The sequence below is a fragment of the Moschus berezovskii genome, chromosome 27 (assembly GCF_049115385.1).
Source record: "Moschus berezovskii isolate FMDL1 chromosome 27, NW_MosBer_1.0, whole genome shotgun sequence".
NCBI classification, from domain to species: domain Eukaryota; kingdom Metazoa; phylum Chordata; class Mammalia; order Artiodactyla; family Moschidae; genus Moschus; species Moschus berezovskii.
In genome coordinates, this window is record NC_142486.1 from 42,477,810 (window position 1) to 42,621,988 (window position 144,179).

A 144,179-nucleotide genomic window follows, 5' to 3' on the forward strand; every position below is an offset into this window, starting at 1 on the left:
ATCTCATTCTCTGTCGTCCCCTTCTCCTCCTGCCCCTAATCCCTCCCAGCATCAGAGTCTTTTCCAGTGAGTCAACTCTTCGCATGAGGTGGCCAAAGTATTGGAGTTTTAGCTTTAGCATCAGTCCTTCCAATGAACACCCAGGACTGATCTCTTTTAGAATGGACTGGTTGGATCTCCTTGCAGTCCAAGGGACCCTCAAGAGTCTTCTCCAACACCACAGTTCAAAAGCATCAATTCTTCGGTGCTCAGCTTTCTTCATAAGGCTTACGTGAGCTCAAGAAACCTGGATGAATAGGAGTTTCTCTAAGGCTCTGCGTGCCCTAGAAACCAGAGACGGGCATGAAGAAATGCTGCCACCTTTTGGCCGTTTCCCATAACAACAACTTTAAACCCAGGTGGGCAGATGGACTTGACGTTCACAAGGCCTGTGGGGCTGTAAATGATGCCTGCCATCAAGTCGTCCCCAGGTAAACCATCGGAAAAGAATTCAAAATAGGGCACACTTTCAAGAAGCCAACTTCAAGTGGTAAATCATACCCTGTAAAAGATCAAAAAGCACAGGGAAAGCTACTCCACTCACCATTAAATGAATGCAAATCAAAAGTACATGGACTAATCACCTCACACCAGTCAGAATGGCCATCATGAGAAACTATACAAACACCAAGTGCTGCCCAGGACGTGGAGAAAAGGGAAGCCTCCTGCACCAATGCCTGGGATGTACACTGGTAACAGCCACGATGTGGGATGGTGTGGAAGTTACTTAATGAAAACGAGAATGAGAATAGAAGACTCCCTAACACCACACACGAAAATAAACTCTGCAAAGTACAAAGATCTTACTGGAAACTTGGATACCATGAAATTGTTGAGAAAAATAGAGAAAAGGCACACTTTTCCATAAATTACATCTAGTTCTTTTTCAATCCACCTCTTAGAATAATGAAAAATAAACGTGAAATAAGAAAACAGGAACTAACTATCCCTTAAAAAGTTTGCACAGGAAAGGAAACCCTAAAGGAAAGATAATCCTAAGAATAGGGGAAATATTTGTAAACATAGATAACCCCAAGAATTCATCTCCAAAACAAACAGCGCCTGCAGCTCAATATAAATTCACCAACAGTCCCAGAAACATGGGCCGGAGATTAGGAGGGTGTTTCTGAGGAAGACTTAGTGTCTGCCATTACGCGCAAGAAAAACGCTCACCATCACTAATTATCAGAGAAATGCAAATCAAAAGTCTAAAGAGGTATCACCTCACACCAGCTCAATACCAATTCAAAACTGCAAAAAGAAATGCTGGCTTACCGTTAACAACTGAATGTTCACTGACCTTTAACTTTAAACATTCTGATTTTAATGTCAAGCTCCACTTACATATTGGGTTAGCCAAAGGGTTCCTTTGGTCTTTAGGGAAAGATAAGACACATTTTTCATTTTTACCAAGAACTTCATTGAACAACACATTCATTTTGTTCTACTACCTTCTGCCAATTTTCAGGCAACTTACAACTGATAATTCCATCATCCTAAAACTTTTTATCTTTTTTGAGCAAAGAACTGTTCCAGGTGCCTTTCACACTCTGCCAGGGTATTTATATTTTCTCCATCAAGAGAATTTTGTAAAGGCCGAAATACATGGACATCTGAAGGTGGAATGTCTGGTGAACACAGGGGATGAAGCAGAACTTCCCAGCCAAGCTGTAACAGTCTTTGCCTGGTCATCAAAGAAACATATGGTCTTGCGGTATCCTGATGGACGATTATTAGTCTTCTGTGGACTAATTCCAGACACCTTTTGTCCAGTGCTGCCTTCAGTTGGTCTAACTGAAGAGCGTTGGGAGCATTATTGGAATTAATTGTTTGGTTTTCTGGAAGGAGCTCATAATAGAGGACTCCCTTCCACTCCCACCATATACACGACATCACCTCCTCTGGATGCAGACCAGCCTGGGTGTGGCTGGCGGCTTTTGCCCCACAATCTCTTCTGCTCCACATTATTGTACTGTCTTCACGTTTCACCACCTGTCACAGTCTGCTTTAAAAACAGAACGTTCTCCTTTTGTTTAAGTAGAGAATCACATGTGAAAATAAGATCAACGTTTTCTTAACTTATTTGGAACCCAAACATTAAAGTGATTAACATAACTGAGCTGGTGTGAATGACGTTTAGCCGCTGACATGGATGTTTCGAGTACGCCCACTGTCTCCCTTGAAGTGTAACATGGATCGTCCTCAAAAAAATCTCGACTTGATCACTACTGGTCTACCCAACTAGACTCAACTGGTCTACCCAACTGTGGGGCATCTTCCAGCAAGAAATCTCCAGCACAAAACTTTACAAACCACTTCTGACACATTCAGAAGTCACAGCACCTTTTCCATACACTGCACAAATCTTTTTTGCATTTCTGTTGCACTTTTACTTTTCTTAAAATAATCAAGCATAATATGCCAAAAATGTTGCATTTTTACTTCCATTTTCATTACTGAAATGGCTGCACCAAAAAATCTACCAATTTGGGGAAGCTATTTTTAAAGGCATGCTGGTGTGACAGCTGTCACATTACAATCTAATAAAATTGCTTCTTTAAAATGAAGTTAAACACAACTGAGCGCTACTAGAGTCACCGTATGGAAAAAAACAAACTTTCTGGTCAACCCAACATTTCCTCTGATGTAGGATTTCAATGTTTAACAAAAAGACAGTATCTTACATATTATTGCAACTTGTTGTGTCGTGTCCGACTCTACAACTTCATGGATGGCAGCAAGCCAGGACTCCCTGCTGCCAATCAAATTTTGACTTGCTTCAAAAATATTTCATACTGAGTATACGTCCATTAAAAACCAGAATAGTAAATTTTTAAATAAATTCTGGTTTGGGTAAATTTAAAAATAATGCCATACCCCCCTCACAGGACAGAGCCCAGTGGCTTGGGAGACCCCTGCTGTCCTCCAGGACACAGCGCCCAGCACGCCCCACTCACAGTTCAGCAGCGTCCAGTTCACCCCCTCAGACAGTCCTAGTGAATCTCTGAAATTCAGTGTTGTGATTATTGGACGTCATAATTTAGAAATTCCAACTGAAGTAGAGCCCACCAGTCCTGTGCCTTGATCGGAAAATGGAGAACAAAAAGCAAAGGTCTACCTAAGTCAACTGAGTCCCTGTTTCAAGAGTGCTGTGTCTGAGTGCTTGCGTGCCCCCAGGGCCACACACAGGGATTCTAATGGCAGTGGGCAGGGCTGCCCTCGGCAGGCGACAGGTCACGAGGGCGGGGTCGCCAGGAGTGGGGCTCGTGCCCTTATGAAGGGGTCTGTCTCAGACCCCAGCCCCTCTTCTCCACATGAGACACAAGGAGAAGTCTGCCACCGAAAGAGAGCCCTCACCCTGCCAGGCTGGTGCCCCAACCCAGACTGTCAGCCTCCAGAGCAACGAGACATAAATTTCTCCTGTTCACGGGATGGGCCGCCATCTGCGGTGGTCTGTGACAGCAGCCCAGAGGGACTATGGCAATATCAGCAGTAATGCACGGGACCACCTGGAATCTGAAACAGTTCCAGTAGCACCGCAAAAATTAAAACCCTGAAGTATAAAGCTTACAAAATATACATATGCACGCGTGCAGAAAACCGTGAAACTCAGGTGAGCACAAACAAATCATACAATACAGAGCTCTTCCTTGTTCACGAGCAATGCACTCAGCGTGGTTAAGAGGATCATTCTTTCTGTAGATTCAACAGAATCTCAAATTCCTCCCAAACATATTTGACAAATTGGTTCAAAACCTAAAGGAGATGACAGAAGACTAAACAGCAAAGTTACCGAAACCCCTCATTCAAACCCCAAAACTTATGGTAAAGCGATAGAAATGAAGTGTGATGTCGGAAAGCAGAGGGAGACATAAAACACAACAGAAAGCACAAAAATAGACCCATGTGAATCCAGTCAAGTGACCAGTCAAACGGACAGCGTAACAGAGAAAGGAAGTGTGTAACAGAGGAAGAAAGTGTGTCCACAAATGGCCAGGAAGCAACTGGAAACCACATGAGGAAATGAACGTAGATCCAAATACTCTAACGCACACAAAAATTCACTCAGAATGGTCTGTAAACATTAATCTTTCACATGCAAAATCATAACCATCGCAGAATAAAATCTGTATAATCTTGGGTTCGGTATCAGTTTTTCAATAAAACACCAAACAATAGTCCATGAAAGAAAAAAATGTGATGCTGTCTATTAAAATGTAAAATGTCTACCTCATGAAAGACCCTGTTAAGACAATAAAAAGACGAATCACAGGGGCTTCCCTGGTGGTCTGATGGTGGGGAATCCACCTCCCAGCACAGGGCACACAGATCTCATCCCTGCGCCAGGAAGATCCCACATGCTGCACGGCAGTTCTTCAGGGTTCCAATTTCTGCACATCCTTGCCAGCAGTAGTTTCCTCTTTCCTCTCCTTTTATAGTAGCCATTCTAATAGATGCGAAGTGGTATCTTGCTGTGGGTTATTTCTGTTTTTGTTTGTGTGGGTTGAGCCGTGAGGCTTGCGGGATCTTAGTTCCCCAACCAGGGATTGAAACTGGGCCTTCGGCAGTGAAAGCACAAAGTCCGAGCCATAAGCTCACCAGGGGATTCCCTCTCACTGGTTTTTCCACTTCCCTGATGGCTAGTGATGCCGAACATCTTTTCACGTGTTTACTGGCACCGGGTTTAGCAATGACTTCTTGGGTATGACAACAAAAGCACAGGCAGTAAGATAAAACATAAATAAACTGCACTTCACAAATTCTTAAAGCTTTTGTGCGTCAAAGGATACTCTCAAGAAAGTAAAAAACAACCTACAGAATAGAAAAAAATATTTGCTAATCACAAGTCTGATAAGCATCCAGAATATACAGAGAGCTCTTACAGCTCAGCTACAAAGGGATAAACAAGCCAAATTTAAAATGGGCGAAGGACTCAAGCAGACTTTTCTCCCAATAAGACACACAAATAGCATGAAAAGCTGCTCAGCATCATTAGCTGTCAAGGACACACAAAGAAAAACCACAATGTGGTACCACTTCACAGCCATTAGAATGGCTGTTATCAAAACAACGTAATTCACAAAAGGAAAAAAAAGAAAAACAGAGGACACTAACAAGAGTTGGAAAAAGTCTGCAGAACAGGGAGCCACAGCACACTGCCAGTGAGAAAGTAATGTTGCAGCCACTGGGGAGAACAGTGGCAATTCTTCAAAAAGAGGAACATAGAGTTAACACACAATCTAGCAAGTCTAAACCTCGAATACCCACAAAGAATTGAAAACAGGTATTCAAACAAAAACTTATACAGTAACTTTCATAGCAGCACAGTTCCCAACAGTGAAAAGGCGGAAATAACCCAAACATCTGTCTAAGGACAAGCGTGCATACTCATCAAGTCCACTACAATGTGGGCAAACAGAACCACGGCAGTAAGAGGGAAAAAAAGAACACTAAAGGCCGTGTATTACACAGCGCCATCTGTATGAAACATCCACAGGAGGTAGATCATAAGACAGAAAGTGGACTCGTGGGGGCCAGAGGTAGCAGGGAGGGTAGAGCAGGGAGTGGGCGCTTAGGGGGTTTCCCTTCGGAGTGAAAACTAGACAGAGGTGACAGACGCACTGAGTGTCCCTGGAGCGTCCTCTTTAAAGCAGTGAATTCCATCCCATGGAAACTGTACCGCAGCGACAGCGGAGAGCGCGCGCCCCGAGCCCCCGCAGCCCCCGCCTCGGCCGAGCTGTCAGGGCCGTCCATGGCCCGGCTGCTGCGGGGCCCGGCCAGCCGCCCTTTGGATATTTGTGCCCCAGCCACACTGTCACTCAGCTCCTCCTTCCGGCAGCTCCCTCATCAAGTCCCAGGCCACCTTCCCTGCCTCCTTCACAGGTGAATGGGGATCCGCGACCCCTCATCGGGGCTCATGGGGTCTCAGTGTGCAGTTGCCAAGGGTCGTCTCCCCAGAATAGGTGGACATTAGTGTTTCCTGAGCCTCACTGTGCATAGGCACCTGGCTCAGGTCGTCCTGAGGGGCAGGCAGGGCCCACCTACAACCACCAGCCTCTAAAAGCGGCGTCTCACTCAGGCAAGAGCGGGACCAAGTGTGTGAGTCAAATGAACACTGTGCCCAGCCGTCCAGTCCTGTGGGGCTCAGGTCCACGTGAGCTTCAGGAGCCACACCCATGCTGCTATAAATATACTGGCCTGGGGCTCCCCAGGGCCGGCTCCAGGAAGTGGATTCACGCTGGTATTTTTATCCTTGGTCAGAGCAGAGGGTGCCTGTGCCTCACTTCTGTCCACACACCTCCACTCTCTGGAAACGAAAGATACACTCGGGGTCCTGCCTGGTCCCGCCTGTGGCTCTCCACAAACCTCAGGGCTCCACAGCACACAGTGGGGCGTGCCCACCACAGCAGCACGGAAACCATCAGGCTGTTTCCTGACCCTGGCCAGACACAGCGGGCTCCATGGGCTAAGGGGCAGTGGCCTAGCCATCCGATCGATAGCTCTGGCCTAAGGACAAGGCAGGTACTGGGTACGTTCTGGGGAGGTGGCTGTCCCTGAGACTCCACCATGAACCCTGGTTGAGTCACACCTGGGGCTGCAGACACCGGGCATGCCTGCCAGCCATCCCCAGGGCCATGCCACGGTGCCGCACGGCGCAGGCGTCGGGCGGGGCGGGCCCGGCTCTGGCGTGCCCAGCACTCCCCAGGGCCCTGGCTCCCCTGAGGCTGCTCACCTTGGTGTCCTGCTGGCCCCAGGGCACAGCCCCTGACAGCGGCCCCTGCCCTGTGCTCAGCCAGCCTCTGTCCCCTGCGGGACCCAGGTTGTTGTCCAAGGCAGCCAGCACCAGACATGCCTCCCCGGCCCACTGCCTTTGCTGACCCCCAGTTCAAGGAGCTTGCCACCCCGGGGCTGGGGGCCAGGCTTGGGCACCATGGGGCAGCTGCTGGTCCTGCTGCTTTCAGAGCTGGCGGGGTGGGCACTGAGCACGACAGCCCTTTGCAGTTGGTCCGGGTGGAGAGCTCCACGGGCCCTGGAATCCCGGGCAGGGCCCTGTGCCCTTCACACTGCTCAGCCCCAGGCTAAGCATCAAGTCCAGAGGCACTGGGCGGGGAGGGCAGGGCCCCCGTGAGAGGAGGCGCGTGGACTCGCTGGTGCTGAGCACACCCCGGCCCTGGCTGGCCCAGGCTGGCTGCGCCCTATGGACAGGACACTCGCTGAGCAGGGCCCGCAGCCGACCGGCTGTATGCGGACGTCCCGGGACATCCCAAGCTGGGGAGGGGCGTGCAGGCCGCGGGCCATCAGCGGGGAACGAGCCCCCTTCTTCCTCCCTGGAGCAGATCTTGGTCCGACGACTGGATGACGGCACAGAGCTCCGCGGCCGCATCGTGGAGACTGAGGCATACCTGGGGCCAGAGGATGAAGCTGCCCATTCAAGGGGCGGCCGGCAGACCCCCCGCAACCGTGGCATGTTCATGAAGCCCGGGACCCTCTACGTGTATCTCATCTACGGCATGTACTTCTGCATGAACGTCTCCAGCCAAGGTGAGGAGGACCAGGGCGCAGGTGTCTGAGCCAGGGGCACCTTGGGAGCGAGGCTGCGGCGTCACCCTGGCTGCACTGCCAGTGGCTCAGAGGCACCGGGGGCCCATGGAACAGAGGCCGACCTAAACCCAGAGCGGGAGGGTGCAGGAGGCCCTGAGTGGCTCGGAGGGGCCAACTATGGGGAAACAAGGGTGTGATCGATTTGGGGTGCGCTGGGCTCAGGCAGGAGCCCACCGGTGGGCAGTCACAGGGTCTCAGCAGGGATGACCCTGCCACCGTGGGGAACATGAGGCAATGTCTGGATGTTCTCGGCCGTCAGAGCCCTGGGGTGCTCCTGGCTTGCCGTGCGTAGAGGTCAGGGAGGGTGTGCACCGTTCATGACGCGCAGGACGACCGAGTCCACAGAGAATCGTGGCCCCAGGGTCAGCAGTGCCAGATGGAGAGAGGCTGGTCTAGAGCTCCCCCTCGTTGGGGGACCCACCAGGTCCTTTGTGGGTAGGCACCTGTTTTCTGGTGGGTCTGTGCTGGGAAGGAAGCGCCCAGCAGTGGGTCTGGCCAGCCAGTCCCAGTGTCTGTCTGCTGAGCCTCCGTCCCAAGATGAAGACTTGGGGACATCAGGGCTGTCGGTCACACTGGAGAACTCCAGTGAAGTGTGAGTGGTGACTGCCAAGAGTGGACAGCTGCAGATACTGAGCGCAGGCCGCAGGCTGGAGGACGCAGGGAGCCCTGCCTGGCCCTGCACCCTGCCCCGCAGAAGGCAGCTGTGTGAAGCTGAGTGACAGGGACCGCCCCAGGGGCCTGTTACCTCCCGGAGAACCTTCCAGTCGCCAAGCTGTTCTTTGGCATTAGAACCAACCCCTCATGTGAGGGGAGACTGCACTTCGACAAGGGGCTGTGGCTGGTGAGGAAGGGAAGGCGTTTTCGGGGGTACAGTTGGACCGGGCAGATGAGAGACGTTGTGTGTTCCTTTCTGGTCCTGTGACCAGGATGCCCAGGAATGTCCCGGTCAGGGGAACAGAAAACTGTGGGGTGCAGACAGCCAGGGCCAAGCATCACCCGGGAGGGAGGGAGGGGCAGCTGGGCCGGTCTGTGCCTGCGGGGCCTGCTGCGGGCGGGGGGTGGGGGCGGGGGCGAGGATGGGGAGGCCCCGTGGGAAGAGCTGGGGCTGCACTCACACACATCCTCGGAGAGGAGGGATGAGCTGCTCCCCTGACCTGTTTGCAGGCGGCACCCAGCGCGCTTGGTGGAACCAGAGGGAGCCGTGCGGCTGGGGAGGGAGGGCCCAGGAATCACAGAGGGATGAGCCCAGGCTTGGGCGCCCTCAGACCATCCTGAAGTGCTTTGAAAAGTGGCTTGTTAAGGCTTGCGGGCTGTGCAGAAGGCCAGCTCCTGGGTGCTGATGGGAAGCCCTGTGTGGCTAAGGCCCGGGAGGGACTGGCCTGGCCACGTGTCAGGCTGAGCCCCTCAGATCCCAGCGGGCGGGACAGATCCCAGGCCTAGAGCAACCCCTGTGCTCAGCTGGGGATCAAGGGCTCTGGACAGGCATGTTTTCTCTGGGGAATCCCAGGCCCTGGGTGTCGGATCCCTCAGTGGCCTGGACTCGGTGGGGGGGGACCCGAGGTGGGGGCTATGTTGGCACCTCTCCCCACGGGGTCACGGGGTGGGGCTCACCTGCATCCTTTGTACACTGGGGGCTGCTTCCAGGGGCAGATGCTCATGGGGAGCAGTCTCTGGGGCTTCCATTGCCTACCGACCTACAGTTCGTGCCAGTCACGCAAACCAGAGGAATCCAGGGAGCTCCGTGCCTCCCCAGCTGGTGGGCAGGCAGCCAGAGGTGCCCGCAGGAGGCACGGGTGAGCAGGACGGGTGCAGGCAAAGGGTCTTGGCAGAGAGTGAGCACAGGTGTCTCCGGCTGCTCTGGTCAGGCCTTGGGTAGGAGGACCACAGCCTGGAAGCTCCATCTCCCACAGGGGATGGGGCGTGTGTCCTGCTCCGAGCGCTGGAGCCCCTGGGGGGCCTGGAGGCCATGCGGCAGCTTCGCCACACCTTCCGCAAAGGCGCTGCGGGACGAGCCCTCAAAGACCGTGAGCTCTGCAATGGCCTGTCCAAGCTGTGCCAGGCCCTGGCCATCGACAGGAGCTTCGACCAGCGCGACCTGGCTGGGGATGAGTCTGTGTGGCTGGAGCAGGGCCCCCCAGAGCCCAGTGAGCCGGCCGTGGTGGCCGCAGCCCGTGTGGGCATAGGCCAGGCTGGTGAGTGGGCCCAGAAGCCCCTGCGCTTCTACATGCAGGGCAGCCCCTGGGTCAGCGTGGTGGACAGGGTGGCGGAGCGGGACACACAGGCTGGAGCCAGGGCCTGTTCCCACAAGGACTTTTAATTGTTTACAAACAAAATAAATGCTGTGTTTCTAGAAGAGTGTCCCCTGCACCTTGGCCAGAGCCCCCTGGCAGCCAGCTCTGCTCCGGGAGGACCCAGGGCCACCGTGCCCACTTTCTCAGGCCTGAGGCCACCCCGGGTTTGGGAGCACCATGGCAGACACACCCCCAGGGGAAGCAGAGAGAGCAGCTCCCCACAGGATGTCCTGAGCCAGGTCCTGGTGCCTCCGGTGGCCACGGAGGGGACTGCTTGGCCACAGCCTCTGGGAGGCCACACAGGAGGGTGGGGCTGGGGAGGTGCCCGCTGGCAGGCAGTGCGGGGCCAGACAGGGCAGCGAGTGAAACGGCAGAATCGCAGAATCGCGTGAGAGGCATGCAGCCCTCAAGAGGCCCGCCTGCTGGTCGCGCCCCTACCTCGAGCCTCACCTTCGCAGCCCAGGGCCCCTGAGGCTGTCCTGAAGACGAAGATGAGGAAAGCAAGGCCCTGCAGGGGGAGGGAGCCGGGGGTGAGAGGCAGCGCCCCCGCCCAGGTCACGTGAGCAGGGCCTGGAAGACAGCGATGACGGGGTCCCCGTGGGCGGTCACCACCAGGACGCTGCGGAACTTGTCCACGAGCGCCAGCAGCTGGGAGCGCCGGGTGTTCTCGTTGTACATGATCTCCTCCAGGTGGCGGCGGCCGCGGAAGTAGTGCAGGAGCCTGCCAGGGGCGGGGACGGGCGTGAGGACAGCCCGCGGGGCCGCTCCCACGCCCCTCGGTGGAGGAGGGGGCGGACTTCCGGCCTTCGTGCCACTGCAGCTGAGGGAGTCTTGCCTGGACGTGGCCCCTGACCACCTGATGCTCCCAGAACACCATGTGCCCAGTGCCCCCGGGTCTGTCACCCACGAAGTGCGGACCTCAGGCCCCACCCCGACCCCAGGCCAAGGGTCCGAGGACGATCGCTGCCCAGCCCTACGAGGACGACGTGCCAAGCAGCACCGGAAGGAGCTCCAGGGATGCCCCACTCGGAGGCGCCAGTCCTGAGGTCTGCACCGAGGCCCGCTGCCCGTCTCTGCACACGGGGCCCCACCCCACCTGGCAAACGTGCGGAGGTCCTCGGGGTTCTGGGCCGCAGGCACGCTGAGGATGGCAGCCCGCTCGTGCTCGGACAGGCTGGCCAGCAGGCTCTCGGTCATCCTCCTATTCAGCGGTGAGTCCCCGCTGGGGAGCAGCTCAGCGCTGGAGTTGTCCATGCTGGGGCTGGTCAGGGTCATGTCGTCGCTGCTGGCTGAGAACCGGCACCAGTCAGGGTGGCAGCCCCGGCCCCGTGGTCACCCGTGCCCACCTGGGAGCTTGCTGCCACACCCTTGGGGAGCTGCCCCAAACCCCAAGGTCATCCAGCCCCTCCCACTAATGGGGCCCTGGGCAGGCTGGGGGCAGCACTGAGCCTGAGGCGGCGCCAGCCCGCATCCCCAGGCCGGGGCCCTGGGCTCAGGGCTGCTGCCGTAGGGGGACACTGTGGCCGAATGGCTCTGCAGAGCAGGGACCGTGTCAGTCACCATCTCCACACAGGCCCTGGGGCTGCAGGTGTCAGCAGTCCTCCAGGGATGCAGTGTGGTCTGCTCCAACCCCAGGCTGGGCCAGGCTGCTCCAACTCAGCAAGGCAGAGCCCCGTCCTCAGGGAAGCAGGGGAGGACCTCCTGTCCCCCGAAGCAGGGCTGCCCAGCGGGGCGAGTGACGTCCATGCGGGGACACGGCTGCCCAGAGGGCGGTGTGAGCAGGGGTTCGAGTGCGGCCCTGTGACGGTGCCATGGTCACTCGCAGGTGCCCGAGTCAGGCCTCCCAGCCGCCCGCCTCTCCCAAGGGCGCCCAGGCGCTCACCCCCCACCAGACAGACGCCCGGGGCAGGAAGTCCTACTTGGGGAGCCAAAGCTGAGAGCACTGGGCGTGCTGAGGCTGCGGCCGCCCACCCTGGTTGCCAGGGGTGCATCGTCCTCGCGGGGGCGGGGCTCGTCCTCGCTGGGCGAGGCCATCAGGCAGACGCTGCAACATCCACACCACCATCTGGATGAGCTGCGTCTGCAGGCGGGGGGCACCAGAGGTCACAGGGGGCACCCGGCAGGGCCTCGGTCGCCCTCACTCTGCTACGTGCCCGGCTGCCCACACACCTTTCTGCCCAGAGCTGACAGGACCTGTGACGTGGCAGCCCTGCTGTGCTGCCTCTCCCAGCCCGTGAGCTCTGTGGGGACCCCACCAGTGGCCGGCACCCTGAGAGTAGAAAGTCCTCCCCTGGGTCGACCGGAAAGCCTGCCGGGGACAGGGACCCCCGTGCGGGGGCGTCCACAGCCTCAGACCCACAGGCCACCTTCCTGTCCCTGGGGTTCCCTGCTGGGAGGGGTGGGCAGGCACGGACACACGGGTGTACAGTGAGCATGTGTGACCCAGTCACAGCAATGAAAACAGAAAAGGACTGTAAAATACTTCAAGAGACCTCGTCAGCACCTGCACACATTCAGGGCCTGAAGCAGGAGATAGGGAGGCAGGCGGCCTCACCCGGGACCCAGCAGAATCAGAACCAGCTCCCCTCAGGCCAAGAAAAGCCACCGGCCATCTGGACCACTGGGAAGTCTGCACTGGGGAGGGGGAGGGTGCACACACACAGTGTGTCTTCCATTCAGCTGGCACAACCTGGCACTGTTTCTGGAAACAAAAGGTGCCGCGAACGACAGCATTTAGAACACTCTCGCTTGGCATCTAAGTGAAGGGACCAACAGACCAACCTCCAGCCTGGGGTTGGAGCAGACCACACCCCATCCCTGGGAGGACTAAATGGTGACTGACATGGTCCCTTCTCTGCGTTCACAACTTGAGGAGGAAAGTGCTGCTTCTAAGGACTGGCTTTGTCCACCAGCCCCGGCACTTGTTACAGCAAACGCTTCACTTTGAAGACAAAGCCTTGAAAACACCAGCCCATCTCCGACGTCTGTCCCACCTGGCGCTCCCCTGGGGCCCAGGGCTCAGCCTGGAGTGGGGGAGGGGCAAGGCCTGGCTCTGGGACCCAGGTCACACTCAGTCAGTCCTGTAACACAACTCACTGGCTTGTTCCCCATGCCTCGCCCCTCCCTGGTGGCCACCACGCCCCGCCCACACCCGCCAGCCCCTCTCCACCCTTACCCAGACCCAGGCCCACCCTGTCCAGGACCCAAACGTGAAAATTCTCAGGGTCTGTGAGCTCAGACTTACACCCACAGACCCCGTGGCTACTGGGACCCTGGTAGGCAGGAGAGGGAGTGGGAAGGCAGGGTCCAGGCTCAGCAAAACAAAACCCTCTGTGTTCCCAATTCTAGGACCCCCAGGTCCAGAAGGGGCACCGGGTGGCTCTGTCGTCCCAGGAGTGGTCACGATCTCCTGCCAACTGACCTCTTAGCTCTGCCCTAACCCTGAGAACTGCCTGCCACGAGCAGACGGGGCTCCGTGTGCAGACGGACTGGCATTACCCAGATGTCGGCAGGCAGCCTAGCTAGGCAGCCGGCCTCTGGCAGGGCAGGTACCACCTACACAGCGAGCACCGCCCCCAACCCAGGCTTCGGGCACAGCACCACTGTGGGCCTGGGATCAACTGGGGACCGAAGCCCGGTGGCTGGTCCCTGGGCTCCCCCAGCTCCCAAGACTCACCTCCTGCACAGGAGGGGCCAGGGGGTTCCTGAATTCTGACAAGGAGACAGGCAAGGAGAACTTGGCAAGGACAGACGGCAGGTCGTGAGATGGAAACGCGTGAGAACTGCTCGGAGAGCGGGGAATATCTGGGGATGGGGGTGAGGATCCCTGAGTTCGAGAGGTCTCCCCTCGGTCAGGCATCTGCGTCCTCGCCTCGAGCCCGCACTGGGCAGGAGGAGATGCAGTGCGGGGAGGGGGCTGGAAGGGTGCAGCGAGGACAGCGCCCAGATGCCTTCCCACACCACAGCCCCTGTGAGCCTCGGTGTCAGGACCGAGGCTCCTGACCTCCCAGCAGGAGCCCTGTGCAGGGCCCACTGGCCGGCAGGCGTGGGCAGGTGCAGACCTTTCCCAGAGGCTGCGTGGGCCTGGGTGGCGCTGGAGGGGCGGGACCAGGCCAGAACTGGGAAGCGGCCTGGCTGAGCTGGCAGCACCAGCTGGGGGCCCCGGCAGCCAGGGGGACTCACAGACACACGCTGGCGTTGGGAGCCAGCATGTAGACGTTGTGCTCACACAGCGGGTAGATGACGATGGCCTTGCCCCAGTACACCAGGTGGGCCGCCAGCTGGAACACCTGCAGGCAGGGGCGGGGACAGTGAGGGGAGGCCGGCCCACCCGTCGCCGGTCCCTGAGCTGCCCCGGTTGGCACCAACACGGACGCCTGGGGCAACCAGGACGAGGCCGACTCTGCTGCGCGAGGGTCGTGGCTGCCCATCCTGGCAGGGGCCAGCCCCTGGCCCACCGGCAGCGAGCATCAGGACAGCGGACGAGGGGCTGCCGCACCCACCCCACCCCTCCCTCGGCCCTGGAGAGCCTCCCTCTGTCCCGCTGCCCTGGGCTCTCACGACGTCAGGATGGCCCACAGACAGACCACAGTGCCGGGCGGGAGGGCCAGGGTGAGACCACGGTACTGGGCAGTGCTCACCCCGACCACCACAGCCAAGTGCCTGTGGGCACCGCACCAAAACACCCCAACCTTGTCTCAGCAAACGGCCTCCAGTGGCCCCAGCTCAAACACAAAGGACGTTTCAGTCCCACTGCTGACCCTCCCTCTCACCCCAAGTCCCAGGGACAATGGCTCTAAAGGACACAGGCTCACTTCCCTCCGTCTCTGCCACCAACCTCACCCAGTGGGTCCACATCCACTCTCCCTGCAGCCAGAGCGCCTGCTCGAGGCTAGAAGTCTGAAATTGGGAGCACTGGGCTGGAGTCAGGCTGTCGGCAGGTACACTGATCTTTGCCTCCAGGATATAAGCTGCTATTCGTGGCGTGAGGTGAGGTGAGACCACGTCTCCCACCTTGGCCTCCACGGTCACCTCCACTGAACCTCCCACCTCCTCTTCTCGAGTCAAAGCCTCTCCACCTGCCTCCCTTTCACGAGGGCCTACCCAGATCATCCAGGATTATCGCCCCATCTCAAGAGTGTTAATTCCATCTGCAAAGTCCCACATAAGGAAGGTCCCACTCACATTAGGATGCGGAGGTCTACGAGGGCACTGTTCATTCATTACAAGTAATGTAAGTATAATCCTAATTTTGTTATTCAAAGATTATGTGATAACGTGTATATAAAAGAGTTGGAGGAATCTGCTGTGGTTACTGCTGAGATATGGGATTGTGGGCACTTACTCTGTGTCTATAATTTGTGTAATATTTGAACTTTTATAAGAATTATATTACTTTCAGCATGACAAAAACCTTCAAATCACCTGATGACACTCACACCTGAGGCTGACATTCCCTGACATCCATGCAGGGGCTCCAGCCGAGCTCGCGAGCCTCCCCTGTGGGGCCTCCGCTGGGCTGCTTGCTGAAGGAAGCAGCAGTGCCAGCGGCCGGCAAGGTCCACCCCAGGGCCGGGCCCTGCGCGACCACACTAGCAGCAAACCCCGATCTACACCGGGTTCAGTGTAGAAGGACGAGGAAGCAGACGGCAAGGGGCCCCATGGCAAGGCCACGGCCAGGGAGAGACAGAGGCGACACCATCAGAGCTCTGTGCGGGGCAGCCGCGGCAAGAGGGAGGCGTGTCCACACAGGCCCCTGTCGGGCAGCCACGGGGGCAGAGATGGCCCCTCAGAGCCACACACGCACGGGCATCTGCCCTCAGCAGCACCGGGCAGGACGCCACACGCGGTGCACACACCGCGGCCAGCGCCTCCGAAGTTTGTGTCTCCTGGGTGCTAGGAAGGCAGTCCAGGACCCCACCGGAGACACCAGGCACAGGCCAATGAGCACACACACACGGGGTGGACAAAAGTCATGGGGTAAGATGGGGGAGGATTCTAGACAACAGAACCCCAAAAGGCTGCTTTGAGGGGAAAATGGCCTGAGATTCGGGCCTGGTGAACAAGCTCCCCTACAGTGCTAACGTGCCCATCTCCATGGAAAATTCTTAAAGAGATGGGAATACCAGACTACCTTATCTGTCTCCTGAGAAAACTGTATGTAGGTCAAGAAGCAACAGTTAGAGTCAGATATGGAACAAGGGACTGGTTCAAAATTGGGAAAGGAATAGGTCAAGGCTGTATATTGTCACCCTGCTTATTTATTTATGTCTAGAGTACATCATGCAAAATGCCAGGCTGGATGAAGGACAAGATGGAATCAAGATTGTGGGAGAAAAATCAATAACCTGAGATATGCAGATAATACCACCCTAATAAAGCCAAGAGGAACTAAAGAGCCCCTTGATAAGGATAAAAGAGGAAAGTGGAAAAAGCTGGCTTAAAACTCAACATTAAAAAAAACTAAGATCATGGCATCCAGTCCTATCACTTCATAGCAAACAGATGGGGAAAATGTGGGAAAAGTACAGATTTTCCCAGGCTAGAAAATCACTCTGGACGATGACTGCAGCCAGAAATTAAAAGACGCTTGCTCCTTGGAAGGAAAGCTATGACACACCTAGACAGCGTATTAGAAAGCAGAGGCATCACTTTGCCAACAAAGGTCCATATAGTCAAAGTTATGGTTTTTCCAGTGGTCATATGCAGATGTGAGAGTTGGGCCATAAAGGCTGAGCACCAAAGAACTGATGCTTTTGAACTGTGGTGCTGGAGAAGACTCTCCAGAGTCCCTTAAACTGCAAGGAGATCCAACCAGTCAATCCTAAAGGAGATCAACCCTGAATGTTCATTGGAAGGACTGATGCTGAAGCTCCAATACTTTGGCCAACTAATGCGAAGAGCCAACTCATTGGAAAAGACGCTGATGCTTGGAAAAACTGAAGGCAAAAGGAGAAGGGGATGACAGAGGATGAGACGGTTGGATGGCATCATTGACTTGATGGCCACAAATCTGAGCAAACTCTGGGCGACAGTGGAGGACAGAGGCGTGGTGCCGTCCGCGGGGTCGCAAACAGTTGGTCCCGACTTAGAGCAAAGGCTGCGGGCCCCCTGGGGGCGCCTCAAGGGGCCCTGAGAAAGCTCTGTCCCAGCTTCTGCAGGAGCTGTGGGCCCTGGCCCGGGCTCTGCTGCCCCCTGGCGGCCATGTGCTGCCCCATTCCAGACCCAGGGTCCCCCCTCAGGCTGTCGCTTGAGGCCCCCCTGCCCCAGCCTCCAACTTCTTCGTGTGCTTTTCCTCACCCTCAGCCCTGCCCACTGTTCCACCACATCTACAGCCAAACAGGAGGGGCCGCCATCTGATCAGAAAGGGCAGCCCCCGAGCACGTGACTCAGTAGGGAGATGGCACCTCGTACAGAACACAGGACCACGTGCCATGGGGTGTGGTCCTGCTCTGCACAGCTCCCACAGGGACTGAGTCTGGTCACCTGGCACCATGAAGGCCTCACTCCTCTCTGCCACAGACCAGCACCCCCACCATGACACAGACACGCGGGAGGAACTCAGGTCCCCAGCCCAGAGGCCGGTCTGACTCCAGATCCATCACTGTGGCAGGCCATGCAGCGGCCCTCGACTGGACTACGGCCCTTGGGAGGCAGCTTGAGGTGCCTCCTGTGACACGTCCAGCCCCACCCTCCGACTGCCCATCCTGCCCACCTAGGGTATCTCCCCAGGCCCCCAGAGGTACCTGCAGCAAGGCCAGGTCTGCGTCCTGGGCCAGCTGCTGCAGGTTCTTCACAGCGGACGTGGTCTTGATCACACGCACCAGGGCCGGAGAGCAGTCAAGCGGGAGCTCACCCAGCAGGGACTTCTCATCGCTGAGCAGCAGCAGGGCGTGGTACGGGCTGTGGGGCAGAGACATGGTCAGCGGGACGAGCAGCCTTGGGCTCTCGGTCTGGGCACCTGAAAAGGAGAGGCTGTGGGAGGAACTGGAAGACGGGGTTGCACCCTGAGGCCTTAAAACCTGCGAGGACCACTGCTGCAGCAGAAAGAAGTGCGGGAGCTCCAACGACCCGGCTCCATCCCACCTCTGGGACTGCTCACAAACACTGGCTGACTGAAAAATGAGTCAACCCTTCCCAAGGAACAGTCCCAAACAGGGCTTCCCTGTGGCTCAGATAGTAAAGAATCCATCTGCAATGCGGGAGACCTGGGTTCGATCCCTGGGTTGGGAAGATCCCCTGTAGAAGGGAAAGGCTACCCATTTCAGTATTCTGGCCTGGAGGATTCCACGGACTGTATCCATGGGGTTGCAAAGAGTAGGACAGGACTGAGTGACTTTCACAGCAACAGAACATGCTAAGTGAAGTAAGTCAGAGAAAAATAAACACAGTATTATATCCTTATATGTAGAATCTAGAAAAACACAACAAACAAACGAATAGAACAATAAATAAGCAGGGTGACAATATATAGCCTTGACGTACTCCTTTTCCTGTTTGGAACCAGTCTGTGGTTCCATGTCCAGTTGTAACTCTTGCTTCCTGACCTGCACACAGCTTTCTTAAGAGGCAGGTCAGGTGGTCTGGTATTCCCATCTCTTTCAGAATTTTCCACAGTTTATTGTGATCCACACAGTCAAAGGCTTTGGCATAGTCAATGAAGCAGAAATAGATGTTTTTCTGGAACTCTCTTGCTTTTTCCATGATCCAGCAGATGTTGGCAATTTGATCTCTGGTTCCTCTGACTTTTCTAAAACCAGCTTGAACGTTTGGAAGTTCACGGTTCACGTATTGCTGAAGCCTGGCTTGGAGAATTTTGAGCATAACTTTACTAGCAAGTGAAATGAGTGCAATTGTGTGGTTCTGACAGAATGTGGTCCACTGGAGAAGGGAATGGCAAACCACTTCAGTATACTTGCCTTGAGAGCCCCATGAACATGAGAAGGCAAAATGATAGGATACTGAGTGAGGAACTCCCCAGGTCGGTAGGTGCCCAGTATGCTACTGGAGATCAGTGGAGGAGTAACTCCAGGAAGAATGAAGGGGTGGAGCCAAAGCAAAACCAATACCCAGTTGTGGATGTGACTGGTGATAGAAGCAAGGTCCGATGCTGCAAAGAGCAATATTGCATAGGAACCCGAAATGTTAGGTCCATGAATCAAGGCAAATTGGAAGTGGTCAAACAGGAGATGGCAAGAGTGAACGTAGACATTCTAGGAATCAGTGAACTAAAATGGACTGGAACGGGTGAATTTAACTCAGATGACCATTATATCTACTACTGTGGGCAGGAATCCCTTGGAAGAAAAGGAGTAGCCATCATGGTCAACAAAAGAGTCCGAAATGCAGTACTTGGATGCAATCTCAAAAACGACAGAATGATCTCTCTTCGTTTCCAAGGCAAACCATTCAATATTACAGTAATCCAAGCCTACACCCCAACGAGTAATGCTGAAGAAGCCGAAGTTGAACGGTTCTATGAAGACCTACAAGACCTTTTAGAACGAACACCCAAAAAAGATGTCCTTTTCATTATAAGGGACTGGAATGCAAAAGTAGGAAGTCAAGAAACACCTGGAGTAACAGGCAAATTTTGCCTTGGAGCACGGAATGAAGCAGGGCAAAGGCTAATAGAGTTTTGTCAAGAGAACGCACTGGTCATAGCAAACACCCTCTTCCAACAACACAAGAGAAGACTCTACACATGGACATCACCAGATGGTCAACACCGAAATCAGACTGATTATATTCTTTGCAGCCAAAGATGGAGAAGCTGTATACAGTTAGCAAAAACAAGACCAGGAGCTGACTGTGGCTCAGATCATGAACTCCTTATTGCCAAATTCAGACTGAAATTGAAGAAAGTAGGGGAAACCACTAGACCATTCAGTTCAGTTCAGTTCAGTCGCTCAGTCGTGTCCGACTCTCCGCGACCCCATTCAGGTATGACCTAAATCAAATACCTTATGATTATACAGTGGAAGTGAGAAATAGATTTAAGGGACTAGATCTGATAGACAGAGTGCCTGATGAACTATGGACGGAGGTTCGTGACATTGTGCAGGAGACAGGGACCAAGACCATCCCCATGGAAAAGAAATGCAAAAAAGCAAAATGGCTGTCTGAGGAGGCCTTACAAATAGCTGTGAAAAGAAGAGAAGCGAAAAGCAAAGGAGAAAAGGAAAGATATAAGCATCTGAATGCAGAGTTCCAAAGAATAGCAAGGAGAGATGAGAAAGGCTTCCTCAGCGATCAATGCAAAGAAATAGAGGAAAACAACAGAATAGGAAAGACAAGAGATCTCTTCAGGAAAATTAGAGATACAAAGGGAATATTTCATGCAAAGATGGGCTCGATAAAGGACAGAAATGGTATGGACCTAACAGAAGCAGAAGATATTAAGAAGAGGTGGCAAGAATACACAGAAGAACTGTGCAAAGAAGATCTTCACAACCCAGATAATCACGATGGTGTGATCACTGACCTAGAGCCAGACATCTTGGAACGTGAAGTCAAGTGGGCCTTAGAAAGCATCACTACGAACAAAGCTAGTGGAGGTGATGGAATTCCAGTTGAGCTATTTCAGATCCTGAAAGATGATGCTGTGAAAGTGCTGCACTCAATGTGCCAGCAAATTTGGAAAACTCAGCAGTGGCCACAGGACTGGAAAACGTCAGTCTTCATTCCAATCCCAAAGAAAGGCAATGCCAAAGAATGCCCAAACTACCGCACAACTGCACTTCTGGTTTGGTAGATAGGTTAATTTTATTACCACAGATGAGTCATAGACTTTTAATGGTATAATTTCTTTGCATACAATTTTGCCAGCGAATTTAAAAGGTAGCAAATAAAAGATCAAATTATTTTGAGGTTATGAGCAATAATGTTGTCTTTAGCTTAGCCTTTGAGAATATGTAATTGTTTAAAAATCCATTTTCAAGATGATAAATGGCCCTTATGACTGCTTCCATGGGTTTTTTTATTTTTTCCTGAATTAATCATCCTTAGTTATTAAAAGCAGACCCTCACGTCTGGGGACACGAACCACGAGTGGGTTGGCAACGAGTGGCTGCCCAACCTGGGGCTCCCGCGGTACCGTAGCCACTTCACGGAGTTCCTTGTGCACGCGCGGACGCTGGGCCATTGGACCAGGAAAGCCCTTCGCGGGCAACTGAGCACGGCTGAGGGTCTTCACGGGTCAGTCAGTGCGAGTAGCTCTTACTGGTTGGCGGAGAGATGTCTGCCTGTGGCCAGCTCTAACTTTATTCTCTTTCTCTTGGAAACAGAAACAGTTTCCAGTGTGGAATTATGTGCCTGTGAAGGTTGAATTATGACCGAAAAGAACTGGAAAGGAAAAGAGAAGAAAGCCAGAATGAACTGAAAGGCTAGTACAGCCCTATTTCTTGCTTCCCAGTGTATAAGCAGCCTCAGTGATGTCCTATTAGAAAGAGAAATTCAGGACACGCTTTCCGTGGAGAAAAACACCTTGCATCATCACAGAGGAGGAAGGGATAGAAAGGAGTGTGTTTGAGATCGACCTCTGTGGCCGGAGAACTTGTGCTCTGTCCTTGGGCTCACATCAGTCTGCAGGTGATGTGTCCTGAGCTGAGAGCATTTCCCCACGGCTCCAGGGATTTCCTTGTTACTGTGCCATGTGTCCTGTTCTACTCACAAATGCTGCTGCACGCTGCAGATAACTCCAGCGTCGAGAAGAGCAAGACCTGCTGTGCACGCATTTAAGTGTGAAGAACACTGCTCTGGCAAATCACTCTTCTGTACCCACATCTTATAAAAAAAAAAAAAAAAAGAGCAAAAATAAAGCTTGCACTCAAAAAAAAGTGCATGTTACAAAAAATTATATACCTCTTTGGATAAGTGAAGACAATTTTTATGGTTTAATATGCAGGTATTTCTTAAATCTAGGACGTTTCCTGCAATTAAGTTATCTGCCCAAGCTCCCACAGGAATTTGAATTTGTGAATCCCAACTCCGGGAGTTGGTGATGGACAGGGAGGCCTGGCGTGCTGTGATTCATGGGGTCGCAGAGAGTTGGACACGACCGAGCGACTGAACTGAACTGAATCTATAACATGACGTCATCAGTTCAGTTGAGTTGCTCAGTCGTGTCTGACTCTTTGCAACCCCATGGACTGCAGCACGCCAGGCTTCCCTGTCCTTCACCAACTCCCGGAGCTTGGTGAGATGTCATGGTTCATCTCTGTTCAGGGATAGACAGACTCTTGCTCAAGTATTACACAGGATTTCAGAATCCATTATTTATAAAGTACACGGACAAGCTGGAAATTTAAGGATAGGTTCAAAAACTCTTAGTTCACACATACAGTGAAATTCACACATAGACTGCCCATTCCTTTCAATACCTATATGCTGACATGGAAAGAGAAAAAAATTTGATGAAGTCAGAAACTTGTGGAAATGAATGTTTAGCCTAATACTATTTTAGTAAGTACACGAATATGTGGGTGTGGGTGTCTATTTGTTAGAGGCTTAGAAGAGCAGTTTCCCCACCCAACCTTGAAATTAAGAGACTCTGTGATGTTTCCATATTCATGACAGCCAAATATAAGATTGGGAAATGACCAATGATTCACAGAGGAAGAAGGCAAGAAGAGTCTAGCATAATTAGAGCTAAGAGTGCTGGGGAATATTTAAAAATAATAATTTTGATGAGACTGAGTGGAACTGTATGTTCAAGAGCCTCAACAAGCAGGCAGAAGAGAAGCCTTAAAGTAGATACATTGCTGACATCTTTTGGGTCTCTGCCAATCCCTGGAAGACTGCTCTGAAACTTACAGGGGCAGGATCCCAGCTAGAGTATCTTCCACATCCATACCCCCTACACACATACACACACACACACACACACACAGCTAAATTGCCTGAGTGTAGGCCACCTGACCAAAAGATGGGCCATCGGATTATCCCAGAAACTTAGAACTAGACCTAAGAGATGCTATCTGTCCCAAGTGGAAAATAGTTTGAGTATGGTCAGAAAGACCATGGCTGACCCAGGATAAACACAGGCCAAGAAAGCCAGAGAAAGAACAGGGAGACATGTGGGAACAAAGAACTCAGCGACCAGAGAGAGAGACACTGCAAGAGCACAGTTTCCCACTTCTTCCATCCAGTCACTCCTGAAGCCTGGCTGAACCTCCTGCCCTTTGACCACACAGGAGAGCCTCCAATGCTGATTGTAACTACAGCAACAGTGGCTCAATTCAGAGATCCTTCCCATCGGCTCAGCACTGAATACTCTACATATATGAATTCATTTACTGTTCCTGAAAACCCTGAGGCAGCTGTTTCCCCTTCTTCCCCCTCCCTTGTTTGTAGGTGAGGAAACTGAGGTACAGAGTTTCTGTGGAGCATCCAGCTAGGAAGTGGCAGAACCAGAATCCAATCCAAACAGTGTAGCTCCCCTTGCATTTAACTATGAACTATTCTACCTCTTGGCCTCAGGCTGCATGAGTGAATTTCCATCACTTGTGACCCAAAAAGCCCTGCCTGAGACACACAGAGGCCACATGGACTTGGGGAAAAGGTGCTGTCACAGGAACCCTGCCAGTCCTCCCTGCTAAGCTGACCAGCAAAGGATGACTTCCTGCAGTCAGAGTGGCTGCTGGACAGGGCCTTCAGACACTAGCAGAGCTGTGGGGAAGCCATCCGGGCACTGAGATAGCATTGCCTGAACCAATCTGTGTTTTGTGCCAGCTTCTGTTCTAGGAGCTGGAAAATTAACAAAGAACAAGACAGGCTAGAGCCCGGATCTTCTAAAGCTTATTTTCTAGAAGAGAGAGATGTATAAATGATTCTATTAGGGGAACCAAAGAATAAACAGCCCACCCTGACCAGGAAAGACAGTAACCCCTTTCATGAGTTATCTTACAACAGGAGGTCCTGGCAAGGAAGGCAGAACTAACGAGCTCCCCCTGACTGGAAGAATTCTGGAAAAGTCAAAAGGAGAGTGGAAACATGAGTCCACATGTCCTACAAATCTCCCAGAATCCTCTCACTGGAACATCTTGCTGCCACCAGGAAGGACCCTGAGTCAGAATGATTGGCCAGGGACAACCCAGAAACTAACTCCATCACCCTAAAAGGCAAGACTGCCAGCCACGCGGCACAACAGTTCTCCTGGGTTCCCTTACTCTGCAGGTCTCCACCTGGGCACCCCTTCCCAATAAAGTCTCTTGCTTTGTAAGAACGTGTGTCTCCTCAGACAATTCACTCCCGAGTGTGAGACAAGAGCCCCCTTCTGGGCGCTGGAAGGGGTCCCCCTTCCTGCACAATTCTACACAGCCATAGATGCCACGGAAGGAAAAACGGGGGTGGTGTGATCAGAGTGTTGAAAGGGACACTGAGGGAGCGCAGGCGGAGAAGGCTTCTCAGAGAAGTGATGACTGAGCTGAGATGGAGGTGAGGAGAAGCCTCCCGAGTCCGAAGAGGAGTCAGAGAGGCTCCGAGGTGGGACAAGCATGGCGAACTCAAGGCCAGAAGAGGGCACGGTGGCTGGTGCACAATTCATTCTACCCCTTGGGCGGCTGAGTGTGTGGAGAGAGAGGCGACCCCGCTCCACAGGCTGAGCTCACGTGACTCTGAGGCTAGTGAAGGAGCAAATGCAGTGGCTGCAAAGACGGCCAGGTCCGCGTTCCTCCCTGTGTCCACAACCTCTGCAGTGTGGCTTGATGGCTCGTCTCCTCCATGCCCCACTTCTCAAGTCCAGAATGGCGCATGATTGGTTTCTGTGCAGCAGCAGCAGCAGAAGGGACAGTGTGCCAACTCCGAAGCGTTTCTCAAGAGTCCTTGCATGCTTGTGCTCTTAGGACCCTGGAACCTTGCCCAACCGTCCATGAACCAGCCTGAATAGCCTGGCGGATGGGGAGACACACAGCATCCAGTCTCTCTTCTGCTCTAATAAACACACATCCCAATGCTAGACACATGAGTGGAGCCATTCTAGGCCTTCCAGGCTCCAGGTAACCTGCCAGCTGACCACAGACACACAAGTGAGCCCAACCAAAGTCTGCAGAACTGCCCACTTCCATGCAGTTTGGGGGAAGTGTGTAATAAAGAAATAGCTAGTTCATACACCAAGTTGTATGGCAGGAGGAGAAGCAGATGACAGAGGATGAGATGGTTGGATGGCATCAACGACTCAATGGACATGAGTTTGAGTAGGCTCCAGGAGTTGGTGATGGACAGGGAAGCCTGGAGTGCTGCAGTTCAGGGGGTCGCAAAGAGTCTGACACAAGTGAGTGACTGAACTGAACTGAACACCAAGGTGATGCCCGGACAGAGAAAAGCACAGGGGACTATGGGAACGGCCGGAAACCATCCACGACAGCCTACTCTGTGGCCGTGCTTGGTAGCCTGGCCAGGGTCCAGATCAGCGAATACTGCTACAGGGAGACCCTGCCAGGGCCCCAGGCTGATGCCCTGGAGCAGCAGCTGCTCTGACATCAGGAAACAGCAACACCCAGTGGCTTCATTCACTGAAACTCCCCAGTGAGCAGTGAGAACCAGACACACCTGGCTTTAAATCCCAACCCTGCCTCTTGCTAGGGGCTTCCTAGGTGGCTCAGTGGTAAAGAATTCGCCTGCCAATGCAGGAGACACAGGAGATGTGGGTTCAATCCCCGGGTCAGGAAGATCCTCTGGAAAAGGAAATAACAACCCACTTCTTGCCTGGAAAATCCCATGGATAAAAGAGCCTGGCTTGCTACAATCCAAAGAATCACAAAGAGTCGGACATGACTGAGCAAGTGATCATGCATGCCTCTTGCTAGGCTGTGGCTAAACCTCTCCCACCTCTGTTTCCTCACCTGATAATGGGGTAAATACACAAAGCACATTAGAGAGAACCTGTCACATGAACCTAGCACGTCTGTGCTGTAGAAGTTTACAAGCATGAACATATAAACAAAAGGGAGGGAAACTCCCCACGTGAGGAGGCACACATCACTCACTCACCATATGTGAGAGAATTTTAGGTGGAACGCAGACACGGCATTCAATCACAGCAAAACTGCAATAACTGGGAATTGTTCCCTTTTAAATTATTTGCAATCCTCATGATTCTGTCAAAAGAGAAAGTCTCTGTTTGGTGCTTGTATGTTTTGAACACCACTTTAATATCTGCTAAATTCCCTTTTGGAACAAAGTTGAAGGGATGTTTCAAATTGAGATCTTTGTCAGCCAGCAGTACCTTGCGAGAATTTCATAATATTGCTAATTATGTTCATTTTTAATAGTTACTAATTCTTTATGGGTGATATTGTTTTTCCATTTATATGGTGATAAAGTTTCTTTGAAATGAATGTGTTAAATGAAAAAGCAGACCATTAAAAAGACATCTTTTAAAGGACACAGTGCACACAGCAAATACTGTTAAAGCAGAATACTAGGGAAAACTGAAATAAGGAAAAGAACTTTGATGGAATTGATAGAATTTGGTATTCAAGCTGGCTCAAATTCCAGCTTAGCCAAGTTACTAGCTACACAACTGTATTAGTCAGCTTTTGCTAGGCAAGACTGCAATGACAAGCAACCTCAAATTCCAGTGGGGGTTTACAACACACAAAGTGTAGTTCTTGGTCATGCTACATGCCACTGCACTTGTCTGTGGCTCTGTGGCTTTGTTTCATGTGTCTTTTTTCTATTTTTAATTGGAGGATAAATGCTTTACAATTTTATGTTGGTTTCTGCTGTATAACAACATGAATCAGCTGTAAGTGCATATACACACACACACACACACACACACACACACCCTCCTTCTTGAAACTCCCTCCCACTTTCCCCCCAACTCCATGTGTCTTTTATATGCCAGGATATAAGCTGAAGAAGCAGTCCTCGCTTGGTCCCAAGGCACAGGGGAAAAGAGCAAGGGCCAAATCGTGCAATGACTCTGGAAGCTTCTACTTAGATATACAGTATATCATGGCTGCTCAATTACACTGGCTAATGGGTATCACATGGCCACACCTCACATCAACAGAACAGGAAAGTTCATTCCTCCTGTAGGTAGATACTACGCTATCACAAAGCAATGGGTGAGAATATATAATCCTCTCACAGAGAGAAAGCAAATAATTGATTCAATAATATAATTCATCATAATGACCCTGTGCAAGTCACCACACTTTTACTTCTCCATTTTTGAGATGAGAATACCTACTTCAGAGTCAAGCTCAAAAATATGAATTCCCTTCCGCTTCTGAGATTCATTCAGAGCAGCTCAAAATTAGAATAAAGAGCTTGGTAGACAAGCTGCATTCAAACTTTAGTCCAAGATCTGTAACCAGTTAAAAATAAAACCCAGTGAATGTTCATGTGAGATGAATGTACTCCCCTCCTAAGCTGGCCACAGTCCCCTCCATGTCAACTCATGTCAACACCTTATGAAAATCTTCCTGGAAAAACACTTACCCATTTCAGAACTAAAGAAAAAATGTAGAGGAAATGGTTATATTAATTGACATCGTAATATTAGTATCATGATTAAAAGCATACATTTTGGGACTTCCCTGGCGGTCCAGAGGTAAAGAATCCGCCTCACAACAGAGGAGACAGGATTCGATCCCTAGTCCAGGAAGATTCCGCATGCCTCGGAGCAACCAAGGGACAACTACTGAGCCCATGCGCCAAAACTACTGAAGCCCGCATGCCCTAGAGCCCATGCTCTGCAACAAGAGAAGTCACTGCAAGGGGAAGCCTGTAAATGGCAACTAGAGAATAGCCCCCATTCACCACAGCTAGAGAAAGCTCACTCACAGCAACGAAGACCCAGTGCAGCCAAAAAATAAAATAATAAATTAAAAAAAAAAAACAGCGCACATTTTAGAATTGGAATCATGGCTGTAACTTATTTGTATATGACCTTGAGGAAGTTAAGTAACTGAGCCTCAAATTATTCATAAAATGGGACAGTGGAACAACAGACTGGTTCGAAATTGGGAAAGGAGTAAGTACGTCAAGTCTGTATATTGTCACCCTGCTTATTTAACTTTTATGCAGAGTACATTGTGTGAAATGCCGGGCTGGATGAAGCGCAAGTTGAAATCAAGATTGCTGGGAGAAATATCAATAACCCAGATACGCAGATGCCACCATGCTAATGGCTGAAAGAAAAGAGGAATTAAAGAGCCTTTTGATGAGGGTGAAAGAAGAGAGTGAAAAAGTTGGCTTAAAACTCAACACTGAAAAGACTAAGATCATGGCATCCGGTCCCATCACTTCATGGCAAATAGAAGGGGAAACAATGGAAACAGTGGCAAACTTTATTTTCTTGAGCTCTAAAATCACCACAGACAGTGACCACAGCTATGAAATTAAAAGACACTGGCTCCTTGGAAGAAAAGCTATGACAAATCTAGACAGTGTATTAAAAATCAGACATCACTTTGCCAACAAAGGTCCGTATAGTCAAAGCTATAGTTTTTCCAATAGTCATGCATGGATGTGAGAGCTGGACCATAAAGAAAGCTGAGTGCCAAAGAATTGATGTTTCTGAACTGTGGTGCTGGAGAAGACTCTTGGGAGTCCCTTGGGGTGCAAGGAGATCAAACCAGTCAATCCTAAAGGATATCAGTCCTGAATAGTCATTGGAAGGACTGATGCTGTAGCTGAAGCTCCAATACTTAGGCCACCTGATGCAAAGAACCAACTCACTGGAAAAGACCCTGATGCTGGGAAAGACTGAAGGCAGGAAGCAAAGGGGACGACAGGGGATGAAATGGTTGACTGGCATCACCGACTCAATGAACATGAGTTTGAGCAGACTCCGGGAGATGGTGAAGGACAGGGAGGCCTGGCGTGCTGCCGTCCACGGGGTCGCAAAGAGCTGGACACAAGCAAGCAAATGAACAACAACAAACATAACTGTTTCCGCCACAGGTTACTATGAAACTTGAAGGAGATAAGTCACATGTATGGCTAATTACTGTGCCTGGTGCAAATGCAGACTCTAACGGAACCCCTTAAAAGGCCGGCACACATCCCAAAGTATCAGCAAGTACTCCAAGTCAACGTCTCACATCCAGTATAGGGAGGTCCTCGCTTACACCAGTTGAAGAAGTTCAAGTTCAATTTTTGTTTCCCTTCTTCGTGACATGGGATAGTGCCCTGCTCCCTGGAAACCCTGCAGACATGCCCTGACCTTGTCTCTAACTATAAAGGACTTTCAATTCTTTTTGTGAACCTGTAGAAGTAAAAGATACAAAAATCATTTCTGAAAGTGATAAATGGATATGGACCATGAATGGCAACACTGGTATCCCCAGCCTTCTGTTCACATGGCATTTTAGCAAGAGGCTGCTGTCAGCATACAAGGAGACCCTCAGAAGACAGACCCCCAACGACAGAATCTTCTTTTACTCTTCTTTAGGGCTGGAACGTCTGTCTTATGTGTCATGGACGATTTTAGCAATACAGTGTATTCCATCTCCCAGCTGGAGAACATGTCACCAATTACTTGGAAAAGAGATGAATAATTAAACAGACTTTTCTCTCAAGACAACTAAGTGGAAGTGTCTGGGTAATAGTGAAAGGTCAGAGATGATAATTTCCCTGTGGTTCACAGCAGTTTGGTCTATTTCTCTTTTTTGGCCACACCCCACAGTTTGTGGGGCCTTAGTTCCCCAACCAGGGTCATGACAGTGAAAGTTCTGAGTCCGAACCACTGGACAACCAGGGAATTCCCAGTCTAGTTTATTTCTCGGTCTGCTCAAGCTTTCAAAGTTTCCTCGTGTCTGCACCAGCTCAGACTCTGAGTTAATCATGTATACTCTCTCACCTTTAAAGTGGGAATTATGGATTGTTTGGAAACACTAGTAGGCTTTAAGAGCCAAATCAAGATAAGGGAGTCTCTCATTTCAGATATTAGAGTGACACAGGACTCAGGATTTGATGAAAACAGACCGGCACACACACAGACACAAATAACTAGTGTAAAACAAAGAATGTGGCTCCCCAACCAGTTTCACAGCCATTGCAGATGCTGACCAGCAGAGCACCCAGAGGGGAGTTCAGATGAGAGACAGGACAGGACACTCAGCCTTGGGAAAACAGGCCCCTTTGATAGTCAAATCAAAGGAAGAATTTATCTCAGGAAGAATTTTAATGAATCCAGAATCTCGCATCTGCCCCTAAGTAGTAAAGTATTAAAATCATTAACTTGGTATATCTGTTCCTTGTGACTACAGTAATCTTTTATTGAGATGTATGCATGACACATACACTCCCTGGTCAAATATCATACATATACTGGCTTCTCCCCCATCTCTGCAGAGCTGGCACCTCAGAGCTGCCTAGAGACTGTCTCCCAGGCTAGAGTCCTCAGTAAGGTCCCTGAGTAAAACTTAAATTCACAACTCTTTTTGTTTTTTGATGTTGCTGACCGGTTTTTGTTTTTGTTTGTTGACTGTGCTGGGTCTCCGCTGCTACACACGGGCTTCTCTCTAGTTGCAGCGAGTGTGGGCTGGCTACTCTCTACTTGTAGAGCCCAGGCTTCTCATTGCAGGGGCTTCTTGCTGTGGAGCACTGGTTCTAGGGTACTCAGGCTTCAGTAGTTGGGGCATAGGGGCTCAGTAGTTGCAGCCCCTGGGCTCTAGAGTGTGGACTCAGTAGTTGGGGTGCACAGGCTTAGCTGCTCCACAGGATGTGGGATCCTCCCAGATCAGGGATTGAATCTATGTTTCCTGCATTGGTAGGCAGACTCCCTGCCACCAAGCCACCAGGGAAGCCCTCACAGCTCTTAAGATCTGCATTTTCTTTCAATCAACATGAGTGAATGACTGGTGTTTAGTAGACTGAAGTAAAAAAATTCCTACCAAGTAACAAGAAAATGTGAAAGGGGAGCATTTACAGAAGACGAAATGTAACTGTCGAAGAAATACATAAAAAGAAACCTCATTAGTAATCAAGAAAATGCCTATTAAAATTAAATGCCATTTTTTCTCCCTTCGGATTGGCAAAAATGTTAAAGTTTTGAGGCAGGAGATAGATGGGCCCCCGGCTGAGCAGCTCGAGTTTGTCCCCTGTGGACAGACACTCTGAGATGAAATAGAATAGGAGAGGCTGAGGCCTGCCCAGATAAAACACAGAGACCACATATTTCTCATTCTCGAGGTCAAGGAGACCTTCCAAGACTGTACATGTGCAGAAAGACTCCATGGAGGTCAAAAAGGGAGTGATGCTAAGTGATTCTAGCCTATTTGCTAGAAACCATCTTGGCTAAGAGATGTATGTGCATACAGAGCAGGATCCTGAACTAAACCAAATACAGACTCATAACCAGACAAAGCAAGATGACTGATCAAAGGGAACCCAGAAGACATGCTCCATAGAAGTCATTTACTCTACCACGAGTGTTCGATTCCCTCTCTCTGAGCTCACCTGTGTGTGCCTATTCACCCATATGCCTTTTCCTCCTAATGAACACTTTGTTTCACTACTTTCTGTGTGGGAATTCGTTTCTACAACGCGACGAGCCAGGGCCTTGCCGCTGGCCACTAATCTAGTGGCTAGGATTCAGTGCTCTTACTGCCACTGCCTGACTTCAATGTCTGGCCAGGAACCAAAATCCTGCTTCAAGCCACAGAAGGCCAAGGCCACCCAAGATCAGCCTGACCACGTTACAATTTAAGGAAGACGCAGTGAAAGAGAAACACACGCTGCCTGGGGGTGTAACACCAGTCACTTTGGAGGACATCTGCTAAAATCTGAATCATGTACACCCCATGCCATTTGAGTTCTCAGGAACTAGAGAAACACGAGCATGTGTGTGGACATGAACAGGATGCTGATCGTAGTACTGTGTGTAACAGACACAGCTGGGGAAACACTGAAGCTGCCCGCCCTAGCCAGGCACCATAGAAACCACCTGCAGGAGTTATCTTAACCACAGGAGGTCCTGGTAAGGAAAGCAGAACTAATAAGCTACCACTACCTAGAAGAATTTGGGAAAAGTCAAAAGGAGAGAGCAGATGCCAGTCTACATGTCCTGCCAACCTTCCAGATTCCTCCTCAATGGAATCCACCTTGGCCAAGCGATGTGCACGCCACCAGGAAGGACCCTGAGTCAGAACGATTGGCCAGAGACAATCCGGAAACTAATCTCATTGCCATAAAACCTGAGACTGCAAGCCACGTGGTACAGTGGTCCTCCAGGGTTCCCTTACCCTCCTGCTCTCCACCCGGGTGCCCCTTCCCAATAAAGTCTCCTGCTTTGTAAGCACGTATCTCCTTGGACAATTCATTTCCAAGTGTTAGACATGAGGCCACTCTCAGCTGCTGGAAAGGGTCCCCCTTCCTGCCACACCACCACTCCTAAAAGAATCTGAAGGTTGCTAAACACAGAGTAGCCATAAAAAATGGGAATAGAATACTAGGGAGTACGTAGTTAAAAGCATAACATCAGAGAGTGCTCAAGACTCTGCAACACGAAAAATCAAGTTCCAAGATGATGAGTGATAGATGACACCATTTAGCAAGACACACACACACACACACACACACACTACCATACAATCTGTATGGATACAAATACGGACAGAGAAAAGATTCTAAAAAGAGACACCAATTGTGCAGCCTCTGGGAAAGGGAGAGAGGACCTAGAGTGGGATGTCAAAAACACCAAAACGGTCTTTAATACCATGTCTCACGACAGCTAATTCATCTTAATGAGGTGCTGTTGTCATTGTTTACTCGCTCAGTCATGTCCAACTCTTTTGCAACCCCCTGGACTGTAGCCCGGAGAAGGCAACAGCACCCCACTCCAGTACTCTTGCCTGGAAAATCCCATGGACGGAGGAGCCTGGTGGGCTGCAGTCCATGGGGTCGCTAAGGGTCGGACATGACTGAGCGACTTCACTTTCACTTTTCACTTTCATGCCTTGGAGAAGGAAATGGCAACCCACTCCAGTGTTCTTGCCTGGAGAATCCCAGGGACGGGGGAGCCTGGTGGGCTGCCCTCTATGAGGTCACACAGAGTCAGACACGACTGAAGCGACTTAGCAGCAGCAGCAGCAGAACTGTAGCACACCAGGCTCCTCTGTCCATGGGATTTCCCAGGCAAGAACACTGGAGTGGGTTGCCATTTCCTTTTCCAAGGGATCTTCCCAACCCAGGCATGGAACATGCGTCTCCTGCATTGGCAGGCAGATACTTAAGCATTTTTTATGAATTTAATTTTTTTCCCTTTAACACAGTAGGGCGATCTCACTGCATCACCCATGGTGGGTCACAAAGTCTGGTCGATTGCATAATCGACAGAAGAGATATGCTTACGGGGATAAATATGGGCATAATTATTACCACACGACTGACACTTCTGTCTCCCCTGATGCTTTCTCTTTACTCTGAGAAACAGGAAGCCAAGGCACACCTGGTTTTGTGCTCTTCTAATTGCCGAAGGCCTACAGGCTTAATCCCTTCCCAGGGGTGATAATTAACATTTTTAATACAGGCACTTTACAATCAATAGAGTTAACAACTGCTGCTCTTATCTACTTATACTCAGGTGTGAAAAAGGAAAGCGGATGGGATGGATGCTTTAGGAATGGAGAGAAAGGGATAGAATTCAAAAGGAATCCACACGGCCTGGGGGCAATCTGGAGAGGCAAAGCTTCTGAACCCTGGAAGAGGGGGATGCAGAGTCAAGACCAAGTTTATGTATGGCAAAAACCACTACAATATTGTAATTAGCCTCCAATTAAAATAAATAAATCAATTTTTTCAAAAAGACCAACTTTAAAAGGCAGATTCTTTAGCATGACATCTAGAGCTTTCCATATTCCGGGCTTATGTCTACTATTCCAGAACCTTCACTCAGCTCGATCTAGCACGAAGGGGTGCCAAGTGTGAAGGGTAAGACCTACGACAATGGAAGGAAGTAACCAACCATCCCAGAGACACAGACACAGGAACCAGCTCCAGCAGCACAGACAGGGGTTTCCCTCGTGGTCCACTGGTTAAGACTCCACTGCAGGGAGCATAAGTTCCCTGGTCAGGGACTAAGATTTCACATACTGCATGGCTAAAAAAAAAAAGCAGCAGCAGCACATTCATCCACAGTTTCTTGCATTATAAGATTTCATGGGATAAGAACTATCCTATCTCCACTAAAGGGCCCTAAAGGGTGGGGAAATGGAAAAGAAGGGTCTCTCTTTTGTTTCCCATTTGATCACAGCACCCCAAAACAGGTTTCTGCTTTAAGAAATCTATTTTTCTCTAAGTTTTTCTCTTTCCCAGCGCATATCATAATATAATGTAATGATCTCTTTTTTCCTTATTTGCTTGTTTACAAACAAGGAAAATGTAAGTTACATGAGGAGCAAGGACTTTTTCAGTCTTGTTCACCACAGTTTTTAGGGGGGGTTTGGTTCAGTTTGGTTGGACACACTGAGCGGCATGTGGGATCTTAAGTTCCCCAACCAGGGATGTAACCTGCGCCCCCACACGGTGGACGCAGAGTCTTAACCATCAGACCACCAGGGAAGTCCCTTGTCTTGTTCACCACTGCATCCCCAATCCGGCATACAGTAGGTGCTCGATAAAGCTTCTTTTTAAATCTTGAAGGTGGAGATACTTCCAGAAACATAGCAAGAAACTTGAAGTATAGTACCTGAGGGTGACGTAGATCACTGAGCAGAGAGAATGGCTAAGAAAGAGAACTGGAAATGACCATTTTGGAGAGGACTTTTTTCATTCCGACAGTAACAGTAAAGGGCATAAAATCACAAGATTTCACATGGATTCTCCTCTGTGGCCCTGTGGGTTGTTTAAAAGTTAGAAACATCATGCTAGTGGCTCCACAAAGGAGACCCTTAAAACAAATTTTCAAAGCTTGACCTCAGCTGAGCTAAGATTTTAATCCATATCCATTAGTGACAAGACTGGTACAAAAATAAGAACAGTCACTTCCTCTTTTACGTTTGAAAAAAAAAACTTACTGAACTCTTAACTTCCTCTCTTCTAACCACAACTTACTACTGGCTTACTTTGGTAAAATAATTGCCAACAAAATAATAAGGAGGCATCTTATTGGCGCTGCTAAGTTTCTATCCAAGACTCTGCCTACAACATTGTCTGCTGATTCCAAGTTTTTCAAGGAGCCCATCCAGAGATCCTGATTGAAAGGGGAGAAAACTGTCCCAAGGCTGCCAAGAAACTGCTCAGCTCAGCTTTGTGGCTATGGCGGCTCCACTCACAGGGCGGACACCTGCCATGCCAAAATGAAACTGAGCCCAAACTGGCGGGCTATTCCGAGGCACAAATCTGCAGCCAGATCCCTGGGACGGAGCTTGGACACAGGGTGCAGCAGCCCGGGTCTGGGCCTGACACTTACTCACCAGTTCTGTGATGTTGAGGAAGTGGCTTAACCTCTCTGGGCATCCGTTTTCTCATATGTTAGAAAGAAAAAAGGCTTTTGTTTCTTGTACAGTCAAACAAACTCCAATTGAACCCAAATTTCCTACAAATAACAAGTTTAACTCTGGACCAAAAAAAAAAAATTTTTTTTTTTTTTTACCTGAAAGTACTGAAGAATGAACATAAGAAGGCAAATTCTGGAGGGAGGGAGCTGAAATGTGAAAGAACAGAATAGCCATTTTACAGCTTTTACCCAGAGGACAGGCTTCAGTCAGCACCAAATGGCAGCTAAGACTCCAACATAAAACCCTAAGTCTTCCTGACGTGCAGAGCCAGAGGACATATTTCAGGTCAACCACAGCTACTGGAAAGTGCGGAGGGAATCCAGGAACAGAGCAAGCTCAGAGAGAAGCCTCAACTCCTGAGTACAGGCAGACCTCAGAGATACTGCGGGCTTGATTCTAGACTACCGCACACATTGCAATAAAGCGAATCACCCATTTTTTCTGGTTTCCCAGTGCAGATTAAAGTTACATTTACACTATACTGCAGTGTATCAAGTGCACACTAGCACTGTGTCTGTAAAAACAACGTACATACCTTAATTTAAAAATTCTTCATTGCTAAAAAATACCAACACAATCACAGTAGTAACATCAAAGATTACTGATCACAGATCACCATAACAAATATAATGAAAATGAAGACATTTGAAATACAATGTGAATTACCAAAACACGACCTGGGACACAAAGTGAGCAAATGCTACTGAAAAAATGGTGTCAAGAGACTTGCTGAAAACCTTCAATTTGTAAAACAAAACAAAACTACAGTACCTTCAAAGCACAGTGGAATGAGGTATGCCTGTATAAGGCTTTCCCCCATGGCTTAGCAGGAAAGAATCTGCCTGCAGCGCAGGAGCTGCAGAAGATGCAGGTTTGATCTCTGGGTCAGGAATATCCCCTGGAGGAGGGCATGGCAACTCACTTCCGTATTCTCGCCTGGAGAATCCCACGGACAGAGGATCCTGGCAGACTATAGTCCATAGGATCACAAAGAGTCGGACACAACTAAAGCAACTTAACATGCACACACACCCTGTAAGAACTCTCTCTAAGTGTCTGACTGACTCTCGAACCAGGCACACATAGGGTAGCCTCAAAGAAGCCTCAAGATAAACTAAAAAACAGAACTGACATTTAGCTGGTGTCCAAGAGACAGTTTACTGTACAAGTCAACAGCTCACAAAGGTGAAAACGTCAGCATTCCTCAGAGAAATACAACAGAATCCAGAGTCCACACAATGTAACACTCACAATGTCCAGGATACATTCTGAAATGATGCGACACGTGAAAAACCAGGAAAATATGACCCACTCTAAAGAGAAAATACAATCAACCAAGGAAAAGAAGGGAGGAATAGTTCCTATTAGGTTAGGGCAATAATCTGAAACTGTCTGAGATACAAGGCATTCAGCTGCAGGTAACAGAAAACCCATCTTGAAATGGCTTAAGCAATAAGAGAATTCATGGTCCAACAAGACCAAATTTCTACAAATAGGGCTATATAAGGATTATATCAGGGCTATATCAAGGTTAATTAATTCAGTGGCTCAATGACATCATGAAAGACACAATTCCTCTCTATTTTTTTACACTATCACTCACAGCATGTAAGCCCTGTCCTTCACGGTCAAAGATAGCTGCCATGTTCCAAAGCATGACAGGAGGTCCTTGAAGACAAAGATTTTATCCTGGGTACCCTTCCTTCTGGATTTGTATGCTGTCCTGTGAGGACATGACTCTTGGTACTTATCACAGTCTTCTTGGGACCAAGAGGGCAGATATTGATGACACTTGGAGGATGGCGGATCAAATAACTGGGCGAATCCCGTCTTTCACGACCCTGTGAAGCCTCTGAGTAACCCTCAAATCACCTACCTCCAAATAACTTCTTAAATGTTCGACTATGAACATTCAAACCATACTATCTGAAACAACCAACAGAATTGGAAAACTAGTAACATTAGCTCTAAATAGAAGACAAGCACAAAAAACACAATGAAAATTATAATTACTAATCCCAGCAGCCACATATCTCTGAGCCTGAGGTTGCCTCATTCTTTTTATTTAAAAGAGAAATTAGCATGCATTCGAAAAGTGTCTTAGACATGATAGCACCACAGTGAGAAATTCTCCTTAACAACCAGTAGAATTAAAAAGAGAATTGAAGGGGGGAAAATATATGTGTGTGTGTTTCTATTTAATGTCACACACAACTAAAATCTTTGAGTACCGCCAATAATATGCTTTAGGCATTTTGGAAAAAAAACTGCCTTGTACTAAAACCTCCCAAATATTTACTGTCATCTCTGACTTCTCATTATTCCCAATTACCTTTTGGACATCTATACCTGGAGATACTACAGGCATCTCAAACTCAATACGGCCCATGTAGAATTCACTATCTTTACCCCTAAGCTTTCTCCTCTTCTTGAATTTCCTGCTGCTCTTTATGATATCCCTCTTCATCAAGTACCCAAATGAGAAATCCCTCAATAGCTGACAATGATTCATACTCCTTTTATTGGTCTACGTGCCAAAGTGATGTTCTGCCTCACACAGACATTATCATATGTGATTGTCACAAATCTTTATAGGAGGTACTGTCCCTTATCATGTACCCTTGTTTCATAGTGACCAAGTCAAGGATAAGAAATTTGCCTGGGCTCACAGGATCTGAATCCACATCTGTCTAATCCTCTTTTCCTACTTCACAAAGCAAGTAGAGACCATCAAGCAAGAATCCCTCAACTGGCCTTGTGCATGCGTGTGCGTGCTAAGTCACTTCAGTCGTGTTCAACTCCGACTCTTTGTGACCCTATGGACTGTAGCCTGCCAGGCTCTTCTGTCCATGGGGGTTCTCCAGGCAAGAATACTGGAGTGTGTTGCCATGCCCTCCTTCAGGGAATCTTCTGAACCCAGGGATTGAACCCACATCTGTCTCCTGCATTGACAGGTGGGTTCTTTACCAGTAGCATCACCTGGGAAGCCCCAACTGGCTTTAAAATTATTTTATTTCCCACCCATTTTCCCTTCTGCTTTAATTCCACCTGTGTTCTCCCCTCTCATTAATAGGGACAGAATAAAGGGACAAAGTAGGTGATTAAGTAGTCAAACCCAGGTCTCCTGCATTGCAGATAGATTCCCTACCATCTGAGCCACTGCTGCTACTGCTGCTGAGTCACTTCAGTCGTGTCCGACTCTGTGCGACCCCACAGACGGAAGCCCACCAGGCTCCCCCGTCCCTGGGATTCTCCAGGCAAGAACACTGGAGTGGGTTGCCATTTCCTTCTCCAATGTGTGAAAGTGAAGTCGCTCAGTCGTGTCCGACCCTTAGCGACCCCACGGACTGCAGCCCACCAGGCTCCTCCATCCATGGGATTTTCTAGGCAAGAGTACTGGAGTGGCTTGCCATTGCCTTCTCCGATCTGAGCCACTAGGGAAGCCCAAATCCCAGTATGGGATTGTAGGTAGAAAAATATGGAAGATCCCTGTAACTTAATGATTACTCAAGAAAGCAGGCTTGCTTAGCAACAAAACGGTGCAACAGAAGCATGGGACATGTCCCCAGACAATAAAATAATGGTGGCATGTGGTCCACAACCTGCCCAGTGAGCTCAGTAAGTTAGTGATCCCCAGGACACCCTCTCTGCACGCATAAAAAACAACAGTTTGTGGACTTAGCTTGACCATGTGGGGACACAAAAACTGCCCTACTCAACTGGGAGGGGGAGCTGATGATGGAAGCATGACATCCACTCAAGACAAACAAGGGACTTCCCTGATGGCTCAGTGGTAAAGAATCCGCCTGCTGATGCAGGAGACGCAGGTTCGACCCCTGGTCCTGGAAGATCCCCATTGCAACAGGGCAACCAAGCCTGTGCCCCACAACTATTGATCCATGAGCTGCAACTACTGAAACCCGGGCTCCTAGAGCCAGGACTCTGCGAGAGAAGCCACAGAAATGAGAAGCCCACGCCCCACAGCTAGAGAGTAGACCCTGCTCGCTGCAACTAGAGAAAACCTAAGCAGAAACAGAGACCCAGCACAGCTACAAAAAATAAAATAAATAAAAACCTCACACTGGGTAAAGGGCCACAGAGAATCAGGAGTCAAGAGAGGGTGTCAGAAAATATAGGGCACTGTCCCAGGATATTTTTAAAAAAAAAGAAGAAAGAAAGGAAGACAAACAAGTTCTTCTCCCCCTCCCCACTTTTCCTTTGATTATGAAACTGTAGCCTAAGTTCTTGGGGTGCCACATTTCTCAACCTCCTGCTTATAAACCTCACAAGTGTCCCATTCTAATATGTCATTTCTTATCTATCACTCTGTCCCTCGCTGAATTCTTTTCTACACCAAGACATAAAGGACCGTGGTACCGGAGCTCTTTGGAGCCCCCCCGAAATGACACCAAACGGTTTCACCATCTCCCAGAAAGATGCCCTCCTTAGTCCTCCGTTACTTCACCATGCTCTCATCAGCACTTAGCGCTGTCAACCTTACCACGTTGAGAAGAGTCCTGCTCACTTTGAACCCTGGACAGTTTTCTCTCTCCTTTCAACATTTTTCTGCCTTCTCTTTGCCCCTCCAAATTTTCTCTTCTTCAAGCTTAATGTTCCTGATCCTTCAACTACTATTTCTTGGCCAAGCGTCCCTTCTCTCTCCTGCTTCTCCTCCCCCTGCACCGACACTCTGCTTCACTCACTGCTTCCACTTCCTCAAAACTCAACTTAGAACCTGAGCTCCCACATGCAGTGGCTTAGAGCGTGGCAGCAGCTCCTTTATCTCCAGCCTGATGGCTTGATGGCTGCAGCATCCTTTGTTTGCCGATATGGAAGGTAACATTTTTCATTCGCATACACCACACCACGATACTGTCACAATGCCCTAGCCAAAGGCTGATCAAGGGTCCTGGCAGAATCCCTGAACTACAAGCTTCAGAACAGATGGCCTGGGTTTATCATCCTCTTCAAATTCTTAGTTTCAAGACCTGGGGCAGGGACTTCCCTGGTGGTCCAGTGGTTAAGAATTCACCTTGCAGTGCAGGGGATGAAGGTTCAATCCCTGGTCGGGCAACTAAGATCCTACATACCGCGGGGCAGCTAAGCCCATGCACCACAGCTAGAGAAAACCCACAGGCCGCAACTAAGACCAGACACAGCCAAATAAATACTTTAAAAAAAAGACCTGGGGCAAGTTAATATCCCTGAATCTCCATTTCTTTCTTTTTTTTTTGGAGAATGTTGCATGGCTTGCAGGATATCAGTTCCCTGACCAGGGATCAAACCTGTGCCCCCTGCAGTGGAAGCACGGACTCCCAGGGAATTCAGTTTCTTCATGGAGGGAAAATGAGACCCACCTGCTGCAGACTTTAAACGCAATCATATGTGAAGCATTCAGCTCAGGGCCTCGATAAATGAGCACACAGCTCTTCAGGGAAGCATTATCATCCCACAGACATGTCTGCTGTATGTGAACCCTTCCTTCCAAATGACACCAGGACTTCATGCTTCTCAGCCTGTCCTCCCCTCCCAGCCCAGCAACTCACACACAAAGAAATCAGCTGACTCTGGTCACGTGACCATCAAGAGCCCTCAGACCTAAAGCCACCTTCTGAATTCCTTATTCAGGGCCATAGCTAAAAATCTACCGATGTGCTAACTCCTTCACTGGTCAAAAACAACTCACTGAAAACATTTTCTCCCACAAAGGAGTTTTCTTGTCCATCAGATTTTGCCAGTTTCACCCACTGCTATGGCAGACAAGCTTTCCTAGCTCTGAAGGATAAACTAGATCATCTTCAAGCACCCCGGAGCCTGCCTGACCATGGTTCCCATTCCCTCTGCCAGAGCCCTCCACTCACCCAAAAGCCTCTCCCACCCAAGCCCTTCACCTTGGTGACTGGGAACTCAGAATCTGACTCAGACAGAAAGTGAAAGTCGTTCAGTCGTGTCTGACTCTCTGCAACCCCATGGACTACACATATACAGTCCATGGAATTCTCTAAGCCAGAATACTGGAGTGGGTAGCCTTTCCCTTCTCCAGGGGATCTTCCCAAACCAGGGATCAAATCCAGGTCTCCCACATTGCAGGCAGATCCTTTACCAGCTAAGCCACAAGAGAAGTCCAAGAATACTGGAGTGGGTAGCCTATCCCTTCTCCAGCGGATCTTCCTGACCCAGGAATCGAACCAGGGTCTCCTGCATTGCAGGTGGATTCTTTACCAACTGAGCTCTTGAATTCAATCTGGGCTCTGCGGTTTCCAGGAAAACTCTTTACCATTCCTAAGCCTATTTCCTCACCGATGAATGGAGGTGATAATAAGGATGATGATTCAAAGGGATGAAGCCTGAAATCTCCAGCTCACTGCAAGCCCTCAGATATTAGCTGTCATTGTTATCACTGTCACCATCATCATCTCTCCATTCCTTTCATGCAGTCCTCAACTCAAATCTATGTTTGAACCTGTAACTGTAGAAACAACTCTTTAACTTTGTGCCCAGTTTTCTCAGCATAAAACGGGAATAATAAAGTAGTAGCCTCACTGGGCTGTTGTGAAGATTAAAAGGATTCAGTTCCATTCAGTTCAGTCGCTCAGTCGTGTCCGACTCTTTGTGACCCCATGGACCACAGCACGCCAGGCCTCCCCATCCATCACCAACTCCCGGAGTTCACTCAAACTCATGTCCACTGAGTCAGTGATGCCATCCAACCATTTCATCCTCTGTTGTCCCCTTCTCCCCCTGCCCTCAATCCCTCCCAGCATCAGGGTCTTTTCCAATGAGTCAGCTCTTCACATCAGGTGGCCAAAGTAAAAGGGTTAATATACATAAAACACTTAGAACCATGCCAGGAACATAGCAAGTACTCAATAAACGTCAACGTGAGTCAGCAGCATTGAAAGCCTTATTTGAAGATGTCCAGGAAATGGAAGCTTCCCTGGCCAGTCTTCCCCTGCTGATAGAGACTCCCCTGGGAACATACACACACACTCAAGCAGAAACAGGTCTAACCCAGATTCATTTTTTCTTCTTTTTGTAAATGAATTTATTATTTTTAATTGGAGGATAATTGCTTTACAATATTGTGCTAGTTTCTGCCATACATCAACATGAATCAGCCACAGATATACATATATCCCTTCCCTCTTGAACCTCCCTCCCACCTCCCACTTCCCACCCCTCTGGGTTGTCACTGAGCACCAGCCTTGAGGTCCCTCCATCATGCAGCAAGTTCCCATTGGCTATCCATCTTACACACGGTAATGTACAGAAGGTATATGTTTCAATTCGTCCCTCTCTTTCCTTCCCCCACTGTGTCCACAAGTCTGTTCTCTGCCTGCATCTCCACTGCTGCCCTGCAGACAGGTTCATCAGTACCATTTTTCCTTAATTAGGTCCCATTTGTTAATTTTTGTTTTTTCTTGAACCTGATTTTTTTTTTTTCTTGGTCTCATTTGGAGTGCCTTGGCCCCCAAGTGGCCCTTAGGCCCCAAATCAGAGAAAGCCAAAAGGGAAACACAATGAGGCCAGCTGTCATTTGAGCCCCTACCTAGCAAGGACACCAGAGAACAGAAACACACCCTGGGTCCCAGCCCTCGGAAGGCCCAGCTGAAGGCTGCCCTCGGCAGGGAGTCACCCCGGCGACACAGCCCACCTCTCTGCCTGCATGCTCTTCCCACATCTTCCGGCAGCTCTGTGAGGCCCCTGAACACCTCCTCCTTTCTCCCCCTGTGCTGATTCTGTTCATAAAACACTTCTTCCTCAACCCACATTATCCCCCAGGAAAACCAGTTCACCATCTGCGGAAGAGGGACAGCTCTCTGCCAGCGCTTGACGCAGCACTGGGACACTTCGCCCAAGAGACAGGTCAGGCCAGGCAGTTCCATCAAAACCAATAATTTCACTTATGAAAAAAGAAAAACTCCTATCCCACACTTAGAATTCTACGTGGAAAAGTAACTTTCATCAGTGATCTGTTTAAAGCTCAAAGATGATCATTAGAATAATCTTGGGATAGAATGATGGGATGAGAACACAATACCTAATTATAAAGGATTGAAAACAATGCACATATATCATCTCTAAAAATAAGTAAAGCCTCAACAGTCCATGAACCTCAAGAGGCAATCTCACGAGCCTCCAGACCTCTTGTCTGTATTTCTCACAATGACTTTCAAACCATGTTGACCGTCACCCACAGTGAGAAATGCATTTTATATCTGGCCCAGTTCACACATGCCTATAAATGTTCATATGAAATAAAAGTTTTATGAAACCATACTTGTGAGTGTTATGCATTCTGATATTTTCAAGTTTATTTTTTTCATGGTGTTCACGACCCACTAAACTGATTTCATGACACTGTAATGAGTGATGATCCACAGTCTAACAAACATATTTAAAGGAATTCAAGAAAACTCCTCCCAGCGTGGACCTGAAAGAAGGTATAAGGGTGAAGGTCAAGGCACCAAGGTTACAGAGTCCAGGCTTAGAATAAAGCTGGAGTCACCTGTGACTCAGGAGAGCATGGTGGAAGGAAAGTAAGGGGAGGCATGTAAACCCAGGTCTCCGCCCGGTAGCTAGATGACCATGGGCAAGTCATTGCCACGTCCTGCTTGGATTAAGCCTACTTAGATTAAGGCTCTCTATAAATGGTATTTCAGTGCTGGAAGATACAGCCTATGAACCTACATGACAACTAAATCGGTTTTGGGAAGGGACCAAGGATGAAAGCCCACAAGGTTACTAACAGTCAAGGAGACAGGATTTGGAATGTCTCTAAGAGACACCTGGAAGCAGGCTGTGAACCCCACAGAGGATTCCCTAGACCCTCCTCACACCTGCAGGATCAGGACACTAGTTCCCTCAGAAGGCCAATGGTTCACAGTCCTCCCTAGGACTCCTCCCTTGAAGAAGAAAGCTGCCTTAGGCTTCCCTGGAAGCTCAGTGGTCAAGAACCCACCTGCCAATGCAGGAGACACGGGTTCAATCCCAGGTCCAGAAAGAACCCACATGCCATGCAGCAACTAAGCCCAAGCTCCACAAAATTACTGAGCCAGTGCACCTGAAACCTGTGCTCTGCAAAAAGAGAAGCCCACGAATGCAATGATAGAGTAACCCCCACCCACCTGGTGCAGGTCCCACTGTCCCAATTCTGAAGGACCATCCCAGCTCCAGCCACCAGACTGGCTTTGGCCTCTGTTACAACAACTGCACTGCAGTTCAACTTCTCCCTGCCCTGCTTCCCTCCCTCCTTTACAGAGGTTGTTCCCAAGAGCTCCTCCTCCTATAAGCCACCTGTCTGCAAATCTCCATCTCTGAAGACAAAGCTGCAATGACATTGGCCAGGGTCACAGGAGGACATTTAAGTAAAAATGCTACCTTTAGGACATTTTTCAAAGATGTTTTTGAGAACTGTTTTTCATAACTAACATTTAAGGAGCAAAATCACATGTTTTTTGCATTCCAGGTCTCATTCAATCCTGGGAGGCAGGCTCTGTGTTGTTACCTCCATTTCACAGATGAGGAAACCAGAGATTCGAGGGGTTAAGAAAGGCACCCAAGCCCTCACATGTGATCAGTGGAGGGGCTGAGGTCTGAACGCAAGCCCTAGACCTCATCCCACTCCACTGAAGCTCTGTAATCACATGGGCCACGTGGAATGACACGGATGCACTCACGTCTGTCTCCTTCTCAACTCTCTCCCTCCTCGATGGCAGGGGCCTCGTGTTGTGGATCTTAAGTACTCAGTGTAGTGCCAAGTCCACAGCAGGACCCGGGCAGTAGTAATGTGACAGTATTTGGTGGTGTACTCCGCAGTGACGGTGGTGGCAGTCAGTGCTTTGTGTGCACAAAGCCCTGGGCTATGCCCTTTACATAAAGCATTTGGCCCTTTCATTTCTCAGTGACGAGTCCTTTTATGATGTCTAAGCGGTGAGTGGGCTTCCCTGGTGGCTCAACAGTAAAGAGCCCGCCTGCCAATGCAGGAGACGCAGGTTTGATCCCTGGGTCGGGAATATCCCTGGGAGAAGGAAATGGCAACCCACTCCAGTATTCTTGCCTGGGAAATCCCATGGATAGAGGAGCCTGGCAGGCTACAGTCCATGGGGTCCCAAAGAGTCAGACACAGGCTACAGTCCATGGGGTCCCAGAGCCAGACAGGACACAGTGACTAAACAACAACAGCAAAGCTCACTTGGTACCCGACACAGATTCAAGTTCGGTCTGGCAGATGCACACTGTACTGGAGCTAAAGAGTCATGAGGGCCACGGTGAAACTGGCCTGGTAGGGTTCCCCAAAATTCCACACGGTCTTTGTGGCTTTTCCCATCAAGAGGAAGAGGCTCTTCCCCTTTTCTTTCTTCCTTTATTTCTCGGGTGGGCTTGTGATCTGCTTTCACTAAGAGAATATGGGAGAAGTGCCACTGGGCAAGTTCTGAGCCTAAACTTCAAGAGGCCCTGTGACCGCTTCTCATGTGCTGGGAATGCACCCACCACCAGGTGGCCAAGCTCAGGCCAGCCCGCTGAAGATGAGACCACCTGTAGAAAGCCGCAGATGTCTCAGGTGTGCCTGCTGAGGCCCCAGACACAAACAGCCAATCCTTGCCTAGACCAGAAGGACCGCTCAGCTGAGCCCAGCCCAAATTACTGACCCACAGAAACATGAGCTTACTAAAACGGTGGTGATGTGAAGCCACTAAGGACTGTGGTGGTTTGTTAAACCCAGATAACTGTGTCCAGTCAAATATCCAAAAGCAGGACCACCAAAGGATTCTTCCATAGAGGAGATGACGAATGAGCAAAAGACTTTTCCAAAGAAGTAAATGAATGAGCTCATCTCTGACTCAAACCAAAGTATCTGCGATGTCCACTGGCAACCAGAAGCAGCAAGAATTCTGACTGGCTGGAAAACTGGAAATTCTGACAAGAGCCAGATTGTTCTACCAGCTAAAAGCAAAAAAAGAGTGTCTCTTTATTTCATCCTTAGCAACACAAACAGACTGTGTTCTCCCCCAAACATCCCCTCCTGTGTTTGATGAGATAAAGAGGTCTAGCATTTCACTTCTCAGGTTTAAAGAAGTCAAGTTAGAGGTAAAATCGAATACACCAGCTCCAAGGAAGTCAAAGGAAACCACGGCTCTGGAGGCTTCAGGAGGGTTCGCTGTTTTTCAGCAGGCACCCAATTGTTTTTACTCCAGAGCTGGTCGACACATCCCAGTACCCCTGAGGTTGACGCACCCCTATGCCCAAGCTCCGGCCAAGAGAATGTGAGCAGAAGCAATTCGCATCCCTTCCAGGCTGAAGTGGCTGTGAAATGAGTGTGCTTTCTCATATCCCTTTCCCCATCCTCCTGCCCAGTGGCGAGTGACTGGTAGGGAGGCTGCCTGACCAGGATCACCTGCAGTAGATCTGTGCCATGAGTGAGAAATAAATCCCTTCCTGTCAAGCCACAGAGGTGTCAGGGCTTATCTGTTATAGCAGCTTTCACAGACTCTGACTAATACCTCAGCAAAGAGAGAATGTTTTAAATGCAAGCCCAAAAAGTAGTTTATGAGCTCAAGTTCTGCTGGTAATAACACAGCCGCATTACTGGGTGGGAAAACTGTCAGGATGCCCTGGCTTTCTTGTTCTACAGTTTGCAACCGATGGGCAACATTGAAATGAAAAGCAGATGTCCCCCCAAGAAGGCAAACGGCACCATCCCTCTATGGTTGACTCCAGAAGGTGCTTGTCTCCCCTGCAGATTTCACTTCTGTGTGCAGAACTGAAAAAGTCCCCAGTAACATTTCTCAGATTCTCTATGACTTAAAGCTCTGTGCTTTTGTTGGCTGCACCACATGACTTGTGGGATCTTTTTTCCCCAACCAGGGCTTGAACCCATGTCCTTAGCAATGAAAGGGCAGAGTCCTAACCAGTGGACCACCAGGAAATTCCCGAAGCTCAATGTTTTTTTAAATAAGTGTCATATCATAAGAGAAGATGGGTACAAGCCTGCAGCTCAATGGATGGTCACAATCTGAGCCCACCGTGCAACCGGCCCTCAGGTCAACATCGCCCACACTCTAGTGTCCCCTCTTAGTCCCCACCAGTCTTCCTGGAGGTAACCACCATCCCAACTGCTGTTGCCTAAGATTACCACAGATGATTACTTTCATCTGTCCCTGAACTCCAAGTGCATGGAATTCCACGGAACATACTCTTGTGCGTCTGGTTCATCCATGTCGTATACAGCTGGCGTTTACTCACTATCATTCCTGTACAGTATTCCACTGTGGACTGCCGATGGCCATTTTAGTAGCTTCCAGTCTATTTATTGTGAAAGGAAATTATTGTCACTCTAGCCTACCAGGGTCCTAAAGTCAGGGACTTCAGCAGAGAAACTCTTTGTCTTTACCGAGAAACGTGGCCAAAGCTGAGGTTAAGATTGAAGCATTCACATACTTCTGAAAATCACTCTTCAACAGGCTTTAACGAGGACAATTTTTTTGTTGTAGTTCAAACAAAAATGATCAGAGCTTGTAAACCAGGAAGTGATGCACTCTTTAGGAAAACTGTAGATCAAGCTACAGCAAAACTAGCACTAAAACCCAAATCAAATGACTCCCTCAGTGGACTTACGTTCCCCATACCATTCGTTTATTTAAAAGGTATCCATGAGTACACACCACGTGCCAGGTATGGGTCCCACCTCTCTGGAAACTTACATTCTGGTGGGGAAGACAAACACTAAACAGTCAAATAAACACACAGTTAGAACATGGAGGGGCTTCTGTGGTGGCGCAGTGGTTAAGAGTCTATCTTCTAATGCAGGGGACACAGGTTCGATCCCTGGTCAGGGAACTATTAATAAGATTCCACATGCCGTGGGGCAACCAAGCTCACACACGGCAACTACTGACCCCTAAATATCACAACTAGAAAGAAGCCTGGGTGCCGCAAGGGAGATCACACAAGATGCAACTAGAACCTGATGCAGCTAAATAAATACATAAATGTTTTTTTCTTAAAAAAGAAAATGTGAAAGTGACAAGGGATTATGAGATTGTACCAGGGGAGAACCTGATTTGGAAGATCAAGGAAGGCGTCTCTGAAGTGACAGCTGAACTAAATTCTGAACAATGAGTAGGAGGGTAGTGGGGTCAGAGGAGAGGAGAGAGCCATTCAGGCTCAAGATAGAGCAGGTGCAAAAGCCCTGGGATGGGCAGAGCTGTGTCATGCTAAGCAAGACCAGCTAGAGTCTTTAGCTAGAAAGTGAAATGCAAGTTGCAGTGTGGTTCGAAGACAGGCTTGTGAGGGCTCAGAGAAGGCAGATGTTAAGGATGCTGACTTAATCCTGGAAACAACAAAGCCACCAAAAAGACGGACCTCTAACCAAAATGGAAAATGGTCCTTCACCATATGCCAATGCTGCATATGTTTCCCCAGAGAGAATTATTAACACTTCCAACCATACCTTTTTCCAGGCACACAGAAAAAATCCAGATAACTATCAAAATTCTCCTTTGCCACATTGCCTAAACTCTAAAGAATGGTCCCTACCTTTAGGGAGGGAAGGTCTTCAAAATAGGGCTATTCCATAAGAATCACCACCCCCACCATCACATCAAGACAAGAGACAGTCCTGCAGACCTCACCCTCTACCTTCACCCACATTATTTAGAAGTCTTGTTCAAAGGGCACATAGATATTCCACCCACAGCCTAAAGGGACCCCCAAATTTTAAAGGGAAACTGGTCCAAAATCTATTTAAAGTTGAAATGCTATCAACACGTTTTCAAAATGAGGCCGCAGGTGGGGCAATCACATATTTCAATTCAGCTTTCTGAGGTTTCCCACCAATGAAAGCATGAAAAGCCAGGAAACTAGCATGGAAAGCACTGAGCTCACCCACGTTCAAATCACCTCTCTGGCCGCAGCTGAGCTCTCCACCCTCAAATCCACTGTCGGTTTCCCCAAGTGCTCTTGACCATGACATGTAAGCACCTACATTCTTGCATCATGTCCTTGACTCGGGAGCATTCATCTTGTCTCCCAACAAGATGATAAATTCAGTTAAGGACAAGACAGAGTCCAGCTGTGGAAATAATGGAAGCAACTGTGTTTATCAAGTACTTACTGTGTATCAGCAAGGAGCTCAGGAAACAACGGCCACGAGCCATATAAACTAGGTTCTAATGACAGCCTTTGAACTCTGAAAAAACCAAAAGCTCAAAGAGCTTCAGCAACATGTTCAAGGTCCCATATGTGTGTATTCATTTGCTCCATCGTGTCCAACTCTTTGCGACCCCATGGACTGTAGGCCACCAGCTCCCCGTCTGTGGAACTGTCCAGGTAAAAGCAGGTTGCCATTTCCTACTCCAGGAGATCTTTCCAACCCCAGGGATCGAAGCTGCATCTCTTATGTCTCTTGCATTGCCAGGCGGATTCTTTACCACTGCGCCACCTGGGAAGCCCGCTATAAGAAGCCAAGATTTAGGAACTTCCCTCGTGCTCCAGTGATTAAGTCTCTGTGCTTTCAATGCAGGGGGCATGGGTTCCATCCCTGGTTGGAGAACTAGGATCGCATGTTCCACTCGGCAGAAAATATAGAAGCCAAGATTTATACTGACGCCATTCTGTCTCCAAAGCACAAATTCTTTACCTCCAGTGAAACATGTGCTCAATAAACACGAGCTGGGTGCGTGAGAGCAGGAGAGAAGGGGAAAAGGAGCAGGAGGATTCCTTCTAGAGACAACATCATTTCTGTGGCCTTCTACGATTAAAGATGCAGTGAAGAGTGATATCCCTATTGTTAGAACCATAAAAATAACCCAGTAACCACCTCCCAAAATAGAATCATCAACAATATGACTGACACAAAAATCCAAATGTCTCTTTAGGATGTAAAAAATAGCAGCAGCCCCTCCACGCTCTGGGAACACCCCCCCACACACACACAACACCCATCAACACCACCACTGCTTTTAAATGATCATTTCAGTTTCTCTTATCTGACCTCCAACCCCACCAGCCTGGAATTTCAGGAACTGAGTCACAGCAATTACGGTTTCAGAATACATCTCATTCTCTTTTTCGAACATTTGGTCATCTCACTCACCCCCACACATCCCGCTCTACAGCAATGACAACAGTCACTTCCTAGTCACTATGCTCCTTCACAAGGTCCAGACACACACCCCCCCAGCCCCCCACATGACGTTGCCCTCCCACCAGCTCCTCCCGAGCACACACACCCGCCCACTTCCTGTTCCTGCCGGAGCCCTGTTCACTCTTCCAGGGCTCCAGGTTGCTCTCCTTTGCCTGAAACACCCACCCCACCCCCCACCCCCTGTCAATCTGGGAACTCCCACTCCTGTTGGAAGATTGTTCCCAAATGTCAGCTCCAGTGTGGAATCTTCTCCCCTCCTCCCAGGAGTACGGATGTCATTCAAAGCCTTTTCACATCCTTGATGTAATACTTCTCATTTATGTACCGGAAGTAACTGGTCCTGCTGTTCTCCTCTCCCCTCCAAAGACCAGAGAGATTTCCAAGGGCAAGGGCAGTGTCTTATTTCTTTCCAAAGCCCATACTGCAACCTGATGTTATACAATGTATTTCTTCTAGGTTTTATTGCGGTTCTTCTAATAAATGTCCCTGAGGGCAGGTGCTCTGGCTCCTTTATTGCTCTAGTTTTAGTTCCTAGAACAGTACCCGATTCATAGTAGGCACTCAGTAAATATTTACTGAATGAATGGGTAGATGGACAGATGGATGGGGAAATGGCTGGATGGATAGATGGATGGATGATGGAAAGGAAAAACAGCTGGGTGGATAGAGGAATGGATTGATGGGTAAATGGGTAGATGGATAGACAGATGTGAAAGTGAAAGTCAGTCTTTTCCGACTCTCTGTGACCCTATGGACTATACAGTCCATGGCATTCTCCAGGCCAGAATTCTGGAGTGGGTAGCCTTTCCCTTCTCCAGGGGATTTTCCCAATCCAGGGATCAAATCCAGGTCTCCCACATTGCAGGTGGATACTTTACCAGCTGAGCCTCAAGGGAAGCCCAAGAATGCTGGAGTGGGTAGCCTATCCCTTCTCCAGCAGATCTTCCCGATCCAGGAATTGAACCAGGGTCTCCTGCATTGCAGGTGGATTCTTTACCAACTGAGCTATCGGGATAGGTGTATAAAGGCGGGATCACATTTCACCAGCCCAGGGTCACAAGGCCATGGGAAGACAAAGCCAGGATAGGAAATCGTGTGTTTGATTTCTGAGCCTTCACTAGCAAGTCCAATTTTTACTGCCTATCTGGAGGCCCAAAGTTTGGTTAACTGGGCAGTGGCAAGGTGAAAGAAGAGTCTAGAATTTCCCCCAGGAACATTGTTACTGTTGAGCAAAGTTAATTTCTGTTTACTAAGTGAATGCCAAGACTCAATAAGGAGGATCAGAACCCTCCTAGTCTGGATCTGAGTTCCCCTTCTGACCCAGTAGGGCAAATTTTTGCACGTGGGCTGCGGGGGAAACAGACATCCAAAAGACATAAGCAAGCAAAGGACAATTACTAGGACTGACATATATACACTACCATGTGTAAAACAGATAGCTAGGGAGAACCTGCAGAATAGCACGGGGAACTCCCCGGGTGCTCTGTGATGACCTAGAAGGGTGGGAGGGGGAAGAGGGTGGGAGGGAGGTCTAAGAGGGAGAGGATATACACACGCACACACACATGCACACACACATACACACACACAAATATATACACACACACATATACACACGCACATACATACACACATATACACACATACACACTCACACACACATATATATACACACACACATACACACACACATATACACACACACATATACACACGCACATATATATACACACACATATATACACACATACACACACACACATATATACACACACACACATATATACACACACACACACCCACACCCACATATATATACACACACACACATACACACACCCACATATATATATAGCTGATTCAGTTTGTTGTGCAGCAGAAACCAACACAACACTGTAAAGTGACTGTGTGTGTACGCTAAACCGCTTCAGTTGTCTGACTTGCCAATCATACCGACTGTAGCCTGCCAGGCCCCTCTATCCATGGGATTCTCCATGGAAGAATATTGGAGTAAGTTGCCATTTCCTCCTCCAGGGGATCTCCCCTGGGAGGGACTGAACTCAGGGACTGAATCCGCATCTCTTATGTCTACTGCATCGGCAGGTGGGTTCTTTACCACTAGTGCCACCTGGGAAGCCCCGTAAAACCACTCTACTCTTATTTAAGAAATAAAAAAAGAAAGTAAAAAGAAAAGGTAGCAACGACAGTACCATGAATAAAAGCTATCATCCTGAATAAAGGCCGTCATCTCTTCCAGACACTGCCAGTCTGAACCGCTGTGCCTTTCAATTCTGTGCAACACGGCTTCTCTCCAACACCAAACGTTTCTGGGAAGACACCGAAACCCCCCTTCCCGACTCACGAGGAGGAAGAGCCAGGAAGAAATGAGGCCCAGAGGTAGAACAGCATGAGGCTCAACAGCAGTTAAAAGAGGATTTCAGGTAGAAACTAATACACCTGTATGTTTCTATAATTCCCTGTAGTCCTTTTATTTAAAAACACACACACACACTTACAAAGGACTCAGATTTGTATGGGAGAAACTGAGACTTTCTTCTTGAAGCAATCAGAAAGATGGAAAGAGAACTGAAAAAGATCTTCCTCTACATGGGAGTCAATGCTGCTTATTGTGAAACTACTTAAAAATTATCTTCCCAACGAGAGAAAACACACCGCCCAAGCCAATGGAACGAACCAGCAATAGGAAATCAGTCATGGACCCAGGGTGAGGAAGGTATTCAGCAGAAAATGCAAGTACTCTTGTGCCCCTGAAAACTGGCTTTTCGCTCACAAATGCCTTTCACTGATAGATTTTGCTTGCTCTCTCTCTCTTTAATTGAAATATAGTTTATTTACAATGTTCAATGAGTTTCTGGTGTGCGCAGAGCGACTCAGTCATACACTTCAATATCTTGTAATGAACTAATGGAAAAGAATCTCTGTGTGTACACACACACACACACGTATAATTGCTCTATTTATTCTCAGTCTGTTGCCTCAGACTTGCCCCTCCATCTCTGAAATGGTGATTTTTCTCCTTTAGAACAACCTCAAATGGCAATCCCTGAACAAAAAGGAAGCCAGCTCATCACCTGAGTTATTAGCTAAGAGGAGACACATTCTCTGTCTGTCAAACTGAGAGAGAAGCCATCTTACCGTAATTGTCTAATCCTACTCAATAGTCATCATACATGCAACCAAGGCACAAACAGATTCGGGGCTTCTCCGCAGAATGTCACAGAGATAAGACCTCCTGTGTATCTTTATCTACAATATGAGCAGCTTCACAATACAGATTTTTTAGCTCCGGTTCCTTGACAACTCAGACTTTCTCAGATTATCTCAAAGAATGAGAAGTTGTTTGCTTTTTAATTCCCTGACTCCACCCCAGCTGTTACACAGGTGAGCATCCCCTACATGCCCCCACAGCACCCTGAACATTTCTTCCAAAGTCCTTAACAAGAGAGAAAATTTTTATTGGCGTATAATTGCTTTACAATGCTGTGTCAGTTTCTGCTGTACAATGAAGTGTGGATACTGTGGAATCAGCTACATGTATACATGTATCCCCTCCCTCTGGACCTCCCTCCCCCCCACCCCCATCTCACCCCCTAGGTCTTCACAGAGCACCGTGTTGAGCTTCCTGTGCTTTCCAGCAGGTTCCCACTAGCTATTCCATGCAAAGTAGTGTATATATGTCCATCAATCTCCCAGTTCATCCCACCCTGCCCTTTCCCCTCCTCTGTGTCCACATGTCTGTTCTTTAATCTGTATCTCTATTCCTGCCCTGGAAATAGGTTCATCTTTACCATGTTTCTAGACTCCACAGATATGCATTAATATATGATATGCTTCTCTAACAAGAGTGAAATTAAATATTGCTGCAATGATTTGTATCGCTAGAATTTCTCCTCTCTCCCATTACACTGGAAGCCCCATGACAATAAAGAGTCTTTCAATCTCATTCACCATTGTGCTTCTGCCATCTAACACAATTCCTGACACGGGGAGTTTAATGAGGAAGGAAGGAAGGATGGATGGATAAATAGACAAACTTCCCACCAGATTTCCAAGCGTTCGTCACACCTCCAAATGCCACATGTAAACACTCTGGATTTTGTATATGCTATAAAAAGGTCAACAATCTATCACACAATATTTTTTTACTTTTGTACTACTTTATTTTTTAACCATGTGTGTTTTAAACAACCACCCCCCATAAAGATAAATGTCTAAAAAGAAAGATGAGAAGGACACAAGGTTGCTATTTCCTGGGGTCTCTCTGGATCCACTCCTATGGGGACCAATGAGGCCTCATCTGTTTCTGGTGTGTGTCTTTAGAACATAAGCAAGTGCTGGACCAAGTGGTAAGCAGGGCCTCCTTCCCACCTCATCACCAAATCCCCTTCTCACCTGCCTCTTTTCTAATTTTACCCATTTTCTTATCTTTTGTCAGTTTTTATGTCCTCTTTTCTTTTAAATTTAATCTTAAATTTGGTATTTCATATTAAGAAGAGATAAGAGTTGACAAAGTTAAGTTAAATGCGTTCACATTTGCTCGGATATGTCTGACTCTTTGTGACCCCAGGGACTGCAGCACGCCAGGCTTCCCTGTCCATCCCCATCTCCCAGAGTCTGCTCACATTAGGATTAATTTGAAACCTACTGCTAGGGTCTAAGGCAGCTCTATTCAACAGAACTTTCTGCAAAGCATTATAAATTTCAGTGGAGACACGGGATGAGTGAAGTCAAAGAATCCTTGCGATTAGATCAAATGCCAAGAATGATAAGGGACCAAGCTTTTGAAAACATCAGCCAGAGATAATGAAATTCTCAGCTGGTTCCCCTCTCCAACCCAGAAATTAATTGGACTGCAAAGACAAAAGACCAGAGGATTAAAATTGTAGTTAATAATTTAATGACTTGTAGCTGAAAAGCATCCAAAGGAGATGCATGCTATCAAAATTGTGACATGCTGGTCCACATGTGTGTGTACGCACATGTGTGTACCTGTGCGCATGTGTAGAGACAGACAGAGGCAGAAACAAAAAGGCATGGAAAAGGAGACAGAGGCAGAGGAACCAGACCCCAACAGCAAGAACATGTACAAATTATTTTCAAACCTTCGGTTTATCTTTTGACCAGTTAAGTTCTCTGCATCTTTTTCTTTACTGACCCAAATACACCATAAGCAAGCTACATCTGCTTCCGGGCAGTACTTGGAGTATCACTAGTACTCAGAAATAACATATTTTTTAATGAGTTTCTAATAACTGGTATATCACATCAACTAGATTTTCAAAGGTCATATTTTCCATATTTACTTAGAAAGGCATTCTGTTGCCCAGTGACCAAGCTTCAAGTTCTCCCTGAGTGCTCTCCAGCTCAAAATGAATTGGCTGCTACCTTTTCAACAAATCAACCTTTCTTCTTGTTCAGATCCAGCGTTAATCTACCCTTAAATTTTTTTACTTCATTTGGGACTTTGAGCCCCAAATCCTATTTCAGGTGGAAAAAAATAAAAAGTCAAACTAACAAACAGAAACTCAAAAAGCCTGTGCCTTTTATCCACTTGGGACCCCTAGAACACACTCAAAAGAAGCCAAGAGATAAGTGGAGTCTCACTCACAGGCCTCTGGGATCTACTTCTGGGAAGGGAGAGAAGTGGAATAATAGAGGCTCCGGTAACCTGTAGCCTGACATGTGCCTGTACACACAAAAAAAGGCCCTCTTGGTACCTCCCTGGTGGCCCAGTGGTTAAAACTCCACGTTTCCAATACAGGGGGAGCATGTTCAATCCCTGGTCGGGAACCTAAGGATCCCATGTGCTGCACAGCATGGCCAAAAACAGAGGGGCCCTATTAACGATTTTACTGAGAAAGTTCAATGTGAAACTGAAGATACCATAAGTTCCCAGGGAAAAAATATGCCAAAAATAAAATGAACGTTTGATTCATCTTTGTTGTTTTTAAAAAGTACATATTCTAATTTCTATGTGCTAACTACAGACTAAAATAAACTTGAATCCTATAAAGTCAGTGTTGATGAAACCAGCAATGACCGGATTCATGCAATACTTTGGGGATTTTTAAGAATAATGTCTATTATAAGGTTTTAAAAAAGCCAAGGGAACTATATTCAATATCCTGTGATAAACTATAATGGAAAAGAATATTTTAAAAAGAATGTCTATATGTGTGTAACTGAGTCACTTTGCTGTACAGCAGAGATTTGCACAACACTGTAAATCATCTGTACTTCAATAAAAAATAAAAATTAAAAAAGAAGGCTTAAAAACATGTTTTCTAATCTATGCAGGAAAGAGAACAACTGGTTTATTCATTACAATCATCAATGCTAGGTTTTCATAGTCAGAAAATTAGTGCACTGGGGTTTTTCGAGCGAATCCATGGCAAGTTTAGATTTTTCTCACAAGAAGGGTGAGAAAATATAATCTAAGCAAGCTGGCTGTCTGGGGCCAGACTCACTGGTGTTACCTGAAGTCTACAAAGAAACATACCTAAGAAGAAAACCCACCTAAATACATGAAAGTCACATAGTCATTTAATGAGTTTGCGAATTAACTGTCCCCTTTTGACACAGTTCCCTACAGCTAAAGAAGTAATAATTACCATCTATCTTAGAATTATCGACAGTGGATATTTCTCTTGTAACACTTCATTACTTTTCACCATAACCCTATAAGGTAGGTACTATCAGCCCATTTCACAGCTGAGCACACTAAGGCCACGAAATATGGAAGACTTGCCCGATTTCACACAGTTGTAGGTGGCAGAGCATAGAATCAAACCCAGTTCTTTCTGACTCCAATCACACGCTAGGAATTCTAAATCTCTGTATTTTATTGTCTCCCTATTTCTAATGATGTCACTTTAAAAAAATTTTTTTTTTTTTCTTCTCTGCCAAACTGCAAAATCTTCTTGGGGTAAGAGTCTAATTCCACCCAAAGCCTTAATTACAACTAAGGCACAAATGCAGGTCTGCAGCTCCTCTAAAGAATGTTACAGAGACAAGTCTGCCTTGCTTATCTGAAGGGTCCTATTTCTTATTCAGAATGTAGGCAGTTTCATAATAGAGATTCTCACCTCCAGTCCCCTGTCACCAGAGATATTCTTAAACTACCTCACCAAGAATGGTTTTATAGAAAATACAGAGAGTGGAAACAAAATGGGAGAAATTATGTGGCAGTCAATCTAGATTTTTGTACAAAAGAAAGAAAATCTATTCTTCAGCTCCCTGAGCACACACAAATTTGCAATTTTCCATGGTTTATGGACTCTCCATCCTAGCATCCCCAATTTCCATGGCAGCACCATGGAGCCTGGGGCTCAGTGGTTTCCTTGCCTTATGATCATCCTGCACACCTCCTACCCAAGAATGGCAGAGGCTGGATCCCCAGTCCCTTCTATTTTTGAGATGGAGACCCCCCCACCCTAGCTTTTAGCTGGGAATAGGGCTACATGAAATTAACATGACATTTCCCACACACTCCTTTGCGGCAGGGTGTGGGTATTTGATTTAAGTTCTAGCTAATAGCATTCTGGAGAAGGAAATGGTAACCCACTCCAGTATTCTTGCCTGGAGAATCCCATGGACGGAGAAGCCTGGTAGGCTACAGTCCCCGGGGTCGCAAAGAGTCGGACACGACTGAGCGATGGAACGGAATGGAACAGCATTCAGGCAGAAGCATAAGAGGCAATTTCCAGGACAGGGAACATGTGTCCTTCGCCTTCCTTTACCATTCCTCCTACCGTTGGCCGAAATAAGGATGTGATGACTGGATAGTCCAGCATCCTTCTTGAACCATGAGATAATTTTTACTTCTGGGATTGCAGAGTGGAAAACTGAAAAGAACACAGGACCCTGGCCTTTGGACTTCTGATTTTGGTGACAGAATAAAACCTTAGGCATTTTCTATGCAATGCTGATCCCATTTTAATTAGATTCACCCTGAGGAAATACGCAGTGCCGAAAATGCTTGAATAAGGAATAGCTCTAAGGTTCCAAAATTAGTCCCAGGTAATTTTGAGCGTATCTGAGAACAATCTTAAGTAAGAAGCGTTAGCTGCTCAGCCGTGTCCAACTCTTTGCGACCCCATGGACTGTAGCCCACCAGGCTCCTCTGTCCTTGAAAATCTCCAGGCAAGAATACTGGAGTGGGTTGCCATTCCCTTCTTCAGGGGATCTTCCTGACCCAGGGGTCGAACCCAGGTTTCCTGCCTTGCAGGCAGATCCTTGACTGAGCCACCAAGGAAGCCCCAGGATAAGAGGATAATCTTTCCCTTTCCTGAATATCCCTAAGCATGAAGTCCTAAACAACTCAATTTCAAGGGCTGTCAAACTGCCCCTTCCCCTCTCTTGCTCCTTCCCACCCAGCCCAGTTGGAATATATGAGCAAAGCAGAAACATGAGGTGACCACGTGTTCACAGCTGGATTTTGACTCTCACATGGCAGCTGGTTTCATAGCAAAGTAACCCTGCAGCCCAATCTCCTCTTACACAAAGCTGCCCCACCACTAGGTTAGTTTGGAGACAATCCTAGGAGATGATATCTTCTGAGTGCTTAGTCTGTGCTGAGCTCTGGTCCAAGCATCTTACATACTGTTAACAACTTGGAGCCACTTAGCGGTTTTTAAAGGTAAGTATCAAGGAGATCCAACCAGTGCATTCTAAAGGAGATCAGTCCTGGGTGTTCACTGGAAGGACTGATGCTAAAGCTGAAGCTCCAATACATTGGCCACCTCATGCGAAGAGCTGACTCACTGGAAAAGACTGATGTTGGGAGGGATTGGGGGCAGGAGGAGAAGGGAATGACAGAGGATGAGATGACTGGATGGCATCGCCGACTCGATGGACATGAGGTTGAGTGAACTCCAGGAGTTGGTGATGGACAGGGAGGCCTGGTGTGCTGCAATTCATGGGGTCACAAAGAGTCGGACACAACTAAGCGACTGAACTGAACTGATTGCTGTTACTGGACCCATTTTATAGATGATGAGCCTGAGGTACAAAGAGGCTAAGTAACACAGCTGCAAAGTCTCAGGCCAAGATTCCAAGCCACAGTGATAGCCTGACAGGCTGTGCACATGCCCACTACCCTACATTGCCTGGAGAGGAGATAAAGAAAAGCGATTTAAAAAATTAAGCATGGTGACCTCTTAAGCTGCCGTATTTCATTAGAAACTTTAATTCTGCCTTACTAGCTGCACCAGAAAATGCTGACACTGTCCCTTCTTTGAATAAAAGGATCTCCCGCTTCAGATGTACCTGCATGTTGCAAGCAATGTTCCCACCGTTAATAACTGCAGAGCAGGTGGGAGAGAAAAGCAGCATAAAAATGTTCAAAAATCACCCCAGACCTCAACAAGACACAAAGACAGAAACTGATTCATGAAAGTGAGAGGGAACCTCAAAGATCTGCGTGTTCCTGGGCTAAGACACCACTGGCATTCTGCTCGAGGGGTTAACTTTCTAGAAAACAATCCAACAGTTTGCACCAGGACCAAAATGTTGCCATTTAAAGCAATGTGGGAAATCCTCTCATGCAGTGTGTAAAACCGGGCCTCCAAATCCTGGTAAAGGAGGACGGGGATGGGGGTCTATGACACTCCTCAGCTGAGCGGGCTCTGCTCAGATCTCAGGTTAGAGGACACACAAGTCTCAGAAGAAAGCAGTACCACGCTGCAAGCATTCTGTACAACTGACAATGCCACCCACACTCACCAGGGATCACTTTACTTTCTCTGGAGGGTGGAGGTGCTACAACTAAACCATCAGTCAGTGCTAAGTCACATTTCAGACTCTTTAATATTCAAATGCTTTCTTCCCCTGAGCTCTGTCCAGCTTATCAGGGCAATCAACTTGTCCCTAAGACATTCCCTAGAAATGTGACATTTCTCACCAAACTCAGCCACAGCTGGTCTAAAAACGCGCACTTTCCAGACCAGAGGTTGAAACTCTAATGCCTTACAGGGGCCAAAACAGGGTGAAGCAGGCCCGGTCACGATCAATTGAGACAAAGTGGTAAATGTGCACCCTGCCCATGAAAACAGCTGCTCTCAGCTCCAAATGGTAGTTCTAAAAAGAAAGTGGGACCGACAGTCAACAAACTTAAAGTTGCAAAGTCAGATACGTTTGTGAAATCTTCCGTTCGAAAATGTTGACATCGAATTAAAAAAATGTTTGACACCCTAAGGGCTAAACAAGCAGGTGATTTGGCATCTGGAGAGAGAATCTGCAACCAGCGACAGCTGAGTCACCCCTAGGCTGGGCATCCCTGGCTAGGGTCAAGGATCTCAGGCCTGATGCAAGGACCCAGGTAACCAGTCACTTGGAGTCTTCCTGTACCTAGCCAGAAGAGAGAAAGGGCAATTTAAACCAGGATCTGAGAAGCACTCCATCTGGAACCACTTCTTCAGAGAGGGCAGAGGCCCAGCGGACAATCACGGTCGCCTTTCTAGGGGATACACCATCTGCAGAGGCAGAAGCCACCTGTAGAGACTTCTATGGGGAAGGGAAGTGGACAGGCATGAGAGCAGGAATTAGTGGGGAAGGGCTTCCCAGGTGGCGCTAGTGGTCAAGAACCTGCTTGGAAAGGTAAGGGACGCAGGTTCGATCCTTGGGTCAGGAATAGCCCCTGGAGGCAACCCATTCCAGTGTTCTTGCCTGGAGAATCCCATGGACAGAGGAGCCTGGTGGGGTACAGTCCATGGGGTCACAAGGAGTTGGAAATAACTGAAGCGACTTAGCACTCTTGCGCGCACCTATCTGGCCAACTGACCAGGCAGGACAGGTTCACTTTTGGGATAGCTGTAGGAAGGGAGAAAGGGTGGATACACTTCCTTGGCCAGCTGGGCCTCTCGGCCCCACCAGTCCTTCCTGGATGGAGCATCTCTGCCCCACATACAGCACCCCTTGTATTAATAAGACCTTTCTGTGGTGATGAATTCCTAGTTTGGGAGGTCACTCTGACAGCCGTGGTGCCTTCACTCTCTGCCTAATTTAGTCACTTCTAGGAAGTCTTTTTCTACCTTCTCTTTGCATAAATGGGCCAAAACCCCACAGCCTACCTTGGCACTGGAATCCTTGCTTCCCGAAGCCCCTGCAAAGGCAGAAGGAGGCATGTCAGACAGCCCGAGGGGCCCAACCGCCGGTTAGTTCCCCCGCAGAGTCACCCACTTCCCCCTATCCCTCTGGCCCAGGGGCAACCTCCCAGCCACAGGCAGGTGCCCAAGACTCTTCCGCCTTTGAGGGGGAGGGGGAAGGTAGGAGTTCAGCGGTAACCTCCATCTCCCCTCAAAAGGCATGAGAGGAGGTTGCGACCACCAGGTGGCGGGGTGGGGGGAGCGTTTCCGTCGTGGTGGGGGCGGAGGGCAGGCAGGAGATCTACCCACAGAGATGCCCGCGTACCCTCGGAGAAAGAGAAAAGAAAAAGACGCATCCGGAGGGAGACTGGCAGAGCCCCCGCGGCGGTGGTGTTCCCGGGAGGACAGGGAGGGAGAGAGGACTCCCCATGCCTAGAGGGACCGGAGACCGGAGGGTTCCCGCAGTGATGTGCACCGGGAAGCCGAGGAGTGGAAAGGAGAACCCAGGCCCGCAGGGAGGGCAGAAAAGAGATAATACAGGGCGCTGCCCTCGGAGACACGGAGGAGGAGGCAAGGATACCCTGTGCCCGCAGGGAGATAGAGAGAGGACACTCAGGGCGCTGCCCCCGGAAAGGACGGAAGGGGGGTGAGGGTGCCTCGACCCCGGAAGGAGGTGGAGGAACAGGGAACCCCGTGCTAAAGGGCACTAGAGACGCTGCCCTCCCGGGGAGGGACAGCCGTCCGCGCCGCGGCCCCAGGGCGCTCCGAGGCGGCTGGGAGAGAGACAGGGCAGGAGGCACCCCGCGGTCGGCCGTCTGGGACCGGGGGGAGCGGGAAGCCGCAGGACCGTCCACCGGGGAGTCCAGGGCAGAAGAGTCCGCAGCGGGGAGCTCCGGGGATGCGGGGCTTCTCCTCCCTCGGAGGCGCAGGGCGGAGGGGGGGCGCGGACAGGGTCCCCGCGCGCGCGGCGCTGCCCTCGGGGCCCCGGGAAGGTGCCCTGCGCCGGCGCGCTCTCACCAGATGAAGTCGGTGCAGTGGCTGCAGAAGGTGGGCTGCTTGAAGAAGCGGGCGGTGAATTTGTGGTTCTTCACCTCGTGCACGTTCTTCTGCCGGAGGGCGCCTTTGCGGGCGAAGCGCACGGTGCTCTCCTCGCCCTCGCTCGGCGGCGGCCCCGCGGCCGGGTCAGCCATCTTGCGCGCGGGGAGCCGGGAGCCCGAGAAGTGCCGGCCCGGGGCCGCGGGACCGCGGGCTGCGGGCCCGGGAGGCGCGGGAGGAGGCGGCCGCTGAGGCGCCCAGGGCCGCGGGCGCTTCCTCTGCGCCGGCTCTGGCGGCCGCGGCGCGCGGAGCTGGAGCTGTCACTCGCCCAGCTGCCGCTGTTCGTCCAGCTGCGCTTGGCACCGCTGGCCCCAGCTGCGGGGGAGGGGGCGGAGCCCCGGGGAGGCCCCGCCTCCCTCATTTGCATCACATCCAGGCCCCGCCCAGCGCCGCCAGCTGCTTTACATATTAGCACCCCACGGCTGCCGGCCTCCCAGCCAAGCGTTCTCAGCCGCAGCGCTGCGGCGGCACCGGGGACCGCAGTCGAGAACCACCAGACCTGAGCCTCGCTTCCCGCCCTCGCCGCGCACCCCCGACCCTGTCCTCGGCCTGGGTTGCAAGAAGGCGATAAGCACCTTGGGTGCGCCCGGGGGAACCGAGAGCGGAAAAAGACTGATGGAGCTGGGGTGGGGTGGGGGGAGGAAACGGGGGAGCGGTGGGGAGTGGAAAGGCTGGGTGCGACGGTTTCCAACCGGGCTTCTGCAGAGACTGGTACCCATCCACAGCCGATCTGTGCCACCGGTCACTCCTCACGCGGCTCCTGGAGGGACGGGCTCCCGCTGTCACTCATTCGGAAAGGCCTGTGGCTCCACACACTCACACACACAGACGCACACACGTACTGCAGAGGGAAGGGAGGAGCAATTATTATTTTATATATACACGTCTAACTCGACCACGAAGACAGTTCTTGGCTTTGCTCGCCTGATCGTTTAGAAGAAAACTCCCTACCTTCTGTCCATCCCCTCCACAAAGAGACTCAGTTTCTGTCAACTGTAAAATGGGGCCATTAAAGGGAGTGGGGAGGTGGAGGGAAGAATAAATTGGGAGATTGGGCTTGACTTATATACACTACTGTATATAAAATAGATTAATAAGGACACACAGTGTAGCACAGGGAACTCTACTCAGTACTCTGTAATGGCCTACTGTTGTTGTTTATTCGCTCAGTTGTGTCCTACTCTTTACAACTCCATGGACTGTAGCCCGCCAGGCTCCTCTGTCCATGGGATTTCCCAGACAAGAATGCTGGAGTGGTTTGCCATTTCCTTCTCTAGTGGATCTTCTCAACCCTGGGATCGAACCCAGACCTTCTGCATTGCAGGTGGATTCTTTACCACTAAGCCACCAAGGAAGCCTGTAATGTCCTATAGGGGAAAGAATCTAAAAAAAGAAAAAAAAAGAGTGGATGTATGTATATATGGATACCTGATTCACTTTACTGTACACTAATACAATACTGTAAATCAACTATACACCAATAAAAAATGTTTATAGGTGGGGAAGAGGGTTGGGAGAAATTTAAGAGGCCGGTGTTTCCCCAACTTTCACTCCTGACCCATCTTCACAAATGCTGGTCATATTTGTGAACCATCTAGGGAAAAATATTTATCTAGTTTCTGAGTTTGAATAGCAAGAGGTATACATACTATGAAAATCTCTCCAGATGCTGCCACTTGCCCAAAACACCTGTGCCTGAGGCCTTCTTTTGTTTATGGGAGATTACCAAATGTTACAGAGATGTTAAAGACACACTAACATTCAACTGGGACTCTCCCCTGGATGGGATCTGAAAGATAGAAATGCAACCGAAGAGTAATAATTATCTACACGAGTAATGCAGTATGATTTAGTGCCCCATCCCAGAAGCAAAGGGCCTGGGAAATCCCATGGACAGAGGAGACTGGTGGGCTACAGATCATGGGATCGCAAAGAGTCTGACACAACTTAGTGACTAAACAACAGTATCCATACACTGCACTTGAACATTTACCCACCGCGCTCCACACTCTGGGAACACAGTGCTGCATTAGACTGTGAACTCCTGCACTAGAACTAGGCTCTGAGAACAAGCTCTGCTCACCATTATGTCACCTTGCACCAAGCTCTCTGCCTGACACCTCCTCAGAGCTCAGTAAACATTGGTTGAATGAGTTCTTGTGTGAACAAGTGAATGAATGAAAACTTAAAGGACGTTATCTCTTTAGCCCCACCCATGTCCAGTAAGTGTTCAATAATAATGAACATCAGGTGCTAGGTGAGTGTCACAGATACTTGCACTGTTTTACTCAGTCCTCTAGGTAACCCTGTGTCAGTTTAGGAACTTTCATGATGGATAAAGTCAGCAAGGCTCAGAGTGATTAAAAGAGACACTCAAAGTCACGTTTGTCGTTGAATGGTGGTTAAACCTGCTGAAGCACAAAGCGTTCTGGTGACAAAGGGCTGAAGGAGGGCCGGATGGAATTGAACCAGTTACGCTGAACTTCTGCCTAATGAAGCTCAGGTCCTCCTAGGATGACTTTGCCTGGAAGCTGCTGAGTCTAAATCGTTATTAGGGGGCATGTGGAGAGCGATGACTGTCGTAATGGAATGTCCTTTCCCTACGTAGTAATTCAAAGGTAACAGGGAAAAAATAGCCTTCACTTTTAAGTTTGACATGTTTGGGAAACTGGACGTGCCTGTCTATTATTAGTCCTTTAAGAGGCCCCAGCATCTTCCAGGGAGGCTTGCAAAAACATCCCAGGAGACATTGCTCCTGAAGTAGGTTTTCTTTGAACTGATGAGCTGGAAGCTTACAGCCCACATCCTGCCTTTTGAATGAAGAGTTCTGGATGGTTTTGGTCTATAACAACAAACAGGACCTCATGGGGCCTGGGCCTAAAGAGGCAAAAGCTGGTAGATCCTGAAGAACCACTCAATTCCTGAAGTGGCTGCACTATCTAAAGATGGGGAACACAGTTCCCAGTGGGCCCGGATCCTATAGAGCAGGGGTCTCAATCAGGTGGCGTTGGATACATTCTTTTAGCCATTCCAGTGAACATGTACTTTTTGGTTCACATTGGTAGAACTTCACCTACATACCCAGATTCTGACTTCTCTAGGAAAAAAAGTTATGATTACATGGAGCCTGCATGCTTCTACCTCCTCATTCATTTGTTCACTCATTCAGGATTGAATTTATGGAATATCTGTTATGTGTTGTTCTGCACATTGTTAAACAAAAGACAAAAGTCCCTGCCATCATAGAGCCAAAGGTGAAGATGGACAAAAACCTAAGGAACTAACAAATCTATACTAAGTGGCATGGGATTCATCCTCTAAAGAAAAACAAAGCATGGTGAAGGAATGAATAGTGACAGCAACCAGGGAGATCCTTTATGAAAACAGAACATCTGAGTACAGACCTGAATAAAATGAGAGGAGGAGCCATGGGGCTATGAGGGTAGAGGATGTTCCAGGCAGAGAGAACAGCAAATGTAATGGGCCTAGAGAAGGAGTGTGCTCAACAAGTTGGAGAAGCAGCAAGTTCTCTGTGGCTGGAGTAAACAGATACAAATAAGGTCCATAAAATAGCAGGGCCTTGTAGATGTGTGGTAGGGAGTTTGGACTTCACTCCAGTGAATGGGAAGTCACTGGAAGATTGAGAGCACAGAAGTGGCTTGATATATTTGGAGGGTTTTTTTTTTTTTTTCAAGATTACCCAGGAAACTATGCATAAAAAAACTGAAGGTGGGAAGAGTAGAAACAGGGAGAGCGGCTGAGGTCATCTGAGTAGATGAGGCAAAGGATGATGATAGCATGAAGTGGTATTCCTTGGAGCAAAAGGACAGTGGCCTTCCATATAATGGGCATGGGCCCTCTAGGTCATGTGGTCCACTCTGCTTGTAAAAGAATGAATGCTGGCCACTTGAAAGATTTCAGAGGCAATAAGAAAGCAGATTGCTCTGTCTGGGAATGAAATCTAGGAGCTTTCAAGTCCACACCTCAAACTTGCTGTGTATATTAGTTTCCTGTGGCTGTCATAACAAATTATTGCAAAACTAAGTGCCAAAAAACCCAAAAACTTATTCTTTCAGAATTCTGAAGTCCAGAAGACTGAAATCAAGATGTCTGCAGGCCCTACTCCCTCTGGAGATTTTAGAAAAGAATCTTTCCTTGCCTCTTCCAAGTTCTGGTGGCTGTCAGCTTTCTTTATTTTCCTTGGCTTATGGGCACATCACCCCCATTGCTGCCTCCGTTTTGACATCAATTTCTCTCTATGTATCAGTCTTCTCTTCTGTCTGTCTAATCTCCTCTGTGTATCTCTTACAAGGACACTGGCCATTGGATTTAGGGCATGCCCAGATAATCTGTCATAGTGTCTTCATCTCAAGATCATTAACTTAATTCCATTTGCAAAGACTGTTTTACCAAAGGAATTAAGGCATGGACATACATGGGACTCCCCTGGTGGTTTAGTGGTTAAAACTCCATGCTTCCAATGCAGGAAGTCTGGGTTCAATCCCTGGTCAGGAAACTAGATCCTGCATACCATAATTATGACCCAGAATAGCCAAAAAAAGACATAGACATACCATGAGGGGGCCACCATTCAATCCACGACAGTGCACACCCCTGGGTAAGTCACTTCCTCCCTCTGGGTCTTGCTTTCCTCAACTGTAAATAGCGGCAGGGATATAGTTTGCCTTCCAATTCTTTCATTACAAGGCTACACTTTCACAGCACAGTAGTCAATTGCCACATATGGAATGTAGCTAGTCTCATTTGAGATGTAATTGCAAGTGTAAAATACACCTCAAAATATTATATACTTAGTGTGAACAAGAATGTAAAATATCTCATAAATATTTTTTATCTTCATTGCACATTGAAAACACATTTTGAATATATTGGATTAAATAAAATTTCTCTCTAAAATTAATTTTACCTGCTTCTTCTCACTTGTTTAATGTGGCTTCCAAAAATATATATAAAATTATGTATGTGTCTCACATTATATTTTTTTGAACAGCTCTATTCTAAAGAATGGATTTTTTAAAAAGAATTTGGCCACACTGTGCAGCACAAGGGATGTTAATTCTGCAACCAGGACTTGAGCCCTCACCCGCTGCACTGGAAGTGCAGAATCTTAACCACTGGACCACCAGGGAAGTCCCATCTAAAGAGTAGATCTTAAAAATAAATTTAAAATGTTAAGTAGAAAATATAAATAAAAGCTCATCTCTACCCTATGTGACATCAGTAGTGATGCCTTGACTAGAGGCTAAAGGATCTGCTTTCAAGATGCTCACTCACATGGCTGATAGATTGGTGCTGAATTTTAGTTGAGAGCTCACCCAGGGCTTTGAGTCAAGGAACTTGTTTTTTCTTTATGTAAACCTCTCATCGACAGCTTGAGCTTCCTCAGAACACAGTGGTTGAATTCCAAGAGTGAGTGTCCTGAGAGATAGAAAGTAGATGATAGCTCCTTAAAACCTGATCTGGAAATTGCCATGGTGTCATTTTTGATATATGCTGTTCATCAAATAGCCACAAAGCCTAGATTCAAGTGGAGACTCTAAGTCTCAATGAAAAAGGTATCAAAGAAATTGGGTACCACCTAGGAAGAGCTCAATAAATATTTACTGAATTAATAATATGTCACAATTCCCATCTGGCATAGAAGTAAACAGAAATTTTAAAAATTTAAGTCAAGATCCTTCTAGGACTGCTGCTATTAATGATTGTGTGTGTTTAGTCTCTTAGTCATGTCCAACTCTTTGCAACCGACCCCATGGACTATAGCCTGCCAGGCTCCTCTGTCCATGGAATTCTCCAGGCAAAAATACTGGAGTGGGTTGCCATTCCCTTCTCCAGGGGATCCTCCTGACCCAAGGATCGAACCCAGGTCTCCTGCATCACAGGCAGCTTCTTTACCATCTGAGCCACCAGGGAATTATTATTAATGATTAAAAGTTAATATTACAAAACAGGAAAGTATGGCCCACTCGAAAAACATGAACCAACAGAAACCATCCCAGTGAAAGACTACATGTAGAACCTACTAGATAAAGACTTTAAAACAACCATCTTAAACATAATCAAAGAACTAAAGGAAGACATAAGGAAAGTCAAGAAAATATTGGATGAACAAAATGTAACTATCAAGAAAAAGAGAAAAAAACTTCAAACGAAACCAGAAAAAAAAAAAAGAAATCAATATTTACTTACTAAGACAAATAAGCAATAATTGAATACATGAGAAAAAAATTTTTTTCTAGACTAAAAAATTTCATTAAAATTACAAAAGTTCTAGGAGAAAAAAGAAAAGGAACCAGGAAGAGATTGAAAAATACAGAAACTGAAATGAAAAAGTTCACTGCTAAGTTGCTACTGCTAAGTCACTTCAGTCGTGTCCAACTCTGTGACCCCATAGACGGAAGCCCACCAGGCTCCCCCGTCCCTGGGATTCTCCAGGCAAGAACACTGGAGTGGGTTGCCATTTCCTTCTCCAGAAAAGTTCACTAGAGGGATTCAAATGCAGATTTGAGTAGACAGACAAAAGAATCAGTGAACTTGAAGATAGAACAATAGAAATTATTAAAGAACAGAAAGAAAAAAAACTGAAGAAAAGTGAACAGAACCTAAAGGATACAATCAAGAAATCAAGATATATTCTGTGGGAGTTTCAGAAGGAAAAGAAGAGACAGAAAAGGCAGAAAGATTATTTGAAGAAATAGTGGTCCAAAACATCACAATTTGATGAAAGACATGAACATAAACATCCAAGAAGCTCAGATAACACTAAATAGAATAAACTCATAGAGATTCCCACTGCAATAGGTTATAATCAAGCTGTCAGAAAACAAAGATAAAGAGAACCTTGAAAGGAACAAAAGAGAAGTGACTCATCACATACAAATGATCTTCAATAAGATTATGATCAGATTTCTCATCAGAAAGTTTTGGAAGCCAGAAAACAGTGGACTATGTTCAAAATGCAAAAAGGAAAAAAAACCTGTCAACCAAGAATCCTAACTGGCAAAACTGTCCTTCAAACTTTGAGGGGAAAAGCAACACATTCCTAGAAAAACAACAATTAAGGGACTTTTTCCTAACCATTAGATGTGCCCTGCAAGAAATGCTGAAGGGAGTCATATAGATTGAAATGAAAGGATACTAGATAGTAGTTCAAAGACATATGAAGAAATAGAGTAAAGGTAAACAAATGACTAGTTTAAGAGCTAGTGTTATTGTAGAAACGGTTTTTAACTCCACTTTTTGTTTTCTACATGATCTAGAAGGGTAATACACAATTTTTTATAAAAGAACGATTAGCCTAAAGCTAGTATTATTGTAACTCTGTCTTGTAACTCCACGTTTTATTTTCTATATAATTTAAGAGACTAATACATCATGAAAAATATTATTAGTTTATGTTTTTGGACACGCAATGTAAAAAAATGTCATTTTGTGGTATCAATAACTAAGAGATGGGACAAGAACTGTGTAAAAGCAATCTTGTATATTGTTGAAGTTACTGCTGCTGCTGCTGCTGCTAAGTCGCTTCAGTCATGTCCAGCTCTGTGCAACCCCATAGACGGCAGCCCACCAGGCTCCGCCATCTCTGGGATTCTCCAGGCAAGAACGTTGGAGTGGGTTGCCATTTCCTTCTCCAATGCAGGAAAGTGAAAAGTGAAAGTGAAGTTGCTCAGTCGTGTCCAACTCTTCGCAACCCCATGGACTGCAGCCTACCAGGTTCCTCCGCCCATGGGATTTTTGAGGCAAGAGTACTGGAGTGGGTTGCCATTGCCTTCTCCGATTGTTGAAGTTAAGCTAGTACAAATTAAAATTAGAGTGTTTTAACTTTAGGGTGTTAAATGTAATCCCCATAGTAACCACAAAGAAAATAGTTATAGAATACACACAAAAGGAAATAAGAATAAAATCAAAACGGTCCACTACAAAAAGCTAAACACACACACAAACAGCACTATTGAAAATGAGGAATAAAAAGCTGTAAGGCATATAGAAAAAAACAGCAAAATAACAGAAGTAAGTCCCTCTTTATCAGTAATTCATTTGATGGTAAAATAATCAAAAGACAGATACTGGCAGAATGGATCAAAAATGGTATGCTCTAATTATAAGATATCTACAAAAGAATCAATCAAGATCCAAAGATACAAACAGATTGAAGGTTAAAAGGTGGTGAAAGCAGGATCTTAAAGAGATATTTTTACACAGATGTCATAGCAGCATTACTCACAGTAGCCAAAGTGCATAAGCAACCCAAGTGTCCAGGGACAGATAAACGGTTAAGAAAATGTGGTATAGGGCTTCCCTGGTGGTCCAGTGGTTAAGGATCTGCCTTGCAATCCAAGGGGCACCGATTCGATCCCTAGTCTTGGAAGATCCCACATGCCACAGGGCAACTAAGCTGGAGAGTTGCAGCTACTGACTCCATGCACTGCAACTGCTGAAGCCCGCTCACCCAGAGTAGAGCCCGTGTTCTGAAACAAGAGAAGCAAAGAAAAGCCCACACACCACAGGAAGAGTAGCCCCTCCCACCTCATCCCCCGACCCCTGCTCACTATGACTAGAGAAAGCCCTCCAGCAGCAACACAGACCCAGCACAGCCAAAAAGTAAAATAAATAAATAAATCTTTTTAAAAAAAGAAAGAAAATGTGGTATGTTTTTATAATATAATGGAATAGTATTCATCCTTAAAAAGAAAGGAAATTCTAACATATGCTACAACATAGATAAACTTGGAGAACATTATGCTGAGTGAAACAAGCCAGTTACGAAAAGACAAGTGTGTGATTCAACTTGCATGAGGAATCTAAAGTAGTCAAAATCCCAGGGACAGAGAGTAGAGCTGGGAAGAACCAGGGCTTACTGTTTAATGAGATATTGAGATTCACTTTTGCAAAATGAGAATTTTGGAGCTGGAAAGTGGGGATAGTTGAACAATGATACAAATATACTTTATACCACTTCACTCTACACAAAATGGCTAAGCTGTTAAAATTTGTGTTACATGTGATTTACCACATTAAAAAACTGAAGGGGGAGATAAAGGGATTAATGGATACAGAATTTCAGTTTGAAAAGATGAAGAAGTTCTGGAGCTGGATGGTGCTGAAGGCTGGACAACAATAAGAAAGTTCTTGATGCCACTAAACTGTCCACTTCAAATAGGGATTAAAATTGTAAATTTCATGTTTTGTATTCTTTACCACAATAAAAATAAGTGAATGGGAAAAAGCCCTAATATTGATTAGACACTAACATTGAACTAGATCCTGTGCTAAATGCTTTACATGCATTGGTGTCTCCATTATATGATTCCTGTGCTGTATACAGATGAGAATATTAAGGTACAGAGAGGTTAAGTAACTCTTCCAAGGCTCAGATCCATGTTATTAACCAGCAGCATTAAGACTCAAGTCCAGGTCTTCTTATTCCGGAGTCCATGCTTTTTTTTTTTCCAGCTGTGTAATGTCTAAGTTGGGGCATGTGTGATATTTTAGTTGTGACATGCAAACTTTTAATTACAGTATGTGGGATCTAGTTCCCTGATCAGGGATCAAACCTGGATCCCCTGTATTGGGAGCACAGCATTTTAGCCACTGGACCCCCAGAGAAGTTCCCAGAGCCTGTGATGTAACCACGATAGCTACTCTTAGCACAGTCCCTAGAGTCACCACAAAGAAAACAGTTACAGAATATACACAAAATAAAATAAGAATAAAATTAAAATAGCTCCATACAAAAAGTCAGCTAAACAAAAAGTCAGTAATCCAGGAAATTACAGGAAATGAGGAATTTTTTAAAAATAAGGTATAAATAAAAAAAATAGCAAACTATATTCATATCTGGTAAGGAGAGGACACTTCTGTATAGGAAGAATCTATCAGAAAAGATAACCAACTCCTTAAAAAAAAAAGAATGAAACTTTTTGTTGCAGTAAAACATATATACTATAAGGTACATTAATTTTAAGCCTATAGCAGTATATGCTTTTACATATGTCAAGATCTAAGTTCCATCATCAAAATACAGAAAAGTTCTAGCTCCTCAGAAAACATTCCTCTTCCCTTTCTCAGGAAATATCCCTTCAGGAAGAGCTGCTATCTGACTTCTCTCATCATAGATTAGGTTTATTTATTTTTATGAATTGGTATAATATATAAAAATTCACCATCTTAACTGTTTCTTTTTCCCCAGCTTTATTGAGATACAATTGACATATACATTGTATTATTTTAGGGTGCACAACATAATTATTTGATATATGGATATACAGTAAAATGATCTCCACAGTAAGTTTAGTTAACATCATTTGCTTCACATAGTTTGTTTTTCCATTGTGATAAGAACTTTTAAGATCTACTCTCTTAGCAACTTTCAAAAACACAGTACAGTGTTGTTAACTACAGTCTCCTTGGTGTACATCACAGCCCCAGAACTTATTTAGTATTGAACTGAAAGTTTGTGCCTTTTGACCACCTTTACCCGTTCTGCCCACCCTCACCCCTGCCTCTGGCAACCACCAATTTGATCTGTGTTTCTATGAGTTTAGTTTTTCTTAAGATTCTACAGAAAGGTGAGACCATACAGTATTCGTCTTTCTCTGCCTGACATTACATTTACCCTGATACCCTTGAGATTCATCAAGTTGCCACAAATGGCAGAACTTCCTTCTGTTTGTGGCTGAATAATATTCCTTTGTATGCATGTATATATGATATACACATATGCATGTGTATGGATGTGTATGTATATATACATATACGCATGTGTGTATGTATACATATATGTGTGCATATATACGTGTGTGTGTGTGTATACCACATTTTCTTTATCCATTAACCCACTGAAGACACTTCAATTGTTTTTGTGTCTTATCTATCAAAAATAATGCTGCAATAAACGTGGGGGTATAGACATATCTTTGGGGTAATGATGTCATTTCCTTCAGATATATGTCCAGTAGTGGGATTGCTGGATCACAGAGTAATTTTAATTCTTTGAGGAACCTCCATACTGTTTTGCATAGTAGCTGCACCAATTTACATTCCCACCAACAATGCACATGTGTTTCCTTTTCTCCACATCTTCACCAAAGCTTGCTATCTCTCTTCTTTTTGATGACAACCATTCTAGCAGGTGTAAGGTGATAGCTCGTTGTGGTTTTGATAAACTGTCTCTAAGTGTACAGTTCAGTAGTGTTAACTACACTCACAACCCGTCTCCAGAATTCTTTTCATCTTGAAAACTGAAACTCTATTCCCATTAAACCACACTCCATCCCTCCACCCCCCAGCCACTGGCAAACACCTTCCTACTTTCTATCTCTGTGAATTTGACTATTCTGGGAAATTCGCGTAAGTTGAATTATATAGTGTATATCTTTTTGTGACTGGTGGTCTTAGTTCAGATTGCTAACAACTTATCCTAAACTGAGTAGCTTAAAAACGAACATTTATTTCTCGTGATTCTGGAGACTAGAAATTTAAGATAAGGATGTCAGCATAATCAGGTTGTTGTGGGAGCTGCCTTGCTGGTTGTGTTCACGTACCCTTTCCATGGTGCATGCAGAGAGATGAGGGGAGGAAGGGACGGAGAGACGGAGGGAAGGGGAGATCCCGTGTCTCTTCTTTTTAGAAGGGTATTAGTCCCGTCATGGGGCCCACACTCGCACAACTTCACCTAAACCTGATTAGCTTCCAAAGGTGCCATCTCCACCTACCATCTCATTGGGAATTAGGGCTTCAAAAGACGAATTTGCTCCAGAGGGGACACAAGCATTCAGTTTGTCGTGTTAGTTGATTTCACTTAGCATAGTGTTTTCAAGGTTCATCCATGCTGTGCCACGTGTCAGAATTTTCTTCCTTTTTAAGACTGAGATCAAAGATTCGTCTCATCTGTTCTTCAATTGTGTATAAATGGGAACCATACCATTTCCAGTTTTTTCACTGTATATAATATCTGTGAGACTCACCTGTGCTTTATATATATATGTATGTCAGTGTTCATTCTCTTTTTTTTTGTTCTGCATGGTGCTCAGCTGCTAAGTCGTGTCCGACTTTTTGCAACCCCATGGATTGTAGCCCGCCAGGCTCCTCTGTCCATGGGATTTCCCGGGCAAGAATACTGGAGTGGGTTGCCATTTCCTCCTTCAGGGGATCTTTCCAACCCAGGGTGAGAACCCGCATCTCCTACATCTCCTGCATTGGCAGGAGGATTCTTTACCACTGAGCCACCTAGGAAGCCCCCATTGTTCTGCATGAATATACCACAATGTGCTTATCTAGTCAATGTCAATGGCCATTTGGATTATTTCCAGTTGAGGACTACTTCAGAAAACTCCACTGTGAACACTCTTGTATGTGTCTTGGATAAACAACCAAAGTGGAATTTCTACAACCAGTTATTATAAGTCCTTTGGCCTGACTCCAACCAGCTGGCGCTGGTTGCAGCTATGATGTCATAGGGTCTGTACATACCCCACTCTCTTGGTTGAGGAGTCCTGCAGGAAAGAGGCTGTCTCCAGTTTCCCCTTCACTTCTTTCAGAACCTCCAGTGTCTAGGTGGGTTCTCAGAACATAGCAACAAACAGGAGCTTGAACAGGAAGTAATTGTGGGCAAACGCTCTGTAATAGTGAACGCAGCACAATTAAACTCAGTATTAGGTCAGAGAAAGTTCTTGTCTGGTTTGCTAAATTCTAGAAGAGGAAACTGAGAAAATGAAGCCATGAGGCCACAAACATCCAGATTACAGGCACTGTTCCCGGTACAGTCCTCCAGTTCTCCCAGAAGTGATAGCACAGTAATGGCAGCTCAGCTCCCGGGACAGACTTGCTCTTGGAGGGTTCCAGCCCTGCCACTCTCCTCATTCAAGGGCTGCAGGAAGAAAGTCAGAGGCCAGCTCATTCTTTGCTAAAAGAAGCCTGTGCATGCATATTGCTGCGGCTGCTGCTGCGTCGCTTCAGTCGTGTCCGACTCTGTGTGACCCCATAGACGGCAGCCAACCAGGCTCCCCTGTCCCTGGGATTCTCCAGGCAAGAACACTGGAGTGGGTTGCCATTTCCTTCTCCAATGCATAAAAGTGAAAAGTGAAAGTGAAGTCGCTCAGTCACGTCCGACTCTTAGCAACCCCATGGACTGCAGCCCACCAGGCTCCTCCATCCATGGGATTTTCCAGGCATACTAAGTCACTTCAATTGTGTTCAACTCTTTGCAACCCCGTGGACTGTAGCCCAGCAGGCTCCTCTGTCCATGGGATTTCCCAGGCTAGAATACTAGAGTGGGTTTTCATGCCCTTCTCCAGGGTATCTTCCCAACGCAGGGATTGAAACCTGTACTGGGAGGTGGGTTCTTTACCACTAGTGCAAGTGCTAAAAGCCCACTAGGACCTAACGGAAGCTTTCCCTTTGATGTTCCCAGAATAATTGATACCTGGTTAAATTAGGAATGACTCTCATTTTGAGATTCAGTGGGATTTGATGTCATGTGAAAGCAACATGAAACGTCATGGCAGGGTCTAAGTCTGAATAGGAAGTGCTTTCTCTTTCCTCCCATGATGCCATCTGACAAGAAGGAACTGGGAACACTTTCTGCACAGAGAACTTGAAGTGGACAGGATAGACGCTTCTGCCCTAAGCCTTCCTCACTCAGCATTTCTCAGCAGAACCAGGACTAGGGTGAGGAGCATGACACACTCAACTTGAGTCCCAGATTTAAGGGGCACCAATAAATCAGTAAGCAAATCAATAATAGTTCAATGTAATACAGTTAAAAACTGAAACTAATGCAAAAAAAACAAACATGATAAAGAAAAGATCAACCTTTGGTAGGTTATCTTTTCCAAGGTAGGATATCTTTTCCAAGATCAGGGTGAGCTAAGTGAGGCTGAATCAAGTAGGTTCAGAGTCAGTTCAGTTCAGTTCAGTCGCTCAGTCGTGTCCGACTCTTTGCGACCCCATGAATCACAGCACTCCAGGCTTCCCTGTCCATCACCAACTCCCGGAGGTTCAGGGTGGACCCACATAGAAGTTGTTAGGATTAAATGAGCTAATGATGTCAAGAGCTTGAAAGGGGCTGTAAATAAGGGGATTCCCCTGGTGGTCCAGTGGTTAAGAATCTGCCTGCCAGTGCCAGGGATACTGGTTCCACCCCTGCTCCAGGAAGATTCCACATGCTACCGGGCAACTAAGCCTGTGCTCCGTAACTGCTGAAGCCTGTACATCCTAGAGCCTGTGCTCCTCGAGAGAAGCCACCACAGTGAGAAGCCCAAGCATCACAATTAGGAGCAGCCCCTGCTCACCACCTCTAGAGAAAGCCTGTGCACAGCAGCTGAGACCCAGTGCAGCCAAAACAAATAAATAAACAAATAATGTTAAAGTCATAAATATGTTTAATTGTTATCATCATTATTATTTCATAATCATAATTAATTTTCTATATCATAATAATTATATATACTTTTTAATTTGCAAGCAAAGTATAGAGAAGTTCATTAATCCGTGGCACGGAAGTATTAAAACATATGTTCTCTGGCAGCCTTGCCACCACTGAAGTTTACCTTTGTGCTTTTTGTACCTCAGATTCTAGAATTTTTTATTAATTTTGTGGAGTATGGCTGCATTTCATAGTTATCATTACATCATTACTTAGTTATTATCATTGTTCCTAGGAGAGGGTGACTTGTTTCATCACTTGGTGTAATGGTGGTGTATGAGATGACAGCATCTTTTGCTACCCATCCCTGTCTCTAAGAAATCTTTCTTAGTTCCTTGAGTTTAAATTAGTGTGTGTCCCCTCGCTGTGTACCCTCTCATCTTGAATCAACCTGATAAATTGAACTTACCCTGGACTGGGTCATCTGTTTAACTCGTCCATCTCCCCAGGTAGCCTAGGACCTCTGGGAGGATAGAGGCAAGTCTTATCTTATCAATTTATCCTCCTCAGAGCTGAGCACAGTGCCTGCCACATTATAGCCCCTGAAACGGTTTTTATGACCTTAGATGACTGGGAGTTGGTGTCCAGAGACCTTTCTTCAATCTTTCTTCAGTAAGATTGCACCAAACTGGTCGGGAGTGGAGAGTTGGGGGCGGGTGGCAATGTTTTACATACCTGCCAACTCTGCTATTTAGCCTGAAGTCATATTATAATAAAACTATCACTAGTCTTTGTTTTAATGCTAGCATTTATCGGGAAATTCATATGTGCTAAGCGTTGCTCTAAACTATTTTTTATAGATTAACTCCCTTAATCCTCCTGATAATCACAGCGAGAGAATTTTTTAATCCCCCTTTCACTGAAACAGAGGCACAAAGAATTTGAAATGCCCAGGATCACTCAGTCACCACGTGGGAGAGCTGTGCCCCAACGCCTCAGTCTGACCCCAGAGGCCACACTACCAGGCACTCACTGAGACTCTGCTTCCTGGGCTCACACAACCTGCTACCCACACTTGTAAGAGGATGCCAGCTCAATACCCAACACCCCGCAAGCAATCTTTACTTAGCCTCTCCTATAAAGAGAGAGTGCCAACAGTAAGAACATACTAGGAAGAGAAAATAGATTTTGTCATTTCTCTAAGAGGCCACCTGATCCCTGCAGGTTGGAAAGAAATCTTTAATATAACATCTTTCTTTGTCTGGTAATTCTTTTATATGCTTGGCTGGTCAGCTTAATCTTTGACTGGCTAAGCAGAAATACCCATATCCATAAAAATCAGGCTTCTGGATGCAGTGCAGCCTGGAGAGGTAAGATTTCAGCAAGCAATCACAGTGCCAAACGTAGGAAGCACCCAAGAAGCTATTCGGTGAAAGGGATATTTCCTGCACATCTTCTCTGGGGATTTTCATCAGTGCATTCCAGATTTAAGTGTTTTTATGAACAAGTAATAAGGTATCAACCTAGCATATTTTCTTCCTACCACCCTGAGTTCTTCAGACTAGAATAGAGCGATAGAATATTTTAATTGGAGAATTATTTTTTGCTTATGCTCATTTTTAGTAATGTGTTCACATTTGCAAAAGCCAAAATAATACATCCACTTCAGCCATTTTTTCCAGCCCCTAGAAGTAACCAGGTTTATTCTTTTCTTACTTTCTGTTCATCTTTCCATATTTCTTTATTAAATTTACCCATCTAAATATGTTTAAATGAGAATACATATTCTTATATATTCTTCTTCCTCCTCTTTCTGGCACCAAAGGTGTAACATGGATAATATTCTGCACTTTTTTTTTACAGTCTATCTGAAAGCTTTTCCATATTATAGCATGGAGGATTTCATTAATTTTTACAGCTGCATTGTATTCCATGTGAGCTTGTGCTGGGATAGTTTAACCAGTCCTTCATGGGTTATATTTGGGTTATTTCCAGACCTTTACTTCTGCGAATGAAACTGTAAAAAAATGACCTTGTACATGTTGTCCCCACCTCAGTGGGTCACCAGGTCAAACGGCAAATGCATTTTCAAGGTTGATGGTTGCTGCCAGCTCACCCTCTGTGGGGGCTACACTGTTTTGTACTTGCATCAGTCGTGAAGACAGTGCCTGTTTGCCCACAGCCTTACCAATAAAGTCGTTAGGCTATTCTCTTTTTGCCAATCTGATAAGTGATAAATGGTATCTGAGTGTAATTTCCTTTTGCATTTATCTTATTATGAGGAAGGTTGGGCATCTTTTCATAAGAACAGTGAGTTAAAAACACTTTTATTATGAGTGACAGAAGCTCATTAGGGCTAGCTCAAGCAAATGTAGGGGAAATTAGTTATAAGAATTATGGAAGTGTTTCGTGAAGCCAAGAACAGAAAGCTAGCCAAGACCCAGGAAAGACTGGATCTAGAAAATGGAAAAACATTAACTCAATTCCCTCTGTGTCTCTCTACACCCCGCCCCGCTGTTGTGAAATACAACCTCCTCATAAGCCACTAACATATCTGATACATTTCCCACCCCCATAGACACTAATACAATTCCAAATACATAGAGTCGCTTATGGATTCATCTTTCTGCCTCAGTACACCCCTAGTCTGATCAGCCATAATTGAAGGTAGAGAGAATGAGAAGATTCATAAAATGCAATTTCGGGAGCCCACCTGTGGTAAATGCTTATTGGATGCCCACGGAAAACCCACTGCCCCTCATGTTTCATCAGCTCTGGGGCACCATGCCAAAAAGACAGAAGGTTTCTATTTTTTGGCAGAGCCCCATTTTGGGGACAGTCTGCTCCTCTCTGCATGGCCCCTGTGTGTTTCCAGGACAGTCATGGTAATTCTGTTTCCTTTGTAAGGGATGGGTTTAGCAATAGGTGGATGAGGTTCTAGCCAATGATACAAAAGGAAACATTTCTCACTAAAAACAGATATGGTGTCAAATGGGCACTCACCTGTTACTGCGTGTTGTTATGTCTGCATGTGATTGATCAATTAGCTTGTGCTACATAACTAACCACCCCCCAAATTGGGTGACTCAATATAGAATCATTTATTATTTCTCATGATTCTGTGGGTTGGCCAGGTGGTTCCTGTGGTCTGGGCTTCCTCAGCTGGCGCTGGATGGTCTAGAATGGCCTCACTCACGTGTCTGACAATTGACAAGCTGGTTGGTCTTCAGGAAGTCAGCTGGAGGGGTCGGGGGTGGCTCATTTCTTTTCTGCCAGCAAGCTAATCACTAAATAGTGCCTCAGGTCCCAAAGCGCAACCAAAAAACAACTCAACGTGCAAGCACTTTTCAAGGGTCTTCTTTTGTGTCTCCTTACTGTTGTCCCATCAACCAAAGCAAGTCACATGACCAAGCCCTAATTAGATGGAGACATGGACTATACATACATATGCATGTATGTGTCTTGATCGGTGTAGCTACAGATGGGAGAGCATTTTTATAGGCTATCACAGTGATGCCTGGAACTCTAGTCATCTTGGGACTGTGAAAGGTGCTAGCCGGAGGATGGTAAACGAGAAGATGGGAAGGATTCTCTCTGATGATGCTGAACCAATGACTTTATTAATCCTGCAGAGATGCTAGCTTGAAAGTTCTGGTTATGAAAGATAATTAATTTTCCTTTCTGTTTAAGACAGTTGAATCAGTAATATATTATCATTGTATATCAGTTGAGGTGTTGGGTATGATAGTTCCCAGACAACAAAAGATGGTTTTGCCCATAGCCAGACTGTTCAAGTTGCCTGGATATAAAAAAAATTTCTGTGAAGAAGTGCTGGCTGATTGTATGCCTAATGTGAGCCAGTTGTGAGGGGTGGTTACCCAAAAATCAAACTTAAGCATCCTTAAGATAATATTGAGTCCAGAAAATTTCAAGCAAAGCCCAGATCTGGGGTTCAAAATTACAAATACAGACGTGAGAGACGCCCGGCCGGCGGCACAGATGCGAGAGACGCCCGGCTCCGGCGCAACCGACCACGTGCAGAATCGTGGCTGAGAGGAGCTACCCCGTGACCAAGGTTAGGGCAGTGGCCAAGAGGAGCTGTACCACATCCAAAAGGCGATGGCTGCTTGGGCACCAGAGGGCCGAGAGGAGCTGCTCCACATTCAAAGCAGGAGGGGCGGCCTTGAGGAGATACCCCTCGTCCAAGGTAAGGTACAGCGGCTGCACCTTGCTGGAGCAGCTGGGAAGAGATACTCCACGACCAAGTGGAATATAAGAATCCAGTGTTTGGGGGAGGAAGGAACAAGATGGCGGAGGGATAAGACGGCGAGACCACTCTCTCCCCCACAAATTCATCAAAAGAACATTTGAACGCGGAGTAAAGTCCACAAAACAACTTCTGAATACTGGCAGAGGACATCAGGCAACCAGAAAAGCAGCCCATTGTCTTCAAAAGGAGAGACAAGAAATCCAGCTCCACCCACCAGAACACCGACATATGCTTCCCTAACCAGGGAACCCGGACAAGTCACCCGTCCAACCCCACACACAGTGAAGAAACTACATAATAAAGAGAACTCCACAAACTGCAAGAAGAGGGAAAGGCCACCCCAAGCAAAGCAATATAAGCAAGATGAAGAGGCAGAGAAACACCCAGCAAGTAAAGGAACAAGATAATTGCCCACCAACACAAACAAAAGAAGAAGATATAGGGAATTTACCTGATAAAAAATTTCAAATTTTGATGGTGAAAATGATTCAAAATCTTGAAAGCAAAATGGAGTTATAGATAAATAACCTGGAGAAAAGGATTGAGAAGATGGAAGAAAGATTTAATAAGGACTTAGAAGAAATAAAAAAGAGTCAATATACAATTAATAATGCAATAGATGAGATCAGAAACACTCTGGAGGGAACAAACAGTAGAATAACAGAGGCAGAAGACAGGATAAGCGAACTAGAAGATAGAATTGTAGAAATAAATGAAACAGAGAGGAAAAAAGAAAAACGAATTAAAAGAAATGAGGACAATATTAGAGTCCTCTGGGACAATGTTAAACACTCCAACATTCGAATCATAGGAGTCCCAGAAGAAGAAGACAAAAAGAAAGACCATGAGAGAATACTTGAGGAGATAATAGTTGAAAACTTCCCTAAAATAGGGAAAGAAATAATCACCCAAGTCCAAGAAACCCAGAGAGTCCCCAACAGGATAAACCCAAGGCGAAATACTCCAAGACACATATTAATCAAATTAACAAAGATCAAACACAAAGAACAAATATTAAAAGCAGCAAGGGAAAAGCAGCAAATAACACACAAGGGGATTCCCATAAGGATAACAGCTGATCTTTCAACAGAAACTCTTCAGGCCAGAAGGGAGTGGCAAGACATACTTAAAGTGATGAAAGAAAATACCCTACAGCCCAGATTACTATACCCAGCAAGGATCTCATTCAAATATGAAGGAGAAATCAAAAGCTTTACAGACAAGCAAAAGCTGAGGGAATTCAGCATCACCAAACCAGCTCTCCAACAAATGCTAAAGGATCTTCTCTAGACAGGATACACAGAAAGAGTGTATAAACTTGAACCCAAAGCAATAAAGAAAATGGCTACGGGATCGTACTTATCAATAATTACCTTAAACGTAAATGGGTTGAAATTTTAAAAAAGGCTAGGAAACAATTCTCATAGCCATCAATAGTTCAGTGTTGAGTTCATGAATAGTTTTTAAAGTTTGGGACAAACTGTAGTATTTGCTATTTGAAGTACTATTTGTAATTGGCATATTACGATGTAACATTGGTCTTCATTTCCATCTTAAAACGCCTAAAAATGCCTAACAGGTGTTTAGATTTGTGAATTTTAGTTGAAATGTATTTTATGATGTTACTAAACCTGCAGAAATATTGAAATATTTCAGAGAACTTATTCACTGTACATTTAATTTATTTTATTTATAAAAGTTATGAACTGTAGAAAGTTTTACTTGTTGGGTCAAATGCTTGTTGCTTCAAATGCTTGTTGCATTTGAAGTGCTAGTTACAAGAAAATCAAATGCCTTCAATGTATAAATGCTATTAAGTTTTTAAAGGACTCTGGAGTATAAGTAAGTTTGTTTAAAGAAATTTAGTCTGTTCAACTTGAAAAAAATAAATAAATAAAATTGGAAAAAAAAAAAAGAAAAGGAAATACAAATGGCTTATACACATAGGGGAAAACATTCACTCTCTTACACAATTAAGGGAATGCAAATTAAAACAATAATGAGACACCATTTTCCCCTGTTGGACTGGCAAAAAGAAGGTAGGTGCCAGCTGGTAAGCGCCTCTGGGAAATGCAAGAAGGCAAAACGGTTGTCTGAGAGGCCTTACAAATAGCTGAGGAGAGAAGCAAAAGGCAAAGGAGAAAAGGAAAGTGAATGCAGAGTTCCAGAGAAGAGCAAGGAGAGATAAGAAAGCCTTCTTAAGTGAGCAATGCAAAGAAACAGAGGAAAACATAGAATGGGAAAGACCAGGGATCTCTTCAAGAAAATTAGAGATTCCAAGGGAATATTTCATACAAAGATGGGCTCGATAAAGGACAGAAATGGCAAGGACCTAACAGAAACAGAAGATACTAAGAAGTGGTAAGAATACACAGCAGAACTATATAAAAAATATCTTAATGACCCAGATAACCACAGTGATGTGATCATTCACCTAGAGCCAGACATCCTGGAATGCAAAGTCAAGTGGGCCTTAGGAAGTGTCACTACTAACAAAGCTAGTAGAGGTGATGAAATTTCATCTGAGCTATTTAAAATCCTAAAAGATGATGTTAAAGTGCTGCACTCAATATGGCAGCAAATCTGGAAAACTCAGCAGTGGCCACAGGACTGGAAAATGTCAGTTTTCATTTAAGTCCCCCCAAAAAAACAAACTACCGTATAATTGTGCTCATTTCACATGCTCGAAAGGTAATGTTCAAAATCCTTCAAGCTAGTAAGTGAACCAAGAACTTCCAGGTGTTCAAGATGGATTTAGAAAAGGCAGAGGAACCAGAAATCAAATTGCCAACACCTGTTGGATCATCGAAAAAGCAAGAGAGTTCCAGAAAAACATCTACTTCTGCTTCATTGACTACGCTAAAGGCTTTGACTGTGTGGATCACAACAAACTGTGGAAAATTCTGAAAGAGATGGGAATACCAGACCACCTGACCTGCCTCCTGAGAAACATGTATGCAGGTCAGGAAGCAACAGTCAGAACTGGACACGGAACAACAGACTGGTTCCAAATAGGAAAAAGAGTACGTCAAGCTTCCTCATCATCTATATCGTCATCTTGCTTACTTAACTTCTATGCAGAGTACACCATGCGACATGTCGGGCTGGATGACTCACAGGCTGAAATCAAGCTTGCCAGGAGAAATATCAACAACTTCAGTTATGCAGATGATACCGTTCTAATGACAGAAAACAAAGAAGTAGTAAAGAGCCTCTTGATGAAAGTGAAAGAGGAGGGTGAAAAAGCTGGTTTAAAACTCAACATTCAAAAAACTAAGATCATGATATCCAGTCCTACCACTTTATGGCAAAAATGGGGGATGAAAATGGAAACAGTGACAGATTTTATTTTCGTGGACACCAAAATCACTGCAGATGGTGACTGCAGCCGTGAAATTAAAAGATGCTTGTTCCTAGGAAGAAAAGCTATGACAGACTAGACAGTGCATTAAAAAGCAGAGACATCACTTTACCGACAAACGTCCACACAGTCAAAGCTACGTTTTTTCCAGCAGTCATGTATGGATGTGAGAATTGGACCATAAAGAAGCCTGAGCGCTGAAAAATTGTTGCTTTCAAATCATGGTGCTGGAGAAGACTCTTGAGAGTCCCTTAGACAGCAAGATCAAACCAGTCAATCCTAAAGGAAATCAATCCTGAATTTTCATTAGAAGGACTGATGTTGAAGCTGAAGCTCCAATACTTTGGCCCCCTGATGGGAAGAGCAGACTCACTGGAAAAGACCTGATGCTGGGAAAGACTGAGGACAGGAGAAGGGGACGACAGAGGATGAGATGGTTGGATGGCATCACTGACTCAAGGGCCATGAGTTTCGGCAAACTCCAGGAGATGGTGAAAGATAGGGAAGCCTGGCATGGTGCAATAAACGGGGTCGCAAAAAGTTAGACAAAACTGACCAATTGAACAACAGCAACAGTACCTTTATGTCTTAATTTATTAACTTGAAGCAATATTGTCTTCACGGCTGAGAAAGAAGTATAATTTAGCTTAGCCTTGTTCTCCTTTTCTGCTTCCCCAGTTTCACGTGATACTATTTTCAGTGAATTCCTGCAGACAGTGAAGAAATATATTCACTGAGTCTACACACAGTAAGTTCCTTTCTGGGTGCTTGGTTGGTCTTGCAGCTTTTTTGTTTTTATCTCTTTTGCCTTTATGATTTTAAATAATACATTTAATCCTTTATTTTTTATATCCACAAAAGTCATCTTAATTCATATAAACTCAGGTTTTTGCTTTTGTGCTTTTGCAAATAATAGAAACTAGCTCTGACTACAGCTCTCAAAGGAGTGGGGAGTTGCTGAAAGAAAAGGGTGCTGTCTAGTTAGTGGGGTGTTTTACAGAATCCACAGATGGGCTGAACAGCCAGGGCTCAGCAGTGTGAGCAGACAGAACAGCTTTCAAGCCAGAGAAGCAGCAGGAAGGTGCAGACTCTCTCTGGCTCCACTTGGGTCCAACAGGGATAGGGTCGTGTGGCGTAGTTCAGTTCAGTTCAGGCGCTCAGTCGTGTCCGACTCTGCGACCCCATGAATCACAGCACGCCAGGTCTCCCTGTCCATTGCCAACTCCCGGAGTTTACTCAAACTCATGCCCATTGAGTCGGTGATGCCATCCAACCATTTCATCCTCTGTTGTCCCCTTCTCCTGTCTTCGATCTTTCCCAGCATCAGGGTCTTTTCCAATGAGTCAGTTCTTCGCATCAGTTGGCCCCAGTATTGGAGTTTCAGATTCAACATCAGTCCTTCCAATGAATATTCAGGACCGATCTCCTTGAGGATGGACTGGTTGGATCTCTTTGCAGTCCAAGGGACTCCCAAGAGTCTTCTCCAACACCACAGTTCAAAGCATCAATTCTTCGGAACTCAGCTTTCTTTATAGTCTAACTCTCACATCCATACATGACTACAGGAAAAACCATAGCCTTGACTAGATAGACCTTGTTGGCAAAGTAATGTCTCTGCTTTTTAATATGCTGTCTTTGGTCATAACTTTTCTTCCAAGGAGCATCTTTTAATTTCATGGCTGCAGTCACCATCTGCAGTGATTTTGGAGCCCAAGAAAATAAAGTCTGCCACTGTTTCTACTGTTTCCCATCTATTTGCCATGAAGTAATGGGTGTTCATTGGAAGGACTGATGCTAAAACTGAAACTCCAATACTTTGGCCACCTCATGCGACGAGGTGACTCACTGGAAAAGACTCTGATGCTGGGAAGGATTGGGGGCAGGAGGAGAAGGGGATGACAGAGAATGAGATGGCTGGGTGGCATCACTGACTCTATGGACATGAGTTTGAGTGAACTCCGGGAGTTGGTGATGGACAGGGAGGCCTGGCATGCTGTGATTCATGGGGTCGCAAAGAGTCGGACACGACTGAGCGACTGAACTGAACTGAACTGAACTGAACTGAATGGGACCATAGACATGGCTGCTAAGACAATCTGGAGAAAGGTGGGTCTTTTCACCGCAATGCCCACAACTGGTGCCTGTCACATGATCAACCTCAGAAGGTCATTGAATAGAATGGACTCGGGATCTTTCTGGAGGAAAAACGGATAATATGACTCCTGCTTCTCACGACAGAACTACCTAGAAACCAGACTGCCCATGCCCCCAGGGGCCTGGTTCTCTCTCTTTCAGAGAGCCCCCAGGTTTCTTTGCACCCACTTCTCTAGGCAGACCCTCGCTTTAGTGGACCGTTTATAGGCAATCTGTACAGAGGGATTTGACGTCAGCATTCTTCTCCTTTCTGAAAACAAAGGCGCAGGTCTGCCCCCTGGTGGACATGAAGTGACAGTTGCTCATCGTGTCCTTTCTCTTTGCGACCCCTTTCTCTTTACAGTCCATGGAATTTTCTAGGCCAGAATACTGGACTGGGTTGCCTTGCCCTCCTCCAGGGGATCTTCCCAACCCAGGGTACGAACCCGCGTCTCCTGTGGCTTTTGCATTGGTGGGTGGATTCTTTACCACCATGCCACCTGGGAAGCCCATTGGTTTCCTAGGCCTGCTGAAGCGTACCTCAAAGTGTTGGCTTTATACAAATACACACATACATACCTGACTAGACTGTCTCACAGTTCCCCAGCCTAGAAGTCCGAAATCGAGGTATTGGCGGGACCCTGTTCCCTTTGAAACCTGTAGGAATCCTTACCTGGCTCTTCCTAATTTCTAATGGTTTTCCGATTTCTTCCACACTCCTCAGCTTGTGAGGGCATCACTGCTATTCTCCATCTTCACGTGGTGGTCTCCCAATGTCTATTATTTAGTTTTCCTTCTGCAAATGTCTGTATCTGCATCCACATGTCCCCTTTTTTATAAGGATATCAGTCATATTGGGTTAGTGCCCACCTTACTCCTGTATGGCCTCATCTTAACTAATTACATCTGCAATGACCCTTCTTCCAAATGAGGTCACATTCTGAGCCCTGGCTTAGGACTTCACCATCCCTTTGAGGGGGTTACACATTTCAATCAATAACAGCATGTTTCTTTACCTCCTAGGCCTCAGCTTCTTCAAGTGTAAAATGAAAATGAAAATAATTGTGGCTGGTTCATAGATCGATATAGCTAAACATAGAAAGATGTTGAGATATTTCAGTCAGACAGGTAGAAAGTTTCAAAATAAAATGTATGCCATGGTCTGTGTGTTTGGATGTGAACAGAAAATTTCTGGAAGGATGCTTAAGAAATACACTGCGTTATCTCTGAGGAGGGGGATAAGCGAGGTTGATGGCAAGGGAAGGAGGGGGTGAGCCTTCCCATTAGGTCCTTTTAGTTCTGCTTGAATTGCTTTATTTTATTTTTATAGTTTAATAATAAAAAGTGGAATAGACCACAGTAGTTTCTGCCTGGTTGGGTTGCTGTGAGGATCAAATGTGAATTGTAAACCACTCGGCTTGGTCAGTGCTCATTTGAATAGTGACTGTGGATATTCTCATTGCAGTTTTCACCAAATCATCCATTTAATAGCTCCAAATAGAAACAAGCTCAATTGTCCAACAAATGGGAAAGATTTATTCAGGAAATTACCGTACAGCCACTCGATTTATTATTAAGCAGCATTTAAAATTACTTTGACAAGAAACCCACACTAACAAGGACAACTATTCACAATATAATGGAAAGGGAAAAATAAAAAGCAGGATAGAAACTTCAAATTTTATAGCATTTTTAAAGTAATGTAAAATTAATATATTATAATGTAATGCAAATGTAATATAAAATATAATGAAATATAAATACAGTCTAACCAATATAAAAGAGTAGCTTTACAGTGTAGCAGGAATATTTTTTTATCCCTCTTTTTTTTTCAGTTTTTAATAGTTTCCATTTTCCTTTTTTTTTTTTTTTAAGGAACTTGCCTTATTTTTACAACAAGGGGAAGAAAAATCATTGGAATTAAAACAAGAGTGAGAGATTAATTGACATTTTAGTGACATTATTTTCCCTTTAGAAGGACTTAATATCCAGGCAAGTGATCACCCTCCCTACTCTACAGAAACCCTCATTTTCCAGAGAGAAAAAGCCAGCTCCAACACCATGTCTGAGAAGCTGATATCAAGCAGGACCCTGTGGGACTCCTAGGCACAAAAGCCTTTCTGGGTCCCCTATTTCTTTGATTATAAGAAATAGGCTTCATTCAGCCTCTATGACCTTCCCCAAGTTCCTGGAAGGTTCCAGCAGTTGTTAATTGGGGAAGAGAGGGGCTGTAAGACAAGGGAAGAACAAGCAGTCAAGAGAAACAATAGTCGGTCTTGGGGCAGGGTCCTGGCTCCTCATCAAGGCATACCTGCAATGCTGTCTTTGAGCTGCTTTGTAGATACTGAAACCCCGGCCAGGTAGGAGAAGTTAACGGCTAAGGACAGTATGCTGCCCCTAGCAGGTAGACCCCAGACCAGGTGGAACCAGAATGGTGATGATGCTCACTCCCATATACCTCACCAGCAACCAGTCAGAAGAATGTCTATGAGCTGACCATATCCTGCTCCCTAAGCTCTCTCAGATTCCTCACTACCCCCTGCAGGTTAGGACACACAGTATTTAGGGCATTAGCCTTTCGTGTCCTTTTTTGCCTGGCAAAGCACTAAAGCTGTTCTTTTCTACTTCATGCAAAACTCTGTCTCCAAGATTTAATTCAGTATTGGGGTACAGAAGCTAGATTTGGCTTCAAAGCTCCATTTTTGAATTTGCAGCGATGATCTCTCAAGTTGCAAGATCTTTCCCAACATTTCCTTCTTCCTGCTAGGTCCACTGGCCCTATTTAAACTTTTAAATTTTCCTTTCCAAATGTCCCAGAGTCTCTCCCATCGTTCTTTGACCCAGAAACCCTTGCATTGAGTGAATATGAGAATCAGAGTCTGCATGCTCAGTTTTCCACCTTGACTCCTGGCAGCTGGTCCAACAACCTTGATGGTTGCTTCTCTAAACAGACCCAAAGCTGTCTACCTCTGTAATTCTTATCTGAGATCTTAAATGTCCTCATTGTTGGAAACCGCATGCTCTTCTTTAGTGGTTTTCCCCGTCTTACAGTTTATGCCCTGCCTCAGCCCCCTGTTTCTTCCCTCTTCTTGGCTGCCACCTAGAGATGCTCTCCCAGAAGTAATTTTGTTCTCGGGTCACCTCAGCTTGCAGCAGCTTGAAGCAGGGTTTTGGTTCCCAGCCAGAGATTAAGGCTGGGTCACAGCAGTGAGAGCACCAAATCCTAGCCACTACACAAGTGGTTGGTGACAAGGCCCTGGCTCTTTGGCTTTGCAGAGAAAGAATCCCCAAAAGATGGAAAGTAGTGAAACAAGTAAAGTGTTTATTATTAATAGAAGGAAAAGAGAGTTCAGTATGTATGGATAGACACACACGTGGACTCAGAGAGTCATGCCCTGTGGAAGTTTAAATCACTTATATGGGATATTTCTTCATGGTTTTCTTTGGCCAATCATTTGAATTTCCCTGGTTCAAAGTGCATATTTGGTATACCTCAGGATCCTCCCATATGTGCCCATGCATCTCTTAGCCAAGATGAATTCTACCATGGAAGCCTATAGGTAGTTAGCGTCACTTAGCATCACTTGTCTTTTGACGTCCAAGGAGCCTTTCTGCCTGTGTGGCCTAAGAGATCTCCTGACTTCATGAATGAGGACTGTTTGGTCTCATTTTTCTATCTGGGCAGGGCCCAGACTCCCCCCTCAATTGTCCCATTCTTGTCTTGGAGTATCTACCCTGGGGGGAATCTCATCTGCCTCTTGCCTCAGTTTCTCTTAATTCTCTCAAATGGGAGCTTTCACTAAGGATAATTCCCTATTCTGGGTCATGAGGGTGGGTCATGGGGTGGGTCATGAGGGTCATAAATGCCTTCTTTCACTCCACTCTCCCTGTCCACCCTGTGTTCACACTTACTATTTATTTTTATGAAATAAAAATTTATTGTTTCACTTATTTATTTATTAGCTCACATTTATTATTATGAAAACATATCATTCATTAAGTGCTTATTAATACCTTATCTTATCTAACTAATTAATTAATGCTTATCTGATGCCTAAGATATCTAAGCTCCTGCTTCCTCCTTTCTCCTTCAAAAATTATCTGCCTCTGAAATATTTGAGTAAGATTTTAAGACTTTGTTAAGAGGATAAAAGACAGATCATAGACAAGAGAAAATATTTGCAAACACATATCCACCAAAAGATGAGTATCTAAAATACATAAAGAGCTCTTGGGCTTCCCTGGTGGCTGAGTGGTGAAGAATCTACCTGTCAACGCAGGAGAAATGGGTTCAGTACCTGATCTTGGAAGATCCCACATGCCATGGAGCAACTAAGCCCGCACGCCACAACTACTGAGCTTGTGCTTTAAAGCCCAGAGAGCTGCAACTACTGAGCCCACTTGCCCTAGAGCCCATGCCCTGCAACAAGATAAGACACTGTCATGAGAAGTCCATGTACCACAGCTAGAGAAAAGCCCATGCGTCAGCAAAGACCCAGGACAGCCATAAATAAGTAAATAAATATTAAAACACATAAAGAACTCTTAAAACTCAACAACAACAAAACCCACAAACAATCCGATTAGAAAATGGGCAAAGACATACGCAGAGACATTTTACTGAAGAGGAGATACAGATGGCAAATAAGAACATGGAAAGAGGGAAATGCAAATTAAAACCATAGTAAGACATCACCTCACACTTATCAAAATAACTAAAATGAAAAATAATGACAACACCAAATGTTGGCAAAGATGAAACACACATCACTAGTGAGAATGTAAAATGTTATAGCCACTCTGGAAAACAATTTGGCAGTTACTTTTAAAAACTAAAAATGCAACTGCCATGCGACCCCATAATTGTGATCCTGGGCATTCATCCCAGAGAAATGAAAATTTATGTTCACACAAATATCTCTACACGAACATTTATAGCAGCTTTATTCATAATAGCCCCAAACTGGAAATAACCCAAATGTCTTTCACTAGATAAATGGCTAAACAAACCATGGAATACCCACATCATGGAATACCATTCAGCTGTAAAAAGGAACAAACTCTTGATACATTCAACAACCTGTATGAATCTCCAGAGAACAATGCTGAGTGAAAAGAAGCCAAACCCCGAAGTCCACATACTGGAAGCGGTAGTCGCTCAGTCGTGTCCAACTCTTTGCAACCCCACGGACTGTAGCCCGCCAGGCTCCTCCATCCATGGGATTCTCCAGGCAAGAATATTGGAGTGGGTAGCCATTTCCTTCTCCAGGGGATCTTCCCAAACCAGGGATCGAACCCAGGTCTCCTGCATTGCAGGCAAACTCTTTACCTTCTGAGCCACCAGGGAAGCTAATAAAGTCTACCTATTAAATGATTCCATTTATATGGCATTCTTAAAATAACAAAATCATCAAAATGGAGAACAGATTAGTGGTTGCTAGAGATTAAGAAGGGGGTGGAGGTAAGGAGAAAGTAGATGTGGTTATACAAGGGTAACAAGAGAAAGCTCTGTGGTGGTGGGAATGTCTCTTTCCTCGCTGTAGCTATCGCAATATTCTGACTGTGATATTGTACAAGACTGGTGTGAAAAGTTACCATCAGGAGACACAGGGTACACAGTGCACGGGATCTTTCTGTATTTTTACTTTCAACTGCACATAAATCTATAATTATCTCAAAATTAAAAGTTTTTTTTTACAAAGGAAAATTATAACATATAAAGGAAAAAACAAAGGTGATTGTTAAATATTCCTCAGTTCAGTTCAGTCGCTCAGTCGTGTCCGACTCTTTGCGACCCCATGAATCGCAGCACGCCAGGCCTCCCTGTCCATCACCAACTCCCGGAGTTCACTCAAACTCATGTCCATCGAGTCGGTGATGCCATCCAGCCATCTCATTCTCTGTCGTCCCCTTCTCCTCCTGCCCCCAATCCCTCCCAGCATCAGGGTCTTTTCCAGTGAGTCAACTCGTTGCATGAGGTGGCCAAAGTATTGGAGTTTCAGCTTTAGCATCAGTCCCTCCAATGAACACCCAGGACTGATCTCCTCTAGGATGGACTGGTTGAATCTCCTTGCAGTCCAAGGGACTCTCAAGAGTCTTCTCCAGCACCACAGTTCAAAAGCATCAATTCTTCGGCGATCAGCTTTCTTCACAGTCCAAATCTCACATCCATACGTGACCACTGGAGAAACCATAGCCTTGACTAGACGGCCCTTTGTTGCAAAGTAATGTCTCTGCTTTTTAATATGCTATCTAGGTTGGTCATAATTTTCCTTCCAAGGAGTAAGCATCTTTTAATTTCATGGCTGCAATCAGCATCTGCAGTGATTTTGGAGCCCAAAAAAATAAAGTCTGACACTGTTTCCACTGTTTCCCCATCTATTTCCCTTGAAGTGATGGGACCAGATGCCATGATCTCAGTTTTCTGAATGTTGAGCTTCAAGCCAACTTTTTCACTCTCCTCTTTCACTTTCACCAAGAGGCTTTTATTTCCTCTTCACTTTCTACAAACCTATAATTATCTCAAAATAAAAAGTTTATTTTTTTTACAAAGGTATATTATAACATATAAAGCAAAAAACAAAGGTGATTGTTAAATATTCCTCACCTCATAGTTAATACATGGTAGTACTTACCATGGACTAGGTACTTCAGATTACTAATTTCAGCTTTTTAAATCCTATTATGTAGTACTATTATGATCCTGAGTTTAAGCAACTTGCCCAAGGTGACATAGTTCATTTGGTGGTGGACCTGGACTTTGAACCCAAGCACTCTGATTCCATTTTAGCCCCTACACTGTAGTATAAAGGTCACAGCACTGTAGAGATACAGTCCAGATCCTAGACTTGCTGTTTTGGCCTCAGGGTCTCCTTCTCCCAGAACTTGCTTTCTCAGGCCTCCAGAGTATACATCTCCATCTCTTTTTTTTATGAGTTTCAGCAGTACAAACCTACCAATGGATCTGCCTTTAAACTTTGAGGGAATGTAATTATCTCGCATAATAAAATGATGGCTGCAAAGCTGATGGATTCAGCAGTTCCATAACATCCATAAAGTCCACCTTCTTTCTGCTGTTCCGTTCTACCATCCTTTCCTAGGAGCTTCCTCATGACCTCAAAATGGCTGCCCAAGCTCCAGGCAGCATTTTCTCACAACAGTATCCAGAGTCAGGAGAGGGATTGTTTCTTCCCTCTTTGTCTCCTCTTGATCAACGAGGAAAACCTCTGCCAGGAGCCCCGGCACACTCCCCATTCATGTCTCATTGACCAGAAATGTCTCATGTCTGTACCTCTAAGCCCATCATTAAGTAAAGGGAAAAGGAAAACGTGGTTTGTTTAGACCAATTATGCCACTTCCTGGGGGCAGAGGCCTCCACCCCTGAAGAACAAGATCCCATGGAGTACAGATGGTAGCTGAAAGATGAAAAATTTAAAAAGCAAGTTCTATTACAAAAGAGAAACAATGCTTGCTGTCTTGGGAAAATTAAATTTTCATTACACTTTGCTTACAGAAGTAGCCCTCACCTTGGGAATCACCCTCTTCAAGTACAAGCGCCTGGGGTTGAGTGTGAACTGTCAGAAACAGGACAGGCCAGCTCAGCAGTTCTCAAATATTAATGTGCCGAAGAATCACCATAGGAGACTGGTGGAAAGGCTGGAACTTGAACTGAAGTTCATGTAATTCTAACATCTGGGTTTATAGCCACTGTGTTATTGAGCTTCTACATGCCCGCTATTGTCCTAGGAGGTCCCTTAACGCCTAGAGGCTAAGAAGTTTCCCTTAGTTAAGTGAGCCCCTGAGACCTGGTTAATCTCTCAAGTCTGTTACCCAATGAGGTCTGGCTGTTTGCTGCTTGAAAATCAGTGTGAAAGAGAGAAGGAGAGAGAGAGCAGGGTTGGTAGAAATGAAAGATGCTTTCAATCAGAATGCCAGCAATCCTGGAAGATGGTGGACTCAGAGTCCCCAAAAACCATCTCCAAAGATTCTGCTCAGAGATAAAAGCTTTTCAGGGGGGAAAGGGAGGTAGTCTCAGTTAACCGTTGAGATGGGGTGGAGGGAAGCGATTAGAGTCATGGCCATCCCCACTTTGTGCGGGCTTGTGCGCAGGTTTGGCAACTTATGATTTTTCTTTAGACGCCACCTTGTTCGCAGTTGTCGATTACTGAAGGGGGAGCTAGGAGAGAGATCTGCTTATCTGTGAAGAACTCATTCTTCGTTTCTACTTCTTTGATCTACAGAAAGGACCAACAGGTTAGGCAAGGTAGTGTGTGGTCAAGAGATCCGAGAGGTGTGCTAGGACCAGAGATGAGTAGAGCGTGGGGCTGCCTGGTTTCAGGTTAGTGACAAGACAAGAGGGTCTCCTGCAGAGAGCCCTTTCTTGCCAAAAGCTGCTTACATTACTTGAGGGCCAAAGTTGCGCCTGCCCGATTCTCCAGCCCTTCAGACAGAGAGGTCTGCTCTCCTTTGAAAGTCTCATCCAGGGATCATCCACAAAGTGGTGGTCCCATTGTCTGTTTCCTTTCTGCCCTCAGCCTATCAAGAGTCCTTCTTTTCAATGAAGAAAGGGAGTATGTGTGATAAACAGATTCTCTTCTGACTTCTCAATTTTTTTCATAAGTAATGTCCTAACCAAGAAATGCCTGCTGCTGCTAAGTCGCTTCAGTCATGCCCGACTCTGTGTGACCCTATGGACAGTAGCCCAGGTTCCTCTGTCCACGGGATTCTGTAGGCCTACAGTCCTTCAAAGTTTTGACATCCTATAGCAGAGGAGTCTGAGGCATGTGTGAGTGAAAAGGAGGAAAAGGAGACTACAGTTATCCCTGCTGAACATTGCCTTTCCCTGGGGAGAAACGGTGGGAAGTGACTGTGGCCTCTGGATCTCATCAAACACCAAGCATCCCTTAGAATACTTATTGCAATCTGCAAAACTAATGAGCGATTGCTGAAGCTACCTTCCCGCTAATGGTGTGCCATTGTATTTCCGCTAATGAGCACTGATTGGCACCACATTCAAATGCAAATCTAGGTCTTTGTTTCTTACAAATAACTTTTTTTTCATTTGTTTCTTACAAGTAACAAGCCCTGGGGGATTGAGAATTTCAGCTTGATTGCAAATCTAATACGGAGTTTGGAGATATTTTATTCTTCCAATCCTTACCCCAAACCTGCCTGCTCATCCCATTTTCCCGGAGTCATAAAAAAAAAAAAAAAAGTCCTTTTGGAGTAGACCTTAAATTTAAAAAGAGATGGTGGGCTCAGATGTGCATCGAAGTTGGAACTGATCTGGGGTGGGAAAAAGAGTACATACGGATGGACACCCAGGTGGATCAGAGAGAGTCACACCTTCGAGGTAGTTTGAATCACTTTTATTCTGGGTTTCCTTTGGCCAATCATCTCTCTTTTCCTGGATCTAAGTTTGTCTTAGGTTTATTTCAAGGTCCTCCCCTGTGAGTCCACACGTCTCTCAGCCAAGATGGTATCCAGCGAAGAGGCTTATGGACAGCACTTACTATGAGCTGATGATCGCCAAAGAGCCTTTCTGGGCATGCGTAGTTGGTAAGGGCTCCTTGACTTTGAGAATAAGGTGTAAGTGGTCTTTTATCTCTTATCTGGGCAGGGCTCAGCTCCTCTCTCCTGCTATTATGGAGTATGTGTCCACGAGGGAGAAACTCCAGCTGCTCAGCCTGGGACCCATCTATCTCCCGCCTGAGTACAGGTTCTGACAGTTTAACAAGAGGCTGTCTGCACCAGCAATATTATGAAAAGATGTCCTGCTTCTCCCACCTCTCTTGAATCTTAAGATCTTACTACCTTGTAGCTTCCAGGTCTAGGAGACTTTCATCTTAGTCTTGATATCCATTGTTAACAAATAAAATTCAACTCAACAAATCACGAATCAAGCAGTATTCAATCTAGCAGATGGAAAGGAGCTCCAAAGAACAGACAAGGCAAGAGATTCTGTGGGCAGAAGGGAGCAGGAACAGGAAGCTTCACTAGGTAAAAAGTGGATCAAGGTTATTATCATTAGAGGGGTTGTCAGGGGTCTGTCGGGCCACCTAATTAATGCCGATCAGGCAATTTCTGACTGACTGGTATAAGATTCCATTTCTGGGAGAGTCAAATCTGTAATTAAGTCTTGGTTTGGTTGATATGGGGCTTGGTATTGGAGAAAGAAATTGCAACCCATTCCAGTATTCTTGCCTGGAGAATCCCGTGGACAGAGGAACCTAGTGGGCTAAGGTCCATAGGGTCGCACAAGTGACTTCATTTTGGGACTCTTGTCTTTAACACTGTCAGGTGTGTGTGTTCCTTTCCCTTGGTTTGGTCTCATCACAGCAAAGCTTTGAAATGATGTACCAGTGTTACAGCTCAGTTACAGCCCAAGAGTTTATTAAGCAGATAGCAGATCATACACCCCGAGAAGTGAGGGCAGGCCGCCCTGAAGGAGTGGCCTTAACCTGTCTTGGCTTCCCTTGTTATACTTTTTGTCTCCTCCCTATTGGAACCTGATTGGTTCTTGAATACATAAAATAAGGCTCATATACGTAAGGTGAGTGCAGAGAAAAAGAGAGCAAGCTGGGCAGTCAGGAAAGAAAAGGGAAATTTATTAGAGGGAAAAGAGAGGGTGACTGGCCCTTAAGGGGAACCATTGTCCTCCCTTTCTGACAGAGTCCTTCTTACACCCCACCAATGAAAAATCCTCTGGAGGGATGGTCACGGAGCCGGAGGTCTGGAATCTGGTGGTCTCGCAGCTTTGAGAAGATAGGAGCCAGTGAGATAACAGGATGCCATTTGGGCAATTTGGTCAGTCTCAAGGATCACTGTGCTTTATTCTTTGTTTGCGAGGTTGACAAAACGAGCCATCTTATCAATGAGACCCCATGTGGGCCCCATCAATATCTGTCATTGATCAGGAAGGGGGCACTTTGAGTGCTTGGACTTTTCCTCTGTTCTCTTTCTCATCTGCTTTCTAACCGCCATTTTGGACTCCCCTTTTTTTCTGCTCTGACTACCTAACAGCACCATCATGTCAACACATTACCTTAACACACATTGTTGAAAACAGCGCTTTAGAGAATACCTGTTCCCCTGTCTGCACTTCTCCTGAGCAATCAGGATCTAGCTCAGGCACAGCGGGTGTTTAATGGTTGCCCATTGAGCTAATACATTCACGTGCAGCGTAATGGCCCATTTCTCCCGCCATCTTTTATTCTTTCTGCCTATTTCCTACATTCTATGGAATGTGATCGCCCAAGACTAATCAAAGGGAGAGAATCCAGTGCAATAGCTGGATTCATGAGGATTTCTTCTCCAGAGCTGCAGGGGATGCTAAGCCCTGCTGGCTGCAAAGGCAACTGCTAGGATCTATGACTGAGTGGCCCTTTGGGGGAGGCTGGTTAAGTGAGTTCATCAGTCCACTCTGGAGCTGGTACACTGGGAAACAAGTGCTCAGGTCTGAGAAAGGAGGCAATATAAATAGAAGTTGAGGTACCAACTTAACCACCAGATAGACCTGGATTTGAAGCTGAGCTCTTCCCAATAGGAGCTGTGTGAGCTGGGGTGAGTTCCTTAACTTCTCTAAGCATCAGTTTCCTCATCAGTAAAATGGGGATGATAAGAGTCTATAGTGAATTGACTACCATACCTTGAGGAGGTTTCTTCCCTAATCTAATTTTAGCTGCGTGACTTGCTTTGACCAATGGGACAGCAGCAAATGCAATGCAAGCAGAAGCTGGAGATGGGCTTGCAACATTAGGGCTTACTCTCTCTTGCTGTTAAGAACCTTTCCGCCATCATGTCAACAAGCGTGAGCTGACTGATGAGAGGCATGTGACTGTCACCCAAGCTGACATCAGGCCGACTGACAGACATATGAGTGAGGCTTTTCCTAGACCATCCAGCTCCAGCCAAGCCAGCCCAAGTCAGAATAACCCCCCAACAAACCCATAATAATGTGAGAAATGTTTGTTATCTTAAGACATTACCTTTGAGGGAGGAGGGATTGTTACACAGCAAAAGCTGACCAATACACATTTCCTCACCAGAGTGATGCTTGAGATGTAAATGCACATGTATAAAAAGTACTTCAACCAGTGCCTGACACATAAGCATTTAATCAGTTTGGATCACATAATTGGATCTATGAAACCAGGATACTGGGAGCTTCTGGAAGACGATCTTCACTGAAACAGAGAGGCAAGAAAAGAAAGTCTCCTTCCTTTACACAATGCACGAGGCCAGACCTGTTTCCCTCACACAGAGTGGCTCTTCCAGACCCTGCAAAATCACCACGTCATTGCTGGCTGCACAGATGTGAGTGTTTCATTTCGGTGTCATCTTGATGATCTGTATCAGCTGCAGGATTAGTCAGTGGCAAGGGAGCATACCCTTCTACTCCAGTGCCACCGACAAAAACCCATCAGAGACCCAGCGAGTAACACACTCACCCACCGAGGTGGTCTGACAAGAGCCCCTTCCCCACTAGTCAACAGGTGTGACAGAACTAGGCTACAGTGGATTCACTGTATGGACATTTACGTTTAACCCAAATTACAATACCTCTCAGCCTATCCCCTGCACCCCATTCCTATATCTAAAGAGAAACCTCATCTAGAAAATTCCCTGGCGGTCCAGTGGTTAGGACTCTGTACTCTCACTGCAGAGGGTCCAGGTTCAATACCTGGTCAGGGAACTAAGATCCCACAAGTCACATCGCCTGGCAGGAAAAAAAAAAAAAAAAGCAACTTCATCTGCACTCACACACCAGTTTTCCACTGGAACTGAAAACACAAAAGTTGCCAAGTTCTTTCTCTCTGCTTCAGACTGAGATGCAAGAAGCCACATCAAGGAACCACTAGCTGACAGTGTCCCTTGTGAGAATGTTCTGGCATTGAAGTGCCACCTCCCAATGCTCACAATGCAGAGAGGTCTCGGGGCCCCACAGAGAGTGGATTCTGCACACGAGCAGCCCTTCCCACCACTGCATCACTGCAACTGCTTGCTTCCCCAGCAGTCACAAAGGCTCTCATAGAAAACAGTCCTACAGACAGCATCTTTGTAAAAGTCAAACATTGGAAACAACCCAGTTGTCCTTCAACAGTAGAATGAGCTTTTTTTTAAGAAGTGTGGTTAATTTACACAGCGGATGGGAGGCCAAAGAACAGTGAGAATGCACTCCACACAACAGCATGCATGCCGTTCTCAGACACGAAATTAAGTGAAAGAAAATACTCACCAAAAAAGTATTTTCAATAAATCTACATAAAGCTCAAAAACAAGCCAAATCAAACGGCATGATTCAGAGATTCATTCTAAGGTGATACATTTGCAAAGAAAAGCAAAGGGGGTGATTACCAAAAACTCAGGAACATGGTTTCCTTTCGGAGGGTGGGAAGGAAAAGGTTTCACAAGTAAAGAAGTATGTGAGGGCTGGCCCTTAGAGGGCTGACTGTTCGAGTTCTTCATCTAGGTGGCGGTTATTTATACAAGCATTTGCAAGCATGGATGCTCAGTTGCTAGTCGTGTCCGACTCTTTGCAACCCTATGAACTGTAGCCTTCCAGACTCCTCTGTCCATGGGATTTTCCCAGCAAGAATACTGGAATGGGTAGCCATTTCCTTCTCCAGAGGATCTTCCCAAGCCAGAGCTCAAACCCGCATCTCCTGCATCTCCTGAGTTGCAGGCAGATTCCTTGCCATTGAGCCACCAGGGAAGCCCCATATGAGTGTTTGCTTTATAGCAATTTTTCTTGCTGTCCACTTAACGTTTTGTGAATTTTTCTTTTTTGCTTCACTGGGTCTTTGCTTGTTGCGGCTTGCAGACTCAGTAGTTGCGGTACCTTCGTTGCCCTGCAGCACGAGGGATCTTAGTTTGTGAACCAGGGATCAAACTTGTGTCCCCTGAATTGGGAGGCAGATTCTTCACCACTGGACCACCAGGGAACTCCTGAATTTTTCTTCTTATGTGTTATATATGCCACCCACCTCCTAAGAAAAGATTTTTGAAAAACAATTCTATAGTTCATGTTCTTCACATTTCTAATGATGGGGACACAAACCCATTCTGTGGAGTCCAGCAGATACAGATGCCACGACATCCTCTCATCACTCCTGTTGTTCCTGCCTCCCCTCATGGCCTCAGACCCAAATCTTCACACCTCCTTCCTAAGCTGGTCATATAATAACTCCCATGACCATTGTGGATGCAAAGGGGTATTGGTAATGGTGGTGATGGGAGTGAAAGCTGTTTACTTCTACAATAAGGTCTGGGTTCCTCTTCAGCCAACCAAAATACCAGGATAGTAGCAGCAGGGTAGTCGAACAAGACCCTTATAGAGCCTTTCCGGGATAGACTGCCTTCCCCACACCTTTGCTTTAAGCGCCTCTCTGAAATCCCTGGAGAACAGTATCTGATACACACTTCCTAAGCTTTTTACAGAAGCTAAAACCCCCTCCAAATGGAAGAAATTAACTACCTGATGACCATGAGCACAGCCCTGAGACCTACTGGCACCTAAAGACTGATAATGCTAGCCCTTGTGACACTGTCCTGTCACCTCACCGTCAACCAATATGAGAATCGTCCATGAGCTGATCACATGCCCTGGAACGCCTCTCCTTCACCTGGCCTTTAAAATTGCCTTGCTGAAGCCCACTGGGAACTCGGCTCAGGCTTTCTGAGCACTAGTTGTCCCTTGTACGGTGCCCTGCAATAAACACTGCACTTTCCTTCACCACAGCCCGGTGTCAGTAGGTTGGCTTTACTGCCAGTAGATGAGCAGATTCAAGTTGCAGTCAGTAACAGCAGCAGTAGCAGTAACAGTAGCAATCTTCCATGTGGATATGGACCCTGGTTGGAACAAGGCTAGAACTCACTTGTACATCCCAAGTTGGACATTCAGCCACACTTGGTCTCCACTCAACTTAATTTTTTTAATATTTATTTTTATCTATTTCTTTGGTTGTGTTGGATCTTAGGTGCAACACACAGGATCTTCCATCCTTGTCAAGGCATGCGGAATCTTTAGTTGTGGCAAGTGAACGCTCAGTTGCACTATGTCAGGGCTAGTTCCCCAATCAGGGGTCAAACACTGGCCCTCTGCATTGGGAGCATGGAGTCTTAGCCACTGGACCACCAAAAAACTCCCTCCCCGCACTCAGCTTTGGCTCAGCACGTGTTTCAACAGTGGGTATGTGGTTGCACGTCTGAAGAAGAGGGTCCATGTTCTGTGCTCAATCAACTGAGAGAGAGGAGAATACAGCCTAGAAGAACAGCGACCTTTAGAGGAGGGCAGATGAGAGAAGACCTCAGAGGAAGGGAGGAGGGGCAGCCAGTGTGTGGTCACCAGGAAGCCCAGGAGGAGCCAAGTTTTAAAACATGTTGTTGCGGTCAAATGCTGCACATCATAGAAGATACGTGGAATCAGCCCAGTTTCCAGGGCTATGATTCCTTTTGCTCTCAGGTGGCCTCAGCCTGCAGAGGCTTTGAGCAGGATTTCAGTCCCCTGGCCAGGGAGTGAAGTCCAGACACTGAGGTCAGGCCGTGGCAGTGAGAGCATTGAACCTAGCCACTAGACCATGAGAGCAGGTGGCCAGTGACAAGGCCCTGGCCTGTCAGTTGTGTAGAAATGCCTTTCCACAGACAGGTGGAAAGTAGTGAAACAAGTAACTTGTTCATTAGAAGGAAAAAGAGTACGTGTGAATAGAGAGAGCCGTGCCCTCGTGGTACTTTGAATCACTTATTGGGTCATTTCTTCCATGTTTCCTCTTGGCTAGTCATCTTTCTTTGCTTGGCTCTGAGTCTGTATTTGCTTTAACTCACAGTCCTCCCTATGTGTGAACATCTCTTAAGCCAAGATGGATTCTAGTAAAGAGGCCTATGGGTCAAGAGGCCCCCTTTTGACCCTCAAAGATCCTTTCTATGCACATGTAGCCAGGAAGGTCTCCTTGATCTCAAGAATGAGAAATATGTAGTCTCTATATCTCTTAACTGAATAAGAGGGCTCAGTTCCTCTCTGCCTCTGCCATTACTGTTATCATAAAGTGTCCACCAGAGACAAAGCCCTGGAGGAGGAAATGGCAACCCACTCCAGTATCTTTGCCTGGAAAGTCTTGTGGACAGAGGAGCCTGGCAAGGTCATAAAGAGTCAGACACAACTGAAGTAACTCAGCACCAGAGACAAAAAGTCCAGCTATTTACTGTCTTCCTGTTGTTATTTCTATCTGGAAGTGTAAACAGGAGGCTGGCTGTAAATTTCTAACCTGGAGCCTATCTATCTCTGGCCCCAAATCCCCCCGGAAATACCTGAGCCCCAAGATATCTTTATTGGGAGGATGAAGGTTGAAGGTCTATCTTCTGTAGCTTCTTCAGGCTAGCATGGGGCCCATAGACCCTGCCTAGCCAGGGTCACAGAGTTCTTGTCGTGTCTCATTAAGTGGCCCGGGTGACTTCTGTTGTTATTCCAGCAGAATCTGTCCTGAGGAATGGCTGGAATCTCTGCAGTACCATCATCTTGTCTGGGAAAACATTGTGTCCTTAAAAAGAACAAACTAGACAAGTAGATTAAGTAGACAGGATCCAAAGACCAGTAAAAGAATTATTATAACCAGGGGTCCAAGCAGGAGTAAGAACTAGGTTACATTTGGTAGCAATTCTAATCTTGGTTCCAATAGAGTCAGCTCTTGGGTTATTCTGTCCAAATGAATGGAACCATTTGGAATGATATAGAGTAGGTGTCTACTTATATTATCCTACTGTGATTGGTGTCAGTGTAGCAGGTCCAGTTAGAAGTAGTTGGGTGAGTGACCACCTGAATGTTAATAACAAAATAGATTTCATTTCTTTTCAGGAGAATAAGCATGACACTCAGTCAGGACTTGACATTTTGAGGAGACTTGTAGCTGGTTGCCTAGTTTTATCTAAGTCAATTTTAACCTTTGATGTGGTATTAACACATAAGTAACAGGAGCTATTGGTCACTACACATGTCTTTTCTCTTTTTGTAATATATGATCTAAAGCAATTTTATCATGTAAAAAGTGTCATAGTCACCAAGAGGACACTTGAAAATGTAAGGTTATAGCTACCAGCTATCAGCTAGTGTCTCAAGAAAGGCTATGGACATCAAGTCCAACAGAGCTCATAAAACAAGTTCTCAAGAAGTATAAGAACTTGTCTGAAACACACCCATAGTGTCACGTAGTATTATCTTGGATGTCTGAACCATAGCACTTTTAATTGGAATTTTCTCCTTAATAGCTAAAGTGAACGTTATCATTAATGATTTTAGTGTTTCTCTAGGTATGAAAAGATGCAAAATTTTTGGCTCTTAAAATCTTCTCCTGAAAGCATGTAACTATCTAAAGGACTGTTCTCCTAGTTTTTCTCAGAGCATAGAGCACTTCATTCCTGATCTCCACCCTGAACCCCATTCAAGATGCTGAAGGTCAGCAGTTGCAGTGGCTCGTGCTTTAATCCTTGTAGAGGCAGATGGAACGTGCTGGTGACAAGTGCTAATTTATAGGTGACAAGGCCTCCTCATTGTCATAAATTTGGCCGTGTATTTGGAAGCATTTCATGATCATTTCATTCCATGATGCTAAGGATGCTCATTTCCAGGTGTGGTAAAGATTTTGCTGATAGGCTATTCAATGTGCTCTTACAGGTCTAGGCCTTATTAAAAGTAGCCAAAAGTCCCTGGGATGGGCGTCCCTGGTGGTCTAGTGATTAAGAATTCACTTGCCAATGCAGGGGATACAGGTTTTATCCCTGGTCTGGGAAGATCTCACATGCCATGGAGCAACTAAGCCTGTATGCCACAACTACTGACCCAGTGTTCTAGAGCCTGGGTGCCACAACTACTGAGCCCATGCACTGCAACTACTGAAGCCTGCATGTCTAACGCCCATGCTCCAAGGCAATGAGAAGCCTGAGCATTGCAAAGAAGAGTAGCCCCCACTCACCACAAGTAGAGAAAGCCTGTGAGCAGCAGTGAAAACCGAGCACAGACAAAAATGAATAAATAAATAGATCATTTTTTAAAGAAAGTCTCTGAACCACCTTTCTTACTAGTCTCTATGGCCCAAGAAAATCTTCACTCTTGTTGCTTCTCCTCATATCTAGGCTTATACTATTACAGTCATCGATCTCATATGGAGCTACATGTAATCACTTTATCAGAGTCTCAGTCACACATTTGGTAATGTAAGAAACAATAATTTTACAAAACAGGCAATATAGATAATAATCTAGTTAACAGTATTAGTAAGAATTCAAGTCAAGAACTTCCATTAGGTGCAACCCATTATATTCCAGGTCATCTGACTTAGTTTGTTCTGTACCGATTCTTATTTTTCAGGGAAATTATACATTGGCATATATATATATGCTGATGTTGATGCTGGGAAATATATATATATTTTATATATTTTTTATATAAATAAATAAATATATATAGGTATATATAGGTATATATATATGCTGATGCTGGGAAAGATTGAAGGCAGGAGGAGAAGGGGATGACAGAGGATGAGATGGTTGGATGGCATCACTGACTTGATGGACATGACTTTGAGCAAGCTCCAGGAGTTGGTGATGGACCGGGAAGCCTGACATGCTGCAGTCCACGGGGTCGCAAAGAGTCGGACACAAGTTAGTGACTAAACTTAACTGATATATTGGCATTGTCCATAAGGTATCTGACTTAATTTCCTAATGTTACTAAGCTGGTTATTCCTAGTACAGTTTAACTGTTCACAGCATATAAGGGCCTTTAAACTTAAATTACTATAGCCTGGTGTTAACCACATTAATCCATCCCATACTTGTGGGAGGATTTATTCTTTGGCCGAAATTTTGCTTGTTGCTCTGATCAAGTTTGAGTAATAGAGGAAAATTAATATTTATGGCCAGGATCAGAGCAGGCATTATTAATTGACCAGGCAAGGGGATACCATCTAGTAATATCAATAGTGTTCTGAACGGGACTATAATTTTTTCTTCTAGAATAAATTTCCTGAGCACAGCAATAGGGCCAAACAATTAGAGCCTTGGAGTGGAGAAATCCACCAAGGTAACCCAAACGTACTAAACACAGGTAATTAGCCACAAACCCAACAATTAGATTTATATTTGAAACTAGCATAGGATCATGCCTGTGATGTAGAAAATTTGATTCATTTGCAAAGGTCCAAGAAGTCACTGAACGTAAATGATTATATGAGTCAGGCCCAGAATCTGGGGCAAGTGGCCTGCTTCTGAAGTTGTCTTCTTCTCATCCTAGTGTGAGTGGAGCTATTCTTCTGTTTGAGAATTATTTTACGATGATTTTGAGGTCAGTCACCCTCTCTATAGGCCAGTCCAGTGCAGGGTCCCTTTGTGAGTGGAATCCAAGTCAATCCCTTCAGTTTCACTGCACATGAGCTAGTTAAGAGTACCTGATAAGGGCCCTTCCACCTAGGTTGGAGACAGTACTTTAAATTATATCTTTTCCAATGCGTGTAATCCCCTGGTTTCAGATCATGGGGCATCTGATCTTCATCCAAAGAGATTACTGAGACAAGCTCCAGAAACAAACTTAGAGTGTCCTTTTAATAATTCAATTAAACTGTATATTAGTATAACATATAGCAAGGAACTACCTGGGAAATGAATCTTAGTAAATACAGAATTTCATTAACAAAACTGGAATTTAACATTCATTGAAACATAATTTTTTTCTCTAAAATTACCCTCATTTCTACCAAATATAGTCAAATCAAGATTAATTTGTCTTATATACCTGTCCTCTGAAAGCTATAAGTCCCTGATGAAAGAAATGAAGAAGACACAAACATATGGAAAGATATACCATGTTAGTAGATTGGAAGAACAAATATTATCAGAATGACTATGCTATCCAAGGCAATCTACAGATTCAATGCAATATCTATCAAATTACCAAGGGCATTTTCTACAGAACTAAAACAAAAGATCTTAAAATTTGTGTGAAGACAAAAAATACCCTGAATAGCCGAAGTAATCTTGAGAAAGAAAAATGGAGCTGGAGGAACCAGGCTCCCTGACTTCAGGCTATACTACAAAGCTACAGTCATCAAAACAGTACGGTACTGGCACAAGAATAGAAATATAGATCAATGGAACAGGATAAAGAATCCAGAAATAAACCTATGTACCTGTAGTCAACTGATCTATGACAAAGGAGGCAAAACTATACAATGTTGGAAAGACAGTCTTTTCAACAAATGGTGCTGGGAAAACCAGACAGTTATGTAATTTTAAAAAATTGAAATTAGATGATTCTTTTATACCATACACAAAAATAAGCTCAAAATGGGTTAAAGACCTAAATGTGAGACCAGATACTATAAACTCAGAGAGGAAAACATAGGCAGAACACTCTCTGACATAAATCTCAGCAATATCTTTTTTTACCTCAGAATAATGGAAATAAAAATAAGCAAATGGGACCTACTTAACTCAAAAGCTTTTGCATCACAAAGGAGACAATAAACAAAGCAAAAAGACAACCCACAGAATGGGAGAAAATAGTTTCAAATAATGTAACTCTCAAGGGTTTAATCTTCAAAATTTACAAACAGGTCATGATGCTTAAGATACCACTCCAATGGCAGAAACTTAGATTTCAAATACAAACACAAAAGAGATCATGTAAAAGAGTCCAACACTAGAATATCAAGTTATGAAAATCTGGAGAGACTATTTTTATGAGAAACCTGTATGCAGGTCAGGAAGCAACAGTTAGAACTGGACATGGAACAACTGACTGGTTCCAAATAGGAAAAGGTGTACGTCAAGGCTGTATATTGTCACCTTGCTTATTTAAATTATATGCAGAGTACATCATGAGGAACGCTGGGCTGGAAGAAGCACAAGCTGGAATCAAGATTGCTGGGAGAAACATCAATAACCTCAGATATGCAGATGACACTACCCTTATGGCAGAAAGTGAAGAGGAACTCAAAAGCCTCTTGATGAAAGTGAAAGAGGAGAGTGAAAAGGTTGGCTTGAAGCTCAACATTCAGAAAACTAAGATCATGGCATCTGGTCCCATCACTTCATGGGAAATAGATGGAAAAACAGTGGAAACAGTGTCAGACTTTATTTTTTGGGGCTCCAAAATCACAGCAGATGCTGATTGCAGCCATGAAATTAAAAGACACTTACTCCTTGGAAGGAAAGTTATGACCAACCTAGATAGTATATTAAAAAGCAGAGACATTACTTTGCCAACCAAGGTTCGTCTAGTCAAGGCTATGGTTTTTCCCGTGGTCATGTATGGATGTGAGAGTTGGACTGTGAAGAAAGCTGAGGGCCGAAGAATTGATGCTTTTGAACTGTGGTGCTGGAGAAGACTCTTGAGAGTCCCTTGGACTGCAAGGAGATCCAACCAGTCCATTCTAAGGGAGATCAATCCTGGGTATTCATTGGAAGGACTGATGCTAAAGCTGAAACTCCAATACTTTGGCCACCTCATGCGATGAGTTGACTCACTGGAAAAGACTCAGATGCTGGGAAGGATTGGGGGCAGGAGGAGAAGGGGACGACAGAGAATGAGATGGCTGGATGGCATCACTGACTCTATGGACATGAGTTTAAGTGAACTCCGAGAGTTGATGATGGACAGGGAGGCCTGGCGTGCTGTGATTCATGGGGTCGCAAAGAGTCGGACACGACTGAGCGACTGAACTGAACTGATTATAAACTAGAGACACACTTTCAGGCTATTTTTCCATCCCCCCAACTTAAATTAAAACCAGGTAATATTAAGGTAAAACGAAGTTTTCCCTTTCTCAGTCCAACTGAGAAAAGGGATCCTCTCATGCTGAGCAACCTACAACCAAGAACGGCAGTCCTAGAAATGAAGTCCAGCATTCTAAAAACATCATTAGGACACACTTGAAGGAGATTGAGAGCATCCTCTGAATTTTTTTAGAATCCTGTTGATTGATGGGCTTTTGAGCATCTTCTACTCTCCCACCAATCCCTGATCAGATTCTCAGGTCGACCTGATCCCTTTGAACCAGTGCCAGTGCATTGCTGGGGCCCTCCTTGAAGGGGATCTGCTTGAATCTGCTTGCGATCTGCTTGACTGTGGCCGGCCCCTTAGACTGTCCATTGCAGTGTGTGGACTGCCAAGGCCTGGAGTGAAGGGGTCTAATGGATGCAAAGAGGAACCCTTGGAGAAATTGGAGTTGGGTGCTATGTAAAATGCCATGGGGGTCAGGACCTGCTGAGTGGGAGGTGGGAGTATTCCCAGGGGGGATATTTGGGCACAGAGCAAGGTGGGAGATTAAACAGCAGAAAAACCCCAAGTCTACCAACATGCTTGTTCAGCCACCAAAGTTTTTACCTTGGAGATCATCTAATGATTTTATCTGACACAGGCGACAGAGTTTGGCAGTGGCCGAAACACAGTTTAGGAATGAGGTCCAGAAAATCCTTCCCTAGAAGGGCACAGAGACATGAAGTGGGAAAGAGAACTGGTTGTGTGAGTATGTGGGAAAGAAAAGCCTAGCGAAGGGTTCCGCAAAGGACAGAGAGAGAGAGAATCCTTGGGCTCCTTCACGGTTGGAAATCACGTTTCCGCCAGGTCCCAAGGAACAGCGTCAGCCATCACCCAAGCGTTACTTGCATCTGCACCTCCTGAGGGGTACTTCCTGCCACCCTCAATACGAGGGGAGCCATAATGCGGCAAGTGGAACGAGGTTGTGCCCTGTGGGTCTTTAAAAGAAAGAGAAAAAGAGAGCCACAGAAAGAACACCAAACTACTCACTATGGTCAACGCTGGGGACTAGGATAAGTCCTGTGAAGGAAGGACTCTCACCTTTTTACTTTCTATGCTTCTCAATTATTCTAACTTTCACAAGGAGCATTCATGCATTTGAAATTTTAAATGAAGAAAGAAAAAAAAAGCTACATGTTAACTAATATTAGCCTAATGATGTTGGAAGAAAGCACCAGAAAAGGAGAGAAAACCAGCTGGGGGTTGTTGATGGCAGCTGGGGGATTTGGCAGGTGAGGACTGAGGTGAGGGGTGGCCAAAGGCCATGTAGTGTGAGGTGAGCTGGTCCAGGAACTGCACAGGTGGTGCGATGTGTACGCTGCTGGAAACACAACAGCAGGGGCAACTCCTGATTAGTTTTTAGGAAGTTCCTCCAGCCACCATTGATCTTGTAAAAATGGGCCTCGGTTCTTCCTGGTCCTTGGGGGACTGAGACTTGGGAGGTACATCTAATGGCAGCTCATTTTGGGGGCAGCCTTCCCCAAGAGGCAATGGAAAGTGAGAAGGAAACTGCTCTCCACCCACCCACTCCCATCCTCAAAGCAAGACACACAGGTCCAAAGGGATAGAGGTAACAACAAAAGGTTAGTTTAGCCAAACTGTGTTCCAATTCGCCTGACATCAGAAATCAACAAAGCACCCTTTTCATCACATCCTGACAAGTGTTAATTGTATCTTTTGTTGTGTGTTTTTAGTCTTTGCTAACCTGATTGGCCGAAAATCAGTCAACTGTGACACAATCGACACTCCCTAAATTACCTGCTTACTTAGTTCCTTGGGCTTCCCTGGGCTCAGACAGTAAAGAATCCGCCTGCATTGTGGGAGACCTGGGTTCCATCCCTGGGTTGGGAAGATCCCGTGGAGGAGGGCACGCCAACCCACTCCAGTTTTCTTGCCTGGAGAATCCCCATGGATAGAGGAGCCTGGTGGGCTACAGTCCACGGGGTCACAAAGAGTTGGACACAACTGAGAGACTAAGCACAGCACTCAGTTTCTTGAGGATCAGACAGTGACTCCCTTTTTTAAAAAGACTTAATTTTATTTTTTAGAACACATTTATTTATTTTCCTTTTGGGTTGCCCTGAGTCTTCATTACTGTGCACAGGCTTTCTCTAGCTGTGGAGAGCAGGGGCTACTCTTGTAGCAGCAGTACAGGGACTTCTCATCGCGGTGGCTTTTCTTGTTGCAGAGCATGGGCTCTGGGCACATGCTGCTGCTGCTGCTGCTAAGTCACTTCAGTTGTGGCCGACTCTGTGCAACCCCGTAGACGGCAGCCCACCAGGCTCCCCCATCCCTGGGATTCCACATGGGCTTCAGTAGTTGTGGCTTGAGGGCTCTAGAGTGCAGGTTTAGTAGTTGTGGTATATGGGTTTATTTGCTCCACGACAAGTAGAATCTTCCTGGACCAGAGATCGAACTTGTGTCCTCTACATTGGCAGGCAGATTCTTATCCACTGTACCACCAGGGAAGTCCTAAAAATCTTTTATTTTTGTTTTTTTTATTTGGCTGCACAGGATCTTAGTTGTAGCATGCAGAATCTTTTGTTGCAGCATTTGAGATCTTAATTGTGGCATGAGAGATCTTAGTTCCCCAAACAGGTATCAAACCTGGGCCCTCTGCTTTGGGAGCTTGGAGTCTTAGCCAATGGACCACCAGAGAAGTCCCCAAATGGTAGTTTTCATCTTCTCATTCCAAGCATGACTTAGGATTAATGATGAAAAGTGCCATAGCATTGTTGTTTTCTTGATATTAAAATAATACAAAGAAATTTATACGTGTATAACTGAATCACTTTTCTGTACACCTGAAACTAACACAACATTGTAAATCAACTATACTCCAATATAAAATAAAAAGATAAAGGGTTAAGCATTTTCTGCATTTGTTTAAGGACAGTGAAACTGTGACTGCAAGGCCCACAATAATGCAAATTCAGGTATAACATAGTTGGTAATCGGCTCCCATCATCACCAAAGTTTCATTCGGGTTATTTCATTAACACTGCAAAATACAACCCTGCTTTTAATTTAGTATCATCGAATTGGGGGACCTACGCCGGAAGAGTCGGATTTTCTGGTCTGAGATGCTTCCACCAGGGGGCGTCACTAGACCTCTGAGAGAGAGTCGCAGAGAACCAGCAAATAAGGGAGAGGATAGAGTGCCTTCCCTATCAGGATATGCAGCCTGTGCTCAGGGGGCCAAAGTGTGCCACTGTGTAAATAAAGTTTTACTGAAGCACAACCGTGCTCATACATTTACGTTTGTCTCTGGCGGCCTTCACACCATAATGGCAGAGTTGAATAGCCGTTCGAGACTGTATAAACCACAATGACAAAACTATTTACTATCTCCTCCTTTACAGATAAAGCTTGCCAAGCCCATTCTAATCCTGCTCCAGAAATGGTCTAGGACACTTATTCATCTGAGAAGGAGCTAACTCAGTGGGTGTAGGGCAGCACCACACTGTGAGGTAGGTACCATTATTATTCCCACTTTACGGAGGCACAGGGAAGGCAAAAAAAAAATTTCCAGACAATAATTGTTGGAGCTAAGATTTGAAACCAGAAAGTCTGGTCCTAGAAGATGCGTGCTTGACCACCACCTACAAGTTGGAGCTTCCTAAAAGTTCTCAGAAAGGGAAAACAGAAACCAAAATCAGCCACATACAAAGATTCATAATTTTCAATAGCAACATAGAAAGGCAGGCAAAGAAGGAAGCAACACGTTCAAATTCTTAAATGAAAAAAATATTTTGAACCTAAAATTCTAGACCCTGATATCTAACAGACAAATATAAGGGCAGAAAAAGACAGTATCCAATCATGCAAGCTCTCAAAATAATTTCCCTCAATGAACTCTTTCTTAGGATGCTACTGAATAGTATGCTCTACCAAAATGAGAAATTAAAATTATAAAGAGGAAAACAGAGATCTAGGGGGAAAAGAAAGAGAATTCCTAGGATGAGGATGAAAGCAAATCCAGTGTACTTCAGACACAGGGAGAGTCTGTTCAGACTGAAACAAGAAGACAAGGGAGCCTCCCAGGTGGGAGGCTGCACTAGTTTAACACCGCTGGGTAACAACCCCAAAGGTTAGCAGTCTTAAAACAACAAGCATTAATTATCTCATAGTTTATAAGGGTTGAATAAACTATGGTTTATTCATGGTTTATTCTGGTTCAGGGTCTTTCATGAGATTGTAATCCAGCCAAGGCTGCAGTTATTCGAAGACTTCACAAGAGCTAAAGGATCTGCCCATTCACGTGGGTGCCTTTCAAGGGTCCTGAGTTACTTACCTTTCCTGTGGGCCTCTCCAGAAAGGCCACTCACCCCATGGGAGCCGGCTTCCTCTAGAGTGATTGATCAAGCCGAGAAGGGGACAGAGCCAGGACAGAAGCCACAATGTCTCTTAGATCCTAACCTTGGAACTAACATACCATCACTTCTGCAGTGTTCTATCAGTCACCAGAGACCAGCCCTTACATAAGGTGGGAGAAGACCACACTAGATGTGAATATCAAGAGACAGGGATCCCTGGGGCCATCTTGGAGCTGGCAACTACAGAAGGATTCCCTTTACTGTGGCAGTGTAACACAACTCAGTGGTGAAAAACATCTACTTACTATACACATGAGTTTGGGGGGTCAGGAATTCAGACAGGGCACAGAGGGGTTGGCTTGTCTCTGATACCCAATGTCTAGAGCTGGAAGACTCAAAGTGTTACTGAGTCCAAGTTCACTCTGCTCACTGCATAAAAGACCAATAAATCCTGGAGATGAGGTGTTGAGGCAAGGAATACAACTTGATCTTTTTAATAATAGTTTTTATTTATTTATGACTGTGCTGAGTCTTCCTTGCTGCACAGGCTTTTCTCTATTGTGGCCAGTGGGGGCTACCCCCCAGTCACAGTACACAGGCTTCTCTTGCTGCAGAGTACAGGCTTTAGGGTGCATGGGCTTCAGTAGTTGCAGCATGTGGGCCCAGCAGTTGCAGCTCCCAGGCTCTAGAGCAGAGGCTCAATAGTTGGGTTACACAGGCTTTGTTGCTTCGCAGGATGTAGGATCCTCCCAAATCAGGGATTGAACCTGTATCTCCTACATTGACAGGCAGATTCTTTACCACTGAGACAGTAGGGAAGCCCAAGGCGAGGATTATGACTTTATTCAGAAAGCCTGTTGACCGAGAAGATGGCAGACTAATGTCTCAAAATAACCATATTATGGGGGGGGGGGTCTGGATGGCAGGTTCTTTTATAGAATGGAGAGGGAGAGGAGGTGAGGAAGTAAAGTACAAAGGTCATAAGTCTCACAGATATCTCCTGGAATGGACAGCCTTGAAGAGGGGATGTGCTCATTTCTTCTTTTCTGCAGGCTTGAACAGGTGGGCAGCATCAGATTGTTTCTGTAAGCTGAATGAAAGAACTTTAACAGTCAGGCAGAGAACCCTGCTTTCTCTGAGGTAGGGCATTATGTATGATTATAATAACAAAAGCAATGATAAGCAAAGGTTAAAGTCAATGAAACAGATCCAATGTGGAGTCACAACTGGCTCACCGTCTTAGAGAAGCCTGAGGGCTGTAACTATCTGAGGGGTCATTTACTTACCTGTCTGGTGGTTGACGCTGGCTGTCAGCTGGGGGTCTCAGCCCTCACTATGTGTTCTGCCCATCTGGGCCGGTTTGGGCTTTCTCTCAGCAGTGACCGGCTTCTAAGAGTAAGAGCCTTAAGAGAGACAGCCAGGCGGAAAACAAGCTATGTTTTTATGTTGTGGTGTCAAAAAACCACACACTGTCACTTCTACAACAATCTGTCACAGTAATCACAGGCTCCCACCCAGGTTCAAGAAAAGTCAGATAGACACTGCCTTTGATTTGAAGTGAAAAGATTCTGGAAGAGCTTGTGGGAGAGGAAAATATTGCTATGGCCAGTTTTGCAAAATACAATTGACTACGGAGGTCTTGGGAAGGTGGAGGATGAGTGATAAATTGCCTGCTGTGCTTGAAGGTGAAGATATTACTGAGAAGCTGTTGATGTAGGGAGAACTAGTGATGAGTGTGTTGAAAGCACAGTAAAATAAAGGGATTATTCACTCCAGGTAAAACAAAAACGTATGCGAGAAGGAAAGGGAAGCATAATACATTACATGGGTCAGCTTATATGGTATTTATATTGCCATACTAGTGTAAACACTAAACATTGATTTAACCAAACCTTGTGCTGTGACGAAGTTAAAGATGGGACTGGAAATGAATGAAGAGTGTGTAAAAGAGTTAAATCCTTTATATTAGGAAGTCAGTAAATAATGTTGTGATATGGTAATATCATCAGTTCAGTTCAGTTTAGTCACTAAGTCATGTCTGACTCTTTGTGATCCCATGGACTGCAGCATGCCAGGCTTCTCTGTCCATCACCAACTCCCAGAGCTTACTCAAACTCATGTCCATTGAGTCAGTGATGCCATCCCACCATCTCATCCTCTGTCATCTCCTTCTCCTCCTGCCTTCAATCTTTCCCAGCATCAGGGTCTTTTCCAATGAGTCTGTTCTTCACATCAGGTGGCCAAAGTATTGGAGTTTCAGCCTCAGCCTCAGTCTTTCCAATGAATATTCAGGACTAATTTCCTTTAGGATTGACTGCTTTGATCTCTTGCAGTCCAAGAGACTCTCAAGAGTCTTCCCCAACACCTCAGTTCAAATCCCATTCTTTGGCGCTCAGCTTTCTTTATAGTCCAACTCTCACATCCATACATGACTACTGGAAAAACCATAGCTTTGACTAGATGGGCCTTTGTCAGCAAAGTAATGTTTCTGCTTTTTATGATATGGTAATATCATAAGAAATATATATTTGGAAACTTTTCTAGGGTCCATCCAGTGTTTAAGAATTTGCTTTGCAATGCAGGAGACGAGAGTTCAATCCTTGGTCAGGGAACTAAGATCCCACATGCCACAGAGCAACTAAGCCCAGGTGCCACAATAATACTGAAGGCTGCCTGCTCTGGAGTCCATGTACCACAACCAGAGAGTCCATGCACTGCGATGAAAGATCCCACATGATGCAACTAAGACCCAACTCAGCCAAAAAATAACAAATAAAATTTTAAAATAATAGAAGAAATACATATTTGGTCTTCGTCCCCAGTTCCTGGCACAGAGATCCTAAAACCCTCAAAATTCCCTGAGTGATGAGATAAAGGAAGTATCTTTTGTTGTTCATAATAAGAGTTTATGCAAATAAGGTGACTCAGTAGGCCCCTAAATGGGTTCCAGATGGGGGCTGGTTGCTGGAGAAACCAACAGTGGGGTTAAAAGGTTAGAATCATAGGATTAAAAGTTGGGCTCTCTCCTAACCTCTAGGAAAGGGAAAGGAGCTGGGGATTGAGTTAATCACTAATGGCCTGTGATTTAATCAATCGTGCCTCCATAAAAACCCTAAGTAGTGGTGTTTGGAGAGCTTCCGGGCTGGTGAACACATCAAGGTGCTGGGAAGGGGGCGTGCCTGCAGCTTCACTGCCCCCTGACTTTGTTGCCCCAGGCCTTGCTCTGTACATCTCTTTCATTTGTCTGTTCCTCAGATGTACAAGATGGATTTAGAAAAGGCAGAGGAACCAGAGATCAAATTGCCAACACCCGTTGGATCATCGAAAAAGCAAAAGAGTTCCAGAAAAACATCTACTTCTGCTTTATTGACTACACCAAAGACTTTGACTGTGTGGATCACAATAAAATGTGGAAAATTCTTAAAGAGATGGGAATACCAGACCACCTTATCTGCCTCCTGAGAAATCTATATGCAGGTCAAAAAGGAATAGTTAGAACCGGACATCGAACAACAGACTGGTTCTAAATCGGGAAAGGAGTACAACAAGGCTATATATTGTCACACTGCTTATTTAATTTATATGCAGAGTACATCAAGCGAAATGCTAGGCTGGATGAAGCACAAACTGGAAACAAGATGCAGAAATATCAATAACCTCAGATACGTAGATGACACCATCGTTATGGCAGAAAGTGAAGAAGAATTAAAGAGCCCCTTTCTTGATGAAAGGAAAAAAGGAGAGTGAAAAAGTTGGCTTAAAACTCAACATTCAGAAAACTAAGATCATGGCATCCAGTCCCATCAGTTCAGTTCAGTTCAGTCGCTCAGTCGTGTCCGACTCTCCGCGACCCCATGAATCACAGCACACCAGGCCTCCCTGTCCATTACCAACTCCCGGAGCTCACTCAGACTTAAGTCACTTTATGGCAAATAGATGGGGAAACAATGGAAACAGTGAGAGACTTTATTTTGGGGAGGCTCCAAAATCACTGCAGATGGTGACTGCAGCCATGAAATTAGATGCTTGCTCTTTGGAAGAAAAGCTATGACCAACCTAGACAGCATATTAAAAAGCAGAGACATTACTTTGCTGACAAAGGTCCATCTAGTCAAAGCTATGGTTTTTCCAGTAGTCATATATGGATGTAAGAGTTGGACTATAAAGAAAGCTGAGCACCAAAGAATGGCATTTGAACTGAGGTGTTGGAGAAGACTCTTGAGAGTCTCTTGGACTGCAAGAGATCAAAGAAGTCAATCCTAAAGGAAATTAGTCCTAAATATTCATTAGAAGGACTGAGGCTGAGGCTGAAACTCCAATACTTTGGCCACCTGATGTGAAGAACAGACTCATTGGAAAAGACCCTGATGCTGGGAAAGATTGAAGGCAGGAGGAGAAGGAGATGACAGAGGATGAGATGGTTGGATGGCATCACTGACTCAATGGACATGAGTTTGAGTAAGCTCTGGGAGTTGGTGAACGACAGGGGAGCCTGGCATGCTGCAGTCCATGGGATCACAAGGAGTGGGACATGACTGAGCAACTTGTATCTTTCACAAGAATTGAAACTAGTGAGTAGAAGGCAATGGCAAGCCACTCCAGTACTCTTGCCTAGAAAATCGCATGGACAGAGGAGCCTGGTAGGCTGCAGTCCGTGGGGTCGCTACTAGTCGGACACGACTGAGCGACTTCACTTTTCACTTTCACACGTTGGAGAAGGAAATGGCAACCCACTCCAGTGTTCTTGCCTGGAGAATCCCAGCGACGGCGGAGCCTGGTGGACTGCCGTCTATGGGGTCGCACAGAGTCGGACACGACTGAAGCGACTTAGCAGCAGCAGCAAGTAAACTTTTCCTTAGTTTTGTGATGCATCCTAGCAAATTATTGAACTGAAGGAAGGGGCTATGGGAACCCCTGATTTATAGCCAATCAAAAGTACAAGAGGTTGACTGCTGACTGGCTTCTTAAGAGGAGACAGTCTTGTAGGACTGAACCCATAATTTGTGTGACCTGCTTCCCAGGTGGCTTGGTGGTAAAGAACCCTCCTGCCAATGCAGGAGACATAAGAGATGTGGGTTCAACTCTGGGTCGGGAAGACCCCCTGAAGGAGGGTCTGGCAACCCACTCCAGTATTCTTGTCTGGAGAATTCCATGGACTCCTCCTCCCCTCCAGAGGAGCCTGGAGGGCCATGGTCCATAGGGTATCAAAGAAGTCAGACATGACTGAAGCGACTTAGCATGCACTCACGTACAGGGCTAAATCCAGGTTGAGGGTGTCAGAGTTTACTGAAGTGTGGGACAGCTAGCCAGTGTCAGAAAATTGGTTGGGTTGGGGCGGGGGGTGGGAAAAGCCCATGTGTGTGTCAGAGCCGTCCTGTGGGTAGAAACAGATCGTGGCAGTAGTATCTATAACTGAAAAGATAAGAAACAGCAGCAGAGACATATATTTATAAATATGGAGGTAAATGAGGGAAGAAATGGCCAAAGAATTTAAGGAATACGCCTCTCTAAACTGGGATCGGGTGGGTGGAGAAGGAGACCACGGGTTTCTGTCTTCAACTTGGTGCATAACTGGGCTTTCATAGCCCATCTCCTATCCTGTTTCCCATGTTGAGGCCTCTGCAGTCTGTGACCTTCAGGACCCTCTGATGGGCCCCAACATGGCCTTTTCAGAGTCCTCAATTCATGAGACACACCACCCAACTCAGCTTCTCTGAGGGGCACAAGCCCAAATGCAGACTCAAAAGCCATCTACCAGGAGCTGGCCTACCCCTCCCACTGGGCTAGGAACTCCTTCCCTCCCAGCTTTGGTACACAGGATGAGGGCTTCCCCGGTGGCTCAGTAGTAAAGAATCTGCCTGTGCTAAAGTGGGAAAGAATCTACCTGCCAATGCAAGAGACACAGGTTCGATCCCTGACCCGGGAAGACCACCTGGAGAAGGAAATGGCAACGCACTTCAGTATTATTGCCTGGGAAACTCTGTGGACAGAGGAGCCTAGTGGGGGATTCCATGGGGTCACAAAGTGTCAGATGCAACTGAGTGTACGCGTGCGCACACACACACACACACACGAAACCTATGATGTTAAATTTTCTTATTCTTTTTTAAGTATGGTTGATTTACAATGTTGCGATAGTTTCTGGTATACAGCAAATTGATTCCGTTATACATACTTACATATATATATATGTCTTTTCATAGTCCTTTCTATTATAGCTTATGATAAGATATTGAAGATAGTTCTCTATACTATATAGTAGAACCTTCTTGTTTATCTATTTTATTTAAAAAATTTAAGGTATAATCTAGAAAGTAAAAGTCTCCCCTCCCCAGACTTCCATCCCACTAGCAGTATTAACAGTTTCTTGGGGTGTTTTCCATATAAGGATCAACATGTATTGTTTGTAATTTTTTAAATAACCATTTTTAGAGCTTAAAAATAATTATAAATCAGTGTCCAGTCCCTGCCAGACTCTCTGTTATGAGTGTAAGGAAAATATCTAGAGAACTTAACAGTGTTCCCATCTTCACTGAAAGATTTATGTTCTCAACTGTGGGACAGAAACCAGTATAATCTTTGATACCCAGAGAACTGCAATCAACCTCTTCAGTATATCCCCCTTCAGTTCAGTTCAGTTCAGTTCAGTCAGTCGTGTCCAACTCTTTAGCTAATGTCAAAGGCATGATGCTTAAAACATCAAAATTTAGGAGATTGCACAAAAATGACACATTAAAAATGCAAATGCTTGCTTTACATTGCTGATACATGTTGGTTAGAAAAAATCAGACCAAAAGCATGTTCAGGAAATATTTTTAAAATGCATTATATTGGCATACTATGCATAAACTATTTCTAAGCAGCTTCTTCAGTATGCTGCTTGGAGGAGGATGGGTAATAAGATGGAAGTTTTGGAAATTATAGGGAAATGTATTTTTCTAGAATTGGCACAGTATCAGACAGGAATTGTATTCAGCAGCTAGTAACAGAGACCCAGTTGCTGTGAATTAAGACATTTTAGGGTTTATGCTCTGATGTGAAAAGCCAGAACAAGCATGGCAGCTCCTCAAAGTTATTTGGAATTCAGGCTCCTTTGATTCTTTGCATATAACTTCAAACCTCAAGGTCAAGCTTTTTCATGTTCATGTTATAGCTATGGAGCTCATGTTCTAATTGGGCAGAAGAAGAGGAAGGGGAAAAGTGGTTGTCCCTTGAAGCTTAAATTATTGCCCTTTAAAGAGCTTTAAAGATCTGTTTACAACTCATTGGCCATCCTTAACTACAAAGAATCTGAAGAAATGTTGACTTTTAGCTCGGTACTTTGCCACTCCAAATAAACTCAGCTTTTTATTGTTAAAGAAAGGGGAAGTAGAGAGGCTATAATAGGCATCTAGCAATCTCTGCATTGGCACCTTCTCCAAGAAAAGGTATAACTTTGCTCTGGTAGTCACAAAACTTTTAATTTTCCCAAATGTCTTGTAACTCTAGAATCTCCCTGCTATATGAAGGGCACCATTCTCCAACCAGATGCTCAGATCAAAAATCTGTGAGTCATCTTTGATTCTTCTTTTGCTTTCCATGCAAACCATGAGCAAGTTTTGTTGACACTACCTCCAGGATATGTCCCCTGCCTTTCTAAATCAAACCTCCACAGTCATCATGGTCCAAGCCGCCCCTACTCCTGTCTTCTGGTCTTCTTGCTTCTGATCTCTCTTTTTCTAAGTGGCAAATCCCTAGGATTCCCCAGACTTACAGAATCATGATTTCTAAAGAAAACTCCCCAAGAAGCTGCATTTTAACTAAACCCTTGGGTAATTCTTTTATTATTATTATCACTATATAAAAATAGCATAAAATTACTATTTTAAGGCTTATAATTTAATGACATTATATGCATTTGCAGTGTAGTACAACCCTCACCACCATCTATTTTCAGAACTTTTTTCATCACCCCAAATGGAAACCTCATACCCATTCAGTTCAGTTCGGTTCAGTCGCTCAGTTGTGTCCGACTCTTTGCGACCCCATGAATCACAGCACGCCAGGCCTCCCTGTCCATCACCAACTCCCGGAGTTCACTCAGACTCATGTCCATCGAATTGGGGATGCCATCCAGCCATCTCATTCTCTGTCGTCCCCTTCTCCTCCCGCCCCCAATCCTTCCCAGCATCAGAGTCTTTTCCAGTGAGTCAACTCATCGCATGAGGAATCATACCCATTAAGCAGTCAAAATCCATTCTTCCTCTCCCCAGGCATAAATCTGCTTTCTGTCCCTATGGATTCACCTCCTCTGGACCTTTCATATACATGGAATTACACAATATGTGGCCTTTTCCGTATGGCTTCTTTCATTTAGCATCATGTTTCCAAGGTTCATCCATGTGGTAGCATGTGTCAGTACTTCGCTCCCTTTTATGGCTAAGTAACATTCGATCGTACGGAAATATCACATTTTGTATATTCTTCTTTTGGTAAACATTTGGGTTGCTTCTATCTTTTGGCTATTGTGAATAACACTACGAGGAACATTTAAGTGCAAGTGTTTGTTTTCAGTTCTTTGGGGTATATACCTAGGAGTGGAATTTCTGGGTCATATCAATTTCACATTTCAAGTTATTAAGGAACTACCAAACCCTGCTTCCATTCTGCCCTCTTATTCATTCTCCACACGGCAACCAAAGCAACTTCTTTAAATTTAAAATAGATCATTCTACAATCCCACATAAAACTCTCCAACAGTTTCCCACTTCTTTTAGAATAAAATCCAACTTAAGTATATTGAGGGCTTCCCTGGCGGCTCAGCTGGTAAAGAAGCTGCCTGCAATGCAAGAGACCTGGGTTTGATCCCTGGATTGGGAAGTTCCCCTGGAGGAGGGCATGGCAACCCACTCCAGTACATAATATGGCCTCTGTCCCTCTTTCCAACGTGTCTCTTAAATCTCTCTCCTCACTTTTAAACGCTCTCTGTTCCTGCCTCAGGACCTTTGCACTTGCTCTACCCACTGGCTAGAGTACTCTTCCTCCTAACCTTTCCATGGGAGACTTGCTCTCAGCCTTGAGGCCCTACCTCAAGCAACACCACCTTAGAGAACACTTCGCTGACCACCTTATCTAAAGCAGCCCCACCCCACCCTCAATCGCTGCCTATAAAATCACCATTTTACTTTCTTTACAGCACTTACCTTTATCTGAACTTAACTCTTTAATACATGCTTGGTTGCATTGTCTGCCTCCCTCTCTAGAACACCAGTTCCATGACAGTGGAATTGTTTGTTTTGCTCATCCCTGTAACACCTGTTTTCAGTTCAGTGCTTGGCAAGTCAGAGGGTTAATGAATATTAATAATTAATTAAGGACTTCCCCACTGGTATAGGGGATAGGAGTCCACCTGATCCAGGAAGATTCCACGTACCCCAGAGCAACTAGAGCCCAGGCCCCACAACTAAGCCCACACTGTAGAACCTGCGAACCGCAAATACTGAGCCCGAGTACTACAACTACTGAAGCCCATGCCCCTAGAGCTGGTGCTTGGCAACAGGAGAAGCCACCACAATGAGAAGCTTGGCACTGCCATGAAGAGGAAGCCAGCCCCGGCTCAAGGCATCTACAGAAAGCCTGCGTGCAGCAAGGAAGACTCAGTGCAACCAAAAATAAATAAATAAGAAATTTAAAATAATAACCAAAATTAACTTAGTAATCATTTGCTCAAAACTTAGTCTGAAAATTTTGCTAGGAATTAGGATAGAGATTGGTAGAGGTTTCAATAAAAAGTCAGTGATCTGAGTATTAAATAATTTTGTGAATTACTTCTGTGCTGGGAAGTGACAAATAGATCTCTTGAATATCAAGTTAGAACCTATGGAAGTACAATTACAAAAATTCATATATGAAATTGAAGGAAAATCAGGGAGAATGTTTAATTAAAAGAAACACTTACATGATTAGAAACTAGCAGTGTCTCAGTAGATATAATAGTTTAATGATTAAGAGCAAGCACCATGGACTTCATTTAGTAGCTCCATGACCTTGAGAATACTGTAGAATTCATAATGTGGGCTTAATAAAAATACCTAACTCACAGGCTCGGAGAAGGCAATGGCAAGCCACTCCAGTACTCTTGCCTAGAAAATCCCATGGATGAAGGAGCCTGGTAGGCTGCAGTCTGTGGGATCGCTAAGGGTCGGACACGACTGAGCGACTTCACTTTCACTTTTTGCTTTCACACATTGGAGAAGGAAATGGCAACCCACTCCTGTGTTCTTGCCTGGAGAATCCCAGGGACGGGGGAGTCTGTTGGGCTTCCGTCTAGGGGGTCACACAGAGTCGGACACGACTGAAGTGACTCAGCAGCAGCAGCAGCAGCAGCAGCAACTCACAGGCTTATTGTAAGAATTAAATAAGGTAATGCTTGTGAAAGACTTAGCTCATTAAGAAGGAGCCCTTATTACTGATATGCCTTAATAGCTGCTGCTGCTGCTAAGTCGCTTCAGTCGTGTCCAACTCTCTGCGACCCCTCAGACAGCAGCCCACCAGGTTCTGCCATCCCTGGGATTCTCCAGGCAAGAACACTGGAGTGGGTTGCCATTTCCTTCTCCAATGTATGAGAGTGAAAGTGAAAGTGAAGTCACTCAGTTGTGTCTGACTCTTCGTGACCCCTTGGACTGCAGCCTACCAGGCTCCTCTGTCCATGGGATTTTCCAGGCAAGAGTACTGGAGTGGGTTGCCATTGCCTTCTCCTGCCTTAATAGCTACAAATTAGTAAAAATATAACATTTCAAATGATATAGTTTAGAGTGATGTGGTTATTAGAAAACTTTGGTAATCAGTGAAAAAGGAATCTTAACATCTATGTTATACCCATAGGATATGTGAACTTACCATTCATTTCCTTTGACAAAAGTCTATTGAGCATTTACAGACAACTGTTGGGTTCAAAAATACAGACACTGTCCCTTCTCTTAAGAAAACCACATTCTTAGGTGAAGACCATCAAAAAGAGATAGTTCTGGTTTGGATAGCTCTAAGAAACTTCCAGTACTTCCAAACCCTGATGTCCATCAGGAATGATATTCTGGGAAGTTGAGTTTTTAAACATAGTCTGGTAGACACTACAGTTCTCTCCCAGATTCATTCTCCTCTCCTAAAAATCAGAATTTTAGCTATGCATTTGACCATCTCAGATAAAGACTACATTTCCCAGGCTCTCTTGCATCTAAGTAGCCTAAGTTCTGCCCAATGGATCTGAGAGAAAGTAACACACACAGCCTCGGAAATGCACTGCAGTGGGAAGGTGTGTCCTCTCCCTATTCACCTTTCCTCTCTTCCCATTGGCTGGAATGCAGAAGACACAGTGTGTGCCATTTGGCCCATGTAGTGGAGAACAGCTTTCTAGGAATGGCAGAACAACAATGTAGAAGGAATCTGGCCTCCTAACAGACATCCAGAGCAGAGCTGTCATGCCATCTTTGACTTTTATGTGAGAGAGAAATAAATGCCTATTTTGTTTGAGCCATTATTATTCAGAGTCTCTGTCTCCTGAAAACAAATCTATTTCCAAAATACATATATACAAAATTCCTGGCCCTACCTCTGCAAACTTTTATTGTACGAGGTCTATGATGAAGCCCAAGCATCTGTATTTTTTAAAAAGTTTCCCAGGGAATTTATTTTGATGTTCCAAAAGTTTGGGGAGCAACTGAGTTGCAAATGGCTCAAAAAAGCAATACTAGAAAAGGTCTTGAATAATAAGTAGGAATTAACCAGGCAAAGTCTGGGGGGGGAAAGTCAATCCAAGGAAAGAGGAAAGCCAGAATTAGTGAGAAAACACATCGTGCCAGTGAGTAAAACCCTTGATGTTTAACCGCTTCAGTCATGTCCGATTCTTTGCTACCCCATGAACTATAGCCCACCAGGCTCCTCTGTCCATGGGATTTTCCAGGCAAGAATACTGGAGTGGGTAGCCATTCCCGTCTCCAGGGAATCTTCCTGACTCCGAGTCTCCTGACTCGTAGGTAAATTCTTTACCATCTGAGCCACCAGGGAAACCCTTAGCACTCCTAGAACATTGAATAATAGGCATGCAGGAATAAAAGATGAAGCTAAGAAGAATGCAGTGAGTGGAGTGAAAGTCACTCAATCGTGTCCAACTCCTTGCGACTCCATGGACTGTACAGTCCATGGAATTCTCCAGACCAGAATACTGAAGTGGGTAGCCTTTTCCTTCTTCAAAGAATCTTCCCAACCCAGGGATTGAACCCAGGTCTCCTGCATTGCACATGGATTCTTTACCAGCTGAGCCACCAGGGAGGCCCAAGAATACTGGAGTGGGTAGCCTATCACTTCTCCAGAGAATCTTCCTGACTCAGGAATTGAACCGGGTCTCTTGCATTGCAGGCAGATTTTTTTTTACCAGCTGAGCCACCAGAGAAGCCCTAAGAAGACTACAGAGGTAATGCTATAACAGAGGACCTGGGCAGCTACCAAAACACTAGACCTTATAAGTTGTGGCAAACTGTTTAAGAGCTTAAAGGAGAAGAGTGATCCAATCAGACTTTTGTTTTTGTTTTAAAATGTTTAACATCTTAGAACATTTGCCTTTATATGTTCATACAATTTTTACAGGACTTTCTGGGTGGCTCAGTCAGTAAAGAATCTGCCTGCAACACAGGAGACACAGGAAATGCAGTTTCGATCCCTGGGTCAGGAAGATCTCTTGGAGAAGGAAATGTCAAACCACTCCAGTATTCTTGCCTGAAAATCCCATGGACAAAGGAGCCTGATGGCTACAGCCCAAGGGGGTCAAAAAGAGTCAGACACAACTTAGTGACTAAACCACCACAATTTTTATAAATGGGGTTATGATGTATATATTGTTGCCTTTTAATGACAATAAATATTCATCTGCACCTTCATTCTAAATAGATAAATACCACTTCATTTTATGAATATGTATTATTTTTAACCGGTCCCATTATGATGGCTTCATTCAGCTTCAGTTTTAGCTAAGCTGGAGCTATATTCCCAAGAAATCCCTTCCCTATAGCCTGGGTTATAGTTGGCCATGAGAGAAATGTACATAGGATTGGGCGGGCAGAAGTGAGAGAGCAGACGTTTCTATGCTCTTAAGGCCGGTGCAGGGCTCTGTGGACACTCACATATACTGCAGCGCATCTACTGGTTCACCTCGTTGGTGTGGGGCAGCGGCCAGGCCTGCAGCTCCTCTGGCAGCTCTGGGTCTCCTTTGGCTTCTCCAAATCCTGAAAGGTGCAGGTGAAGGATGCCAGCTTCTCCTGCCAATTACACACATCATCAAGACAGCAGGTGGTAACAGAGGCATGTTCCACTTTGTCTTCACCGGTTCCTGCTCATCTCTGCATTCCCGGACTTCACGTGTATTTTTTCTTCCCAGTTGTTGACATCAGGCCCAACACCAGATTCAGAAAACCCTCCCCCTTACATCCTGACTAGCTGACCACTGATGACCTTAGACGAGCAAGGTCTGATCTCTACAGTAAGTCCTCTAGTCCCTTTCATCCTTAATGATTGTGCTTCTCTGATGAAACTCTAACTGAACCCGAACCCTCTATGTTCATCGGGTTCTCCGGGAATCAGACACTGAGGCAGACAGAGGAATGCCATTGGGAGTAACATCTGCGAAGACAAGACAGTGTGGAAGCAGGACTGGCCCAACGGCGCCTCAGATAATAACCCAGAATTGGGAAAGGTTCAGCCATGTGAGCAGGGAATCTGGAGCCGTTTCCACTAGAGGAGCCCCGCGGATAAGCAAAACTCTCAGACCCTTGCACCTTGCTAGGTGCTCAGCAGCCAGGACTGCCTCAGGACAGCGTGGCCTCTGCGTGAGACTAAGGCAGATCCCAAGCAGGTCAAAGCTGGAATCTGCCAGCCCCAGCACTCTCTGAAGTGAAGGCCAAGTTCATTCTTGAAGGGACAGCGCCGCGGCGCACCCCACAGCTGCCCCGCCCACAGGCACACGGTTAATTGATTCCGGTTTTTCATGCTGTTATAAGCAAAACTTAGGTGAATAATCTGGTAGCTCAACATTTTTGCACATCCATAATTATTTACTTACAATTAATTCCTAGGAATGAGAGTTCTGAGTCAAAGAGGAGGGCCAGGTTTGAGGCTTTTGATTTATGAAAGCAGAGTGATCCTTGGGAGAGTCATGGTTTTAATCAGAGTTTAATGAACATTGAGGCTGAATATTTTTGTGTGATTTTGGACATTTGTATTTCCTTGTTCATTTCCTTGCCTATATGATATTCATCTTTTTAAAAGGATTTGAAAGAGCTATTTATATGTAAAAGATTTTAACCCCATGTTTGATACATATTAATATAATGCAAAGGATCCTTCAGTTTGCCCTTTACCTTCTTTCATGTTTTTTTGGATATGTAGAATTTTTATATATTTAGTACTATTAATAGTTTCCTTGGTGATTATTCTTAGAGAAGGATTGGCCACTCAAGATTACATTAATATTCAATTATATCCTTTTTTATTTTAAATCATTTGTTATTTAATTTTGTGATGTAATTTGGGGGTATCTAATATATAAATATATAATGTTTTATCATACTGTATAAACTCTGTGTGTGTGTCTGTGTGAGTGGCTGGACTTTCTTTTTGTCCCATTGGTCTTTCTGTAGCAATATCCCCACTGTTTTAAGTATTTTAGCTTTAGGACTTCCTTGGTGGTCCAGTGGCTAAGACTCCACGCTTCCACTGCAAAGGACATGGCTTTGATCCCTCATTGGGGAACTAAGCTCCCATATGCCAAAAAAATTGTTCGGTTTCATAATAAATATTAACTTTTAAAACATATGTTATGCATATACAAATACATTAAGCATAACTTAATGTGCTAGCTATTTAACATAACTATGTTTTAATTATGTAGGTTTCATGATGGTTATTAACTATTTAACATAATTATGTTTTAATAGTATTTATTTCATGATCATGTTCATTGGTAAGGTAAGGTCCATCTTAAAATTCATTTTTAAAAAATATCCACTTCAAAGGCTTCCCTGGTGGCTCAGTGGTAAAGAATACACCTGCAGGAGACACAGGTTTGGTCCCTGATCCGGGAAGGTCCCACATGCCTTGGGACAACTCAGCCTGTGGGACACAATTATTGAGCCTGTGCTGTAGAGCCCAGGAGCCACAGTTACTGAGCCCACGTGCCACAATTACTGAAGCCCACATGCACCAGATTCCGCAACAAGAGAATCCACCACAATGCGGAGCCCGCTCACTACAGCTAGAGAGTAGCCCCTCTAGCCACAACTAGACAAAATCCTGCACAACAGTGAAGACCCAGCACAGCCAAAAATAAATCATTTTCTTAAAAATCCACTTCCCTTCCCTGTAAGATTATGTGTCTGTTCCTACATCCACATGTGACAAGTAAAAGATGGCCTTAAATCCTTTAAAACTCTTCTGCTCCAGAGAGGGAGTCCATCTCCTCTCCTCTTGTGGGCTCTGTGACTGGTTTGTCTGGTACGTTATGGTGGAAGTGATGTTTCCAGGTCCCAGCTTTTCCACTTCCTGTCTCCAGGGACCCTGTCTCTGGGAGCCCTGAGTTGCCATGGAGGAAGCCCACAACCTTCACACTGCCATGCCAGGGAGCCCAGCCTTCAAGTCATCCCTATCAAGGTGCCAGACCTGTTGAGTAAAGCCAAGTCAGACCCTTCAGACCAGCCTGTGGCCAACCGAATACAACAGAGTGGCCTCAGTCAAAGTCAACACCACATGCTGCAGAAGAATTGCCCCGCTGAGCCCTGCCCTGATGCACAAAATTGTCAGTATAATAAAATGCTGGTTGTTTTAAGCTAAGTTTTTGGGTGACTTGCTATACAGATACTGTTCTATCATGTGATAGAACATCATGACTCCCTGTCAGGGGAGTACACTTTTCTGCCCTGTGGACCTCAGGTTGGAGTGTGGCTTGCTTTGGCCAATGGTATCCAAGTAGACAAGTCCTATGGCAGGTCCACAGAGAAACTTAGCCATGTTTCTTGCAGCTCTTTTGCTTTCCTTCTGCCATGAGGCATGCCCCTGAGGGGGGCTGCTCCTTTCAGCCTGGGTCCTGCAGCATGAAGCCATGTGGAGCCAAGGAGGGCTGACCCACAGATAACAATATACAGGGTAAACAAGGAATAAACTCTTGCTGTCTTAAGCCATCAACGTTAGGAGTTTTCCATTATCACAGTCACATTTAGAATAATATGCTACACAACTATTATTTCTCTCTTTTCATCACTATTGGGAAAGCCCATGTCTCATGATAAAGTCTGAAAATGCCATATATTCACTTCTCTAGCCTCTCTTACATCTAGAGGTGTTCTTATTTTGACCAGTGACAACTAAAAGACAATCTATGAGGGGGATATACATTTGGAAAAAATTTTCCTCAATGATCAAAATAGATAGACATGAAAGGAGTTAACTTTAACTGCCCTAGCCATCCACCTGTTCTAGACATTGTTCCTTTGATGGTGTGATGGTTAAAGCCACAGCAGCCACTATGTAAATGGAATCAACAAAGGTGAGAATTAAAAGTCAACATACTGAGGAATGGAAGGTTAAAAAATTTTTGGCTCTTTAATAAAATTGTTGAGCCATTCAACAACTCTAGAACTGTCTACCACCAAAAACATATTATAATGTGAGGCAGTTGTCTCAATTGTTAAAGCCACAGTTAGTTGATAATTCTGTTTTTTGTAGCCCCTGCCCCCCCCCAAAAAACAAACCCTAACATGGATGTGCGGAGAAGGCACTGGCAACCCACTCCAGTCCTCTTGCCTAGAAAATCCCATGGATGGAGGAGCCTGGTGGGCTGCAGTCCTTGGGGTCTCTAAGTGTCAGACACGACTGAGCGACTTCACTTTCACTTTCACACATTGGAGAAGGAAATGGCAACCCACTCCAGTGTTCTTGCCTGGAGAATCTCAGGGATGGGGGAGCCTGGTGGGCTTCCGTCTATGGGGTCACACAGAGTCGGACACGCCTGAAGTGACTTAGCAGCAGCAGCAACATGGATGTGAGAGTTGGACTGTGAAGAAAGCTGATCGCCAAAGAATCGATGCTTTTGAACTGTGGTGTTGGAGAAGACTCTTGAGAGTCCCTTATACTGCAAGGAGATCCAACCAGTCCATTCTAAAGGAGATCGATCCTGGATGTTCATTGGGGGGACTGATGCTAAAGCTGAAGCTGCAATACTTTGGCCACCTCATTCGACGAGTTGACTCACTAGAAAAGACTCTGATGCTGGGAAAGGTTGGGGGCGGGAGGAAAAGGGGACAATGGAGAATGAGATGGCTGGATGGCATCACCGACTCTGTGGACATGAGTTTGAGTGTACTCTGGGAGTTGGTGATGGACAGGGAGGCCTGGCGTGCTGTGATTCATGGGGTTGCGGAGAGTCGGACACGACTGAGCGACTGAACTGAACTGAACTGAACTGAACTAGTATATAGTTACCTGTTGATTGCATGCAGCGCTTTTCTTTGCACAACAGCATTCTGATTTTCCTTTAAGGAATCAGTCCCACACACACACACACAATGCTCTGTATTTTGGTACAAGTGGGATTGCAATCTCCAGCTCCTGGGATGAGCACGTGACCAATCTGGCCAATCAGAGTTTTACATCTACCTGGCTATAGCGAGGTTTAGTTCTTTAAGCTGAGGTTCATTTCTGGGTCTTCTGGCTGCACTGTTGGAAAGAGAGGTTCACTTTTCATTGAGATTGCTGCTGGGGAACAAAACCAACACGGAAGAAAGCAAAGTGGGGAGTGAAAAGACGGATTTCTGATGATATCTTTGAGCCTTTGGGACCCTTTGCCAGTTATATGAAACAATAAACTCCTATTCTTTCATAAACTGGTTACAACAGAAAGATTCCTGACTGATACAGACCAGAGTCCTGGTTTACAGGTGGGGCCGAGGGGCCTCAGCTGAAGTAAAGCAGGGGTAGGGGTGGGGGATGAACTAGGGGAAGGATAAAGCATAATCACCCTACAAAGTACCGCTTTTATCACCTCTTTCATAGATACAAGAGGCTGAGGCATTGAAGGGTAAAGTTCCTTACCCAAGGTTGTTCAGCGAGTAATCAAAAGGATCCAGATTCTATCTCAGACTTAATAGAACTCCCAAACTCGTTATTTTTACTGAGCCACACTGATTCTCAGGTCAGCTGTATAACCAAGAATCTGTGAGTCTATATTTTGCCTTGTAAACATCAAAAGAGTTTTATTGGTGTTGGCTGAGTGGGGCAGAGGACAACCCAGAGCTTCCTTCTATTGTATTTGAGAGTCAAGTTCAGAATTCTTAATTACTTTCCTGATTAGCCGTAATTAGCTTCACACAACATTACTACTTGAGTGCTGCTCCCCAAGGCCCTCCTACACATGCGGTCCCAGGTTCAGTCACCTTGGCAAAGAAAGGGGATTTTGGAATTGCCATCTTATTTTCAGGATATGTAGATGAGTTTTTCTAGAAAATTCCAGGTCAGCAAAAGCTCTTCCCAGCATCTCTGGTGGAACAGGCGAGGGTCAGCTTCAGAGCCTGTCCCACACCTCTCCGGGGAGCCCCTCTCAATGGAGAATCCCAAGCACTGAGCCCCCAGCCCCTCCCTTGAGGACTCTGTTGTCTGAGTCCAGCAGGCAGCCAGGTTCGCAGGCCCTGTTGCCAAGCTCACAGTCTTACCAGGTCTGGACACAGATGTCAGCAAGGGGCTGCTGCTCTTAGCATTTCCAGCTCTGTAACAATTCATCTGTCATAACACCCTGCTGCTTGTCCTGGACCTGACCTGGTGAGTGTACTCATCACTTGGCCAACCTCTACCAAACTCAAGCTTACCCGAGCCCATCCGAGGAGCCGGATGCCCAACCCACCAATGGCTGCCTCCAAAATGGTCCCTGGACCCAGGATTGCTGCCTTCCAGTTTCCCCAAGCCAGTGGATCCCAATGTGTTAGGAAAGGCATTGCTCATGTACCCAAGATGATTTTCCGAGATGACCCCACAGCTTTAAATAAACCCAGTCACTCAGTGACAAGATGGTTCTCTTTCTCCATCCTTCAGATCGTCACAGAGGAGTTGTGTTTCAGGCAGGTTTTTCTTTTACAACTCTTTAACGCTTGCTAATCTCCCTTTTTGACTTTTTTTTTTTTTTGGTTCCTTTGTGTGCATTGTGTTTGTATGGTTATTTTGTTTATGGCAGTCTGTAATTTACAAGAGTAATATTCAGTTTCCTTTATAAGCTCAAATACATAAATTTTTAAACAAGTCGATTCATTGGCAAATAATAAGTGAATAATGGCACAGCGCGCAGAGACTGTATGGCAACAGTGCCGAGGGTGGCAAACAAATCACTGACATTTGGCAGCTGCTGCTCAGAGCACAGGGCTCCCTGCCCATGTCATCAGGCAGTCCCCTCCCCATGGAACAAATCCACAGGCTACTCTGTCAGAGTCTATATCAAGAGGGTGAGGTTCAATCAGTTTGTACCACGGCAGCCAGACGGACACCCCACCCTCCTGCCTGACAAAGGTCTCCAACCTCCTGAGCTCAGGAAGATACAGGGGATTTCAGGCCAAGAAAAGGTGGGGGCGGTTTGCAAGTAGAATAGCAAGTAGAGTCTGGGGGAATCCCCCAGGCCTTCCACGGACCCTTATTGGTCAGGAACACTAGTCACTGGCAGGCTTCCCAGGTGGTTCAGTGGTAAAGAATCCACCTTCAGTGCAGGAGACACAGGTTCGATCCTTCAGTCAGGAATATCCCTTAGAGGAGGAAATGGCAACCCACTCCAGTGTTCTTGCCTGGAAAATCCCATGGACAGAGGAGCCTGGTGGGCTACAGTCCATGGGGTCACAAAGAATCAGACACAACTTAGCGATTAAACAACTAGTCACTGATGCAGAGCAGGTGTGGAACTAGAGCCTACGGGCCAGCCTTTCTAAAAGTTCAATCTTTGGACCTCCAATATCAGAATCACGTATTAAAAATATAGATTTCCCTGGAGACTTAGGAGCTCTCAAGTGGGGTTGAAGGGTCTGAACTTTTAAATCAGATGATAGTTACTGCCAGGAAAATTTGAGAAACATTGTAATGGGGAAAAGACCAACTATAAAGGATGGTTCCCACCCACCCACACGCTCCCTCTCCCCTCCTCTCTATGCCCAAGTCTTCCCCCAAAGTGCCTGGAAAAAATACCTACTCAGTGAGATTTATACCCTCCCCCCACCACCTTCCATTGGAGCCAAAAACCAACCAAACATCTCTCAATCAAAAGGTCTTTGTTCAAGCAGAAGTCCTCGGACAAAAACTCAAAATTTCATCAGAAATCAATCATCTTTTTTGCCCCTTCCCCTCAGCTGTGAAACTCATCTGTCAGAATCACATAATCAAAATGCAAAAGTCCAAGTGGGGTCAATGCACCGCCTTAGATAATTCCACATTCCTGGAGCCCTAAAGGTGCATAGTCTTTGCATGACCTCAAACTCCCTGGACTCAGAAAACACCAGGAGCTGCGCAGTCACCTAACTGGGGGCTCCTTCTAAGTGTCCCATGGAGCGCTAGCAACCCCAGAAGACCATGAGCTTGTGTTCTGGAAGGTCCGGCACATGTCAGGCTGAGTTTCTCCAGAGCGCCCTGAGACAAGGTTTGGAGAGCAAGGTGTCTGCTTGTGAGGTGATCCAGGAAACCCTGACAGGGGAAAGAGAGACAGGACAAAAGGAGCCAAACAGGGTGTAGGAGCTGGCTAATACTGTGGGCAACTGGGCTCGAACCTGCTGGAGAGTCTGAGAGTGAAGAGAACATGCCCCTGTTGCCCGCCTGAGAGGTGAGGAAGCAGGCATTTAGCTTCCATTTCCAGGTGGCACAGTGGTAAAGAATTCACCTGCCAATGCAGGAGACACAAGAGACAGGGGTTCGATCCCTGGGTCAGGAAGATCCCCTGGAGAAGGAATTGGCAACCCACTCCAATATTCCTGCTGGGAAATCCCATGAAGAGAGGAGCCTGGAGGGCTACAGTCCATGGGGTCACAAAGAGTCAGACACGATTGACCCCACTACAGTCAGTCAGTCCATCTCTCATTGATTGAGAGCTGCCCCCATGATCACTGACTCCCTGGCATTTAAGCCAGTCCCTCTCACAGAAGCTGAGCACATGCCTACAGCAGGCAAAGTCCCCAGGACAGACTGTCACCCATGCTTGTAGAAAGCAGCCATTGGGGTTGCTCAGAAAATTAAAAATAGAACTAACATATGATCAAGCAATCCCACCTCTGAGCACATATCCAAAGGAAACGAAATGGCTATCTTGAAAAGATATCTGCACTCCATGTTCTCTTGCAGCATTATTCATAATAATCAATCCAAGTGTCCATCAACAGATGAACAGATAAAAATGTGGTATAGGAGGTTAAGCTATGAGCACCAGCATTTTGCACCAGGGATCCTGCTGGGAAGGTCTGGCGCTAGGCCACGTGCTGTCCCGGAAGCCAGTGAACTAGACTTAGCACAGAGGAAACAAGGTCAGACTTTACTTTTTTATCACCCAGCTTCTATTTTTATTCCCTGGGGATTCTGTATGGGCTTTGCTGGTGACAAACCCCTCCTTTGCCTTGTGTTCTGCTCCTCCCTGTGTGGATTTGAGGGGACGCTGAGGGCCTGGATTTTTTTCCGGGAACTGCTTCCTGCTGAGCATGGATGGCCTGAGGGGAGGAGAGGAACTTCTCTTTAGGTCTGTGTGGTTGCCCCCAGGCCTTGGTCCTGACTGTTCTCATCCCCAAATGGGTAATCCCCATTTGTCTAACCTTTGGGAGACAAAGAACCCCAGACAGTTTAAGATCCATGGCCCAAATATTAGCAAAATAATAACACTCACATGTCAAATTTTCCCTGAAAATGCAAATCTCTAGGCCTTTGGCCCTGACCCAAGGTTTACGGCCAGGCCTGAGTCTCCCTTGCCACCTTCAGTTGTTTCTCTGAAGAGAAGCTTCAGGTCAGACAGAGGGTCACACAAGTGGTCCAGGCGGTCTGGTCCATTTCCCCAGGTCATTTTTCCAGAGATTGGGGCAGAATATTAGGTCCTGTTGGATAGTGGAGTGGCCAGCACGGTGTACCAATTAGGGGGAAATGGATGTACATCTTCAGTGGCTTCACTGATTGCCCTGAGGTCCTGTACCATCCAGTATTCCCCATAGGGTTTCTTTAGGGGGATGATGAGGTATTACAGGCTGATTGGCCTGGTCTAATAAGGCCCTGGTCATTTAGGATTTGTGTCACAGGGGAAGGCTGGCAGAGAGGGTACTGTTTTCTATTGGGCCATGTATGTCTGGGTTTTAGATGGATTATCACAGGACTGGCTCTTGTAGCTGGTCCTACCTGTCCCTGGGCCCAGACCTCAGGATTTACTCCAGGGATATGGACTTGCTCTGTTTGGGGAGATTTGTCCTCAGTTGCTAACATTATCATTTTCTGCCCCTTTGTCTAAGGGGACACCAGTCTCCAGTTTGTCTCCCATTAGGTGGAGAGTGAAGTGTGAAAGCTGCTCAGTCGTGTCTGACTCTTTGCAACCCCATGGACTATACAATCCATTGAATTCTCCAGGCCAGAATACTGGAGTGGATAGCCATTCCCTTCTCCAGGGGATCTTCCCAACCCAGGAATAGAACCCAGGTATCCCACATTGCGGGCGGATTCTTAACCAGCTGAACTGCCAGGAAAGAAAGAGTAACTCCCAATTTGAGGGTTACTTCCCAGGTGGCACCAGTGGTAAAGAACCTACCTTCCAGTTCTCAGTAGCAGACATAAGAGACCATGGGTTTGATCCCTGAATCAGGAAGACCCCCTGGAGGAGGGCATGGCAACCCATTCCAGTATTCTTGCCTGGAGAATGCCACCCACAGACAGAGGATCCTGGCAAGCTACAGTCCATGGGGTCACAAAAAGTCAGACATGACTGAAGTGACTTAGCACACACGCTACCCACAATTTATGTAAGACATCTCTTCCTAGCAGGAGTAGATGGCATTCAGGGATGAATAGGAAGGAATGAGTGCACCTGTGTTCATACAGTTCACACTCTAGTAACTCTATGAATGTCCTTTCTTAGGCCTTCCCTGATAGCCCCATAATTTTACAATTTTTTATGACCAAGTTTGCTGATCTGGTTTTTGTTGTTGTTTGGTCACGAAGTCCTGACCCCATGGACTGTAGCCTGCCATGGAATTTTCCAGGCAAGAATACTGGAGTGGGTCACTGTTTCCTTCTCCAGAGAATCTTCCTGACCCAGGGATTGAAACTGTGTCTCTTGCATTGCAGGTGGATCCGCTACCACTGAGCCACAGCATTCAGAACCAAGTAAGTGGCACTGGTGTCAACTAAGAATTCAGCAGTCTTTGCCCTTATATCCAGAGTCAGCCAGGGCTCCTTGAGGGTCAGTTGGAGTGCCAGCTTAGGAGCCTCCTGACCCCATCCTTCTTCATCTTTTTGAACCACTTGCTGTCAAAGATAGCAGCTGAGATTTGCATTTGCATCTCTTTTGGAGGTTGTCAAGGACATTCTTTTTTCCAGTCCCTCTTGTGTACATGTGGCACACTGATTAGGTCCTAGCTTCCTCGGCTTGCTGTCCCTCAGTGGGGGCCAGAGGTCACTCATAAGAGTCAAGAGCCTCTGTGGGTGGTTAGTCCAGGTTCCCGTGCTGACTGCTTGATGTTGGAGGGCAAGAGCCAGTAGCTAGCCTTGCCTCCAGGCCTTTTTAATCCTCTGCCTTTTGAGAGCAGCTCACAGGTCTCCCCAGCCCACTTCTGGAAGAAGTCAGGTCACTGGTCTCATGCCTCCCTTGGGACCCTTTCATGCTCAGGTGTCTTGAGTGCCTTTTCCTGAACTTGGACTGAGTGTCCTCATTCTGTTTTTTCATAAGTACCCATGACCTGGGTTTTTTCTTGGTCTCACCTCTTGGCTTACAGGGCTGCCCATGCTCCTTCACTAAACTGGAAGTGATGATGGAGAATGCTACTGTTGACCCCTGGAGGTCAGCAAGGACAGCAAAAGCTCTGGAGCAGCCATGACATCGTGTACAGAGGTCAAGAGGACAGACTACTGGCAAGACAGCAGGCAGGACTGCTGGGTTCCCTCTGGTCCATGGATTCCCACTGTCCCTGGGCGTCCAGCAGCATGGGAGACCAGCCAGAGACAGCAGACAGACATGCGTGAGTTTCAGTCTCTGATCCCCAGAGATGCCACAGTGGGAGGGACCTGCTCAAGGGGGCACAGTCCAGATGACTCTGGGGGCTATGCTGGGTGCATACCACACCTGGGTACCAGCTTGCTGGGCAGAGTGGTTCTGAGTTCATCCAGAGGCCACCACCATTCTACCCCATCAGAGTGTATTCGGAGATTAGAGTCAGTCATCCTAACCTGAACCTCCCAAAGCCACCACAATCCTCCCACTAGAGCAAACTGGAGCCCAGGGGATCAGTGCTGGCCAAAAAGCCATGATCTGCCCTATCTGGGTCACCAAAACTTGTTACCGATGCTTTTGAGTCAGTCCTCACAATCTTCCTTCCCTGTGTTGTTCAAGCCAATAAAATGAGACCAAGTTTGGTTCAGAAGCAAAAAAAAAAAAAGGTGGTATACACGTTGTTGTTGTTGTTGTTTAGTTGCTAAATCATGTCCAACTCTTTGCAACTCTAGAGATTGTAGCCCTCCAGGAAAGCTATGACAAATCTAGACAGTGTATTAGAGAAATCACTTTGCGAATAAAGGTCCATATAGTCAAAGCTATGATTTTTCCAGTAGTCATATAGGGATGTGAGAGGTGGACCATAAAAAAGGCTTAGCGTCAAAGAATTGATGCTTTCAAACTGCAGTGATGAAGGAGACTCTTGAGAGTCCCTTCAATAGCAAGATCCAACCAGTCAATCCTAAAGGAAATCAACTCTGAATACTCATTGGAAGGACTGATGCTGAAGCTCCCATACTTTGACCACCTGATGCGAATAGCTAACTCATTGGGGAAGACCTTGATGCTGGGAAAGATTGAAGGCAAAAGGAGAAGGGGACAGCAGAGGATGAGATGGTTAGAGAGAATCACCAACTTAACGGACATGAATTTGAGGAAAGCCCCGGAGATAGTGATGGATAGGGGAACCTGGCACGCTGCAGTCAGAGAGTTGCACCCAGAGAGTCGGACACAACTTAACGACTGAACAATAATCCAAGCTGAGTAATTTCCAGAGATCTTCCATACAACGTAGCACCTACAGTAAACAATAATATTGTATACTAAAGCATGTGTTAAGCAGGTAGGTCTCACAGTAAATGTTCTTAGTACACATTACACTCATTTAAAAACAAAAAAAAACAAAGGGACACATGGAAGTTTTTGGAGATGATGGATATGTTTATTACCTTCATCGTGGTAATGGTAATACAAGAGTATACATATGTCTAAACTCACCAACTTGCATACATTAATTATATGTAGTTTTTTGTACACCAGTTATACCTCAATAAAGCTGGGGAAAAGTCACTGGCATACACAGTAATGGTGAATGCCAGGCAGCTGATATGCTAATAAATGTTTAACAACAGGCTCTTCTAAGCAAAAAGCCCCAGACTGTTGCATCTGCCAGTGTCTATGATGTAAAGACTCCCAACACAGCAGTTTAAAGCTACCAAGTCTGACATCACTGAAAACAGAGTCAGGAAAACAGAAGCACAACTGGCTCCCATGTGCTGATCCAAGACAACTCCAGCACAGGCCTGGGAAAGGATACAGGCAGGGTACCCACAGCATCTCCTGTATGCACAGCCAGAGTGCTTCGCGACGGACATACGATCTCCTGATTTCATGTGACTTTTATACTGTATTTTGTGAAATGCCAATGTTTGAACATCTTACCATGAAAGAAAAAAAAAAGGAAGTATTCCCCAAAACTTTTAATTATCTCATACTCTAGGAAGATGTCTTTTTTATTATTTGTACATCACCTCTTCCCCAGCTACCCATCCTCATCGCTGGCAAATACCTATGAGATCAGAGAAAACCCATTTAAGAAACCAGACTTTAAGAATCCCTCCACTTGGTCAACCCAATAGTAATGGAGATCTCTTGTTTTGCTTGACCAATATCTTTTCCCCTTCTGATAAAAGCCCTTCATTTTCCTTGAAGCAACCACCCCTCACCCTGTCTTGAGTCCTCAGGCCTTACTTCCTGGCTCTAGTGGTTGGCACATGACACAGTCCTGGTCAAACAGAGTTCCATTCCCCTGGAGGAGGGACAAAACTCCAGTTGGGCTAAGGACACTCTTTGCTTGGAATTGTTGACAAAAGAAAATCTCTCCCCACTGCTAAGAGGATGGAAGCCTGGAGCTGCGCGTGACCATCCTCCACCACAAGGAAACAGCCCTCCTGAGAATGAATCCGACACAAAACAAAGTTGAAATGACAGACAGAGAAAAACTGAGTCCCAATAGCATCCTTTGAGCCCTTGGATCCAGTTGTGCCTGAGACACTTCCAGACTTTCCCAGTTTTCTGAAGATACTTTCATACTTTTTCAATGTATGAGCCCATAAAATTCCTCTTTAACTTTGATTTGGGTTTTCAGGCACTTAAAACCACCAAGACTTCTGGCCGATTCACAGATCTGAGATCAGATGAGTTATTACACACCCTTCCGGTTTTCTCTCCTTGGCCCTAAATAGAGCTCAGTGTAGATCTAAGAATACAGTGCACTGGGGCTGTGCCTCCCCGAGGATGAATCCCAAGCAGAACTGGTCCATGTAAGCTACCCAAAGGCACAACGGGGGTCACTTCAGAATCCGAATGCTCATTTTCTGTTCAATGTTCATATTTTCTAAGGCCTGGGGAGGGGGAGACGGGTGGTAGTCAAGAGGCGTGAATTCCAAACCTCTGTGCTTCCAACCTCCTTTCCCATTCCCGAGGCCCCGTGATTCCCTGGGGACTCCTCTCTTTATGCCCTCTCCTTCCAACGTCACCCCCCATGTCAACCTGTCCCAGGGACTCCTGCTCTCAGCTCCCCAGGCCTGAGGGCACCCTAACCTTGGCGAACTCCAGGAAGGACACAGCTCCATCCCCATCTTCATCAGCTTCCTGCACCGTGCGGTCGGCGATGCTCTCCAGCTGCTCTTCTGTCACCTGTACCCCAACCATCAGTCGGAGTACCTGGGAGTTGCAGGAAGAGATAGAGACAGCCATAAAGAGGGGGCACAGGGGCTACAAGCACCAACCCCCAAACCTCATCCACAGCACCCCAACTGTTAGGAACAATTTTGCAATCCACCCCTCCTTCACTTTTCACCCCGTTCCCCTCACTTCCCACCACAACCCTCAATAACTCTCATCACTTCTCCACCCAACCCTCCACGTGGCCTTCACTATCCCAGGTTCATCTCAGCAAGCTCATTGCGTGCATGCTCAGTTGCTTCACTCGTGTCCGACTTTGTGCGACCCTACTGAATGTAGCCCACCTGGCTCCTCTGTCCAGGGGATTCTCCAGGCAAGAATAACTGGAGTGGGTTGTCATGCCCTCACTGGGGATCTTCCCAACCCAGGGCTTGAACCCACATTTCTTGTGTCTCCTGTATTAGCAGGAGGGTTCTTTACCCAACCTCCATCTAGCCTCCACCCCCTTCTCCACCCCCTTCCCAACCTCATCCTTCAATTAGTCCCAAATCCATCCGCCCTCCATCACAGTGTTTCTCAGTCTCAGCACTGTTGATATTTGGGGCCAGATAACTCCTTGAGCGGAGAAGGCAATGGCAAGCCACTCCAGTACTGTTGCCTGGAAAATCCCATGGATGGAGCAGCCTGGTAGGCTGCGGTCCGTGGGGTCGCTAAGGGTCGGACACGACTGAGCGACTTCACTTTCACTTTTCACTTTCACACATTGGAGAAGGCAATGGCAACCCACTCCAGTGTTCTTGCCTGGAGAGTCCCGGGGACGGGGGAGCCTGGTGGGCTTCCGTCTATGGGGTCACACAGAGTCGGACACGACTGAAGTGACTTAGCAGCAGCAGCAGCAACTCCTTGAGAGTCCCTTGGACTGCAAGGAGATCCAACCAGTCCATTCTAGAGATCAGTCCTGGGTGTTCATTGGAGGGACTGATGCTAAAGCTGAAGCTCCAATACTTTGGCCACCTCATGCGACGAGTTGACTCACTGGAAAAGACTCTGATGCTGGGAAAGGTTGGGGGCGGGAGGAGAAGGGGACGACAGAAAATGAGATGGCTGGATGGCATCACCGACTCTATGGACATGAGTTTGAGTGAATTCCGGGAGTTGGTGATGGACAGGGAGGCCTGGCGTGCTGTGATTCATGGGGTCGCGGAGAGTCTGACACGACTGAACTGAACTGAACTGAACCCCCTGTCATGGGGGCGGAGGGTTATCCTATGTATTGCAAAATGTTCAGCAAAGTTCCTGACCTCTGCCTACTAAGTGTCAGGAGAACCACCCCTTCCCCGCCTTCCCTGTCTTCATTTGCAACAACCGAAAATGCTTTTTAGATACTGCCAATGTCATTCAGGGGGCAAAACCTTCCCCCCCAACCCCCGCACTGAGAGCCACTGATGTATGTCCAACCTCATACTGAAATGTTCCCCATCCCATCTCCCAACTAACCCACATTCCAACACCACCCATTCCCATTGCCCACCCAGGACCCCAGTCATCTGCGTCTCCCACCCACAAACCATCTCCCCATCCCCCACAACTGGGTCACATCTCTTGCCCCTGCGTTCTTCCAACCTGCAGCATCTCATGCCTGGAGATCTTTCCATCTCGATCCAAGTCGTAGAGCTGAAAGGCAACTGGGAAGAAAGTGGAGGAGGGAAAGGATGGGTCTTCCCTGGTTCTCTTCCCTCAAAAGTTCATCTTGGGGGAGTGGGGGCGCGGGGCTCCCAAAGGGAGTAGGAGGGGCCTGGGGCCTCCCATGGGGCGTGGTAAATCTGGGGTCTCACTGCGGGGAGAGGGGCACAAACTCACAGCGAAGTTTGTTCATTCTGCTGTTGAGGGGCTCGGGCTCCTTGGGGTCCCGGTTTCCATTGTCCTCTTCATCCACAGGTCGAAAATGAGCCAGGACTCTGACAAAGCCTGCAAAGTCCAGTCGCAGACTCCTGGGAGGGGAGGGGGCAGGTGGGCAATGGGGCAGAAGCGGTGCTCGCCGTGGCCATCCCTCTGCCTCTGGTCCTGACCTCCCCTGACAAGCTCTCACCCCCTCTTCCCACCCCTGGGAGGCTCACCCGTCTGGGAAGAAGCTGTCTATAATGCGTTCGCCCAGGGGGTTCACGGCCAGCGCCCCGATCTGTTGCAGATCCATGCGGCTGGAAAGGCAAAGTTCAAAGAGAAGATGGTCAGGGAGGGGACAGGGTCAGAAAGCAGAGGTCAGAGGTCAGAAGGCCAGCTCCTGCTCACCTTAGGTAGCCCTTGCCGGTCCTATCCAGCGCGTGGAAGCGGTGGTAGAGGCGGAGCAGACTGGCCTGCGAGACTGCGGGGCGGGGAGCGGGGGCGGTAAGAAGGGAGTCGGGAGAGTAAGGTGGACGCTGGGGACGCGCCGGGAGCCCGGGGCACGCGCCGTCCACCCGGCGGCCGCAGGGGGTGGGCGGGGGGCGGAGGGCTGGCTGAAGGGGGGCTCCCCGGGGCCGAGCGGGCAGGGAGGGGGCGGGCGTGACGAGACCCGGGAGATCCGGAAGACCAAAGCCACCCCTTCCATCCGCCTCCGCCCGCCTTAATGCCGGCCCGGGGCCTCCCGGGCGCCCGCAAGCCCGCAGCCGGGACCCCTGGGTGAACGCGCCCCCCAACCCCCTGCGAGCCGGGCTGCGGGGACCTCCTAGGCTCTCCAGGCCCCGGGACCCCCACCGGAGCCGCCCGGGACCCCGCCGGGCCCCCGGACGCGGCGCGCCGCACTCACAGCCGGTCTCCCGCCGGAGGCTGTCCACGTCGGGGATCCTGGAGGCGTGGGAGCTGCGGGAGCCCATGGCCGAGCTGCCGCCGAGCCGCTGTCCTCCCCGCCCGCCGCCCAGGCGCTGCCGCCTCGTGGCCCCGGGGCCGAAGGCCGCAGCCTTGGCGGGGAGCCAGGCTCCTGAACCCCGGCGTTCCTTGCCTCCCACCCGCGAGCCGGGCGAATGGAAAGCCGGTCGCAGGGTGGCGGGGTCAGCAGGGCGGGCGCGAACAACAGGCGGTTTCATCCCTAGACGCCTAGGTCGGGCGGGGAGGGGCTGGGCAGGGCTGGGCAGGGCTGGGCCCGCCCCCGCCGCGGCCCCGGGCCCCTCCCGGGTCCGCCTCCCACCCCGGCCCGCGGGTCTGTCCCCACCCCCCGCGTGTCCTCCTCCCTCCCCGAGGGTCCGCCCCCCTACCCAGGATCCGCTCCCCACCTCCCCCCAGCCGCGCGCCCGGCCCCCTCCTGAGGGTCCGCCTCTCCGCCCACCGGCGGGTCCTCTTCCACCACCCCCGAGGGTCCGCTTCTCCCCCCGCCCGCGGTCGGCCCCCCCACCAAGGAGCCGTCCTCACCTCCCCCGCCGCGGGTCCATTTCCCTCCGTGGGTCCTCCTCCCCCCAGGGTCCGTTCCCCACCCCCGCGGGTCCGCCCCCCCACCCAGGAGCCGTCCCCACCTCCCCGCATCGGGTCCATTTCCCCCGCGGGTCCACCTCTCCCCCATCGCGGGTCTGTCCCCACCCCCCGAGGGTCCACCTTCCCCCCCCACCGCGGGTCCGCGCTCCCCTAGGGTCCTTCCCCACCGCCCCGCCCCGCGGGTCCTCCTCCCCACTTTGGGTCCACCTCCCCCCCGCGGGTCCGCCCCCCTCCCGGGTCCACCCCTCCTCGACCATCCGACGTACCCCCTCACGAGGATCCGACCCCCGCCCGAGGATTCGCCCCCCCATCCCCGGAGTCCGCCACGCCGCGCCCCGCGAATCCGCGTTCCCACGCTCGCTGGCGCACCAACCAGCCCCGGGCCTCCCGGGTCGCGAGGAGCAAGGCTCGAGGTCCCAACCTTCTTCATCTGGAGAGAGAATCCAAGCCCTTCTGGGAAGTGGGTGGCGGCTGGGGAGGGGAGCGAGACACCCTCGTCCCAATCCCGGAAGGCCCCAGCTTGGGCCCCCTCCCCAGGCAGCGGGAGTG

At 46.5% G+C, this 144,179-nt stretch overlaps 2 protein-coding genes, 1 long non-coding RNA gene, 1 other non-coding gene and 1 pseudogene across 5 annotated transcripts; 3 read left to right on the forward strand and 2 right to left on the reverse strand.

The window, feature by feature from the left end:
* Window positions 1–6,970: 6,970 nt before the first annotated feature.
* Window positions 6,971–9,958, forward strand: LOC129545167 (DNA-3-methyladenine glycosylase-like). Its single transcript, XM_088833057.1, has 3 exons — window positions 6,971–7,011; window positions 7,112–7,581; window positions 9,552–9,958. The coding sequence occupies exons 1-3, from the start codon at window positions 6,971–6,973 to the stop codon at window positions 9,956–9,958; spliced, it is 918 nt and encodes a 305-aa protein (XP_088689183.1).
* LOC129545168 (GATOR1 complex protein NPRL3-like) lies at window positions 9,936–63,075 on the reverse strand (annotated as a pseudogene). The gene is made up of 8 exons (XR_016036626.1): window positions 62,657–63,075; window positions 61,625–61,656; window positions 17,678–17,892; window positions 14,115–14,221; window positions 13,609–13,736; window positions 11,852–12,012; window positions 11,029–11,221; window positions 9,936–10,653 (listed from the first exon to the last, which is right to left on the reverse strand). The product of XR_016036626.1 is annotated as a GATOR1 complex protein NPRL3-like (transcript).
* Window positions 63,076–99,508: 36,433 nt separating this feature from the next.
* Window positions 99,509–99,581, forward strand: TRNAE-CUC (transfer RNA glutamic acid (anticodon CUC)). The gene has a single exon. It is a non-coding gene; the product is annotated as a tRNA-Glu (tRNA).
* Window positions 99,582–134,399: 34,818 nt separating this feature from the next.
* Window positions 134,400–137,623, forward strand: LOC129555069 (uncharacterized). Its single transcript, XR_008685702.1, has 3 exons — window positions 134,400–134,565; window positions 136,358–136,396; window positions 137,005–137,623. It is a non-coding gene; the product is annotated as an uncharacterized LOC129555069 (long non-coding RNA).
* An 804-nt stretch (window positions 137,624–138,427) lies between these two features.
* On the reverse strand, window positions 138,428–143,263 carry LOC148773717 (calcineurin B homologous protein 2-like). Its single transcript, XM_088833156.1, has 7 exons — window positions 142,972–143,263; window positions 142,476–142,548; window positions 142,304–142,384; window positions 142,047–142,177; window positions 141,810–141,871; window positions 140,103–140,225; window positions 138,428–139,903 (listed from the first exon to the last, which is right to left on the reverse strand). Exons 1-7 carry the CDS (start codon window positions 143,246–143,248, stop codon window positions 139,850–139,852), a joined length of 801 nt encoding a protein of 266 aa, XP_088689282.1. The 5' UTR covers window positions 143,249–143,263; the 3' UTR covers window positions 138,428–139,849.
* Between the last annotated feature and the right edge of the window lie 916 nt (window positions 143,264–144,179).

Excerpts from the sequence above, each read along its gene's own strand:
- LOC129545167 (XM_088833057.1), top strand. The coding sequence starts at position 6,971 with ATGGGGCAGCTGCTGGTCCTGCTGCTTTCAGAGCTGGCGGG. Across the intron at positions 7,012-7,111 it reads CTGCTTTCAGAGCTGGCGGG|CCCCAGGCTAAGCATCAAGT; the intron begins GTGGGCACTGAG and ends CACACTGCTCAG. Across the intron at positions 7,582-9,551 it reads CATGAACGTCTCCAGCCAAG|GGGATGGGGCGTGTGTCCTG; the intron begins GTGAGGAGGACC and ends CATCTCCCACAG.
- LOC148773717 (XM_088833156.1), bottom strand. The coding sequence starts at position 143,248 with ATGAAACCGCCTGTTGTTCGCGCCCGCCCTGCTGACCCCGCCACCCTG. Across the intron at positions 141,872-142,046 it reads CAGAATGAACAAACTTCGCT|TTGCCTTTCAGCTCTACGAC; the intron begins GTGAGTTTGTGC and ends CTTTCTTCCCAG. Across the intron at positions 140,226-141,809 it reads CCAGGCATGAGATGCTGCAG|GTACTCCGACTGATGGTTGG; the intron begins GTTGGAAGAACG and ends TGCAACTCCCAG.